This window comes from Panthera uncia, chromosome C2, assembly GCF_023721935.1.
Source record: "Panthera uncia isolate 11264 chromosome C2, Puncia_PCG_1.0, whole genome shotgun sequence".
NCBI classification, from domain to species: domain Eukaryota; kingdom Metazoa; phylum Chordata; class Mammalia; order Carnivora; family Felidae; genus Panthera; species Panthera uncia.
The window spans coordinates 41,468,356-41,573,229 of NC_064810.1; the positions used below are offsets into that span (position 1 = coordinate 41,468,356).

At 37.0% G+C, this 104,874-nt stretch overlaps 1 protein-coding gene and 1 pseudogene across 1 annotated transcript; one reads left to right on the forward strand and one right to left on the reverse strand.

Annotated features, from left to right (window-relative positions):
• Positions 1-19,401: 19,401 nt before the first annotated feature.
• LOC125920857 (60S ribosomal protein L30-like) lies at positions 19,402-19,835 on the forward strand (annotated as a pseudogene).
• Positions 19,836-33,556: 13,721 nt separating this feature from the next.
• On the reverse strand, positions 33,557-102,588 carry PROS1 (protein S). The gene is made up of 15 exons (XM_049628032.1): positions 102,390-102,588; positions 80,307-80,464; positions 77,551-77,575; positions 69,200-69,286; positions 66,333-66,455; positions 66,102-66,233; positions 62,565-62,690; positions 59,940-60,061; positions 57,174-57,289; positions 53,939-54,128; positions 47,285-47,452; positions 45,839-46,007; positions 40,099-40,247; positions 37,839-38,064; positions 33,557-33,987 (listed from the first exon to the last, which is right to left on the reverse strand). The coding sequence occupies exons 1-15, from the start codon at positions 102,463-102,465 to the stop codon at positions 33,827-33,829; spliced, it is 2,028 nt and encodes a 675-aa protein (XP_049483989.1). The 5' UTR covers positions 102,466-102,588; the 3' UTR covers positions 33,557-33,826.
• Positions 102,589-104,874: the final 2,286 nt, after the last annotated feature.

The window sequence follows — 104,874 nt, forward strand, 5'->3', positions numbered from 1 at the left end:
AGAAATAATTGATAGATACACATTGACTGATTTTTGTGTGGCTTAATAAACAAACCCCTGCCAACATTATTTTTCCAGAATTGCAAATGGACAGCAAAACCAAGCACACAAAGGGACTTATTTTTCACACTGGGGTCTATTGCAAGATTAGCATTAGTGGGAGAGCTTTTTCAAAACATACATCGGGTCACTATGCACACAGGGTATATTAATATGCCCGGTGATGGGTTTGTTTCAGATAATTCAAATAAAACCCCTTCTCCCTCTCCCATCAGTAGTTCTCAACCTTAACTGTATATTAAATCACCTCACGAGCTTTTATTATATACAGATGCCAGGGCTCCGCCTTAATCCAATTAAGAAAGAACATCCAGGATGGCTGGGGAATCGATGTGTTTTAACAGCTCCCCCGGTGATTCTAATATGCAGCCAAGGCTGAGAACCACTGCCTTACATTAGGAAGCAACGGTAAACTATGAGGTCACTGAGTTTGTAAAGGAAAGCAGACTACACTATTTATCATAAAATAAATAAAACTTTTATGGTATCAGTTTTACAATATATAGTTACAAACTTTATACTTACAGCCAGCTGAAGTTAGAAACAGCCTAGTGTGGGAAGAAGTTTGGGGGCAACACAAAGATCTTCAGCACCTTCTAACTTCTCATTCTCTCAGCTTTAGTATTTTTATCCATTGAAAACTCCTTACTCACTGAAAAATACCACCATAAGTCTGCAACATTCCAGGTACTTTGTCATAGCAACATTTTTTTAAATAAAATAATGGTTAAAAAGAGAGGGGCTTTTTCCCCTTAATTGGGCTTTTTGTTTGCTAGTCTAATGAGCTTAAAAGACAAATGTCCTGCAAACATCCTGGAGTTTTCTTGTAACATTTGATCAACTAGAGCAGGGGGAATGTCCTAAATCAATTGAGGCCTCTCCACAGTTCTAGCTCAGACAGGAACTCAATGAGTATTATTGATTGGCTGACCGAGGATGAATTGTTTTAACTGTTTTATTTCCATTTTTAAGGTATTTTAAAGACACATATTTTAATGCATATTTGTAAGTAAGATACATATTTATATAGTTTGCTTTTAGAAAAGCAATGTAAACCTTCAGAAAACATTTATACCGCACAAGTTTTTGCTGGGCCTCAAAGAGGTACATCTGAGAAAGATCTAAGAACTAATGCATACAAAGAATATCGGAAAACTGTTCTCAAAATATTTCAGACTTCAGATTTAAGACAACTTAGGGGGAGAAAAATATCATAGCTGTTACACATCCTTATGCAAAGGAAACAAGTTTCAAATAAAATGAGACACGTTTGGAATTGTAAATGGAGTAGGCCCTTATCTACCTAGTTGGATTATAAAGGTACTTGGCATAAGGCCATACTTCCCCTCAAAAACCACATCCATTATGACTGAAATGTCACCAGTGTTGTTGAGTATAGCTGTAGGCATTGATCACTGGTAGCAAATACTCCTGAGAAAACTAGGAGCCCCAATGAATTAAACTTGACTCAGCTCTGAACCGAAAGTACCCGGTGTGAAGAGCAGGCTTAGGGGCTTCCACACGGCAGCAAAATCTACCTTTGTCTACTCTTTAACAACGGAAATTATGGGACTCACCTACACCTTCTCAGGATCAGTCTCTCCGTCTAAAAAGATGTCAATAACCTTGTGCAGCTCTGGAAAGCTGGAATTACTTACAATTAGACGTATTTGAACATAATTTTGACAGCTGGAAAATCTGAAAATCTAATATATTTTTCACATAACCTGAAATGTGGAAGGAAATATTAAAAATGTTTGACAAGAAGAGTATACTCAATAAAACTTGAGGGAAGACATCAGGGTAATTAACTTGTCAAGAGCATAAAGAAAATTTTCAAAGACTACCAGAATGCCAGAGGCTAGTCTACAATAAATATGAGCACCACATTTACATTATTTCAATACATTTTAAGATAACACGGATCATTAATATGCAATTTCCAAGTGGGTAATGCTGGAGATGTTTTTAATGGTGCATGTTGTTGGATTCATTTTAATTCATTTAACTTTTCAGTAATGTTTCATTTTGTTTGCAATTGTGCCATAAAATAATTGCAACCATATCTGCAAATAAGAAAGGAATGAATGAGGGGTGCCTGGGTGGCTCAGCCCATTAGGCGACCAACTCTTGATTTCAACTCAGGTCATGATCTCGCAGTTTGTGAGATGGACCCCCACGTCAGCCTATGCACTGAGCGTGGAGCCTGTTCCAGATTCTCTCTCTCTCTGCTCGTGTGCTGTCTCTAAGGAAAGAAAAAAGAATAAATGAGATTGTAAACATAATATTGATAATAATTAATCTGCATGTTATATTTATTTTTTTTTAATTTTTTTTCAACGTTTTTTATTTATTTTTGGGACAGAGAGAGACAGAGCATGAATGGGGGAGGGGCAGAGAGAGAGGGAGACACAGAATCGGAAACAGGCTCCAGGCTCTGAGCTGTCAGCCCAGAGCCCCACGCGGGGCTCGAACTCACGGACCGCGAGATCGTGACCTGGCTGAAGTCGGGCGCTTAACCGACTGCGCCACCCAGGCGCCCCTGCATATTATATTTATGTAATGATTTATATAATTGTACAATTTTGTTTATTTTATTATGAATATAATTTTACATAATAAATGTATTATAATATTAATGATACTGTGCATAATTAATTGAAAATAGTAAATATTTTAAATACATGACATTAAAGTATTTGACCATATTATATGTGTGTGTTATTTGTACAAATCAGTTTTCATGTTAATATTCTAATACCACTTCCTTCCTAACCTTGTAATAGAAGTTTCTTTTTTATTTTAAAAACAATTAAGGAACATTGCATTCAAATATTGAGTTCAATAGATCTCTTTAGAAGTAAAACTAAACTATCATAGAAAACTTATGTTAACTGACCTCATATTTTAGAGATACATGCTAAAATGGTCATTAAATTTGAACATATAATTGATAAATAAAACACAAATTATTGTGACCCAAACACTGAAGGTTTTCAATTTTAAATCTCTTACTGTTCACAATTTCAGTAAGCAAAAATACATACAAACCTCTGTAAGGAGAATTCCTCACTGGTTTTTAGTCAGCCCTACCTGAATTTGCTATTCACCTTATACATGATGCTGGGGTTATCAACAAGTTTCTAGTATCTCAAACTAAGATATCTTTGAAAGAATGAGAAAAGCCATTTATCAGGCAAATTTTCCTGGACCATTCAGTGACTTCATGGCAAGATTTAGGAGGCACAGAGTCAAAAGAGAAATTGTTAGTGTAGTTCATGATTTTTTTTATATTAAAACAAATAATATCATGGAGTTAGAATAAGAAAATCTCCCAGAATGTTTAGGATTAAACGGGATGTAGCCAACATATTTGATTACAACTGCTTAGCCTACTCTTCAGCCGCCTAAACACTCACCACTCTCCTCTGCTTCAAGGACAGGACATTTTGAGAAATACGGCTGTGGTCCCTTCCTTTTGCTCATTGCACTGCCAACAGCATCTCTTACCCTGCATGATGCAAGTAAATGCTTCTTTGATTAAATTCAACAGGTAAAGAGAACTTATGAAGCTGGCACTTCAATACACATTCAAAGAGATACTTGAGGATAAGGCACAATACTTGAGGATAAGACACAATAATTGAGGAAAGAAACAAAGTACAGTAACTTTTTTTTTTTTTTTTTTTGAGACAGAGAGAGACAGAGCATGAATGGGGGAGGGGCAGAGAGAGAGGGAGACACAGAATCGGAAGCAGGCTCCAGGCTCTGAGCCATCAGCCCAGAGCCCGACGCGGGGCTCGAACTCACAGACTGTGAGATCGTGACCTGAGCCGAAGTCGGACGCTTAACCGACTGAGCCACCCAGGCGCCCCAGTACAGTAACTTTTATAGCTTATAAACTCATTAAACATATAGGACAGATACACATGAAATAATGCATTTTAATAAGGCACACAATGGTTCCCATGAGTGATTCAATGATTACTATCACACATGGGAAAGGGAGACAGACCTGAGCATTAGAGGAAGGAGTGGACAGTACTCTAAGGCCAGAGGCTGACTTTTGTTCATAAAAGAAGGGAGAGAGAGGAAGGGGCCAAGCTTCCCCATTTGGAAGAACAACTTGAGTGCAATCATATCACTGGCAATAATCAAGGTCTGAGGAATATTGTAAAGGAAGAAATTGCTGGTCATGAAAGATTGGATGAGGGTGAAGACTGAAAGAAAAGATTATTTCTAAGTTCCAAATCTTGAAGAACAAGAGAACGAAATCAAGGTAAGTCTGAAGGGAACTCTCACAAGACAAAAGCTTGAATTTGGGTTTGTATGTGTTGAATTCAGTCATTTCTGGGACAACCAGAAGGAAATGAAAAGTGGTATTAAAACTTGACCGACATGACAAGAGATTACTGCTACCATTCCTCCTACTGGGAGAAGCATAATAACTAAAACTTTTCATTATTTGGATCACAGCATCTCTTCTTTCAACATGAAACACCGAGCAGTGAATATTTTCAGTGACGGTTTCAATGGGATCCCTAGAACTCCTAAACATTCAGCCTCTCTGAGGAATGAAGTTCCACTCAGGGACATTGAGTCAGGCTCCTTCTATGACTTCTCTTATAGGCTCACTTTCCTACACTCATCGAAAGTTGTCCTAATTCTTCTAAGCATCTTCTAATTCATTATCCTGAACTTTACTCCAAGGAGATGAGAAAACAACGTGTCTAGTAAAGGGGCCTAGAATATGAATGTGAAGTGTGATCATACTTCCATCCTTGCACTCCCGAGAAAGATGGAATGGTACAATCTCCCCACCAAGAGATGGGCAAAATGACCACAAACGTCTCCTACATTTGGCAACCTGATGCCTTCTAGAAATAGACAATAACTCAGGTAACAGCCAGGCTCCAGTGATCCAGGCTCAGCTCAGACTTTTGGTCAAAGAAACACAATAGAGTAACTACAAGGAATTAAAAGACATTCAAATCATTTAAAGACGTCACTTAAAAAATGGTGACAAGTTGGAAATACACTTTAAAAACCACACATCATCTCTAATGTTCATTCTTCCCGTCCCTGCAACTCTTAACTGTCCCCACGTGGATTAGCAACAGCTCCTAAAAATCTTCCTCTCTGATGCTCTTAAGGCCCGCGAGTGCTCTCCTCAGCCCCACCACCATCCCCTGAAGGTCTTTGCCTTTCCTTCCTCCCACTTTCCTTCTAAGACTATTCTTTTTTTTTTTTTAATATTTTCTTTATTTTTGAGCGAGCGCAAGTGGGGGGAGGGGAGGGGAGATGGACAGAGAATCTGAAGAAAGTTCTACGCTGACAGCACAGAACCCAATGTGGGGCTTGAACTCACGAACCGTGAGATCATGACCTGAGCTGAAGCTGGACGCTCAACCAACTGAACAACCCAGGTGCCCCTCTAACACTATTTTTTTCTTCTCTTCTCAAAGTAAATATTCCATCCTCCCTTTTTATCTTTTTTTTTTAAATTCATTGACCCAAAACAGCATCACAGTAACATAGGAACTGAAACAATTTTCCTTGGAGGTCAGAGGCAAGGAGAAAATCCGGGGCTTAAGTGGGAAGGAGTAAGCATGGACATATTAGCATTTGCTGTTCCCACCAAGTGTGGATGCTCAGTTTCAAAATAATTTACTGTTATTATGCTTTATTTTGTTCTCAAACTCTAGGCTCTTCAGAAGAAAATTTAAATTCTCAGAAGATCTCTGGATCTCTCTTTTAGGATCCCTTGGACTTTGGGAATCAGTGAGAAACTGAATAGAAATCTCCATCATTCAGTCAAACCACAGAGACCTCAAGAGTCCTCCAACCTTGGAGATGCCAAATGTCTTCAGTGCTTCCTGGCACGTGAGATGAAATGCTGGGACACAGTGCAGGGAAGGGGTGCTCACTGGCCCTCACCACATGGCCACTCACCGGAAGGCAAGCATGGGATTTCTGTCTGCTCCAAGACCTGGTGCGTTGGCATTTCCGTGTTGCCTGTTTCTCTCACACAGATTGTATTTTTGTCCTATTTTGCTTTTAATGAGTAACGAGTTTGATAACATGATCAATCAAATTTGTTTTTAAATTTTTTAAGTGTTAAGAGTACTACCAAGAAAGAAAAACCCTGTAAAAATACATAATGCTCTCTTTTTCTTTTCTAAAATGTCCCAAGAATTTTATGTTATGGGTAGTGAACATCTAGTTAACTAAAGATTTTTGTACCAATTACTAGTTTCAATGACATAAAGTATCATGACCCAAAAATAACAATGTGTTAAATATAATTCAAAGTATCCTTTGGCATAGAGTGGGAGCTCCATAAATATCCATAAAGAATCGTTCTCCTTCGAGAGACTAAATTATGGATGGCGATCGCAGGTAATATTCTCTTTACTAGAAAACTAAAATACTACCTTTTCCTGAAAAAAAAGTTTAAGAAAATTTGCTCTTAAGGAGTCCAATTTTAAGTGACTTATTTGAATCATGTCCTCTAAAATCATTGTTCTTTATAATAACAATTATTATAAATGTATCAAGGAGTGCTACCTTTAAGCTTAATCTCCACTTACAGAACAAGAAACCACAGTATAGTGAGTCCAGAGGAATAAGGTTTCTATAGTGGTAGGATACGTACTTCCTACTCAACCCTCAACCTGTCTAGCCCTACTTCAATTATGCGATGTGTAACTATCCATTATACCTACTCAACTGTTTATTCAGCTGAGTAAAGAGACATCAACCTAAGTAGCACCAAGTAGTTTCAGAGTTGACCTAAGTGCTAGAGAACTTTAAAGACACTAATGAATTACGATTACATAGCAGATAACGATTACATGAAATAAATGAAAATCATCAGAATGAATGAATTCTTACTTAAAGCATATTATGTACCATTTAGGAAACCTGCTGAATACTTGGCCTGGGATGAAAGAAAATTTGAAATAAAGTTCCTTAATTTTAGATAGCTGTTCTGTGAATGCATGTGTTTAATAGCATTATAAAGTATCGCTTCTGAAGCACCATTATATTTGCAGACAGCATATTCTTAGGTCACAAAGTTATGATTCATATATATCAAGTCACTTAGCACTGCTGGCAAGTGTTGCCAGCCTGAAATATAAAACAGAGAGGATAATAAAACTTTAACAAGCAGCAATAAAACTAATGAAATATAATCTCAAATATACTACTCTAATTCATCCAGAGAGGAAACACGATCACCCAATCCTGAGGATGAGGAAATGAAGCCAGCTCCATAAAAACACATATTCATCACAGTAACATGGATCATTTTAGAATTACAACCAAAGAAAATTCAAGCCGGTTACAGTAGTGTAATTATCATGGCCAAGTAGATGAGGATGACAGGATAAAGCAACAGTTCACAAAAGCTTATTTTGGCTCCATATTTAAAGCGATGGAGGTGAAAATATCGATATTTTTTTAATAGAGGCAATCTTTCATGCTGAGGACAGAGAAACTTCATGATAGTCAGATTGAGCAGCATTTAAGAAGTTAAGACTTCCAAGATCAATATGTAAGTGGGTCACAAGTTTATTTACATACAGTTTGCATATGCCTGTAATAGCCATGCAACCTAGTCGGAAAGAACTTCAAGTTGATGTTTATCACTGTGTCCCTTGGGTTGTAATTTAACAATTACAAGTTTCCCGCTCCCCACCCCCAACCTATTTCTTGTCATTCTCACCTGTGCTTGAGAACCTAAAATTCCAAATTTAAGAAGAAGCGACGAGACAGCAGGAAAGGGAAGGGAGAGTGAGAAAGGGCGGAGTGAGGAGAGGAAGGGGGCAGAGGAGAGGAGCAGTTTATTACATGAGCCCTGCCTCTACAGCTTTGGTGTTCTGCCCACAAAAGTAATTTAAGGCAGCAAGCTAAACAGAGAACAGACCTCTCCAAAACTGAAATCAGAAGAGCCAAGGAATATTGTCTTTTAATACACAACCTATGTGATTGTGCATATAGTATAGTTTATACATTCAAGTAAATTAGTAAAGGGAAACAGGTCGGTAGCTACCCATTCTCAGAAGCATCAGAAAGACAACTAAGGGTTCTGTGCTTGGTTTTCCACTGGGGAAGATTAAGGAAAAAATTAGAGAACTGATATCAGTAATTGATTTCATTTATCCAAGGAGACTAAGGAAACATACAGTGTCAGGTAGGGTCAAATAATGAATAAGCCAAGATATGGAACTCTGTTCAGCTGTGTTTAAGATAAGCAAAAATAATGGAGGAGAGCAAGATACTGTACAGAGATTATATAGGAGTTTGGAATTTCTATTAATCAAAGGGCAACCCGGATAGGCTAGTGGGAGTGTCTTCCTAATGAACCCACTAAGAGTCAGATTATCTGCTGCAGGTTGAACTGACTAAGGCATTTTTAAAAACTCAAACTAATAAGGTGCTTGAAAAACAATAATGGAAAAAAGTGTGTCACCTGAAAAATGTATGAATGATAAGAATGACTTTTTCTTTTTTTAGTCCTACACTTTATGAGTACAAGATAGAATATGAGGTTAAATTCAAGTATTAAGAACCAAATTCATCTTACCTTCTGTTGCCTCACTTTTCTTTTTAAAATATATGTGCTTCTCCCCATTGGTTTTATTTCAGTTTGTTTGATAGGAGCACTAACGTTGACCACAAAATTGTCCCCTTGTAAAAGATAATTTCACTATTTCCCCCATCTTGAAATTTTAATATCTAGGCACATGACTTTCCATCTTAATGGTAGTAATTATTTAATTTACTACTCGCCTCTGAGAGGTGTCCTGAGAATTAATAATGCAAAAGGAAGAAAACACTTTATAGAAATGAAATGACAAGGTTTATAAGAGTTATACGTTGATAAAGAGCTAATGCTATTATTTTCCTTCTGACTATAAATGCCTGATAATTCTTTTCACTAGAAATAAACTCAAGACAACATCTTTCACATCTACCTGCTTCCAGGGTTTACTACTAATTCTGTCAGTCTATGGTGGGGGAGAGAAAACTTCAATAAAAAGAGCATAAATTGACAATATTTTCATTATGAAGAACGTTCTGTGGAATTGCAGAACTGAATTAGGCCACATTTATGTTTTAAGTGGATAATTTCAGTTGTTCCATTATACAGTTTGAAAAGGAGTCTTTTTAGGGCTTGCTCTCATTATAGAGCATTCACTTAGCACCATCGTGTGGTAACTCAAGCACATAGCAGCTTATTTGGATTACTGTGAAAAGACCCCAAAGAGATAAAATGGGCTATTTGTTTTGGTTCATTCTGATCACCTCCATTTTATCTAAAGAGCCTAGAAAGAGTTAGCTGCAGTAACCTCATGCCACAGATCTAAGCCAAAGAACTTGTTCTCTAGCAGGCTTGGATAGACTGGGTTTGAAGTCAGAACCACATCAACATAACTGATAAAAACACAGGGAGCAAGTAACATTTCCTATTTCAGAACTGTTTAATATTCTGGGTATTTTATATAAAATGTCTATCAACTTTTCAAAGTCATGTCATTTATATATTTCCAAAATCACAAGTTATGGGTAAAATGATGATTTATAACCCTAGTGCCATTTTTATCTAACTGAAAAAACCTGGGTACATGAATGGACAAGTTTAAGTGCACATAAGGGGTGTTTCAAAGCTACTTAAATTGGAAATGTTAAACATACAGCCCAATATCATGCTTTCCTCAATTAGATCATTTATACCCATTTTCAAAAGCACAAAATCCAACTTTTATTTTAACTCTCTGCTACTTAATTTTCAATGTCATATCTAATACTGAGGAATGGGTATAATAACAAGATCATCTTAACAGATTTATATTACAAGTTAATATTTTTCTTCTGAGATTAGAACATGGAAATCAAAAACAATAAGTTGGTAAGGGAGTAATTCTGGATTTAAATACAGAAGTTCTTATAAAGTGTCTGAATTTTTTTACAGAAACAAAAAATAATTAAAATTTAAATTTAGCAAAAACTACAGAGAAATGCAAATCTGTTAATGATTTCTCTCACTTTAGAAAGTATTAAATGAGCGGATGAAATTTTTACCTTTAATCAGTAGTGTAAAGCAAGAAAATGTGATTATTCAAACTCTATTACCTTTATATATTGTTTTAAGAAATGCCAAGTGTTTTCAAACATATTGCCTCAGACCATAAATTTAAACACACCAAACAACTTTGTGAGATGAAATCCTAATTTGTTTTCCTATTTTACTTTCTCCATTGAACACCAACCATAAATTGCTTATTAAATTTAGAAGATATAAAATTATCAACAGATATAAAGTCAGAATATGAGTAAAAAAAAAAAAGACCTGGTAAGTAAATATCCTAATGAAGAAAGAAAAGAAAGTATTGAGTAGAGAGGGAGCTTATCTAACCCAAAGATTAGATAAACTGTTATTTTGGCTATATGAGTGTCTATTACGAAAACAAAACAAACCCGGTAAATAGACATAACAAAAACATGTAAAATACCTAATGGAATCTTGACATTTTTAAAGGACTTAATAATTAAGGAAAGTGAGACCACAGCTGAGACAGTCCACAAGTTATTTAATTGCCTGCCAATCCCAGAAAAATTTAATTTAGTCATGGTGGCCTTGACTCAACAGGAGTGTCGGAGGCAGCTGCCAATGGCAGGGCTACAACTCTAAAGTCTCCAGAATCTTCACCCCCATGAAGAAGATGAAGGGCATCTAGAAGGTCTGGCCATGAGGTAACATCAAGGAAGGAGTACTGGTCACCTTCATAGCTACATGTCTATTGTTTTAAAGAAAAAAAAAATGGAGGCAATCTTAGTCAACTTTCTTTTGACTGCAAGTTACAGATACTCATTTAAGATAGTTTTTACAAAGAACGGGGATCTGTTACATGGATAGAAATGTATAGTGCTACTCAAAGAGCAATCCAAAGACAGTGATGGGATTGGTTATACAAATGGAGACTAACTATTTTTAAAAGTTGTATAACATTTGATAGAGTACCCTTTTGTCTGCTGATTCTTTAATGAAATCTGTATTACTTTCCTATGGCCATTGTAACAAATTACCACAACTTGGTGGCTTGAAACAATAGATTTATTATCTCATAGTTCTGGAGGCCACTCAAGTCATTTTCTTTCAAGGAGGGCCTTGAGCTAGTGAAGCATCTGAGGCAGCATAAGCAGAGGGCAGGAAGCCCTGGAGAGTTTACAATCACCATCGCCTCCCAAGATGGCTATAAGCCAACAACTGATTGGTGAGGGAATATGGAAGCCCAGCAACTTTGCCTTGAGTTAAGACAAACAGTGCATTGTATCTTACATTCCAAATTCCCCTACTGAATAAGGCTGTCACCACCCTTGCTTGAAATAGCACCCTTGCTGCTTACTTTCCCTCTCTTGCTTCCCTCACTCCCTTATCAGTTTATCTGGGAGCGCTTTTTTAATAAATGACTTGCATATGAATCCCTTGCTTAATGTCTTATTATATTGAAGAAAGTGACCTAACACTAAAGGCATTTCACAGAGACCTTGCTTAATGCCCCCTTAGACTGGGACACCCGACAAAAGCTATCTCACACAAACAGATGGCAGTATAAGCATCCAAACCTTATTGAAGAACCAGAACTAGATCCATCCAACTTTCCCTCTGGGCCTCCAGAGCCTCATGAACTATTCATGCCTATTTTATCTTTGTCTCTGCATGCATCCATCTCTGCTTTACTGTACATGACCGTAACTTTCAACCTAACTTTTTGGTCTCTATAATTTTCTTCCACTTAATATAGTGACTCTCCACAACCTGCTAATGAATTTTATAGTGGTTTTATATAAAAGAAGTTTATTTATTTCAATGAACTTCAATAGAAAAAAAAAAAAAGGATCACTCTCTAGCTTTGGAGACTACAAAACTCTTTATAATGATAAACCATATTAATTACTTCTCAGTCTCATTCAAGTGTAGAATGAAAGTGGATCTGAAGGACCCAGATTACATTGAGGTAATAATACTTAGTAGGATCGGTAGAGATATATAGTGTACAAATGACTGCCAACCTTCACCACTTTAAGATGTTTCCTCTCTTTTAAGAAAAGAGGTGAATGCCAAAAAGAATAAAATAACTAGGAGCAAACTTAACCAAGGAGGAAAAATATCCGTGTTCTGAAAATTTTTAAATATTGAAGAAATTAAAGAGGACACAAACAAATAGAAAGATATGTCATGCTCCTGGATCAGAAGAATTAATATTGTTAAAATGTCCATAAAACCCAAAGCAATCTACAGATCCAATGCAATCTCCATCCAAATAGCAACACCATTTTTTGCAGAACTAAAAGAAATAATGCTAAAATGTATATGGAACCACAAAAGACCCCAAATAGCCAAAGAAATCTTAAGAAAGAAAAACGAAGCAGGGCTTATAACAATTCCAGAATTGAGCATATACTACAAAGCTGTAGTAAGCAAAACAGTATGGTACAAAAATAGACACATGGATCAATGGAATAGAATAGAGAGCCCAGAAATAAACCCATGCTTATGCAGCCATTTAATCTATGACAAGGGAAACAAGAGTGAATGACTGGGAAAAGACAGTCTCTTAAATAAATGGTACTGGGAAAACTGGGCAGTTACATGCAAAAGAATGAAACTGAACCATTTTCTGACACCATATACAAGCATAAACTCAAAACGGATAAAAGACCAAAATGTGAGGTCTGAAACCATAAAAATCCTAGAAGAGAAAACAGGCAAAATTTTTTCTGACATTGGCTATAGCAACATTATTTTTGGATATTTCTCCTAAAGCAAGGAAAACAAAGCAAATGAGCTATTGAGACTACATCAAAACAAAAAGCATTTGCACAGCAAAAGAAACCATCAAGAAAACAAAAAGGCAATGCACTGAAAAGGAGAAGATATTTCCAAATAAAATATCCATTAAGGAGTTAATATTCAACATATAGAAAGAACTTATACAAGTAAACACCAAAAGTAAAACAATCTGATTGACAAATGGGCAGAGGATCTAAATAGACATTTTGCAAAGAAGACATCCAGATGGCCAACAGACACCTGAAAAGATGCTCAACATCACTCACCATCAGGGAAATGCAAATCAAAACCACATGCCATGTCGCTTCACACCTGTCAGAATGGCTAAGATCAAAAACCACAAGAAACAACAAGTATTGGTGAGGATGTGGAGAAATAGGAACCCTGTGCACTGTTGGTAGAAATGAAAACTGGTGCATCCACTGTGGAAAACAGTAAAGAGGTTCCTCAAAAAATTAAAAATAGAACTACCTACTCTATGATACAGCCCTTGCACTACTGGATGTTTACCCCAAGAATACAAGAATACTAATTTCCCCTATGTTTATTGCAGCCTTATTTACAATAGCCAAATTATGGAAGTAATCTAAGTGTCCATTGACTGAGGAATGGATAAAGGAGATATATGTATACAATGGAATATTACTTGGCCATAAAAAAGAATGAAATCTTGCCATTTGTAACAACATGGATGGAGCTAGAGAGTATTATGCTAGGTTAGATAGGTCAGTCAGAGAAAGACAAATACCATATGATTTCATTCATATGTAGAATTTAACGAAACAAATGAACAAAGGAAAAAGAGAGAGGAAGAGAGAAACCAGGAAACACACTCTTAACTATAAAGAACAAAGAGAAGGTTACCAGAGGGGAGGTGGGGGGGGAGGGGAATGGGTGAAATAGGGGAAGGAGATTAAAGGGTACACTTATCTTGATGAGCCCTGAGAAATATATGGAATTGTTGAATCCCTAAATCCCTAAATTGTACACCTGTATGACTACAACCGTATGCTAACTACACTAGAATAAAATCTATTAAATATACATATTTTATTAATTGAATGTATATATTTTTATTAATTAAATATACATTTTTTTTAATTCAGAGAAAACAGTATAACCAAAACTGCGGAAACTTAAAATGAAACTCTGAGGGCAGAAACTCATTTGCTGCTTTTTTTTTTTCCTATCCTTAGCATTTATCACAATGCTTGCCATACAGTAGCTGTTCAGTAAATGAATTGTTCAGAAAATAAGTGCATCGAGAGTTAACTGAACTGTGGAATGCATAGAAGAAATTCAATATAGAGAATGACAATGGAAACACAGGCAAGGAGAAATGCAATAACCCAAGTGAGAGAGGAAGTGAGCAGAGGGCTGTACTGTACTTACTTCTGTACTTACAGAAGTACTGTAAGTGGTAAGTGAGAAGAGATAACAAATCCCAAAAATATTTCAGTGGTAGAATTGACAAGATGTGGTAACCGAATGAATACATACGAAGGAAGCGAGGAAAGAAAGAAGCATGAGGTCACAGATGAAAGGTTCGCAGAGAAAGCGCCCAAGTGAATGATGATCCTTTTATTTAAGATAAAGAACACAACAGGAAAAACAGACTTGCAGAAATTAATAAAAAGTGCAATTTCGGGCTCTGTTAACTTTGAAATGCCAGGGATGTGCTGGGGATGTTCTAAAGATACAGAACAAAAGCTCAATAGAAGTCAGGCCAGAGATACATCTTTGGAAGTCATTTCCAAAGAGTTTGACCTCTCAAAATGGAATATGCACAAAAAGGGTCTATATACTTAGCAGCACAGTAAGTTTACACTAAGTCATAGGAGACTACAGGGTGTTTTCCTAGGACAAGTGATCTCAAGCATTGGCAATGGGAAAACAAATTTTAAAACTAAGCTCATGGCACGTAGCTCTTGCTGAAAGAATTCAGTTTCCAGGAAAACGTTAAGAAAATGATTCTCAGAATGTGTCGATGCAGAACATCCTTAGAGGACAGGCCGAGGCAAATGGAAAGGTATCGCAGGATGGGTAACTGCGAATACGGATGAACAAGAATGGCTAATGTGGCTTTGAAGTTACTTTTTAAATAACTGTCATCAAGTACATCAAAACTCTACTGAGTACTGCACCTTTGAATTCATTGTGTCAGCTGTATTTAGAAAACTGCGGAGAAAGAAGTTTATCTTCTACACTTGGGGTGATGGTGTTCTGACAGGGATGGATGGTACTAGAAGGATAGTGAAATAGTATATAAAATGAACTACATCAGAAACAGCAGGAACTCAAAGTCAGAAGTGACTGAGGAAAGCTTAAATGCCTCTCGCTGCCACACAGAGTCACCAAATCCCCAGAGAGTTGGAGGGGGACCCACAGTACATGGTATGAGGTTTAAGCAAACACAATAATCATTCCCAAGGACAGACTACCTCACCTGACATTTTAGTTACAAGTTTTATAAATTAAAGAACAATAAATATAATATCAAGTGGAATATAAAATCCACCTGAATTAAAATAAAACTCAGACCTTCGAAGTAGTTTTGTGCTTAGGGTGAACAATTTCATGTTATGCTTCCAAACCTTCACAAGACAAAAGTTCATTCTCATTTGCTGTTGGAGCTGTTTTTTCAGTTTGCAGAACACCTACAACAGAAGACAGGAGATGGAATGAGAGATTGTGAAGTCAACCATGGAAGTGTATAAAGTGAATAGAAAGCCAAATATGAAGTTTTAAAAAATTCAATTTAAAGGATGGCTTTCCCAGAGTTGGCCCCGCACCCAATGTTTTCTTTCTTTTTTTTTTTCCCCAGAGGGGATGGAAACAGAATCCTGAAAGAGACATAGCACAAAAACCAAAGACCAACAGTGTTTCAGATCAAATAGTAGGCCCTGGTCAACAGGGTCAAATGTGGTTAAAAGGTCTTTGAAAATTATAATTAAGATCTTCAGTTTGGTAAATGAGAGGTGACTTTTACAAAAACAGTTTTAGTGGAATCTGGGGCATGGGTTAAGTTGTAAATAGATGACTTTTTAAAATGAGCAAAAGGGGCGCCTGGGTGGCGCAGTCGGTTGGGCGTCCGACTTCAGCTCAGGTCACGATCTCGCGGTCCGTGAGTTCGAGCCCCGCGTCGGGCTCTGGGCTGATGGCTCGGAGCCTGGAGCCTGTTTCCGATTCTGTGTCTCCCTCTCTCTCTGCCCCTCCCCCGTTCATGCTTTGTCTCTCTCTGTCCCAAAAATAAATAAAAAACATTGAAAAAAAAAATTTAAAAAAAAATAAAAAATAAAAATAAAATGAGCAAAAGAATACGATGGCTCTCTTGAGAAGTTTAGAAAAGCAGGCGGCAGTCAAGAGATAAGAATGGACTAAAGCCTTTCACAGAGTGGAGAAATCATGGACCAGGGAAACAGGTAGAAAGAAGAAAGAATTGATTAAGAATGCAAGGAAAGGGAGGCTGGGTGGCTCAGTTGGTTAAGTGCCTGATTTCACCTCAGGTCATGATCTCACGGGTGTGAGTTGGAGCCCCGCGGGGGGCTCTGTGCTGTCAGCATGGAGCCCGCTTCAGATCCTCTGTCTCCTTCTCTCTTGGCCCTTTCCCTGCTTGCACACATGCTCTCCCGCTCATCTCTCTCTCTCCCTTTCTCCCTGTCTCTCTCAAATAAATAAACATTAAAAAAAAAAGAATGCAAAGGAAAGAGGGTATTTGGGGGCACAGGGTACCAACAAAGTGGAGGCAATATGACAGAGGGACCGCTGAGAAAAGAAGGCGTACAAGAGGTGAAAAGCTAGGAAGTCTGTGAGGCTTCTGCCTTCCCAGAGGATTTAGACACTGGTGAGAGCTGAAGGCACAGGGTTGAGCTCAGTCATGAAGAGATAACAAAAGTTTGTTAAATATGGTCAACTCGAGAGAAGTAAAAGAATTAGTGAGTGCATTGTAAATGCACTCGACGCCACCAAATGACTTTAAAATGGCTAATTTTATGTTATGTGAGTTTTACTTCAATTAAAAAAACAAAAAACAAACAAACAAAAAAAAAAACTGGTGAGCAAAAGCGAGAGCCTGAAAAGCACCCAGTCAAGGTTAGTGCAAAACAATAGGAAGGGAGAGATACAGGTTTTGCTCAAAGACCATGACATGTTCTGCCAAATACGTTACAGTTCTGGTTTGACTTTACTGACCTGAAACAAAGTTAAGACTGAAATATGAGTCTATCTTCAAAGGCAGACAGAGAGAAAAAGCAGTATTGTAGGCAAAAATATTATATGTACAAAAGGAAAAAAAATGTAGTCAGATATTGGGCTTTTAAATCAGGAGGGGGAAAAACAGGTCTGTTAAATGTAAATAATGGGAGATTTTTCCCTTTGTGATGGAGTAGAGTTCATTTGAATTATTCCCAAGGATGTCAAGGTCATGATGAAACACTCCTTTTGTAAGAGTATTTGAAAAATAATGACATGACCAGGTTGATATGAAAGTTGAGGATTTCCTTCGAGACAGTTCTGGCAAGATTTGTGGGTGTGGGTTGTTCTACAGTAATATGAGTCATCTGTTTTGCCTGGGACGTGAAATTCCAAGAATGAGGAGGAAAATAGGATGCATCTTTGCATGTCAATATCTTCCCTACACGATAATCTCTCTTTAGAGTGCAATGCCTTTTGCCCTAAATCATCTGGTTGTGGACTTGCATAGAAATGGCTTGTTCTTGCCTCCTTTTAGAGACAACAGAAACACAGAAGCCTTCAATGTTTTCCTTTATATCCTGCAAATGTTCTGCTGTAAACATTCAGCTCCAAAAAACTTCATTATTGTGATATTCTCTTTTAGATGAGATAGTAGGTGAAGCATAATATACTTCCTCTCTGTGTGCTAAAAAAGCGCTTACGGAAACTCACGTGCCTCATTCTTCCCCACCTTCTTGCTTGTTCTTCCTTTGACCTTCCCTAGTGCCTCATGATTTTAATGAGCCTCGATTTTTGAAGTATCCATGAAGTCACTGGTGTTTTAGGAGGCAGACAGATTGTCCAGAAGCATCTGTGGATTCAAAAAGAATAACAGGTATTTTCCCCATATGAGAATATTTGCAAATTTATTGCAAGTTGGAGAGGAAGTAAAGCAAATACTTATAAACAAAAGTATTTAACAAATATGTATGACTTAACAAATGCCAGGCACTAGCGTAGAGATAATGCCCGACTTTCATAAAAATTGCAGTCCCTGGGAGGGCACATTGTAAATAATCAGTGTATATGAAAGTGTATAAGTGGGATCAGGTGCTACAAGGGAAAATGGATGGATTAATTTGAAAAAGTCTGGATTAAAGTAGGGAGGGCTCTGTTAGTGGATGAAGACAAGGGGATTAAGTGGTAGATTAGTAGTACCTGTGAAAAGCCACAGAGTAACTGACCTAATGAGGTAGAGATAATGGCTGGGGAAGTACTGTGATAGGAGGAGAAAAGATTATGAAGGACCTTGGAAACTCTGCAGGGAACTTACACATAAAACAAAGCAATTAGTGACCAAGGAAGTAGCCTGTTTTTAAAATAAGCTTAAGCAGACTCATCACTTTTGTCTACAATGAGGATTTTCTCTTAGTCTTTTCACTGGAGAATTTTGCAGGTGAGGGAAAAGGTAGGAGTCAGAGAAAGCACCTGGGGACGTGTGGTAACTTGTCATTTTGTCTCTAGTTGCCTTCGGTTTTACTTACGAACTTAACTGAAAGCATAAGTGGAGAGAAACTTCATGCAAAAGGCTTCTTTAACACCTGAGTAATTAATGGGGTGCCTGGGTGGCTCAGTCAGTTAAGCGTTTGACTCTTGATTTCAGCTCAGGTCAGGATGTCATAACTCGCGAGATAGAGCCCCACGTCGGGCTCCGTGCTGACAGTGCACAGCCTGCTTGGGAGTCTCTCTTTCCCTCTCTCTCTGCCCCTCCCCTGCTTGCTCACTCTCTCTCTCTTTCTCTCAAAATACATAAATAAACTTAAAAAAATAAAAATAAATAAAATAAAATTTAAGTTATTAAGAGCAAAAATGAAAGTCATCTGATCATAGTGTTAAATTTGGATAACTCATAATAAATATTAAGCTGCTTTTCTCAGCCCTTAGATACACTTTATAAACAGTACATTTTATTATGCAATTAATGGAGCTAAATATTTTTTCAACGTACATTATTACTGAGTAGTCGCATAAATGTAGAGTAATAGAGAATCCTAAGAATAACTTCGAAATATACGTTATTTTCCTGACTTTACCTCACCATGGTCACGAGACCACTTTTTTGGATCTAACAGCCTGACGCTTTCTAGTTTCTGGCCAGGCAAATTAAACGTGAGTAATAATAACACAGATAAAAAGCTACTTTCAGAAACACAGTTTTGTTCATTACAACTGACATTTTTCATACCAATTATTTGAATTATTTAGCATTTCCCATTCTGCCCACCCCCAGAAGGGTCTTATATTTATTTTTAACAAAAGAGATCTTATCCTTTCTCACTCCCATCCATCTTGGCAACTGCTCTTGCTTGGGACCATCCCGTGCCTAAGGCAGGAAGAGGGTGGCCACAAAGACGATGAAAAAGCCACTGGAGTGAATCAACTCTAGGCTCCAACTCACTGTGAAAAGTGGAAAGTATGCACTGGGGTATAAGCAGACTGGAAATGATCACCATGGCAAGCAAAACTAGTCATCCTCCTCAACAACTGCCTCGCCTTGAGGAAATCCGAAACGGGATACTGTGCCATGTTGGCCAAAACTGGCGTCTGTCACTACAGTGGCAATACTATTGAACGGGGTGCAGCGTGTGGGAAATACTGCATAGTGTTGCACAGCGGCCGTCATGATCCAGGTGATTCTGATATCATTAGAAGCATGCGAGAACACAGCGGTGAAAAGTAAACCATGCAGAAGTTTTCCTTAATAAAACCCGCTGGAGCGCATTAAAATAAATAAATAAATAAATAAATATTAAAAAATAATTAATTAATTAAATAAAAGGGATCTTAAAAATTAAAAAAAAAAACAAAATAAACTAAAAGTTCAATTGAATTGGATTTAAAATTAAAGTCAGAAAATAGAACAAAGCATTAAATAGTAATTGCCTATATAACTGACCAGATTGTGGAAGATAATTTTTATTTGAATGAATCTATGGTCTACAAATGAGGGTCAATTTGAAAATGGAATTCTAGAGTTTTTCTTCTTTTTAACTTTCTAAACCACATAATTGGCTATCTGAAAATTCTATAGAAGAAGCATAATATGTCAGTGTTTTAAGTAATTCCTAGAGGAAGCAACAAAGACATTTTAATACTTGCAGAGGAAAGGCATCAAAATGACTTATGTGAGTTAATTATATTTTATATTTCTTACCTTCCCCCTCACATAATTTACCAGGGTGTCAGAATCTATTTATTTTATTAAATACACACTAACATGAGTGCTTAGTGGACTAGCATTTCTGTTCTTGCACCATAATGAATCTGAATGAATGTTCTAGTGATGCTGATTCAAATTGTGATGGTGAAAGCATATAGCATTAACACATCTCTCAAGGTTTTCAAAGTTTGCTTTTTCCTAAATCTGGAACTGTTGGAGGAAGGGACAAACTTAAGCCGTTTTGATCAAGTAGAAGGTATACATTCTCCTCTCCAATTCAAAAGAGGAACCAGGAAAACAAAGCAGCCTGTTACCATTTTCAAGACAGACCTGAGACAAAATTGGAATGTACAGATGAATGAAGTTGGATCTTTAGTCCACTCCTTTCAAACCTAGTTTGTGGACTTCTAAATGGCAAATTTCTGGTCTTGCACAGTAGAAGATTTTCAATCTTTAATAAAGGCCACTATTTTCATGAATCTTGGAAATCCAGCCAACCTCCCTCTACTTAATAATAACAATAATAAAAATGCTAATAACAAACACATATATTACTATGGGCAATTTAATCTTCAAACCAACCCAATAAACCAGGCATTATTATCTCATGTTACAGATGAGGAAATAGAGGCACAGAGACAATAAGTAACAGTGCTAACAGCTAGGTAGTGATGGAACTGGTATTTAAACTAGTCTGGCTCCAGATTTCATGTCCATAATAATAACATAATATTCCTCTCACTTTCAGGGCACATGGGTGGCTCAGTCAGTTAAATGCTTGACTCTTGATTTCAGCTCAGGTCATGATCTCATAATTCATGAGATTGAGCCCTATGTCAGGCTCTGTGCTGACAGCTCAGAGCCTGGAGTGTGCTTCAGATCCTGGGTCTCCCACTCTCTCCACCCTTCCCCCACTCTCTCTGTGTCACTCAAAAAGTAAATATTAAAAAAAAATATTCCTCTCGTTTTCTCTGTTCTCTTAAATTTTAACATCAATCTAATATGAATTTTATAAATTTTTTTAACATTTATTCATCTTTGAGAGACAGAGAGAGACAGAGTGTGAGTGGGGGAGGAGCAGAGAGAGAGGGAGACACAGAATCTGAAGCAGGCTCCAGGCTCTGAGCTGTCAGCACAGAGCCCAACGCGGGACCCCAACTCACTGGCTGCGAGATCATGACCTGAGCCGAAGTCGGACGCTTAACCAACTGAGCCACCCAGGCGCCCCTCTAATATGAATTTTAGACTATAGTAAATGTAATGGGCTGGATGGTGTACCCCCACACTCCAAAAATACATGCCTACATCTTAATCCTTTAAACTACAGATGTTACTTTACTTGGAAAAAGAGATTTTTTTTGCACGTGATTAAGTTAAACATCTTGAGATGAGAAATCATTTGGATTATCTAGGTGGACCCTAATTTTTTTTAAGAGAGAGAATGAGGGAGGGAAGGAAGGAGGGAGGAGGGGCAGAGGGAGAGAGAGAGAGAGAGAGAGAGAGAGAGAATCTTAAGCAGGGTCCACACCCAGCACAGAGCCTGACACTGGGCTCAATCTCAAGACTGAGATCATGACTGGAGCCAAAACCAAGAGTTGGACACTTAACTGACTAAGCCACCCAGGCACCTCAGATGGGCACTAAATTTAATGGCAAAGGCCATTGAAAGAGACAGACGCACAGAGAAAAGACACACAGAAGGGAAAGCAATGTTAAGAAGGAGACAGAAATGGAGTAATGTGGTCACAAGCCAAGAAAGCCGAAGAATGCTGACAGCCACCAGAAATTAGAAGAGGTAAGGAATGGATTCTCTTCTACAGCCCCCAGAGGAAGCATGACCTTGCCAGATTTTGAACTCTGGCCTCCAGAACTGTGAGAGAAGAAATTTCTGTTACTTTCAGCCACCAAGTCTGTAGTAATTTGTTACAGCAGCCTCAGGAAACTAGTATAGTAAACAATGTGTTGGTTTTGGATGACTACACTGGAAACAGATTTTGAGGAACTGTTAAGAGTGGTATAGCTCAGACAGACTTGTGAGAGATGATTCTTGAATATTCAAGAATTTTGCAAATTTGTTGTTAAGTTGCTACCAATCAGGCATCCCCTTACCCCCTCAGAATCACTTGCCTATTTCCCCACTACCTCTCCTTGATACACTACTGGAGCTGGGTGTTCTCTCTTGGCCTAGGTCTCATCTTTTCACAGCCCTCACTCATTGAGTCTAGTAGAGCTCTGGATTCTGGCAATAGGCAATGTTTCCTTTCCTCAGGAGAGGCATCTTATGCCCTTTAGCAAGTTTTGATTATTACTGTTAGTGTGTATAGGGAGAAGAAGTGTGGAGAAAGCAGGATAAGAATATGAAGTGTTGCTAAACAGCAAAACAGGGGCTTCTATAATAGACCTGTTAGAAATGCTAGTTAAGTATCGACACATTCAACACCTCCCCCCACCTTCTCTCTACCTGCCTCAGACACACATATACTTCTATCCTAAAATTCAGCTTCTATTTCATAGGATAATTCCTGAGATCAGATATTCTTGAGTCAAAAGATATTTCAAATCAAAAACTGGAATATTGTAACTTCCCAAAACCCATAGACATGCCTCTACTGTCTGAATATCTGTTGATTTACCCTGTATTTTTTCCTTCTATCCCAAAAGTTTTACCTAATTCCTAACTACAGGAAACCTTCTGCTGTGTATTGAATTGTGCTTGCCCAAAATGTATATGTTGAAGCCCTAAACCCTAGTTTCTCAGAAAGTGACCTTATTTGGGGACAGGGTCTTTACAGACCCTAAGTATCAAGTCAAAATGATGTCATTAGGGGCGCCTGGGTGGCGCAGTCGGTTGAGCGTCCGACTTCAGCCAGGTCACGATCTCGCGGTCCGTGAGTTCGAGCCCCGCGTCAGGCTCTGGGCTGATGGCTCGGAGCCTGGAGCCTGTTTCCGATTCTGTGTCTCCCTCTCTCTCTGCCCCTCCCCCGTTCATGCTCTGTCTCTCTGTCCCAAAAATAAAAAATAAAAAATGTTGAAAAAAAAAAAAATTAAAAAAAAAAAAATGATGTCATTAAAGGAGCACCTGGGTGGCTCATTTGGTTGAGTGTCAGACTTTGGCTCAGGTCATGACTTTGGCTCAGGTCATGATCTCACGGTTCATGAGTTCAGGCCCCACATCAGGCTCTGTGCTGACAACTCAGAGCCTGGAGCCTGCTTTGGATTCTGTGTCTTCCTCTCTCTCTGCCCCTCCCCTACTCGCATTCTGTCTCTCTCTGTCTCTCAAAATGAATAAAATTAAAAAAAAATTTTTTTAATTGTTAATATGTGTCCTAATTTAATATGGCTGCTATCCTTCTAAGAAGGGGACATTTAAACAATTATATAAGGAGGAAGATGATGTGAAGACATGGCAGGAGATGGCCATCTGTGAGACAAAGAAAGATGGGGGAACATATCTTCCCTTCCCAGTCCTTAGAAAGAGCCAAACTTGCTGATATCCTGAGTTCACATTAAGCCTCCAGAACCATGGGACAATGAATTTTGTTATATAAGCCAAACAGTTTGTGCTATTCTATTCAGCATCACTGGCAATCCCATTCAATCATGCATAATCTGAATAGAAAAATTGGACAAAGACAGAACCAAGAAAAATTATCTCGACTTACCCCACTTATGAGTATATAAAAGTGTCAGAATATACTATAAATAAAAACCCTTTATTTGACAAATACAAGGATAGTTCAATGTTAGGAAATCTGTTGATATAACTAACTACAGTATATTAAAGAAGAAAAAAATAATCCCAGTGGACACTAAGACATACATGATAAGCTTCAATAAGCAATCTGGAAAAAACCTAGAAAAATATAAAGTATTACTGTTAAGTAATTTATAAATAAATTGATGAGTAAGTAATATTTTTAGATATCAACAGCAAATTTTAACCTAATGGTGAAATAGCAAAAATAATCCCATTAAAATCAAGAGCAATATAAGAACAACTGTTAACAATCAGCAATATTCTGAAAGTCTTAGCCAATATAATTAGTAATTAAAACAAATGAAGCATAGTGTACAGAGAAGAAAAATTAGCACTATTTTAGTAGTAGTGAAAACAGTAAAAACCAAAGAAATATACTGAGCCAATCAAATGGAACATTCAGTGATAAATAATAGAAGACAGATGGTTTATAAGATAAATAATAGATGACATTTAATATCTATGATATATAAAAAGCCCCTAGACTTCAATAAGAAAGACAAACCATTGAATCACAAAATACATAAAGAACAAGCAAGCCTCTTCTCCCCAACCAAGTCAACATAAAATTCCAATAAATGTGTGCAAAGTTTCTCAGCCCCATTCGTTATTAGTAAAAGGCAAATAAAAACAACAAGCTGCCACTTTTTTCTCATCAGATTAACAAAACGTAAAAAAGATTAATAATATGAAGCATTGGTGAGAAAGTGGAAACAATATTTAAATACATTTTGAGGGAATAAAATTTGGTATCTGACCAAATAAAATGGTAACATCAGAAAGCATGGTAATTTACAAGAGAACCAATCATTTAAACAGGTTTTACCAAGACTCTCCAAAGCAATATAAAGATAAATTCAAGAAAAAATGTAATATTGTATTCCAACCAGGGTTGCTTTAAAACATTTCTGAAGAGCCAGAACAGGCAGAACGTGAAACCTGGAAAAGAGTTGGCCTCAGTAGATCCCACTGCCAAAGTGGTATCTCCTCCACAATGGAAGAAAGTAATTTATAAAAAGGAGTTATCTGCTAGCGTAAGTTTTATGCCAAAAGTTTGGTTTGTTTTAGAAGCATATACGTTTTCAGACTTTTATTTCTGTATGAAAAGTATATTTCAAGTTAGAGGGTTTTTTAAACAAATATTATTTTTATAAGGTATATATATTACCTGCTAGAGTAAGTTACTTTTCCTATGGTACATGAAGGATTTTTTTGGCATGTGTTTTTAATAAAATCTTTAACCAAAAACATGGCAAAATAAGACACGCTTTAAAAATGGGGTGTAGAAATATAGCTTTTATTGAATAGGTTAAGTAAGAAGGTTCCTTAGAAACAATGGAAAGTTTTACTTCATGGTGGGAATCTACAGGTGGTTGCCAGGACCGCTTCTTTGCAGTTGTTCGCACTCCCGCCCCCCCTCCCACCCATCTAGCTTCATGGGTGATGCATGTTCCTGAGATGTGCCTTAAAATCACCTGCAGAGTTTTAAAACTCTCCATGACCAAATGGCACACCAACTGATTAAGTTAGAATCCTGGGCTGGAGTTTGGAGTCTGGGGGTGAGGCGAAGGGGATGGAGGTAAGTGGTCAGTATTTTTAAAGGTCTGCAGGTGATTTCGCTGTGCAATCAAGCTTGAGGACCACTGGTCTAATGTAAGCCCACCATTGTTGCTTTCCTACCATTGTTGATGGTTCAGAATGAACACTCGACCCAGGCTGGGCCACTCAAATATTCCCCTTGGAATTCTGGAACTGGAGATGAAAAAATATTACCTCTGAGCTGTATGTGACCTGAATATGCAAATTCAGAAACAGTTGGCAGCCATATTCCATGATGTTCCAATTCAATAGTTGAGGAAACCGGTATGTATTCTTATGGCAAACTATAGTTGTTCAGAGAGAAACAGCCATGAGAAACAATGTGAGGAAACTTTCCTCGTTTATTACAGCAATCCAACCCTCAGGAACAGTTTTTACCCTTAAATTCTGTAAGTCAACTAAATACCTTTCTAAAAATTATTTTTGTGTAAGCTAGTTCCAACTGAATTCCTGCTACTTGCAACCAATAGAATCCTAATTCGTTTGTGTCAGTAATAGAGGAGCATTTAGTGTTAAGTGTGGATACTCTGATTTTCTTTTAATATAAGGAGAGCTTTCTAAGAGAGCTGACGGTGGCAGATAGGGAAGCATGCTGCTTAGACCACCTTTGAGAACCTGCTGTTGGAACACAGCTGACTGACAGCTGCAGTTGTTCCCTCCCTGGATCCATCTGGAATGTTTCCCAGCCAATAACTTACCACAGTTACAGCATTTACGCCAGGCCACTCCTGCCTTGTGCAAAACTCTTCTGATGGACAATATTTTCAAGAAGTCCTCACCAACCTAGATGAAACTTTCTCAGAACTACACTGAGATATTAGACTCTTCCTATCAATCTATTTCCTTCTCTCTTTGTATGGGTATCAGACATACCTGGCTACCTGAAGATTCTCCCTACCAATTCCTGCTGTCTCCCGCTTTTTCCTTCACAGGTGATTCTCCCAATAAATATATTGCCTGCTGTATTTGCTAGGACTGCCAAAATAAAATACTACACATCAGGTGACTTCAACAACAGAAACTTGTTTTGTCATGGTTCTGGAGGCTAGAAGTCCAAAAACCAAGGTATCAGCAGGTTTGTTTCTCCTAGGGCCTCTCTCTTCTTTGCCTTGCAGATGGCTGCCTTCTTCTCACTATGTCCTCATATGATTTTTCCTCTGTGTGCGTACATCCTGTCTCTCTCTCTCTCTCTCTCTCTCTCTCTCTCTCTCTCTCCTTATAAGGATAGCAGTTGTATTGAATTAGGACCCCACTCTTACGACCTCACTTAACCTTAATTACTTCCTCAAATGCCCTATGTCTAAATACAGCCACATTGGGGTTTAAGGTTTTAACATACAAATTTTGTGGACATGCAATTCAGTTCATAACATCTGCCTAATACCTTCTTGGTATCTGCTTCTTGAAGCTTCCAAACTAATGCACTGAGCAAAGAGAAAAGGAGCTTTCTCAAATAGTGAGCCCTGCATCAGTGAAGGTGTTCACACAGAGCCTGAAGGATCACTTCTCAATGATATCATTTGGTCCTACTGATTAGGTTTCTATCTGAATTCCAGACTCAAATAAGGTTTTTTTAAATGTTTTATTATTTATTTTTGAGAGAGAGAGAGAGTAGGAGCAGGGGAGAGGCAGAGAGAGAGGGAGACACAGAATCCAAAGCAGGCTCTAGGCTCTGAGCTGTTTGCACAGAGCCTGACGTGGGACTTGAACTCACAAGCTGTGAGATGATAACCTGAGCCGAAGTCAGATGCTTAGCCAACTGAGCCACCCAGGTGCCCCCCACCCCCGCTTTTTTTTTTAATAAACATGAGCAGTAAAAAAGTAAACTGAAATCTGGAATACAAAGTAAAACCTGATTTAAATTAAGCCATGATATGCAAAGAGTCACAGAATATACTTTTGCTTTCTGGGTTAGACCTCTAGTTTCTTTTTTTCCCATGACTATATTTGTACATAGGTGCAAGATTTTCACTCATGTAGCCCAAGTACCTGCAAGTGTAGAACAAGTGTAGCATATTGTATGTGTTCCACAACAAAACTTTCAGAAGTTTTCCTACAATTGTGTGCAGTTCATGGCCTTCAGAAGCCCCACAGATAATTCTCTGGGGTAAACAATCTGATCACCAGGAAAACTTGATGTTATTATACCAATAGTTTTCAAGCAATCAGGGCCTGTAAGGCTTAATCTTCCTTACTAGAAAGGGAGGAAGGAATAAAGATGGAAGGAAAGAAAGGCAGGAGCGAGGAAGACATCTTTGTGATCTTGAAGGGAGATTCATGATTAGATGCCATGCTCTATGCACAGAGCTCTTGTGAAGCTAGATTGAGCTAAGAGTGAAATAATTACCATTTAAAAGTTACAGATCCCTTGGGGCGCCTGGGTGGCTCTGTTAAGCGTCTGAGTCTTGATTTCAGCTCAGGTCATGATCTCACATCATGAGATTGAGCCCCGCCTCAGGCTATGCACTGGGCTTGGAGTCTGCTTAAGATTGATTCTTCCTCACCATCTCTCTCTCTGTCCATCCCCTGCTTGCAGGCTCTCTCTATCTCAAAAAAAAAAAAAAAAAAAAAGGCTATATATCCCTAGTCTTTTCAGGCATTTCTAGAGTATTTTAAACAACAGACGGGAAAGTACAGATACCACAGAGTGTGAGGATTCAGCTCAAAATGGCCTGGCATAAGAGAAAAATTTTCTTTGAAAGCTACTATTTTTAGTTTCATATGCATCTGCCAAAGCCTTCCAAGAGCAACATGTTCAACAGCAAGTTTCACGCTTTGGGGAGATTCTGGAAAAATGTGGTGCTTGCAAGGAAAATAAAAACACATTACTTAAATTTCCAGACAATTAGTTTCCAAAACTAATTGTTCTACATGTTTTGGGGTCTATAACAAAGACAAAGGAATGTCAAAAATCAAGAGAAGCTGTTCCAAAGAGGTATAAGGAGATGGCTACATTACCTTAACGATTGATTCTACTGGAGGGTGCAATTCAAGCAAGCTTCTTCCTTCGTGGAATATGATATGACACTCTCTGTAACTCAGTAGTTTTCATAAACTTGTCATTTGCAAATACGACTGGATTTTCTTTCCTTCACTCCTAGGGGTTGCACATTTATATAACTAGACCACTATTAATAGGCCAGCAGCCACAGGCTATGATGCTTGGATTCTCATAAGACAGTGGGTTTAAAAGTTTTTGGGGTGCCTGGGTGGCTCAGTAGGTTAAGCGCCTGAGTCTTGGTTTCAGCTCAGGTCGTAATCTCACGGTTTGTGAGTTTGAGCCCCGCATCAGGCTTCACACTGACAGTGCAGAGCCTGCTTGGGATTCTCTCTCTCCCCCTCTCTCTCTCTGCCCCTCCCCTGTTCTCTCTCTCTCTCTCTCTCTCTCTCTCTCAGAATAAATAAAAACTTAAAGAAAAAATAAAATGTAAGTTCTCACTGTTCCAATTGTAGCATCGATCTCACACCATGTTTAAGAGTGCCCTCTCTCCTCTGCATTTCCCCAGATGTAATTCCTGACAATTCCTTTTGGTGTAAACTGACCGAGCCCCTAATTTCAAAGAGGTCAGAAATAAGGCCAGAAAAATGCCAGCGATGCTAGTGGCAAGCCCTTCCATCCATTCCTGGCAGAATGGTACAAGAGCATACCTATGAATTCCCATAGAGGATTCCTTGGTGATGATTTTGGGGACACTCTGGGGTGTACCCTATTTAGCAGATACTTGGCCGAGAGCTCCACCTCCCAGCATGGAACATCATCTCCAGCCCCAAGTCTTACAGTTGCCACCCTCACCTTGGGTAAGCTGAATGCGTCCCCTCTACTTCTTCTTGCCTTCCTCTATATTTCTGGTTCTCTTTCTTTCTTTTTCTCGCTCTCATTTCTTACTTTTTCCTCTTTTAATTATTACTATGTTCTTCTTGTTCCTGTGTTCTCTTCCCGGACATATTCTCTTTATTTCTACATCTGCCCCTTTCTTGTTTTTCTTCTGGCACTCTTTCCCTCCTTCTTCCCATTTATATTTGTTCCTTCTGTCTGTCTGCCTATGCTTGGCTCATCTCCTCCCTACTTCTTTTTTTCTTTCTATGCTCATCTAGTCTTTTCTGTTTGTCTCTTGCTACCTTTCTTCTTTCACTTTTTCCTTTTAAATGTCTTTTCTTTTTTAATGTTTATTTTTGAGAGAGAGGGAGAGAGAAACAGATTGTGAGCTGGGGAGGGGCAGAGAGAGAGGAAGTCACCGAATCTGAAGCAGGCTCCAGGCTCTGAGCTGTCAGCAGAGAGCGCGACATGGGGCTGGAACTCACAGACCGGGAGATCATGACCTGAGCCGAAGTCAGACGCTTAACCGAATGAGCCAACTGGGCGCCCCTAAATTTCTTCTTATAAATTATCTCTATTTCATTATCTCAGTCTCTCTCTAATCCCTTTTCTATGTGGATCTCAGTTTGTCACTACTAATGTCACCTACTCCTATCTAAGTGTCTAGAGGAAAGTAGATATTTCATTTCTTTTTATATTTTTTCTCTATATCATATTCTCTTCACCAATATCTGTGTCCTTTGCTTTTTCTCTTTCCTTTTCTTCATTTTGTATCTTACCAAATCTTTCACTGAATCTGTTTTCATCTTTCTCCTCTCATTTTCTCTGTCCTTTCCTCTCCTCCTGGTTTTGTTCACACACACTCTCATACTTGTCCCTCTCTCCCTTTCTCCTATCTCCACTTTTCACTGATTTTTTTGCTTTATGTCTGTTTTTCTGTGTGCCCCCGTGAGCTCACATGCACATGGGAGACAAAAGGAGACAGAGGGAAGAACCCAGAGGCTGGATCCGTGCCTTGTGACTCTGGTTATCCACGGGAATCTTCTGATTCAGTTGTCTGCAATGGCGCCAGTGAATCTAATAAGCATCTTGGGTTGAGATTCACTAGTTTAATGATAAAAGCTCTTGACAACTAGGATTAATCATCTGTACTTCATGCAATAATCAATAGGGAAATAAGGGAGATTTTGAGAATTATGCTGAAATAAGATCTCTGTGTGAGAGATTACCAAAACATTATGGGAAAGAGGACTTGGAAGCAGAGAAACTAATGGAAATTCATATGTTCATATATATGTATATATATGTATATGAATATATATATATACTTAATGTTTATTTTGAGTGTGTGTGTATGTGTGTGTGTGAGAGAGAGAGAGAGAGAGAGAGAAAGAGAGAGAATGAGCAGGGGAGGGGCAGAGAGAGAAGGAGAGAGAAGGGAGGGGCAGAGAGAATCCCAAGCAGGCTTCATGCTCAGGGCAGAGCCCAATGCGGACTCAATCTCATGACTGTGAGGTCAAGATCTGAACCAAAACCAAGAGTCAGATGCTTAACTGACTGAGCCACCCAGGTGCCCCAAGAAATTCATATGTATCTTATTAGGCCTAATTTAAATAGCAACTCACTAGGCTTGCATTTGTAATCAATTTCTCCCTCACCAGAACCCCCTGCATACGGTTTATTCCCCTGTTGCACCTCTTACCAAACTCAGGCTCACATTTGAATTACTTGTACCATTTCTCTACTATCTCCTAGACTGTGAATATTTTTATGGGAGGACTAGAACATTTTCTCCATTGTTTTCCTAGGACAATATATAGCCCAGAGTTCTAATTATATACATTTTCAGAGTCACTGTCAGCATTTCCCTAATTTAATTAAGTAATATTAATTTGTCTTCAAAACTATCAAATTAATATTATCAGCTGAGACTCAAAGACATAGCAAGTTATATATAGAACTGAATACAGAATTTGTTCACACCAACAATTAACATTTACTGAGTGGTGGGATAACTGGCAAGGATAAAAGAGCAGTATAGATTTTTGAATTTGGACATGGACTCTTGATTCAGACGACCTAGTTTGGATCCCCTCCTTGTAACCTGCTAGCCACACATACACAGCAGGCTAGGACTGTTCCTATTTTCCAGGACAGCCAGCTGTTAATGCTCTGTGGCTGCCTTGTCCATGCTGAGTTGGCTCAGTAAGGTATTCATCCCTGAAGGCTCCAGCCTCAACCCATGTTCAATATAGCTCTGTTTAATTACATTTTATATTTATTATTTATATTTGTATAAAATAATTTATTATTATTTTACATTTATTTATTATTTGGCAACTCCAGATAATATTAGATTCTTCCTATGTCATTTAAATATTGACCCAACTCCCTGAAGATCAACTTGAAAAAAGATCAGATGTATCCAGTGGTTTTTCCGTCTGGAGACTACTAACAGAATAAGATTTTAGATCCCACCATTTGAAACTTTAGTAAGAAAAAGGATTTATCCCCTTCTGTAGGAGAAGATCCAATTTTCAAATGTAAGTTCTCTGGGAAGCCTTGAAGTCTGGTATAACAAGTAACCCATGTGTAAAATCATTGTCGGATGAATCTTGTTTGTAAGAAACACCCCCCGCCCCAAGCCACATGTACATGCATCGCAAAGAAAGATGGAGTGACATGAAGGTCACTGCATGTTGGAAGTTTTCTGTTTCTGATGGGAAATGTGGAATTGATCCCTATAGCTGTCCTCGTATCTGGGCATAATTAAGCAAGAATGTGAAAACTCCTCCGCAAAGAAAATTCATTTCCCTTCCTTCCTTTCCTTTTTTCCCTTTCCATATGCTTTCAGTTTTTGTACTTCTTTGCTTTTTTACACCAACATGATTGTCCATAGTTGTTGCCTGAATTCATCACCCATAGTACACCGTAGTAATTGGGAGAAAGATTACAGCCAGTAAGATGAGCTAGCACAATTTCTGGTATGAGTCAAACACTCAACACATATTACCTTTGCTTTTCTTCCTTTTCTGAGCTCCAGCATACACCTTACCCATAACTACTGATCAAATATTTGAGCTTTACACCTTTCAACTAAAGAACTACTGTACTGTATGAAGACTCACATGTATATTACATAATTATACCTTCTGTTCAAAGAGTTGATAGAATATAGATATTATTCACCTAATTTTTAGAAAATACCCCAGTCGATTATGTTGTACATGCTATAAAATATCTACAGTAGAAAAAAAAATTTGTTTCCAAAACTAGCAATGAAACCTTTGGTACCTACCTAATGTGACTGGTAGGTTTGGGAGTGATAAAACTGCCACTGGAAATGCATTACCAACAAGGACTTGGCATCCTTACCTCCTCATTCCAAAGACACAATCTTAACTATGTCCCTGTGTGGTTATCCTTTCATTACATCTGTTTTACTTTTCAGAGTTCATTGCCCTTCAACAATCACGTGCTGGCAAGTTACCCTGGTAATTGAAGTTTGATTCAAGAATAACTATGAACTTCCACCTCATTCATTGTCTCATTCATCCTTTCCACTTAGGTTCTGCCTTTTCTAATCTAGAGCTTGTGCGCCACCACACAGCCAAATTTAAGGAGTGTACCCGTCCCAGGTTTCCACGCCCATTCCAGCACAATCTAGTATCTCATCCTCGTGAACTCCAATTACTAACCAGCAAGAACCATGAGCTCTCGTGAACAGGTGTCCCACTTGTCTTGTAACTCACGAGAGCTACTGGTTAAAATGTGAAGCTAAGAGAAAGAAAAATGAAGCCAAAACTGGTCCGCCTGAGGAGCTGCTGGGAATAAAGCTTTAAAGCCTTCCACTCAATTCATACTGAGGCCACTGTCTCTCCTTCTGCCTTCATTAGGAAATAACGAAAATAAATAAAATAGTATCTGCTATGATCACAAGTATTTAGTACATGCACTTTTGTTTGAGTTTACTTCCCTGCCTTCCAAAAAAACACAGATATTTAAGCACCAACTCATGGCGATAAAATTAAATTTTACTTTTGCAAACATAAACATGAAGAGATGTCATTTGTAGCAAAAAAATTCAAATTAGAAATGTTTGTGTATTTCATTATTTAATTTCTAGGCAGCAATAGAGGTAAGAATTTTTTAATGTGGTTTGTATCACAAAAGGGTCTTGTTCTCTTGAAAAACAACCTTTTTTGAAATTCCAGGAAAGTCGAAGTACCATAAAATAATCAAGGCCTGCACACTGCAGGTAAAAACCCTTCAGCTATTATTGAAACGTAAGTATAATTACACACAGGAAAAAAATATCATCAGCACAGGAAAGATGCCCTAAGAATTCTTTGTTTTTTTCAAAACTGATGGACATGAGTGAGCTCTAATATCATTATGCTTAGAAATGGCTTCATCCAGATCCAACTGAACACCATTAATGCTCATTTCCATACAGCCATTATAAAAAGCATTCACTGGCGTGGCGCTGAACGGAATATCTGTAAAAACAGAACATTAAAATATTAGCCCAAGACTTTTGGCATCTTATTTGCTTACAACTAGAGGAACTATTCAGACTTCCCATTTCCAACCTAATTCTAATCATAAGGCAAATGTTAGTAATGTTATTCTATCCAATAAATTTATATTAAGTGACTCATGTATATAAAGTATTGTGCCTGGCACTGGATTCAGCATGTCATGAGTTCCTGTGATTTCATAAACACAATCAGTCTCATCAAAACCTAAGATAAGTAAACACACTCGAAAAAGAGTCAAAAAGAGCATATTCTTACTTGCGATGTTCTACTGTATTATTTTCTCTTTTTAAAATTTTTTTTTGAGAGAGAGAGCATGAGAGCAGGAGAGAGGGTCAGAGAGAGACAGAGAGAGAGAGAAAGAGAGAGACAGAGAGAGACAGAGAGAGAATCTCAAGCAGGCTCCATGCTCAGTGTGGAGCCAGATGTGGGGCTCGATCCCATGACGCTGGGATCATGACCTGAGCCGAAATCAAGAGTCGGACACTTAACTGACTGAACCGCCCGGGCGCGCTTATTATTTTCTCTTTAAATTTGAACAATAGTTTATAAGCATTTTTAAATCATTTTTTCAAATCCAAGCTATGGCTACTTGGGAATCTTTTTAAAATGTCATGATAAATATATCTCTTTTATTATTGCTAGAATAAAAGCAGATTTCTGTATTTTCCCAAAAAATAGCTTCTTGCTGAGCATAAAATGGCAACTCATGATAGGGAATTCACTTTTATGTGCTGTCTGGTGTTCTAAAAAATAATTTTAATAATGCTTCAGTGACTAGTTTAGGGTCTTTGGGCCTTTCTACACTTTCACTTTCTTCATCAGACTTAATACTTGAGTTACACGCTTGAATTCCTAAGAGCTATGATTCATCTTAACAACATCCATCTCTATACTTGCTTCTTTCTTGGCATCTTCTCTCCATCAATTTAGTTCCCAATCCACATTTTTCAGCCTTTATTCTTCTTCCTTAGTGCCTTATGCAAAAAATATTCAGTTCAAATTTTCTACCTCTAGTTTGCCAATACAGTGAATAAAGTCCATACTTTTCTAGGGGCTCACAGCATTTTTTATGAACCCCTTTCAAGTCTGGCAGAGCATCAAAGATTATGCCACTATTATAAAAACCCTTAGAATCGTCAATTTTCCCTGATTTTTAACTCATAACATTCAATTCAATATGCCTATTTTGCATGTTAACTGGCAATTTACCTATCCCATTTTTTCTACTCCTAATATCTCAATTGTCACAGTTCTCCTCAATTTTCCTCACTCTTTTTCTAAACACATCTTACCTGAAGTCAATCTAAAGTGTTGGTGAAAAAGTCCTGGAACCACTAAAATTTGGCAGTTTTACCTCTTTTGAACTCTTTCATTGTCTGATTTACAAAAATTGCATTCAACTAATTTGTAAATAAGGAGGTAGATTTTGATATAGAATTCATTTATTTGAACAATAATTATACTTCCTAATAATTATTCACAGTAACTTAAGTAACTTTGTAATAATTAACAATGCTAGATTTTCTATCTGTCTAATCTATCACTTTAAAAAAATTTTTTTATGTTTATTTTTTTAATGTTTATTTATTTTTTGAGAGAGAGAGAGAGAGAGAGAGAGAGACAGACTGTGAGCAGGGGAAGGGCAGAGAGAGAGAGGGAGACACAGAAACCGAAGCAGGCTCCAGGCTCCGAGCCGTCAGCAAAGAGCCTGATGTGGGGCTGGAACTCACAAGCTGTGAGATCATGACCTGAGCTGAAGTCAGACGCTTAACCGACTGAGCCACCCAGGTGCCCCATAATCTGTCACTTTCATAGAATCTTTACTTCTATTCCTCAAAAACCCAGATAAAATTTCCATATACAAAAATGAAGGCCCTGAGCAGTTAAAGTAATATAATGAAGATTACTAGAAGTCCAGACATCAAACTCAGAATTTTCCTAGGAGAAAGAATAACCTGAAAATGGTATCAGAAAATATTCCTCAAAAACTCTCTCCCTCAATTATTTTTGCCATTTAAAATGAAAGATCGATGCCAACTTCATATTTTTCAATATTAAGTTAAAGATGAATGTGCTCTTCCTCCAGTTTTCCCCATCTCACGGTAAATGGAATCTCCACCCATGAAACTGGACATGCCAGATACCTAAGAAGGGGATCCCTACACCTGCCTTTCTACCTTATTAAAATTTTTAATGTTTATTTATTTGTTTTGAGGGGGGAAGCATGGGGGGGGGGTAGAGAGAGAGGGAGAGAGAGAATCCCAAGCAGGCTCCGCACTGTCGACACAGAGCCTGATGCAGGACTTGATCTCACGAACAGTGAGATCATGACCTGAGCTGAAATCAAGAGTTGCTCAACCAACTGAGAAACCCAGGTGCCCGAAATCCTATTAATTTTGTTTTTCACATACATCTCCAATCTAAACACTGTGCCATCTTCACTGCCATCATCCTAGTCCGGCAGCTTTCTCATCTGTAATATGGGCTTAATAATAGCACCTACCTCACAGGTCTATTTAAAATTAAAATTAAACAAGTGGATCCATTTGAAGCAGTCTGAACATGCCCAGACTGTTCACTAGGCACTGACTGATGACGGTATGCTTGTTGCTTCTGTTTGTTACCACTTCATTAGCCCCCAGCTCATCTCATCCACTTTTGCCTTCCACCTGTCCATCTCCATCCATCATGCATGGTATATTGATATACCATTTCCTTGCCTACAAATTTTTAAAGACTCCCATGGCTCTTACAAGAAGACTCAGGACCCCAGACCAGGTCTACAAATCCTCACCCAGTTCACAGCCTCATCTTGTACTACCATCCCCTTGCTCAATATGCTCTCACCAGACCCATCTTCTATATATTCCTCAAGCGTGTCAATCCCCCATTCTGTCCACATATAGACCATTTCACTTGCATATTAATTCCAATTCCTACCCCATTACTTGGCTAAGTTTAATCCTTCAATTTATCATATTTACATCTTAGCCTTTTCTGTAGAGAGCTCATTCCTGGCCCCCACAACCAGACCAAGTCCCCATTTTCAGGCTGTAAGAGCAATACCTACTATTCCTTTGTATGAGTTATCACTATTTTAACTATCCTCATATTTTCCTAACTGGTTATTTAATGACTGCCTCTACCACTAGATTGTAAAAGGTTTAGAAACAGGGATCATATCTTTTTTTTTATTACTATGTCTCTGGTACCTGGGATGTAGGTTCTTAATAAATATAAGGTAAACAAATGATGGATGAATTAAAGAATAAATGTTAAACTCACAAGACTATTTGAGGATGAACTGAAATAATAAATATGTTTTTTTTAATTTTTTTAATGTTTATTTCTGAGACAGAGAGAGACAGAGGATGAGTGAGGGAGGGGCAGAGAGAGAGGGGGACACAGAATCCGAAGCAGGCTCAGGCTCCGAGCTGTCAGCACAGAGCCTGACGCAGGGCTTGAACTCACGGACCGCGAGGTCATGACCTGAGCTGAAGTTGGACGCTCAACCAACTGAGCCACCCAGGCGCCCCAATAATAAATATGTTCTGACTAGGATAGTCAAATGCAGCAAAACTTGGTTAGTTTTAGTTCACTATTAAAAACAATTAATAAACAAGACGTACCAATAAAATGTCAATATAAATAAATCCCCAGGAAAAGACTAACGGATACCGGAATTTTGTCTTCCCTTCTAATGCCCTTTTATTAAAATGAAAATTTTAAAATAGTATCAATTTGATTAAAAACATACTTTGAAAGATGTTTTAAAGATAACTTTGGAAAAAAAAAAAGTAAGAAGATACCTGGAAGGCCACCCAGGTAAGTGGACACTCTTTCTTTCATTGCTATGTCCAAAATGGCAAGTTGACTTTGAAGGTCTTCGGAGTAGATGATATCTTTTTTAAGTGGAGTCAACAGTTCCAGACTGGTTCTGTTGACCCTTACTTCCAGATGGAATTGTTCATTGGAACACAGACTTATGGCCTCTACCCGAGATACTACCGTATTTTCGATAGATACCAGGATATCCTGAAAAACAGAGCAAAGACAAAATATAAGCAAGTATTAATGGTAATGCCACTTAAGAGTGACTTTGGGGTTTTTAAGTTCAAAAACCGACTTACAATGAGGAAAAAATAAGTATGATAGAGCCTCCCAATTTAAATTTAAAAATTTTGTTATAATAATCATAACTTTAAAATATACATTAGCTTTACGAATTTCAGGGTCAGCTAAGATGTATAGTGGCTTCTAAAAATTCAGTAAGCCAAGAGAGTTGTTTGCCTAAACTCATGTCTTAAGCAATATTTTTCTGTTTGTGAGCCTTCCTAACTTCAACACTTACATGTGAAAGAGGAAGGAGCTGAATAACCCTTTGTTGGGGAAAAGACTTGGAAAATGTAAAGTGCTTTAGTAAGCACATGCCAGCGAGACTGAAAGGGTTTTGTGTGCCACACAAGCAATCCTGTTAAGACTTGGGACAAAGTGAGCGAAGAACTCCTGAGAGGGAAAAGCCAGGGTTCACCAGAACTAAGTTAGAGTATTCACCAGATGATATTCAAAACACAGAATGTTTTCATTTTGTTAACTTTTCAAAGTGCTGATACACAAAATCACTCAACTTGTTGACAGTGATCTATGCATATAACATATGTGTATGTAGAGGAAATGTAAAAAGACAGAAAATAAAATGGGGACTAGGAACATGGATGTTATGAGACGGTAGAAAGATAGTCTGAAATATTTACTCAAGAATCCAATATACCTATGTTAAGTCTCTACTTCACAAATACAGGAAATCTGTTACCGTTATACATGTCTATATCCTTGAACTCACTAATATGAGTCTTAAAATGGCCAGCTGACAAACTGTTCCAGAATGATCAATAGTATGTGAAATAATGTTATGAAACGCTGCACACAGATCTTGAGAAGGCAGTCTGACATGGAAATGAAGAAGGAGAAGGAGGAGAAGGAGGGGGAGCAGGAGGAGGGCAGTGGGGGGAGAAGCAGCAGCAGCAGCCATGGATTCAAACACGGAAAAGACCAAATAAACATCAAAGACATGGCATGCCTTAATGTCCTCTACTGCATGGATGTAGTGCTGAAGATAGGATTTCCATTTCATTAAAAACAAAAAAGGCAAACAAAAAGTTGAAATCAAGTTGAAATCTAAAACGTAGTAAGCTCCTGGTGGTAGACTGGAGATAAAAACTTGGCAGGATCTCTTAGGTTGCTTATGCTTAACCACCAGCAACTCTCTGCAATCATCATTAGTCTGCAAACAGCACATCTTTGTATTATTACAGACATGATTCAATTACACGTCTCTTTCCAAAAGCTACAGAGAACATCCAAACCAACCTGGGCATAAACACAAGCTTCTTGTTATAACTTGTTGGAATCCACTGTCGATGACACATGGTCAGAGCTATTAGCCTCTAACAGAAGGCTGAATAATACAGATCTTCTGATAACGGTCCTGTTTGCTTTTATCCAAGAGGTTTTTTCCTGTTCTTCCTCCTAATTTGAAATCAGAGTTGCCAGCAAGAAGCCAGGTGGACTGGTTTTACTTTTCTCTAGTTCTTTCTAATTTACTCATGGGAGAAAAGATTAAGAGTGCCAGAGAGCACAAAACATTATAATTAGGCACAGAATATCTGCGAGTGAATTTTAATCAGACTCACTTTTATGTTGTTAGCACAGACTCCCATGATAACTTCCAGAACTCTAAATAAAGGTGGATCTCTATGAACTCTGGGAAACCTCGAGGTAGCCTGTGTGTGAGTCTACCTAATCTTGGCTGTAGATGCAGTAACAGGCTTTTCAATTTCTCCTACTTCTTAGATCAGACCTTGGAAATAAGCCAGTAAGAAAGTAATAATAATGGACATTTATGGAGTCTTTACTGATGTACTAGAGACTGTGTGCCAAATACTTTGCATATGTTATCTCATTTAATCTTCAAAATAGCACTTTGAGGTAAATACTGCTAATATATCCACTTTACAGATAACAAAACAAAACAGAAAAACAAGAATCACAAAGGTTTAGTAAAGTTACCTGAAGCTTTTCAGAGGCGGAGTCTACCAAAGACAAGGCAAAGGGCACGGTGTAACCAGAAACCAAGGCGAACATAACACCAGTGCCCGCGGATGGACGAATATTCAAGGACACGTTTACTTGCCAGCCCTCAGCGTTGGATATATTATCTGTTTAAACAATAAAACAGAAGTAGGATCAGTGTACTCCTAAAGTACACCAGAAGGAATTATTACAATCCTATTCATACTCAAAGCCATTTTCGTGTAATACTAAAGATTTTAGTTCTCCTTTCTCAATGATCTATATAACTTAGGCAAAAAAAAAAAAAAAAAAAAAAAAAAAAAACCCACAGAAAAACAAAAGCCATTTTTTTTTAAAATGCAGGCAAAAAACAAATAAATAAAGCCCCATTCTTCTGGTCTTTCTAGAATAAAATTCTAGATGTGGTATTTCAGATTATTATGAATTTTCCCTGTTTGCTCTTTTACAGATATTCCTTCCACCTGTATAATCACCACTGGTCAAATCTCAAGGTGGTCATATTTGAAAGCACACATTTAGAAGGAAGTTCACTGAATTTATTATAACATTTCTCAGGGAACACTCAGGTATAGCCCCACCACCCCACCATTCCTCATCCTTAAAGTGGGGGGGGGGGGCGGGTCAGTTCAAAGCAGGGGGAAGGAAAAATAAGGATTTATACAAATAGGGGAGTTAGATATTTGATAGTAGAGAAATACTCTGAAATCAATTCTGGACTCTGAAATTCTAACAGGAACTCTTCTCCTGTGATTCTCTTGTCATAATAGTTAGTTAACATCCTTTTTATTCATTACTAGGTTAATTGTCTATCCCACTAGAGTACAGGCTCTACATGTCTCTAACACCATGTTGTTCTCCACAGCAGTCACTCAACAAATATGTGTTGAATTGATATGTTTCCAAAATAGTGTAATTCCTAAAAATATTAATCCACAATTTGAATGAAGTCTTCCTTATTTAATAAGAAGTAATATATAGCAATAGCCCAAATACCGCTTGTAGATTTTGAAAAGGTAAATGTCAATGGAGAAAATAATGACCCCCTGACAAGATGATCTTCCACTTAGCCACATCTAATGCTATTACATTTTTTCCTCCTAATCCTTAATTTCCACTCAAGAGAAAAAAAAAATATATACATATATATAAAATATAATCATTTTGAAATAAGTATATTTACAATAAGATATTAACAAACTAAAACTAAAATAAACATGCAAATGTACAGAAATTATAATGTAACTTTAAATATTAATTTAAAAGTTGGTCACTTTTGGGCAGTATGGTACTGGCACAAAACCAAACACTTAAATCAATAGAAAAGAATAGAGAACCCAGAAATGGATCCACAAATGTATGACTAATTAATCTTTGAAAAAGTAGGAAAGAATATCCAATGAAATAAAGACAGTCTCTTCAGCAAATGGTGTTGAGAAAACTGGACAGCAACATGCAGAAGATTGAACCTGGTCACTTTCTTACATCATTCACAAAAATAAACTCAAAATGGATGAAACACTTAAACGTAAGACAGGAAGCCATCAAAATCCTAGAGGAGAAAGCAGTCAAAAACCTCTTTGACATCAGCCACAGCAACTTCTTACTCAACACGTCTCTGGAGGCAAGGGAAACAAAAGCAAAAACGAACTATTGGGACCTCTTCAAGATATAAAGCTTCTGCGCAGTGAAGGAAACAATCAACAAAACTAAAAGGCAACCAACAGAATGGGAGAAGATATTTGCAAATGACATATCAGATAAAGGGTTACTATCCAAAATCTATAAAGAACATATCAAACTCAACACCCAAAAAACAAATAATCCAGTGAAGAAATGGGCAAAAGACACAAATAGACACTCTTCCAAAGAAGACATCCAGATGGCTAACAGACACATGAAAAGATCCTCAACATCACTTATCATCAGGGAAATACAAATCAAAACCACAATGAGATATGACCTCATACCAGTCAGAATGACTAAAATGAACAACTCAGGCAATGACAGATGTTGGTGAGGATGCAGAGAAATCCCACTACTGGTATGAATGCAAACTGGTGCAACCACTCTGGAAAGCAGCATGGAGGTTCCTCAAAAAATTAAAAATAGAACTACCTTACGACCCAGCAATTGCACTACTAGGTATTTATCCAAAGGATACATGTGTGCTGTTTTGAAGGGAAACATGCACCCCAATGTTTATAGCAGTGCTATTGATAATAGCCAAAGTATGGAAAGAGCCCAAATGTCCATCAACTGATGAATGGGTAAAGAAGAGGTAGTGTGTGTGTGTGTGTGTGTGTGTGTGTGTGTGCATGTATACACACACACACACACACACACACACATATATATATATACACATATACACACACACAATGGAATATTACTTGGCAATCAAGAGAATGAAATCTTGCCATTTGCAACAACGTGGATAGAATTAGAGTATATTATGCTAAGTAAAATTAGTCAGAGAAATACATCATTTGACTTCACTCATGTGGAATTTAAGATATGAAACAGATGAACATAAGAGAAGGGAAGTATAAAAAAATATAAAAACAGGGATGGGGGCAAACCATAAGATGCTCTTAAATATAGAGAACAAACTGAGTGTTGCTGGAGGGGTTTGGGGTAGGGGATGGGCTAAATGGACAAGGGACATTAAGGAAGACACTTGGTGGGATGAGCACTGGGTATTATGTGGAGGGGATGAATCACTGGAATCTACTCCTGAAACTTTATTGCACTATATGCTAACTAATTTGGATATAAAATTTTTTAAAAAGTTGATCACTTTCAAGTTATCCATGAAATAGCTAATTACTTATGAAAGTGATTTTTTTCAGACACAATATAACTATTTTCATTTTCTTTTTTTTTAATGTTTATTTATTTTTGACAGACAGAGACAGAGCACAAGTAGGGTAGAGGCATAGAGGGGGAAACACAGAATCTGAAGCAGGCTCCAGGCTCTGAGCTGTCAGTACAGAGCCCGATGCAGGGCTTGAACTCATAAACCGTGAGATCATGACCTGAGCGGAAGTAGGAGGCTTAACCGACTGAGCCACCCAGCCGCCCCTCATTTTCTCTTCAGGGAGTTTTTCCTTCAAGCAAATTATTTTGGGCCTAGTTTTTTCCTGCATTCAGTCATCAACTTTAGTTGAAACATTTTTTAAAAATCATATACAGAACTAATGTTGAAGACATTGCATTAACTTATGTTAGGAATACAGAAAGTACCAACGTAAGATTCATCCTTAAAACTGTAGTAATACTTCGTAGACTGCAAATAAACACATTTCACATATAATTTTTTTGGGGGGCGCCTGGGTGGTCCAGTCAGTTAAGCATCCGACTTCAGCTCAGGTCATGATCTCACAGCTTGTGGGTTTGAGCCCTGCGTCAGGCTCTGCGCTGACAGCTTCAGAGCCTTGAGCCTGCTTCGGATTCTGTGTCTCCCTCTCTCTCTGCCCCTCCCCTGCTCTCTCTCTCGAAAATAAACATTAAAAAAAAATATATATATATATATATATATATACATATAATTTTTTCTCAAAGCAGAGATATCAGAATAACATTAAATTTATGACACAAAATTTAGTCACTCAAATAACGGACTCCTAAACAGAAAAAGACAAAGAACCTAATAAGATAGTTAAGATATAAAAATAGCTAATTAGCATCTGGAGAGATATTCAACTTCAGTAGAAACTGGGATAACCATACATAAAACTACAGGTTGTAATTTTTCAACTCTCAGATTGGAAACAAATCTCAAGCACAAACTCTCTTATTCTGTTGGTAGGAGTGTAAATTCATAAAACATTTTTGGAAAAGCATCTAACTGAGCAACAGGAACTATACATTTGCATAATCTTTGACGGACAGAATCTAAGCTTCTCTCCTACAGAATTAATCATATAAAAGTACAAAGATGTATGTCCTAGGATATTACAGATATATTATTTGTACACACAAAAACCTGGATCAGTCTGGCAAGAGCTCCTGTTCTGCTTAAGACTGTAGACAAAACTGGAAATAGCACTGCTCCTGCCCTTACAACCACAACAACAAAAGACCAATTATATACTTAAACACAATTTTTCTTGAACTGTCAGGGAGCTGTGGTTGCAGAGCAACTAACAAAGTAGAAATCTGAAGAAAGATAAGTGCTTCCATGGAAAGACAGGAAGAGTTTCCTCTCTTACTCAGAGCAGACACCAGATGCTATACAATTTGATGAGAAGAATTTAAATAAAAATATTAACAAACTGATAATTCCAAATGGGGCTCATATGAGAATACAGAAACCCTGGGAACTTCAGGCACATGAGGAATCCACACCCATTTATAGGCTCTTCTTCATAGACCTTAAATGGGTACTCAAGAGAAAAATGGGGCAGAGAAAGAAATTAGAGAAAGCTTCCCTCCTGGTGCAGGCCTAGAAGAGAGGAGCAGTAACCTGAAGGGAGTATACAAAGTCCCACCCAGATCCTTCTCTGTCTTCTTTAGGCAACAAAAGCCTTACAGCTTTGGGAGAAAGGCAACAAACTTTGTCATCATTAGGACACATGCAAAGACCCATTACATCTTCAGGTTAGGGAAAGGAAACTGGAAAAAAACAAAACAAACAACCAAAGAGCACCTACCATGGAAAAGAAGCAGAAAAACATCTTGAGTCTTGACCATTAGATATCTCCCCCGCTGGTGGTTGGGAGGGGGGAAAAGAAAAGTCAAAGGATACAACATCTGCCAAAAATTGAATCTGTACCAGAACATTAGAGAATGCTCTCCAGACCCCATTGCCTTGCTAGCAAATGTCAAGTAACGAGAGCATTCTTCTGGGGTGAAGCAAGACCATGGAGAGACACTTTCTTGAGGCATACCCTAAACAGAATACCTAAAACTAACGATGGATCAGCTATTAAGAAAAATCCTCTAGAAACCATTCCCTACCATAATCACTAGGTAACAATAAAGGAATTTGAAGAATACTCGTGGAAACAAGAAAGCTTAAGCAGCTCAACTCTTGATGAGACTGATTCAACCACCTTATTAAGGGCCTAGCAAAAGCAGAAATATGCTCATTTCCAGACAAAATAATTATTTATCTGTCTCTACTATTCTACATAAGTTGCTCATCTTTAAACCAAAAATTATCCAATTCAGAAGGAAACAAAGAAAAACAACACATCGTCAAGAGACAAAGCAGTCAACATGACCAGTCTTAGCTATGACTCAGATATTGGACCTATCAGACAGGGAATTGAAAATAATTATGAATAATAAGTTGAAGGCTCAGGTAGAAAATGTGTACAGATGGGCAATTTCAACAGAGGGGTGGACATTTTAAGAAACAATTACATGAAAATGCCAGAAATGAAGACAAATCCTTTTGATGCATTAATCAATAGACTCAATACAACCGAGAAATGGGTGAACCTTAAAATAGGTTAATCGAATTTACTTGAAATTGATCGGGTTATGTGCCAATAATCTTTAAATAATAACATAAGCATATTCAACTACTTTTTCCCCCTAATATACTTCAAAAAGTTAGTTTAAAAAATATATAACAATAAGAATTAGCCTAACACCATTCCTGGCACATAGTAAGTACTCCATAATGTTTACTGAAGGAATTACTGAAGTTTGTCAATGAATAAATTTAGTCATTAATGAGAAAAGAGAAGTAAAATGAGAAATCACTTACTATAATCTATGCTAAATAGGGCAACTCCAGAACCAGGATAGTAGGAACCCTTCTCCACAGTGACAAGACAATGCTTATTTTGTTTTTCTTGAATAATTTCCTTTACTCCCGAAGCTCCTTGATTCATCAAATTCCAGCCTCGTATACATCCATCTAGACGAGGGTTAATCTAACCAATTGAAATATAGGTCAAGGAGTGCAACTTAAACAAGTCAGACTCAGAGTGGTTTAACTGAATATAGATGCAGTTTTCATTTAGAGGGAAAACCCTTTCTTTGACGACATTTTAAATATTTTAAATGTTTCGAATTTTATCTAATTTTTTAAGGTACCCTTCAGATGGACAGTCTTTCTCAGTTTATGCCATCACAGAGCCCCACTGGGATCCTAATGATTTTTAACACCTCAAGTCCTACTGGCCTTTCCCAGCCAGAGATGGTTTTTCTGCTCTCAAGTTCTGTGTATGCTACTAGCTGTGGCCCTGGGCTGCAAGCTGCTTTCTTTAGTTGCATTTATAATATAGGTTTGTCTTGCCATCAGACCCTGACTGTCTTCGGGAACAAAAGTGTTTGCTTTCTTCAGTCAAAAAAGCATCCAGACTCGAGACACACAGTAGCCATTTTACCAATAGTTTTTGAATAATTTATTTTACTTTTAAAATGTCTTGATTTCTCAATTTCAAAGGAACAGATATATTGACTCTGACATGGGTGAACCAATTCAGGTTTTATATCATATTGCAGAAATCTTTCAAAAGTTATGGTAACTGAATTGCCATGAGTAAAAGATGGATATAAAATAGTAAATATTTAAGGTAGATCAGCAAGTATAATTGGCAGGCCCGTGACTTCAAATGAAATTTTTAAAGCTCTTCAAGGACAGTGATTAGTCTCCTTCATAAAACCTATTCCATGGTTATTAGACAAACATCACATGCAGAAAATCATCTTTTATTTATAACTTCAATTTATGACAGGCTGAAGTTGTACTCCCAGCAAAGATTTTTTTTTTAAGATTTTTAGAAGTTCTATCCTACACGCTATTCTATCTCCCAAATTTTAAGTCCTAAAATAGACCTAAGAAAATTCTTTGACTGGCTTCCATAAAATATTGTATTTTTGGACTCAAATAAATGTATTTGTATCTGCAATAGCTGAATATGGACAGTTATGTTGACACTGAATTGATGCTTGAGAATTGAAAAGGCCTACTTCTCCATGGGTAACACTGGGGATTTATATGGGCTCAAAAACACGACATTCATTTTCTTATTTCCTTAATACAATTTCAAGGATCACTATGTGATTTTTCCTTGTTCAATTCAAGTTGTCACAGTTGGTGTGTTCAACAAAATAACTTCTTTGACTATAAGAAAAACACATCTTCAAATCTATTACAGACAAGAGGAATTCATCCATGATAAATGATAGAAGCTTGGATCATTACCGGTTTAATGAGTACATTCTCCCCTTTCCGAGGTAATCCTGCAAAATAAACTTTAGTTTCTAGAAATCCATTTGCAGGCTTAAAAAGGCTTCTGGGTTTATTTATATTCATTACGGCTTCTTTAGCTATTTTTACACTAATACTGTATTCTAATTCTTCCACAGAGACCTACAATTAAAAATACAGAAATTATCAAACAACCAAACATCACTGCATGTCATTTGAAACACTAAGATTGAAAAAATCCTGGTATTATTCCAGTAAATAATTTTTCAAAATAATCATTTTAATGTAATAATTAATTTGTCATAAACCCATTTGAAATGTCTAATTACTATAAAGGTGGTAAAAATGTGTTTTAAAGTGATAATTCTTGTCTGAAAAGTAAATGAATATTTTAAGGTAAAAAAATCAATATTATTCTTTTAAATTTAAACATTCAATTATAATACATCTTTCAACCCTAATGTGTAATTATACAAAATCTTAGGAAACTTTTAAGTGTTCTTATTTTGCAATTGTCTGGAAGTATACGTATGGAATCAATAAGGGAAATAAATTTTTAATATAAATTATGAGAAATCAGTATCTCTAGTGTTCCGTTCATTACATGCAAATTATATTTTATTTCAAAATTCAAAAGTAATTGAGGTCATAAGGAAACACAATACATAAAATTAAATTGGGTTTTTCCAATTTTGAAAGTGGTTTGGTTTTTTAAAAAAGATTGAAAGTGATGGCAAACAACAATAAAAAATCCTCCCAAAAAGACGACTTGAAGAACCAATCTCCTCAAGCAAAACACTAGCACTCAAAATGAAAACTCTTCTTTTACTCATCAGTAATGGAAGTGAAAAGGTAGGCATGTTAAAGCACCACTATAGGAAGAGAAAAATTATGCTCTAATGTAAAATAACTTTGGTGACATTTACAGATTTAAAGTTGGTCAATGCTCTGTCTTCAATGCAGCCAATCAGTATCATTTTACTCAAATGACTATTCCCTTCTGGAGAAATTTTTTTTTTCAATATATGAAGTTTATTGTCAAATTGGTTTCCATACAACACCCAGTGCTTATCCCAAAAGGTGCCCTCCTCAATACCCATCACCCACCCTCCCCTACCTCCCACCCCCCATCAACCCTCAGTTTGTTCTCAGTTTTTAAGAGTCTCTTATGCTTTGGCTCTCTTCCACTCTAACCTCTTTTTTTTTTCCTTCCCCTCCCCCATGGGTTTCTGTTAAGTTTCTCAGGATCCACATAAGACTGAAACCATATGGTATCTGTCTTTCTCTGTATGGCTTATTTCACTTAGCATCACACTCTCCCGTTCTGGAGAAATTTAAGTTAGCCTCTAGAACCTCAGTCTAGCTTGCTTCTGGAAGTCTTACCACTCCATCTCTGTCTCTTTTGGGGGCTCCTCCTTTTCTTTTCAACCTCTACAATAAGCCCCAGAGCTCAGTTCTCAGACCTTTTTCCCCTTAGTCATGCAAATACTTTTAAATGGGGGCTCTACTCTCCCACTCTAGGGCATTTGGAAAATTTGGGGGTGGGGAGGGTACTTAGCTGTTGCAATGAGTAGGATGCATGCTGACATTGCAAGATGCTGGATACCTGTAATAGGGAGGATCGTCATGCAAAATAATAAAATGCCCAATATCCTGCAAACCTTCTGAATATCCCTGCAGGATATTCATGCAGAGTGTACTCATGCTTATCTGAGTTTGGCATATATGAACACAAAACATTTTTTGTACCATTTCAGCATGCACTGAATTTTTCAAGAATATCAACAGTCTTGCAAACCAAGGATAAATTGATGTTTGTTTTGCGTGGATCTTTACCAGGAGTTTCTTACTATTTTGGAAGATCACCTTTACTGATGGTATCTATGCCTTTACAGTATTTGAATTGCCAATACAATATTCTAGCATGAGTCTTCATTTGCAGCTTTCACATTATTCTACATATAGGAGCAAGCTTTGACAAATACTGTGCTTGCACTTGAGCCCTTATATACTGAAATATGTATTATTTTCTTATAAATTACTTCCCTTTATTTCTTTGTATGGTAATTAGGGTATTATATTGGTTTCTACTAGGGATATGCAAAAGTAGCTTACATTATTGATGCATTTCATTATAGGACAGGAAAGGAGCATTATGAATATATGGGCACTCGATGAGACAGTTTAGAACCACAGATAAACAATAATCAATCTCATGGCTGTTAAACCCCTCTTTATGTTGAATATTCAAAACTTTTTATCTACCTTAAATTGAAGGCTGAAGCTCAAAAGTATATCCAGAATCTGATCACTTCTCACCACCTACCATCAACGCTCTAGTCAGAGATGCCATCTTCTCTCCACTGAGTTACTACAGTGGTCCAGTGGTCTCATAAGCCCATATCCTGTCTCATTCCTGTCTCTCTACTATCTAGTTTCCACAAAGTCATCATGTCCTGATTAGGATTATCTTCTTTTTTTTAGTGTTTGCTTATTTTTGGGGGGGGGGGAGAGGGAGAGGGGCAGAGACAGAGTGAGAGACAGAGAATCCCAAGCAGGCTCCACACTGTCAGTGCATGTGGAGCCCCGACATGGTGCTCGATTCCACAGACCATAAGATCATGATCTCAGCTGAAATCAAGAGTCGAAACCCAATCAACTGAGCCACCCAGGTGCCCCTAGAATTGATTATCTTTTAACATACATGCAAATTAAATCATGTCACTTCTCAAAATCATCTTAGGTCTTTCTACTTAGCATAAAATCTAATTTCTCAATAGAGTCCCCATGGCCCTACCTGGTGTTATTCCAGACCACATTTCTAACCTCATTTTCTATTCCTCCCTCCCTCCCTTACTCCACTGCATCTATGCTGAGCTTTGCGTTGTTCCTCAAATACAACAATCACATCCGCTTGCCTGATGGTCTGTACTTGCTGTTCATATGGCACAGAATCATCTTGCCCCATATATTGCTCATGATTTGTGCCCTCAAGTCTCCGGTCAGATGTGATTTCATCGGAGATGGCTTTCCTGATTCCACATGCACACTCACCATCATGACTCTTGCCTGGCCTTGCTTTTCCTTTTCCTCTGAGCACTAACCACTATCTGACGTAGCTATTTTGTTCATGCATTCGTGGTTAACATCTCACCACTAGAGTGCAAGCTCCACAAGAGTGGTGATTTTGTTTTAATCACTATTGTAGCCTCACTACCTAGAAGAAGGAACAGCACATAAAGCACTCAATAAATACCTTTTTGAATGAATAAAAATATGGTACAAAGTACAAATTTCCCACCAATATTGGAATTATACCTAAATATGAGATGTAATGACTTATAGCCTTATTTATTTCTATGGTTTATAACCATTTTAATTAACAATTACCCACATTCCATTTATCTCAATTACAACAATCCTAAGCTCTACATTTTAAATTCTTATTTTCAAAGTATTTTATTTGAGGGGCACCTGGGTGGCTCAGTTGGTTAAACATCTGACTTCGGCTCAGGTTATGATCTCACTGTTCGTGAGTTCGAGCCCCGCATCAGGCTCTGTGCTGACAGCTCGGAGCCTGGAACCTGCTTCAGATTCTGCGTCTCCTTCTCTCTCTGCCCCCACCTCTGTCTCTGTCTCTCAACTATGAATAAACATTAAAAAAAAGTTTAAAGTATTTTATTTGAAATTTTAAAATTATTTAAAATTAGTGAAGCAAATGGTACTAAGTGAACACTCCAGTTTGCTTAATGTAACTTAAGTATTAATGCTTAATGATTAATATAACTTAACTTTGTCAATTAAAGCAATTTAATCTATTTATTTGAGATATCTATTTATTTGAGATAATTTCCGTGTCTGCATAAATTTGCCTGAAACTGTACAAGTTATTAACAAACCAACAAAACTGTAAAATGGTAAAAATACCATGAAGTAATATTTTTTAAATGAAAGATAGGGAGAAAAGAAATCTTATTTAAATGGTGGGGGAGAAAATTCATAAATTCCTAAAATATCAAATTAAGAATTTTTAAAAACTAGCCAGCATCAAATTTATTACCAGATTAAAGTTTTTCTCTGATTTCCTTATTATTCTTAAATTTTGAATGTCAAGTTGTATTCAATTTACAAAGGGAAATTTTGTTTTATTTAAAATATGGGCATATCATTAAATAATAGTTTATTTTTAATAAGAATCGTAAATATAGAAGACAAAATGTATGGAACTGAATAGCTAGCTGCCTTCTATCCAATCCAGAATCCTGCCTCTAACATATCATTCATGGATAGTTCATTAGTAAACACTATCTGCAACTCAAGATGTTAGCCTTGTAGGTAAATATTTACCTTCTTTATATATATTCTATATTACCTAAAATGTATCTAAATTCTCCTCCAAACAGCTGACATTTTCAATTTGTATCAATTGATCAGAAAAATTCTGTTTGCTCTCTTTTGCTGAAAAAGTAATTTTAGTGATTTTTAGATAGGAGATGTGGGGACACGAGGCAATAAAATGTATTCTTCAGGAGTGCCTGGGTGGCTCAGTCGGTTAAGTGTCCGACTTTGGCTCAAGTCATGATCTCATGGTCCATGAGTTCAAGCCCCCACTTCGAGCTCTGCACTGACTGTGCGGGGTATGCTTGCCTTTCTGTCTTCCTCTTTCTGTGCCCCTCCCCTGCTCAAGCTTGCCATCTCAAAATAAATAAATAAACTTAAAAAAATGGGACGCCTGGGTGCCTCAGTCGGTTGAGCGTCCAACTTTGGCTCAGGTCATGATCTCACGGTTTGTGAATTCGAGCCCCACGTCAGGCTTTACTGACAGCTCAGGGTCTGGAGCCTGCTTTGGATTCTGTGTCTCCCTCTCTGTCTCTGCCCCTCCCCCACTTGTGTGTGTGCGCGCGTGCGCTCTGTCTCTCTCGCAAAAATAAACATTAAAAATTTTTTTTAAAAAACTTAAAAATGTATTCTCTAGGACAGTGGAGGAATAGCTGTATGAGCCAAGTATTCTACGTATAGATGCAGTAGGAAAGATGTAGCGGCAAAGCTACGCTAATGAGAGCATTTGGAGAAGCCAGAAAATTTTAGTGATTTCTCTGACAGTTGCATCTGATCATGCGCAGACACTGTTTGGTCAAGAGTCAAGAGCCCCGGGGCACCTGGGCGGCTCAGTTGGTTAAGCATCCAACTCTTTGTTTTGGCTCAAGTCGTGATCTCACGGTTGTTGGGTTTGAGCCCCACATCAGGCTCTCCACTGACAGTGTAGAGCCTGCTTGGGATTCTCTCTTACTCTCTCTCTACCCCTCCCTGACTACCCGCTGTCCCTGTCTCCCTCAAAATAAAATAAATAAACTTAAAAAAAGTGTATTTAAGAGTCCAGAGCCCCAAATCTATGGCTATCAAAGGACAGATAGCCCCATTTTTGGTAAACCATATCTGTGCGCAACTGTACCTTATTTGCTACCTGTACTGTAATGATTTCACATTATATTGTATTAGTTCATAAGGCATCACCTGTTAAATTGTGAGGTGCCAAGTAAGCTCAAGAGCAAGGAAAATCTCTTGCCATAGCTCTAGTGCCTTGAACTCAGGAACTTAGCATTTTCATCAATTCTTTGTTTTAAGTTGATTTATTTTGAGAGAGAAAGAGACAGACGGCACATGTGAACATGAGTGGCGGAGGGCCAGGGAGGGAGAGAGAGAGAATCCCAAGCCGACTCCGCACCAACAGCACAGGGCCGGATGCAGGGTGGAACTCACAAACCGTGAGATCAATGACCTGAACCAAAATCAAGAGTCAGATGCTTAACCGACTGAGCCACCCAGGAGCCCCAGGCACTTAACATTTTAGAAGTGCTCACTAAAGGCTTAGTTAATATTTGAGTGCACGAGTGGGTAAATAAAGAAATGAAATAATGTAGTGATGATGTCACATGTCTTTTCAATATAGACCTCTTGCCAGATCCCACAGGCATATAAAGTGTCTCTTTTGGGTACCACGTTCTAAGGTGAAGCTGATTTCTCAGTTAGAACCTGCTGAAAACAGCAATGACTCTTGCAGAAAAGAGTTCTCCCCATTATAGATGAAAGTATTCCCTTCACGAAAACTTCCATTTTAGGCTCACTTTTAGTGATTATCTAAAAGAGCACTGTAATTGGTACTGGCTGGTATATACTCTCTATACAAATTGGTTCCTTATCTATATGCTAATATTTGAAATTGAATTAATTACTATATGTACTAGTCTTTCGATGTGTATTTCTATGTTACTATTGCATTTCTCTTTCATTTAAAAAATATTGGTGGCTATTCAGTATTTTTGTCCTTGATCAGTAGTATCTTTGCATAAACTGTTATGCCCGCTAATAACCTATAGGAGAGACATCAATAAGTCATTAAAAAAGGTAAAAAGTTATAGAGTAGTTTAAGCAAATAACTGAAAACAATGTTACAAAAATCCTAAATATATTCTGTGACATTATCATTTCTCAGACTATTTCAAGGATTTACAGCGTATGTAGTATACTTCATATAACATCAAATAAATCCAACTCCATTTTGATTTGGTATCACCATAGAAATAAATTATTAATGATGTTAAACTGTGTTAAAGTAGAGATATTCTTTCTAAAATCTATAAAACATACCGTATTCCATAAACCATTATTAATAACTTTGCCTCCAGTTGTGATTTTGGTTGCATATTCATTCTTAAACTGAATTTCAATCTTTCCATCACGAAGAGCAATCAGGAACCAACATGAGTGGTCAAGAGATTCTGCGTACAGGATAACACCTTCTGAATCATAGGTCCGGAAATCAAATTCAGCTGAAAATCTATATAATGGGCAAAGAGAGAGCCTTAATAGAGAAATAGGGAATGCTTAATGCATTATTCTTTTTCTCTTATACTAGAAACAGTAATATGTTGAAAGAGTCAAGTATTTCTTTCTTTCCTGGAATTAGTAAAAAAGTAGAGCACGATTAGACTGTTCATGTGTTATCTCTGGCTCTGTGTATGCTCAAAATCAAGGTATTATATTTTCTTTCGTATTCTTGGAGACTTTTTCTCCAGTGAACAGATGCTTTGGTACTTTTTCATCTTTTTTTGGCATTTGTTTTGAAGGTACTCTTGTAAATGCTGGAATTCATACATATGTACAAAATATTAGATATATTGTATCTCTCCTGGAGCTTTTTATACACTATATAATCTGATGTTAAGATTCCTTTTTTTTTTTGGCTGTATCCTTGATTAGTAAAAGATGTTACCATCTCATGATTGGTTTATACATCAAAAGGCCTGTTTTCCCTGTGACTTCATATATGTCAGGAAGGAATCACTCACAGAGATATACAAAACAGCATCTGGATGACTGCAAACATAATTAAGTCTTTGTGTGTGGTAAGAAAAGTAAAGTAAAAAACTCTAAGATAGATCTGTTAGCTTGATTTAAAAACGTTCTCCAAAGCTTTAATTGTATAAATCACTACACTAGAGCACATGGAAGGAGACCTGAAAAGATATAGTCTAGTCATATGTTTGGGGGTACCTGAGTTTGGGTAATGTCTGTTGCTATTAAGACACTGAGTATATATGTAGCTATTACAGGGGAGGAAATATCTTAGAAATGCTGGGTTAAAAACTAACATGTATCCGGGCCCCTGGGCAGCTCAGTCAATTAAGCGTCCGACTCTTGATTTTGGTTCAGGTCATAATCTCACATTTTGTGAGTTTGAGCCCCATATCGGGCTCCACGCTGACAGTGCAGAGCCTGATTGGGATTCTTTCTCTCCCCCTCTTTCCTTGCCCCTCCCATGCTTTCCCTCTCCCTCTCTCTCTCTCAAAATAAATAAATAAATTTTAAGAAAAAATAACATGTATTGATTAGTGCCCTATGACACTGTAATGAAAATTAGCATTAACATTTCCAAGAAACCATCAAATCAAAATGATTGAAAAAAGACAAACAGGGAATAGAAAAAAATAGTTGTATAACTGTTAGTCACTTGAATTAAATTAAAATAAAGGTGATTTAAGTTAAAAAAAAAAGTCAGGACTTCAGATAATTTGCAAGAAAGGCAAGAAAGAATCCCCATAGAGGCACTATATGCAATGGGGAACAGACTTAACTTCAAATAGAACAAAGAAAGGCTGATGAAATAAATGTTTTAATCTTTAGAATTCCAAAGAAATATTTTAAAGAGGTTATGTGGAGGGAAGTATGTTGGACAGATAACAATGTAGTAGGGATTTACTGAACTAAGATTATTTTGTTTATTTACTTTTGCTTAGGATAAGGACCTCTATTCTCTTTCATAATCATCACATTTTGCTGATGTGAAGCAGGTATTATCTTGTCAAAACCCAAATCTGCGTATGCTCAGGATCTTCCAGAAGTTGATCCTCTTAGGGAGATAATTTCCTTCTCTTTGCAAAATCATGCTACACCAGTAACACAAAGAGTTGTGTTCTACATTCTTTCTGTCTGGAATACATCAGCATACCCCGGGGAACAATTCATTCTTTCTCTGAAGTTTTGTAGAATGAAAAAGAAGAGTGAATTTGTTAACTTTAGGGTGGGATAAGTATTTGATCATTGGAGACTGAGCTGAAGGAATTTGCAAAAAAAAAAAAAAAAAAAAAAAAAAGGAAAAAAGCCACAACAAAGCACTAGTTATTCTTTGTGTTGGTTACCAGGTGGCAGTTTATAAACAGTTCATCAAGTTGTATATTTAAGATACGTGTTTATTTCTATACACACATATATATTAAACTTCAATAAAAAAGTTTAAACTATATAAATAAAGGACAAATAAATACTGGAAAAAATAATAATTTGGCTTATGTTATTCCGTGTTACAGCCCAAGCTATTGTGAATTGTCAGAAATGAATCCTCCTGATAGTGACTAAAGGTATGCAATAATTAACCTTTTTCTCTCTCATTCTCATTATTATCTTAGCAAGGAAATGTTGTCTCCAGTCTATGTCACTAGATGACATTATTTGCTCTGAGATATTAAAGGGGAAAACCAAGTCTTGGTAGATAAAAGAGTGTTGAAGGAGCACAATTGCATTAGTGAATTTTAGAATAATGTTCCTTAAGGATACAATTTCTATGAATTTAGGTGAATTATTTAATGAATAATCATTCATGTATCTAATGAATTAAATTGTACATATGCATGCTTATCTAATTAAAATATTTTAAAATATGGATTCTGTAATCAGTCTTAAATACATTCCCTTTCTATTATTACAACAAAATTCTAATTTCCTTTTTTCTAGTTTCAATCATATATGACTCTTAGAAAATTTGATAATTAAAGGAGAATCATGACTCTAAATCATCAACAACTATTCTTTCCCTAGACACAACCTAACTACAGGAATAGCAGATAAGCTACTCAATCAACTAAAATCATGTGATGTGTTTCTTTAAAATACCACTTACACAATCTTATGAATTTTCCTTAGTAATTATGAATACAGCTATATTCTGAAAGCAATACTTCCAGCATTTTCTTTTTACTTAGCTTTTATAACATGTATAAAGAAGAATGAAAATTTGACAAATATATTAAATTTACTTTCCCAACTTCTTAGTAAATCTGTATTCACTAGAAATGGAAGAAGGATGGATTAAGGTACAATGATCATTGGGGAAGGTCAGCCTAGAATGACCCAAATGATTTTAGCATGAAAATTACATGTGTGAAGGGGTGAATTAATGTTAGGGTTCCCTAAATTATCTGATTGATAATATATCTAAATTATCTAATTGGGAGTGCAATTTCATACATTTCAAACCTTTTTGGTCACTTTTCTTCTGTCCTTACCTGCTTACCTCTAGAGATCATCACTGACATTAGTACCTCACCTGGTGATTTCCGGCAAACGAAATTTTAAATATAAAACCACCCCTATGAACTGCTCTGCTAAGTAAAGTAATTCATAATTTTTGTCAAGGTTCAAGGGAAGGCACACTGGAACAGCCTGGAGAAAAGGAAACAAAGCACATAAAAAAATGCATAGATTATTGCTTGCTGTTTGTGTCAGGTTATACATTCTTTCTCTGGTTCCTAGTGATCTTGTCAAATGTATTCTTTGGGATACATTAAATAAAGAACACCCTTGGTAATAAAGCAACAGCTTTTACTTCCTTATATAGTCCATAAGTAAAACCTCCCAGAACACATGTTTTAAAGTCTTGTTCAATGTGTGTGGCTTTATATTTTTGTCCTTAATATTTCCTTTGCAAATCTCAGCCCAAAACACAACCTTTTCCTTCCAGTAACAACATGTATCCCCTTAACTAACTGCAGTTCTGATGCTTTCAAAGAATTACATCGGAAGAAAAAAAAAAAAACTGGAGTCAGAAATCATGGAAGAATTAATATACCAATAAGTAGCATCTCATACACTCATTCATTTATTAAGAAAAAATTTTCTGAGCAAAAATATACTATCTAGACAGTGAAGCTGAAGTAGGGAAGTTGAAGGAAATCCATTTTAGAAAGGCTCCATTTCTGCTGTCTTCTTGCCAGGCCCTATTTACTCATGTTCTCTATTTCACTTTGAGTCTATATAGAAACCAAAGAAGCCATATTTCCACTCCAGGGGGGAAACAAGAAAGTTGATCATTTTCTGAGTTTTGTCCTAGGGCCCCCAAACACCTGATAACATCTAAGAAGAACCAGATCCCAAACATGTTGCAGGACATTAGCCTCGAATAAACCCCAGCTGATGCTGGCATCAACACCCCCTACCTTCTATGATTATAAAATAACAACTATTATCCACCACCACTTGCCTTTGATTGGACCCTACCTAGATTCCTGAAGGAACATGTATCCTGGACCCTTTCCAATATAAACCCCTAACCCTAAACAACGAAGAGACTCATTCTCTTTTCCTTTCTGTGTCCCCCAGACACTCTGTCTGCTATACTCTGTTATTCATGCTATTCAATAAACTCTGCTTTCACTTTCTCCAGTTTGCATTTGATTTCTACACTTTGCAAAGCCAAGGGACCTCTTGGATCATCCCGTGGGGACACCCCGCCCCACCTCAACCCAGGTTCTTGGACTCAGCCTGACAGCATCAAAGAGAATGCCTAGAAAACCTAGATAGGATAAATACAAGCAAATAGATTGTGTTAGTCTCCAAGGAATTTACAAAAAAGTGATTCAGAGTCATTAAATTTAATATCAAGTATTTTTTTCCTAAGAGTAACACCAAACATTAAAATGGAAAGATTTTGGGGTGCCTGGGTGGCTCAATTGGTTAAGCGTCCAACTTCAGCTCAGGTCACGATCTCACAGCTTGTGAGTTGGACCCCTGCATCAGCCCCCTTCCTGACAGCTCAGAGCCTGGAGCCTGCTTCAGATTCTGTGTCACCCTCTCTCTCTGCTCCTCTCCCCCTCATGCTCTGTCTCTCTCGGTCTCTCAAAAATAAATAAACATGCAAAAAATAAAAAAAATAATAGAATGGAAAGATTTTTAGGGATAAGTTTTCAGGCATACATACAGGGATGTTCTGGGGGAACTGTGCACACGGCACGGAAACAACATCTCATCTCCTCTTAGAACTTTAACAAACCTATTCTAAGGAAGATGGTGATGTGTAACTACTATGAATACTAAAATAATAAAAGGTTAAATTACAAAGTAGACATTCAGCGGCATGGAATTCCATTCAATAAAATCAAAGTTACTACATAGATATAGTATAATCTCACCTTCCCTGTCTTTACCAAGGAGGTAGCATATATTGAATGTTTCATTCTTGGACATAGACAGTTTTATCTTGGTAACAGATACAGAGGTTTGTGTATATACATGATTAAATCATTATTGAGGTGGGGTTTTTTGTTTTTTTGCTTTTTGTTTTTTTTTTCTTACTGTCTGCTTCATGATCATATAACATTTTACCTTCACTTATGAAAAGAAATGCCGGAGTTGGACCAAGAATCACTAACACATGATCCTTAGTTAGGGGGAGAAAAGCTTCAGATGTTGACCTATTTATTTCAGTGAAGGAAAAGCTACCCCCAACATTCAATTCCTGGATCAATAATGAATTAAATCCAAGTAACTAAAAGCAAGTTTGAGACATACAGATTAACAAAATCAACCTCTCTGAATTTTGATGTACTTAAACCTCACTGAATCCTATCCTGACAGTTATTTCCACCTGAGATTTTATGAGCCCTCTTGCAAGTACCAACATGACAAAATGTGATCAGACTCGTCAAGAGTGGGATAAAGTATATGTAGGAAAATGTTTCCGCTAAGTTTCTACATAAGATTTTTTTCCTCACAAAGAGAAGTATGAACCTCAGCTTGTCTTAATTTTTTAAATAAACATACACATTGGATTTTGTAAACGTATAGGCTATACAGATGAGTGCTCTCTGAACTATGACCTTGCAGCCTTTTTCAAACCTAGTCACTAATTATCCCCAATATTTATGGCTTACATGACCAAAATTAGTAAATAGGCTGTGACTCTGAGCCTGCTAGATCTCTAGCAATTATTATAGAATATCTGTATTTCCCCGACTTACCTCAGCTACATGGAAATAAGTACCCAGTTCTCTCATTTTAGAAAAGAGACGGGAAGTTTAACGTTGCAAAATGTTACCTCACAACTCTTGTGATCTTGGGCAAGTTTGAATCCTTTTTTCCCATCACAATAACAAGAGTAACCTCCAGGGTAATTGACACAAAGTTGAGCACACATGTTCTCAGAGCATTCATCCACATCTGGGGTAAAAGAGAACATAAATCTTAATATCTTCTACATGTTCAATCCAAGAGGAGTATTCTGATTTTAGTGTAAGATAATCAGTGATAATAGATTCTTTAGTGAAAGGAATCTCTGTGACATGAAATCACATTTCAACACTTGGCAGAAATTTAAATGAGTTACAAGCGTAATGCCTATCTATTTATACACCTAAAGCAACAAATGTAATGTATAACTTTCAGCAATAAATAATTAGTAAAAATATAACAACTACACTAATTTTCCAATTTTTGAATTTGAGGGAAAAAAGACTAAGAGTCTCAGGATAACTATCATTTCTTACTAAATAAATTCCATTAAGACTGCTTCACCATTCTTTTCTTGAAAGAAAAGAAAGGGAAGGGTAAGGAAGGGAGAAGAGAGGAAGGGGAGGAGGAGCAGATAGTGAAGAGAGGGGAAGGGGGAAAAGATCCCTTTTAACTGAAGGTTAATGTAATCGGGTATTAAATAATATCGAGATCATTTGACTTCCCATAATGCAGTGATTAATGGTGGCAATATATTTAAGGTTATATCTTTATTTCTTACCAATTAAAAAAGAAAAACACACCTCACGGTACTATAATCTCCCATACCGTGAAATCTTTGATATGGCCCTGTCCTCACTCCATATTTTGAGAAAGTCATTCTTGGAAAGTTGTAATGATACGCTTCATCTAAAGTCCACTTCAGAGCTACATAGGATCCTTGCTATTTTCAATGAATGAACCCTGCAATCTTTGAAAGTTCCCAAGTACATAAACGCATATATTCATGGCATATAAATTCCCCCATAAAATGCCTCAACATACAACTCCAAAATTAGTGATCCCTTAGCATTAAAATTAATTGGCATATAATTCAGTGTGCCTGGGTATCTCAGTCAGCTACGCATCTGACTTCAGCTCAGGTCATTATCTCATGGTTCAGGCTGACAGCTCAGAGCCTGAAGCCTGCTTCGGATTTTGTGTCTCCCTCTCTCCCTCTCTGCCCCTTCCCTGCTTGTGCTCTCTCTCTCTCTCTCTCTCTCTCTCTCAAAAATAAATAAACATTAAAAAAAAAGAACCTATTGCCAAATCCAAAGTAATAAACGATTTACAAAAAAAAATAAATGACATATAAAGTACTTTGAATATTGTACATAGGTACCACACATGCATCTTTTTTTTTTTAAAAAAGTCTGTCATTCTTGAATAAAACTACAGTATACACAATGAAGTTGGCTAATAATAAATCTGAATATTACCACAGTAATTTCTGTCTGGAGTCGTGGGAGAATAGAGATGGTATGTGGAGGGTATAATTTTTGATGAGTGTATGGGAGGTAAAACATCAAAATATCAAGAGAAGCACATATATTTGAGAAAAAAAAACTATTCTGGAATTACTATTGATTTAGGCAAATTAATATAGAGAGGAATTAGATTAAAGGTTATCTCCCAAAAAAGTAGATAGAGACAAAAGGTAGATTAGAGTTTAGGAGAGGAAGGAGGGGAAACTTATTGCTTAATGGTTACAGAGTTCTGTTTGGGATGATGAAAAGTTTTGGAAACAGATAGCCTTGATGGCTCCATAACCATGTGGAAGCAATTAATGCCACTGAATTGTACCCTTAAAAATGGTTAAAAGGGTATCTTATATCATATATACATATATATATATATATACATTTTTCATAGTGGAGACATATATACATATATATGAAAAATCACTATTGATTTGATTAGTTTTAATTATGATATTAAGTTTATTTTGAAATTTTACAAAATTTAAAGGAGGATATGAGTCTATTTGCATATATCCATAATAAAAAAAAAAATCCCCCAAACATCTAAGCCTCTGGGGCGCACCTGGCAGTGCGCCTTCAGCCAAATGAAGTAATGAGTCCAAAGGGCTCTCCCAAATGCGCAGGTCCTGACAGTACTAATCAATACTTCTCAAATTTCTAGAGCTCAGTTATCATTTACTTATGATGAGATTTTTCTTTTACACGTATTTAATTATCACAGAACTACGTCATTTCCTATTTGAGAATAAATGACATAATAATACACGCACAGAAAATCATCCAAAAGCTTGGCATACACCTGAAGGTTTCTAACCATCCATGTAACACCTGTGTGATTTTTCAACTTATCTTTCATTTGCTTATGTTTTTCCTTCCAGGTTGAAATGCTTTTTGTCTTTGAATATTATTTAAATGATGTGAATGTATTTTTATCATCCACAGAAGATCTCCAATTCATACACAGCTTTGAGGGCAAACAGACTGCACAACCCCAGACCTAAAGACCATGTGTCTTACATACTGTTATTCTTGAAGGAAGCCAATGACCCCCAAACCGACCAAGCTACATCACGGAGCTTGCCATCGTAGAACATCTGATTGCTAATTCCAAGCAGAACCAGTGTTTCTAATAGGAAAGCAGGACTCAAACCCACCCTCTGTGCCATCAACAATGATAACCACCACAACTCTACCTTCACAAAACTTTAATGTGGGGTTATATCTGTAGCCTTCAGCACATTCACATTCAAAGTCTCCTGGAATGTTCTTGCACACAGCTGTGCCACAAATGTCTGGCTTCATTGAGCATTCATCCACATCTATAAATGAAACCAACAGATTAAAAAAAAATATTTTTTCCCATACCAGAGAATACTAGCAAAGAATGCTTGATTTGTGTTTCCTGGATCTAGTTTAATATATATAATGAGAAAAGAGAGTGGCCTGGGAATAACAAAATTTTAAATCTGTCACCATGTTTTAGTTTACTAAATATGATTTCTTCATACACACATACAGGGAATTTGATGTTTGCTATGTTCTTTATAGTTATGTAAAAGGAGAGGGCTGTAGTTATTTTCTTATCTACCAGGTTACATTACATGAATAAATGGGAGAAAAGATTCACCATATTCTTAATATATACCCCTAAATGCATGTTTTTGAAGTATGTTCTTAAAAGTAGATTCACTCTGTATTATCACAATCATAAAAAATAAAAAAGAGGTGGCTCATCAGTCACTTTTTCCTTTGGAAATATACACTAGCTAAATCTGCATACTATTATTGCTGGCTAAAGTATTCAAGAGTGATTCAAATTTAAAATGGAATTGAGTAAGGTCTCAAAGTATTTATAAAATCCCAATACAAACTTTAGTGCTAAATTAATATCCAGAAATTTCAGACACATTTATTATATTACATGGTAGAGTAGGAAATAAAGTATTGATTGCAGCTAGTCACTAGATAAAAACATCTATGAGAAAAACAAAGCAAGAGACAGAAATAGTTCAATGGAGATGTAATTATTTTAGTGAACTTTTCTCATCTGTAATCTCTGGAGACAGACAAGTTCAGAATAGGAAAAATATTTTCTACTCTAAAAAATTGAGGGTTTAATTTTTTCACAGACTAATAACCAAAATTTCAGATAATACTCTAGCTAAAAAAAAGCATGCACAGAAATAATTGAATCAATTCCTGTGGTAAGGGAATTTTTCTGTATCATGACTGTATCAATGTCAATGTCATAGGTGTGATATTGTACAGTAGTTTTGTAGAATGTTACTATTAAGGGAAACTCAGCAAAGAGTACATGGGATCTCTTTTTATAATTTCTTGCAACTGTATGTGAATCTACAATTACCTCAAATAAAATATTCATTTTTTTAAAAAGAGCTATAAAATCCATATTTTTAAATGAAAGTAGGGGCGCCTGGGTGACTCAGTGGATTGAGCAACCGACTTCAGCTCACGTCATAATCTCATGGTTTATGAGTTCGAACCCTGCATCGGGCTCTGTGCTGACAGCTCAGAGCCTGGAGCCTGCTTTACATTCTGCTCTACCCCTCCCCTGCTCATGCTCTGTCTCTCAAAAATAAATAAACGTTAAAAATAAAATAGTAAAAACATATGACTAAAATTGTTTGGTTTCAGGCATATTGCAGAGAATTATTTAAGTCATATGAGTCCAAGTTATAGTACGTTGATTTTATTACTCTACACTGACATCTAATGTCTGATAAAAAGTTTCATTCTTCCATTTTTAGACAATTACTGGCAACTTGATCTCAAGCATATCCACATCTTGGCAAAGGCCTTATTGTAATAGCTATACACATATTCTTCTATCACCTAGTTTACAGATAAAGACTGTAAATCAGGATGCCTGGTTGGATCAGTCAGTTAAGCATCAGACTTCAGCTCAGGTCATGATCTTACGGTCCAGGGGTTCGAGCCCCGCATCAGACTCTGCGCTTGGAGCCTGCTTTGGATTCTGTGCCTACTTCTCTCTCTATCCCTCTCCCACCTCATGCTCCGTCTCTGTCTCTCTCTCTCTCTCTCTCTCTCTCTCTCTCTCTCTCTCTCAAAAAAAAACAAACATTAAAAAAAACAGATTAATAAGAAAAAAATATTTGAAAAAAAGACTGCGTAAATGAAGTATACCAGAACACATGTTCTGGTCATCTGGGACATTCTGTGTGTGAGAACTTCTTGTAATAATTTGTATACATGTGTATTAACTCAATGGATAAGAATTAAATACCTTTTAATTAAAAATATAAGTTACAACTTCTTTAGAAGAACAGACCATTCAAGTACTAAGATGCAGAAGTATAAATGGGTATTATTTGCTTATAGAATGCATATGGTTCCTGCATTATGATGGCTTTCTATAATGTGTCCTAAGAATACTGGTATTCTAAATTTCTAACCTCAAACAGACCTTCAAATAGGCAGATGAGAAAGATGTATAGTCACAAATTGGGACAATGGTTCAGGAATAATTGTTAATGAATGCAGTTCACTTTAGAGTCATTTAACTGCACTTTAAATAATATAGTAAATTATACTAAACATTATAGTACGATGAGGGACAGATCATCTCTTGAATAGGAATTCAATCTGGGGATTTCCCAAAGCAGATATGAATAAAGTTGAACAAGGATACTTTATGTTTTAACTTACTAAATTTTCAACCTCACAGCAAAAAGAAGAGGAATAGGAGGAAGGAGGAAGGAAGAAGGAAGGAAGGAAGGAAGGAAGGAAGGAAGGAAAAATGGAAGGAAGAATGGAAGGAAGGAAGGAGGGAAGGAAGGAGGCATGGGAGGGAGGAAGGAAGGAAAGGGAAAATTGCTCCCAATTTCTAAAGGCAAAATTTAACTCCAGACTGGGAGATTTCATTTTTAGTCATCCACACACCTAGCACAAATATTTGAATATTTACCTATGGCAGATAAAGGAGTCAAATAGAAAGGACAACAGGCAGAAAGAAAAAGTAAAAATTGAAGGGAAACATAAAGACAAAGAAAAACAAAAGAAATACACTAGTAAAATGACTTACTGAAATAACCTGACAGGAATTTTTTTTAATCTGAAGGAAAAAAATTGTTATGACCAAAGATGAGATCTTAAATGTATAAAGAGAAAGAAAACAAGTTCTTCATCTTTCCCAAAACTGCAACAGGAGATAAGGTGCAAGAGGAAAGGTTTATACTGGATATGCAAAAGGTATTTCTAACAAGGAAATACGACCTACAGTGGAAGAGGTTATGAAGGATTGGATTATGGTGCACTACTTTGTATAGATGGTATATACTTTGTATAGATGTTTACCTTATTGGAATAAAGGGCATAATATTATAGTGTCTGACAAAAGATACCAACAATGGTTTTGCAAAGACTCTAGTAAGCAAGGATTTGCACTGAGACTTCACGTTATCACCATTTGATGAAATTCTTTATTCAAACGTGCACAGGCACACACACACACACACACATACACACAGTAAGAAAACAATAAAATAGTAATAAAATACAATAAGAAAACACTGAAAAATTCTATAAATAACAAAATATGAGTATAAACATTAACCTAAAAGGCAGTCCCCTAGTATCATAAGGCTTCAAGGTGGATAATAACGTATATATATTAGAAGCACTTAGAACCAGACAGTTCCAAGCATTTTCGGGGGGAAATTCCTGTAGCGGAACTTTGCTCTCACACTTACCTTTACAGTCCTTCTTATTTGAAAGCATAACAAAACCACTTTTACAGGAACAGTGGTAACTTCCAGGTGTATTATCACATATCTGACTGCAACCGCCATTCACATTTGAGGGATCTTTGCATTCATTTATATCTAAGAAGGGAAGAACGGATTGTTTTCAAAGAGATAAAGCCTTTGGAGAACTTCCCAGGAGGTCAATCCGGACGAGCCAGGCGGGTTTACCATACGTACCATGTTCACACTTGTCTCCTTGCCAACCTGATTTACAAACGCAAGTGAATGTAGCTTGGCCATCTTTGCAGCTCATATATCCATCTTCATTGCATGGTAGAGGACTACACTGGTCTGGAATGGCTGAAGGAGATAGACAACTATTTAATTTTACCACGTGCCATGGTAAAAAAAGAATGATATGCCCTTTAATAGAAATCCTGTGCACGAAGCCTGTAATCAATACCAAAAAAAATTACAACCCCTTCCTTCAAGTGACACTTTTTCATAGAAAAGTGAGTCCATATTTATTTTTTATTTTTTTTAACGTTTTTATTTATTTTTGAGACAGAGAGAGACAGAGCATGAATGGGGGAGGGTCAGAGAGAGGGAGACACAGAATCCTTAGCAGGGTCCAGGCCCTGAGCTGTCAGCACAGAGCTCGACGCGGGGCTCGAACTCACGGACCGCGAGATCATGACCTGAGCCGAAGTGGACGCTCAACCGACTGAGCCACCCAGGCGCCCCTATTTTTTCTTCTATGATTGTTTGCCTTGTTTTCCAAACTCCACATATGAATGAAGTCACATGGTATCTGTCTTTCTCTGACTGACCTACCTCACTCAGCATAATACCCTTCAGCTCTATTCACGTTTCTGCAAATGGCAAGATTTCATTCTTTTTCAAAGAGAGGCAGACCATGAAGCCGCCTTTTGACTATAGAGAACAGGCTGATGGTTGCCAGAAGGGAGATGGGTGGGGGGATGGGTTGAATGGGTGATGGGAATTGGAGTTACGATTGTGATAAGCGCAGGGTGTTGTATGTAGGTATTAAGTCACTATATTGCTCACCTAAAACTAATATTGCTTTTATGTTGGCTAACTGAAATTTAAATAAAACATTAAAAGAAAAAGGAAAAAAAGAAAGAAAACACATAACTTCCTGAAAAAAAAAAAAACTGATTCTACTAAACAAACCTTTATAATTATTTTGCAAAAGGGAACTACTTCTTTATTTGCAAATATAGACAGTACTTAACTGTAATTTGATATTTTTCATATAAATTATTTTATTTGATCCTTAAAATGCTTCAGTGAGGTGTGCAGAACAAATAAAACTACTCAGTATCAACAGAAAATGAATTTGGGACTTCCAATTTGGCTAAGAAGAAGTAACATGGACTAGATTTATCTTCCTGCTCAAAATACATAAAACAGTGGTTTCCAGACAGTGGACAACAGGTAGCAGAGTATTGGTGATGCCCAGGGGAAGGCTATTTTCTTCATAAAATGTTATAGCACCTTATCACGATCTTAAATGATATGCCCATTTGCTTCTTTACTAATTTGTGGTCTCTCTCCCTCCACTAGACACTGCAATGGTCCCTTGGTTCCTGTACATTTCCACATCTGTTTCTCAAGCCTCCCCAGTTAACTCTGCAAGTTCCTTCCATCCTTCTAACACATTTCCCTTTGCTTAAGTTAGCTAAGGAATTTTCTGTGACTTGCAAAAAAAAAAAAAAGTTTTAAACCTAACCAAAACCTAATTACCCAATTTTTCAACAAACATCCTCATAAAATCATCAAGTTTTTTGAAAAGTAGTAATAAAATAGGTATTAGTTACAATGATAGAAAACAAGCTAATTAGCAAGTTATCAAATTATTTTCATATATTTTGGTAAATTAAAAATAAATAAAGTATGGACGCCTGGGTATCTCAGTCGGTTAAGTGTCTGACTTCAGCTCAGGTCATGATCTCACAGTTTGTGAGTTTGAGCCCCACCTCTGGCTCTGTACTGACAGCTCAGAGCCTGCAGCCTGCTTTGGATTCTGTGTCTCCCTCTCTCTCTGCCCCTCCCATGCTTATGCTCTACTTCTGTCTCTTAACAATAAATAAACATTAAAAAAAATTTTTTTTAATTAAATAAATAAATACATACATACATACATACACACATACATAAAGTAGGGGTGCCTAGGTGGCTCAGTCGATTAAGCGTCCTACTTAGGCTCAGGTCATGATCTCACAGTACATGAGTTTGAGCCCCACATCAGCCCCACACTACCAGCTTGGAGCTTGACTGGGATTCTCTCTCTCTGCCCCTCCCCCACTAGGGTTTTTTCTCTCTCTCTCTCTCTCTCTGCCACTCCCCCACTCACACTTTCTCAAAAAATAAACTTTAAAATAAATAAATAAAGTATGAATTAAATATGTTTGTTCAGCAAACTGTTTTACCTGTGTAATTAAAACCAACTTAAAATTAGAGAAAATGCAGATAAATGAATATTTAGATAATGCCGATGCTATATGTACAATGTTCACTAGATAAACATCCCAATTTACACCTTGCAATTTCACCTTTGTCTCTTTGACTCTCAATTGGGAAAATGGGTAATGAGAGACAAATAATCTACCAGAATTATCACTAGGCCCTATGCGAACTTTAGGGGGAGAAGGCTAATTTGATATTCAAACAGTTTTCACATTTATGTTACTGATGCCAAAAGTTAGAAGAATAAACATGGCTCCACTTTGACCTATCAATCAACCGTAACATTTGGTCATACTACATGATTATGCAACAACATCCAAAATAAAACTGTTTGGGAATAAAATTCTGAAGTCAATGACCTAAAGCTTAGTAAACAAGGAACACTGTTCAATTTAAACCTTAGGTGGAATATTTATTTTGAGTAAAAGAGCAGCATATGCATTTGAAAAAACACTTTTCCAAATGATGTCAAAAATATCTCTTTGCTGGGCATAACAAGTCTTGTAGGGCTCATTCGTTGATTTTAAACATCAGTTATATTTACATGGTGTATTTACTTGCAGATTTTTATTTTGTTTTGCTTTGTTACTCAAATGGACGACAGCGGTGCTTACCAGTGACACAGCTCCTTAGATCAGGGTAGGCATCGGTTGACTGACGTGCAGCAGTGAACAATCCAGCTCGGAAAGAGCCAAGACAATCTGGAAACACAAATGTAATCTTAGAGTAGATACATTTACCTCATCTGAAATCATGGTGGAAGTAGAAATTATCCAAAGTGATAGAATATTTATGTTCCTGTGGATTTATAGGATTCAGCATTCAAAACGTGAGCCCTAAATGTTTCCATCCACCTTTTTGAAAAATTAAATATCTATAAGCAAGATGACAATACATACAGATGACAATAAGGAAAGACAGGTTTATGGAAGCTTCTTCTCAGAGAAGAACCTTAAAGCAAGAAGTGAAACGATCTTAGGTTAACAAAAAAATTTATTCGCAAATAAGTCTATGTTCTTTATTCCGCAGCAGAGACCTAAAGTTACCCTCAAATCTGTAGATCAGAGCCTGGTTTAAAAGCATCTATAATTAAATCAATAGACTAACTTAGTATTTCTGGTCACTGTAGGCAACTTCTACTTCTCCTAGTGTTGCATATAGATTAATATAATAATATTTGTATAATGCCTCAGTATTACAAAGTAGGTTTACTTCATTCATGTTATTCCTCACTACAACTCTGGGGAATTAGAGCAATCTGGCAGCAATAACAGCTGAAATAACAGAAAAAATACTTATATACTTAAAAAATAAAATAAAATACTTATATACTTTAAATTAACTAGGAGTCATTTAGTTTCAACAACATAACATTTCTTAATAGTCCCTCAAGACAACATTATATAAATATATATGTATGTATATATACACGTATGTATCTTACTTCATTGTACAGCTAACCACAACTTACTAAAAAAGTGGTATTTTTATTATCTTTTGCTGACTAACAACCCCCAAAATCAGAAGCTTAAATAACAACTCCATTTTAGATTAAATTTTAGGTCAAATATTTAGAAAGAGTTTGGTTGGGCTGTTTGTCCCTGCTGCACATAAGAGTCAGCCAGGGTGGCTAGGATCCGAAGATCCACTTCCCAGATGGTTTTTCACTCACATGGCTGACAGCTCAGGCTCCTTGGCATTTCTCTCTATACACATGTCATGTTTCAGGGCTTCTCACTGTGGTTGGGTTTCTCTTAGCAGGCTGGTCCTAAAGTGGTACTTCTTTCGTGGTAGCTAACTTCCAAGAGGAAAAAAGCAGAAACTGCCAGGCCAATGAAAGAGGCATTTTGTCACCTTTGCCACAGTCTACTGATCAAAGCAATCCCAGGGGTCATCCAAAGTCAGGGGGTAAGGGGGTACTATATTTTTATGAACACTTCATGCTGCTGCATAGAAGTTATTGTTTCTAATTTATTGCTTGTTAAACATTACTCCATGGCAAGCAACGACCATTTTTATAATCCCCTCTACCAATAAAAGATACTCAGGTTGCCCCCAACATCCCACCTCCACAGGTGCACTGTGATGGACATCTTCATATGTGTCTCATTAGTATATGCATAAGAAATAGATACCTGGGGGTTCCAGAATTGTGAGATCATTAGATAGGCAGGTACTTTGTGACTCTCTAGAGGTGCATTCCCACCAGAGAGCATAAGGATTTCTATATCTTGGCTGTCTAATTTTTGCCAGAATAGGTAATAAAGTGACATCGCATATTGTTTTTCTGATTTCTAGTGAGATGCAGAATACCGTTATGTCATCTAAAAAACTTTTGAGGGGCACCTGGGTGGCTCAGTTGGTTAAGCCTCCAGCTTCGGCTCAGGTCATGATCTCACAGTTTGTGGGTTTGAGCTCCGAGTCGGGCTCTATGCTGACAGCTCAGAGCCTGAAGCCTGCTCTGCATTCTGTGTGTGTGTGTCTCTCTCTACCCCTTTCCTGCTCATTTTCTTTCTTTCTCTCTCTCTCTCTCTCAAAAATAAACAAGCGTTAAAAAATTTAATAAAGAAATAAAAAATTTTTGAGTTTCCTCCTCCGAAAATTTTCATTACTTACTAACCATTTTTCTATTGGCAGTTATTTATTGTTCATGTGGGTTTGCAGAAATTTAAACATTTATAAATATCATCTCTCATTCTGTTATCTGTCTCTTAAACTTTTACGTCTCTTTTAAGAGAAGTTCCTAACTTTGTTGTAATCAAATTTACCAAATACTTTGCCTTATGGTTTGTGAATTTGCAGGTGTTTTTCCATGCTGTTGATTACAAAGATATTCTACTGTGTTATTTCTTTAATTTCATGGTTTGTCTTTAACATTTTTGTCTTTATTCCACCTAGAATACACCATTACATTTGGTGGTACTTAGGAACCCAGATTTATATTTCTGGTTAGAGTTAGCCATTCTCCCCCACACCATCTTCTCAACAACCCACAGTGATTGGTGGTGTCCTCTTTATCAGATATTAGGTTGGCATATATACATGGGTCTCTGAACTCTCTAGGTTGATTAGTCTACATGTTCTGACAATATTATATGGTTTTCTTTATAGCTTTGAATTAATATTTGATGAGGTACTTCCTCCTTTTATATTTTTAAAGGTTTATATAGACATAGGTGAACTTTTATTCCCTGATTTAAATGCTAAAGTGAACTTACTGAATTCCTTTAAAAAATCTGAAATTCTAAATGGGATTGCTTTGAATATATAGATCAATTTGCAGTTAACTGATCTCTCTTTAGCATTACTCAATTCAAGACCATGAAATATCTTTCCATGATTTCAGTTCATCCTCTATATCCTTAATTCACGTTTAAAATTTTTTCTATAGAGATCTTACAGAATTTGCAGCTATAGAAAAGGTATCATCTTTTCATTTTCTAGTGGACTACTGTTTGTGTAAGAACTACTACTGATTTTTATAGGCTAGTCTTAGAGCTATCTAAAAATCTCCTATGTGTTCTAATATATTGTCTACGGATCATTTTTATTTCTAGGCGTATCATTGTATCAGTTATAATTAATGCTAGGTATATACTTTGCCCATGAGCTATACAATTCCTATTTCTTTTTCTTTCCGTATTTCATTGGCTATAACTTCCGGTACTTCTCTTCTTGTCCTCAACCATAGACTATATCTAAACTTTACCCAGTAAGTATAATTACTGCAGATTTTGAGTTTTTCCTTCCTTCTTTCTTCCTTTTTTCCCATCCTCTTTTTCTTTCTTTCCTTCTTTTTTTCTCTCCAGTTGTGTGTATATCATTAAAGTGACCATACATGGCAATTTTTCCAGAACAGTCCTAGTACTGGGTAGTACTGGTCCTGGACAAAAGTATCAAAATTTGTAAATTATATGGTTATTCTGTATAACCTTCACCAAGTTCAGAAAGTTCCCTTAAAATTATAGTTTGCAAAAAGGTTTTATAATTAAGCTCTGAATTTTATCAACTGCTTTTTCTGTATGAACTCAAGTAATAATATACTATTTACATGGATAATTACATTGATAGATTTTCTGATGTTAAACCACTCTTAAATTTCTGGAATAAACCTAATTTATTATGATATACTCTCTTTGATACATTTTAGATAGATTGGATATCATATTATTTTCTTGTGTTGTTCTTACCTGATTTTGACTTTTTTAAATTTTTATTTAATTTTGAAAGAGAGAGACAGAGCATGAGTGGGGGAGGGGCAGAGAGCGAGGGAGACAGAATCCGAAGCAGTCTCCAGGCTCCCAGCTGTCAGCAGAGTCCAGTGTGGGGCTTGAACCCACAAACTATGAGATCTTGACCTGAGCCAAAGATCATGACCTGAGACGCTTAATCGACTGAGCCACCCAGGCACCCCTTACCTGATTTTGGAATCAAGATTATACCAGCCTTTCTGAATAAGCTCACAGCATAGAATCTTATTCTCTCTTCTAGGGCAATTTTATAAGAGAAAATTTAACTTTTTTTTTTTTTTTAATTTGGAAGAAGTCATCTCTAAAACATCTAGATCTAGGAGATCCAGAAGAGGGCTTTGGTTGAGGTTTTACTTTTTCACTAGTTATTTATAACCAAGTTATCTATATCTTCATGTAAAATTATAGATGTTTCCTACTTTTCTAGGAATGTATCCATTTTATCAAGTTTTCAAATATATTTGGGTATAGCTGTTTGTATTATTTTGTGATTATATTTTATTTTATGATACTCTTTATTTTACCATTATAAATTCAATCAATGTTGGACTTCTAGTATTTCTTCTTTTTATCCTACACCTTCTATTTTGGCATTTCCTCTTTCCTTCTTTTTCTTTTTCCTTAATTATTCTTGCTAAAGATCAGGCTAACTTAATAACCTTTGCACCAAATGCAATTTTGCTTTTGTGAATGTTCTCTTTTGTTTTGTTTTCCTTTTAACTTATTTCCATGTCTATTTTTGTTATTATTTTTTGCTATTCAGTTTCAAATTTAAGAATTTTTCTTGATTTGTATGTTTAGGTCATTTTGTAAATTCTCCAATGTGTTTTTTCACTGCTGCTTCAGAGGTCACCACCCAGTCCCCACACACGCTAGGTAAATCCAGACTTCAGCTTACCCATGGATTCCTCACATTTCTTGTTGTTTTTCATTTTATGTTGTTATCATTAGGGCCTGGAATGCCAATGTTTCTCCTGAGATGATTTTAAGAGAAGGAGTCAGCAGTTTGGGCTAGTTCGCCAACTTGGCAAGAACTAAATAACTAAAACTTATTTCTAACGTTTATATTTAGGCTCAGAATTAGCATTTTTCCAAAAATTTTCTCTCCCATTAATAAAATCATCCATTCTATCAGGTGATATTTTAAAGGCTCATATAAATGGTAGAGTTATTTATTCTATTTTCTAAGGAAAGAACACAACTCAAAAACTTATGTTTGTATAATGAAGCCCCAGAGTATTTCTGACCAAATTCTATGTTTCCAGTGCAGCACATAGGATATGTGGATAAACTGAACCACTTTCTAAGTCTCTGAATCTCTAAATCTAAACACTGCCCACTGTGTCAGTATTAGTGGTCTAATTTCTTAGGTGTCCTTATCTTGCTGCAAGTTTTCTGAATGAGCTATGATAATTAGTAAAATTATGTTAGATTTACCAAGGACAGGATTACAAAGTTTTTGTTTGTTTGTTTGTTTGTTTCCAATTAGGGCCATTGGCCTCTAGAATGCACATAATCAAATGACAGAAAGGTTTAAGTTAGGTAGAGCATTTCTTTTCTGTTTTCAGCAGTGGGATTCATTGCATATGCCTATATACATAAGTAAAGACCCAAATATAAAATATGAATCAAAAAATAAAACATAATAAAAAGTATATATTTTTTATATTATGAGTTGGTTAAATAATAATACTTTACATTTCAAGACAGTTCCGTGCAGTAAAAAACCTATCTGCATACATATACTTATTTGTTATTCCCAATAGGTCCAAAGTTAGAAAATATAATTATGGTGTACATTTAAATGCAGAACCTGAAAAGCTAAATAACTTGCTTAACCTGACACAGTAGAAATTTTTAGACCTAGGAGTAGAGCCCACATCTTGTGTTTTCATTTTTTTTTCCTTTGTTTGCACTTGTTTTTTCTACCAAGCTGCCACATAAGATAAGCAAAGAGAAGAAAAAGTTGAGTCGAGCCAGAAAAGAGGAAGTTGAGAAGCATAAAAGGAGAAAAAAAGCAAAGTATTTTATTAAAGGCACTTCCCCAGAATACATAATACTGTATTAAAATGTTATTTATCTTCATCCAAATATACTCTGTGATCAAAGGTCTGTGCTTCTAGAGTACTGATATCTACAGAAACACAGCTTCATTACATAAACCTAAGAAACAAGAATTAATACTATTTTTTAAGCTTTTAATTTTTCACAGTCAAATATTATATTTTGTTTTTAAATAAAATATGTAAATTCCTACCTAAAATTGAGTAGCTGAAGCAGGCTTGATATTCTAATTTTTCTCCATTTTAACAGTATAAACACTTAGTTTTTGTTTTAGAAAGTGAGTAACTTTACATGTGTAACTTTACAAAAGAAGAGAGCTTTTTCATGGATGTGTATCTATACCCCATTGCTCTTTAAGATACGGCAGCTAAAGATTTTAGAGAATCTTGCTGCATTTTCACATCTATAGACATGAGTAATATTAGTACACAGTTTTTATAGTGTCCTCTTTCCAAATTTGAAGGAAACTGTTTAAGTTTGTTATCAGCAGCTAGAAAAGGGAAGGAAAAAAAGAAAATGGAATAGAGGGGAAGTCAGGGAAGAAAACTAAAAAGGACTAGCATAACATATTCCTCTATGTACTTTCAAAACATCATCTCATGTTATTTCTTGCTAGCAACGTATTGGTAAATTGCTGTTATCCATCTGACCACTGAGAAAACTCGGGCTCCTTGAGGTAAAGTAATTTTAAGATCTTGCAGTAGATACGTATTAGATTGGAAATTATAGAAAGAAATTATAATAAGTCAGCTGGAAAACACCCCGCAGCCCACAGAACATGGGTTCAAATGGGTCATGCCATGAAGATCTAAGAGATACCACTGAACTGATGTCTTACAACTGTTAACACAGGTAAAATGAGATGGAGTATATTGCAGTTAAGTCTCCTTGGCTCAGGATATGCCACATAAGTAAGAATTCAGACCGTCGTGGATACAAAACATGTAAGAGTAACCACTTCAGGAATTATGAAAAAGGGCACGTGGTTCTAAAAGGGTGTTCTACCCAGTAGTCTTGGGCTCTTCTCTTGCTAATTGTCCTGAAGGGAAAATATAAGAACATACCATCATTTCAGTATAAATTTTCCTAGGAAAAGGGGAAAGGTATAAATCTAAAGACCATCTAAAGATGGTCTCTGAAACTTCAGAAACAAAACAAAAGCAAACAAAAAGTAAAGCCCTAAACTATAATGAAACCGTCTAACTTCAAGAGAAATGCATTTAACAGAAAGAGTTATTTGCAACATTATATTAATAACTCTAAGCTGCATAGTTATTAATGCATATAAGATCACATTTCTACTATTCTTTCTCCAAGGAAGATTTTTCATTTCTGCAGTGCTTGAACCCTCAAATTGGCTTGGATTAGAGCTGGGTGGAAAGAGGTACAAATGGTGAATATTCTGAGCCTAAAGGAGGAGGGAGAACATGCCTGTGTAGGTTGGACCTACAGAGAATTCCATCAGAAAAAGGGGATTTTTGCAGATTTGCAAATTATAGTCTACTTTTATTGTTTGGAAATATTGACAACTTTCCCAAGTAATATTAATATATCTCAACATTTGCTTAAAGCAAACTGGAGCCTTGTTATCTTTCATGTCTATTGAGTTGAAATCATCTAATCTATTTGGGTGTAGAAATACCACCTCCCTCCTTGAGAATCCAGAATGGTATCCAAAGGCAAAACATGGGTAAGGATACTTCAGGGAATGGTGAAATGATGTTTCAAAGAGAGATACTAGTAATGATTTCTATAACTATTTAAATTATGATGATTTCTGTCATAAGCTCTGGGGAGTATAGAGATCTTTCCTTTCATTAAGAGATAATCTATAAGCTCCAGTTACAAAGTAAACAAGTCCTAGAGTATAATGTATAGGATGGTGACTACAGTTAATAATATTTGAAAGTTGCTAAGAAAGTGGATCTTAAAAGTTCTAATCACAAGAAAAAAAATTTACTATGTGTGGTGATGGATGTTAACTAGACTTACTGGGTAATCATTTTGCAATATATACATACACATATTAAATATTATGTTGTATACCTGAAACTAATCCAACATTATATGTATGTATGTTAATGATGTATCAATTTTAAAAAGATAATCCAGGGTGTCTGGGTGGCTCAGTTGGTGAAGCGCCAACTTTGGCTCAGGTCATGATCTTGCGGTTCGTGAGTTCAAGCCCCACGTTGGGCTCTGTGCTGACAGCTCGGAGCCTGGAGCTTGCTTCGGATTCTGTGTCTCCCTCTCTCTCTCCCCCTCCCCCTCACACTCTGTCTCTCTCTCTCTCAAAATAAATAAACATTAAATAAAAATTTTTAAAAGGTAATCCATGAAAATTCACATGCTTATAAAGAATGTCCTGATATATAAATATAATGTATCAACAGCTCATAGACCTTTATAAGAAAGATGTGAGAATGAAAAAGGCTAAAAGTCAAAATGCCACATGGTAATTAAAGAACCATTTCAAATTTTTCTACATGTCTTTAAATAAAAGGACAGCAAAACTGAATATAAAATGAGATATTACTCCCAAGGCAAATTAAATTATATTGGATGGAATATATGGGTGGAAGATTGGACTTGATCAAATCGAACTTCCTTTCCATTTCTAAGATTATATGATTAAGATTCTTGGAACTTACCTAAGTATTTTGGATAAAAATAATCCTAGGAAGAAAGAAAAGAGAAAAATATATCTTAGCAAGCCTAAATTTCACTATACAGTTAAAACTCAATTTTATCATGTGTTTTGTATTAATGATGCAAATATATTACATATAAGTATCATTTCCATGTTACATTTTTGCTATAGTAAAATATAGCAAGAGTAGGTAACTAATAACATTAAGTCAATAAGATGCTTAGCTTAACTCAATATTGATCAATAAAATCATGTCACAAAAGCTTCTAATCTGAAAACAGGCTCTATTGAAGATGTTAAATATAACATATGCCCTCTATTTGTAACTCCTTTAATTTTTCCATAATGATCAGATACCCAGGTGACACATTTCATGTCATGCTGATGACACACACCAGATTTAATGCTGAATAACAGTGCCATAATTTGAAATTATTAAAGTGAACATTATCTTTTAGCATCTTCTGTACATGTAATCCCTTACTTACAAATTGGCTACGTACCAAAAGCTTGTCTGTAAATCGGTAATTTGGGCTAAGGAATGTACTTTACCAAATGGAGAAAAATGTTAAAAATGATTTCTGCAGGTAACATTTCTAGGCTGGTTCCCCAAAGCCATCTTAAGCCACAATATATCTAATATGTAACATTAGTAACACAAAAAACCAGTGCTTCAACAGAAAAACATACTCTAGTAAGGAACATACCTGGTCCAGTATAGAGTCAAAGTCTTCACTCTCGCCTCCTCTCACATATAAACCTACACAACACTTACCTACTAGTTTATAAGGATGGGATCTCCCACCAAGTGATTCCAACAGTGGTGTTTTCCTCTACAGAACAAAAGCCAAGAGGACAAGCAACGACGAATGGGTTCAAAGAGAGATGATGTGAGGGGAAAGGAAGATATTAGTGGCAGTGAAGAGGTAAGCAATAGGGTGGATTCTGGGAGTGCGGACTATTACAGCATGGACAGGGAGAGGCTGGGGTGGGATAGAAAATGAGAAGCAGTCACAAATGTTTTTTCCTTTCTCCCTTTTCTTCATTACTCTCTCTGTCATCTTTCGCTTTCATATATGAGGCCAATGTCAGAAAGTGGAGGAGAGAAAGCACATAAATGAGGTTCCCTTCTCCACTACTTTCCATCTTCTCCACTATGGTCTTCTACCTCACTCTCCATTTGCTATTCAGAGGCTAAGCTACCAGAACATATCTATGGTATTAGACATATGTACTCAAGTATTTATGGGCAATGTAATAATATGATATCTCAGGGATGCAGGCTTGCCTTAAGTAACCCAGCAAAACAAAACAAAAATTAGACTGGGTGGGGTAGAGAACAGGCAAAACAAGAATGGCTGATTGCCAATAATTGTTGAAGTCTAGGGAGGTATGCTATATATACCACATATATGTGTGTGTGTGTGTGTATATATATTATAGTATAGTATATAACAATATAGTATATAGTATAGTATATAAATACATACTATGGTATTTAAATTTCTATAATAAACAATATAATATTTTACACCCCACACAACAAGAGTACTGGTCTGCTATATTGTGTGAAATAAAATTTTGTTGCCTTGTCAATTGCTTACCCACACAAAACAACAAAACTGAGAGAGAAACGTGTTGACTTAATCCTGGAGAATATTACAAACGATTCCTTGGATATCTTGGGGGAAAAAATGTCTTTGAACCTGTTAGAATATGTAGAGGTAAAAGGATTAAAGAGGAACTGTGGAGAACACAAGCTGTTACTGTCTTGGACAAGTTCTCTAATATAGACAAATGTTCCTGTTCATCCTCTCTCATCTAGTGTCACGGTCCCAGAAGCCACTGCCAAGCTGAAGGAGGTACTTTGTATATGTCTTCTTCCTCATTTCATGTTGGTTACATAGTTGATCTCAGGAAAAGTATCTGAGGTAACCCTGAGAGGTATCTGATTTGAATTCTCACGGTCATCCTCATCCTAACTTTTAGAGGCACTGTTTATAATCCTGTTTTCCACAGGCATATTAGAAAACACCCTCCCCCAGGGAAACTGGGGGACTACAGATAAGGTCGAGGGCTCCATATTTCTGTATGATATTTAGTGGTCTTTATGATTAAATTCTTCTAGACTAACTTGGAAAAATGTAGACACTAAATATATATATTCTAACCCCAGGAATTACTAATCATATTAGGTGGGCTCAGGAAACATCCCAAGGATCTTTGTTAAAGATTCTACTCAGGGAATATAATACAGTCATGAATTCTTCGTTAAGTATTCACTGGGTACCAATTATGTACCAAACTCTGGATCAGAGGGCCTTGTTTTCTAAAGCCTGGTAAAAAATGCCAATGGAGAGATTTAATGAAGTATAGTGATAATGCAGTCACACACACACACACACACATACACACACCACACTTGAGACACCTTCTTCCCCATCTACCCAATACCACCAAATTCTGGTTGGGAGAAAGTATTTATAAACCATGAGGTCAAAACCATTGCTGACTCTGAAGTATAAGGAAATCATAGTTTGGTCAGAGCACATGGCTATGGCAGCAGTGTCTCCCTAACAAAGCCCACTTTCCTTTGAAGGTACTCCCTACTGAAATGTTTCAGTGGTTACACGTGGAAGGCGATAGACACAATTGACTTTGTAAAGGAACACAAGGGAACGCGGATTCAAGCTGGAAATGTTCCGTCTTTCACTGTATGGCTAGTATGCTAACTTATTAGCTTTCATGAATTCTTACCGTTTCCGGGTTATTTTCAAAGATCTCCCTGGCTTCTTCCTTATTGCACAGTTCTTCAATGCATTCTCTTTCCAGATTACCCTTTTTGGTTTCTTCAAACATAGAATTTGCACGGCGTTTCCTAATCAGGACTTGTGAAGCATGCTGCTTTGACAAAACTGAAGGAAAAAACAAGTTGGGCAGGGGGGGGAGTAAGTCTTTCATTTCTCCACTTAAAATATTTTATTAAACAGTGAGAATTAAAATCATTGTCTGATTGTGAATTGCATAACATTTAAACTCAGTATAGGTGAACTGAGAAGAAAAAATGCAGGTACATAAGCACTTTGGTTAACAATTCAAAGAGCGGGTTTGGTGTGCAAACTATAGCACTTGTAGAATGATCCACACAAATCATTCAAGTTCACACACAAGGTCAAACATACCAGACAATATTTAATGTTCACTTTATTATGACCATACTGGAAAAAGCATCATGCTGAAATGTCTATATCAAAAGTTACAACCACACATCTTTAAAGCTGGAGTAACAAACCTTCTCAATTTTAATGGAAAACCACATGATCTCTGTAAAGATAGAGAAATGCAGGAGTACGGTCTAATCAGCTATTTGAAAGATACCTGATGGGCTAAAACATTTGATTTATTCATACAAAGGAAAATAGAAATCTTTGAAACAAGGAAGACCTTGTACCAAGCACAAAATACAGAAGGCAAAGAGAAAAAATTTGGTAATATCAACTATATAACAAATTTTAAACAACTGAAAAACAACAACAAAAGTAATAAAACAAAGTTCAACATCAAGCGACAGACTAGAGGAAAATATTTCATGATATAGAATGGAAAAAAATTACACGTTATAGAATGTATAGACAACTTTTGCAAACTAAAACAATAACAACAGCATTAAGACAATGAATAATGAGAATGTGTGCTCATTCGGTGGCTCAGTCAGTTAAGTGTCCGACTTCGGCTCAGGTCATGAACTCACCATTTGTGAGTTCGAGCCCTGCACTGGGCTCTGTGCTGACAGCTCAGAGCCCGACGCAGGGCTCGAACTCACAGATGCGAGATCATGACCTGAGCCAAAGTCAGCCGCTTAACCAACTGAGCCACCCAGGCGCCCCTCAAAAATAAATATTAAAAAAAATTTTTTTAATGAAAATTGTCTGGGATGCCTAGGTGGCTCAGTTGGTTAAGTTCAGCTCAGGTCATGATCTCCCAGTTTGTGAGTTGGAGCCCCATGTCCTGCCTCAGATTCTGTGTCTCCCTCTCTCTGTTCCTCCACAGCTTGCTCTCTCTCTCAAAAATAAACATTAAAAAAATTAAAAATGAAAATTGTGGAATGCCACACCTATAGCATAACCTGATATATATATCAGCCATACTTGTAGATATGTAAGTATCATGTGGACAAATTCATAGAAAAGAGTTTGAGAAGACAAACTACTGATTGCAATTATATTTGAAAAAAAAAAAAGACAGTATGAAGCTTTGGTGTCATTGCTTTAGTATGTAAACAGAACATTGTTTTATAGTACAAATTTTTTAAACCAAAAATAAAATCTACAAATAATTTTTTAATCTTGATTTTAACCACAAATGGTTCTTTCATTAAGATAAGCAAGTAATATAAATAGATAATTTTGTTTTTTTCTTATTTATCTTATTACCTGGTAAATAAGGCACACACAACAGATGACAATAGAAGGAAGAAAAAAAGCAAAAGAACTAATTAATCAAAAATCTTTCAAGAGGGAAGGAAATAATGTTACTATTTCTCCTACTTGCCAAAACAGGTGTTTAAATGTGATGATTAAATAAATAAAGTGTCTGGGTTACATTTTTAGCTCTATGTTTTACCATTTTTATCAGTGTTCATTAAGATCAAGATTAAATCAAGGCTGTATGTGTCTAACAGATGGGTTTCTGTGAGCACATTACCTCCCAAGTGTGCTACTGACTGATAAATGGTAGTCCTATCCACAATGAAAGAGTCTGACATGGCCAATTATTTCATTTATTTGAAATAGTCTTAAGGATGCTACTTTATAATAAATATAGCAAAAACATGGCCCTTTTGAACTTCAAAGCAAATATGTAAGTTTTTCTGGGGAAAGCAAGAGCATCATTCTTTGAAAGATAAATACAGTGATTAAGTAACCAAAAAATCAAGGTCAAATGCACTTAGGAAACTAACCATAAACATCACTCTTTGGTATTTCTTCCTTATGGAATGTTAAGTTTTGGACTTTAGATCTTAATATTGGTATCTAAGAATATCTGGTCCCCTGCAAGGGACCCTGCTACAGGACACGGAATAGGTTTGATAACACAGACTATATTCACATTTGTGAAAGGGAAGGTTTTCAAGTGTCCAGAGAGAACTAAGGTAGACATTTAAAGGAATCCTTACATAAGTTTATAGAAGTAGAAGGAAACAAAAAAGCCTCCATTATTTCAGAGATGATGAAACTCACATAAAGAGCATGAAAGATAGTTACCCTAAGTTATAATAGCAAAATTAGGACTTAGATGCCAATGTCCAGACCTGTGACTATCCATTACCATTTGCTGCTTCTCAAAAAACAGAGGGTTCGTTTTCTCCATTGATTAGAGGAATACTAAAAAGGAAAGTTATTAACACCTCCGTCCTAAAGGATAATGAAGCTAACAATAAAAAACTAATTTTGTCTAGATTTGGATGTTTATGTTTTATTTCATCTAGGTTCAAACCAATAATGCTTTAAATTGTCATGGTACTTAATAATTTTCAATGTGTATGTTATTTCATTTTGATCCTCACATAAATAATGAAATAAACTAGAGTGTAGAATTATCATCCCCACTTTCCTTGAGTTACTTAAACTTAAGCTGAGAGAGGCTTCATGATTTAGCCCAAGGTCATAGAGTTAGGATGTGGTCTCATGGGACAGCGATTCAAATATACCCATCCTTCTAATAAAGTGCTCTTTCCTCTGTATATTCTGCCACTAAATGACCACAATGTACTTGATTTAAAAAAAAAAAAAAGAAATTATGTGACTGTGGCATGGACAAGTTTGATATCTTCAATAAGACATTTACTGCCCTTTAGAAAATAAACCCATCCATTTAACAAGTGTGCTTTCAAAGAAGTCTACTATTCCTTCTCAAAAAAATATAAACATGACATTACAGATCCGAATTAAAAAATACAGAACTATAGGATGAGAAAAATATGTGCGTTAGAAGTGCTTTAACCAGATGCCTCCGTCTATCCACCTAAAAGCATCCACCCTGCTGGACTGCTCCATTATTAAAAAGTTCCATTATTTATCAGAATAGTCATGGTATATAAGCATATGTATGCTGTTTTTAATGATCTCCTTCAATACTAATCACAACTGTTCTAAGTAGACAGTAATTGTCCCATTTTATACATGAACAAACTACAACTCAGGGAAGCTGAGTTCATCTCACCAAGTTCACACAGCTGATCACAGAGCCAAGCCTGCCTCCAAAACATGTTCTCCTTTTGCATTACTACACTGTGGCTAGTCATTTGTTTCACTTCTTTAGGTCAAGAAGTATTTCAAGTAAGCCTTTGTTAAAACTCAACTATGCTGCTTGAAATGTGTTACATTCAGATTCAAAATTTCAGGTTATTAGGTTCAGTTAAGAGTCTTTCAAGTTAGAAGAATGATGGAACTATTCACATTTTTAACTTATCTGAGTCCTCCCTTCTTCAAACAGTGTCCATAGCAGGTTCAACAACTACGTCAATAACAACCATTGTTCAAACATTAACTGGAATTCTTTCTTGACATTGCTTAACAGCCTTCAAATGTTCCTCTTTCTGTGGGGGCAAATCTTTGTTTTTTGAGCACAAAATTTGATGGTCTTATCTCCAAAAAAGTAATTTATTGTTATTGGTACTTCATCAAAGCACCTGTAATAAGGATAAGCGTTATCCTTATTAATAATTAAGCATTATTAATAATAAGTATTAGCATTGCCTCTGCTCACAGAATTTCCCAGTGTTCAATTCAGTTCTACCACGGTCACAGGGCGGTACTTTCCTCAGGCCCTTTTCCCACTTAAGTTTTCAAACTTGCTACCATCTGTTCGGGGGTGAGGACCACAGATCTGCAATTTGCCCAAAACTGATCAGTCAGATGTCAGTGAGGTTTCAGACAAGGGAGATGAAGAAGGTTCATGTTTTAGGAAAGTCCATCCTCTGAATCTTCTCCATTCTGTTCTCTTGTCCTTCGCAAAGCTGGTTCTCACATCCCTCCTTCCAAAAGCTCATCTCTTTTTTAGTTCTGCTTTCTGTCTCTCTTTTCCCCAGGATCTACTTATCTGGCATCCCAAGAATGAAAAACTACCCTAGAAAATGTGTCTGAGTTCTCTTGTAGAATTTGGGTTGGCAGAGTGTTTGAATCCTTGTTTCTGCTTCAGTCTGGGATGAAGCAGGGGAAAATTGCTTTCAATGTACAAATAGAACAACCAGACAATACTCTGAGATATAACTGTGCCTCATATGTGTCAACTGTTGAAATGGCATGTTTTCATTAGTCAAAGCCTGAGAAACATAGAACTGCATGTAATATAGAAAAACTGTTAGTTAATAATGATGGGAAAACATATGCCCAGATATTACCAATTGTATTTAAAATAATCACATGATAATCAAATGTAAAATGTTTCATTTTTTTCCATAAAGATTTCTCCCACAGAATATTTCTAATTGAGGAAAGATTTTAAAATATGAAGGTTGCAGGGACTATGAAAAACCAAAGATAGATTTTTTTTTTTTAAGGCAGGCTTCAAACCTAGCACAAAGCCCAACGTAAGGCTCAAACTCATGACCATGAAATCACGACCTGAGCTGAGATCAAGAGTCGGACGCTCAACTGACTGAGCCACCCAGGCACCCCCCACAAAGATAGATTTTTAATTAGGCATTTGTCAGCCTGTATAATTATTACCAATTTTCAGAGAAGCTTGGGCTAGCTTTCAGGAAGATATGCTATGTCTGTATGCATGGTACACTTCAATCTTTTTTTAAGTCAATTTTTTGAAGACAGCTATTACACTTACTTTTCTCTAAAGTTCTTACTTTTGTTTACAATGAGGACTATGCCGCTGAGCAACTGATTCTTCTCATATTTTTATGTTAAAGGTTAGAAACGTGTTAGAAAAAAGTTTTCTCTAAAGGTGAATTATCCATTCTTCAAGACGACTAAGCAATAAATAGGCTAGTAAGAAATACTTTAAAAGAGTATAAGGAATAGATCTGGATAAGAATTTAAATCTGGGAAACAAAAAAAGGAAATAATCTGTGAGTTACCTGTTGTACATATAAAGCTGAGTCCTGGAAACATCTGGATTAGAAGAGATGAAGGTTGGCTTTCATTTAGAAGTTGAAAAGCCACTGATGGCATTAAAAAAAAATGCGATCATCGACCCCCATTCTGGATGAGGAGGGAAACAATGCCTGAACTGTTTAGCCACAACTGGAGTGACATGGACCTTTCCTTACTCCAGGATTTAATTATGACTTTAATTTACAGTCCCTATTCTAGGGGGGGTGGGGATGGGGGAGAACAAATCAAACACTCTGCTATTGTTTACGCAAGGTTAAAACCTTTGATTGTAGCCATAGACAGAGAAAGTGGTACATTTCAGTTATTCCTTCCAAAACAACAAATACTTCTACCCAAAAGACAGCTTATTACCCAGAAAACAAAACAGAACAAAACACTACGTTAATCATTTCTTTCATTTGACTTGTTTGCTCTTGGTGAGTGATAAATTACGGTACTTCATTTGAAGGGACTCAAGAGTTCAGATTTTGGCAAGGTGTGGAGAAGAATTTTCTATAGTCCTCTCTTTTCTTCTCTTGACTACCACACTGCAGGCTATACTTCCTGAGGCTACAGCAGGAGGCCTCTTTTATGACGTGCACAAGATATTTCACGCAGTCAGCTCTCCTTGTCTTTTTTATCTCCTACACACTAGGACACCAAAACACCATCTGATTTTGACGTCATGTACCAAGAGGTTACAGCCCAGGAAAAGTTGTGTTTTTGTTCTATTTGACCTATTTGTTAGGATAGCATCAATTAATATTATTAGTTCACTGGCCTGTGTCTGTGTTTATGTTTGGAAAAGCAACAGGCAAACTGTTCCTGGACGTTTTTAAAGGCAACAATGAAAGAGTTGGCCTAATTCTGCACTATCCTACTTCCTGCAATATCTCCCAGATATGAAACAAGACTTAGAAAGACTCTAGATGCTTCTCCTTTGACTCCTAGGATATATTTTTCTTTAAGTGCTGATGTGAAAATGAGATTATTTGGAATATTGCTATAGTATTGAATAAATGCTTAGAATTCAATTTTTACATTTTTGCTAGCCCCTTGTTGACTTTCTAAAACGCTATAAGATACAGTCTAAATAACAATGGAATAACATAATTTCTTTTAAAAAAGGGAGAAAGCGATTGGGATAAGGAGTGGGAACAAGAAGGATAGTAAAACAAGTAATAAGGAAAGGTACACTTACCATACAGAAACTCAGGCTCACTTAAAAAAGTTAGCCACAAAATTAAAAAAAAACTACCTCTCTCATTCCATAATAACAAAAATAATAAATTAAGCAATTGTGTTCCACTTGACAAGGCATTATGGACTGAATGTTTGGTATTATGGTCTGAATGTTTATGTCCACCTCCCATCCCCTACGCCCTGAATTCATATGTTCAAGTAGAAATCCCCAGTGCAGCTGTATTTGGAAAAGGGGCCTCTAAGGAAATAATTAAGGTTAAATGAGGTCATGAGGGTGGGGCCCTAATACCATACGATTAGTGTCCTTATAAGAGGAAACATTAGCAAGCTTGCACACACACCCCCGGCCCCCCACCCCTTCTCTCTCCTTGCAAGCATGTGGGCCCTGAGGAAAGGCCATGTGAGAACACAGTGAGAAAACAAGGTCTGCAAGCCAGGAAGAGAGTCCTCACTAGAAACTAAAGTGGCCAAAACTTTCACCTTGGATTTTCCAGCCTCCAGAACTGTGAGAAAATATTTTCTCTTGTTTAAACCATGTAGTCTATGATATTTTTGTCAGAGTGGTCCAAGCAGACTAATTTATAAGGCAAGAAGGTTGGTGACTATTTCTAGATGCTCTTTAAAGACATAGAAAGTGGTGTTTATGGTTAGTGATGTTAAAGAGCATTTATCTGTTCTCTATCCAAGACAGCATTAAAATGACTGCAGGATATTTTAAAAAGGAAAAAAACAACAACAGTTGAGACAATGGGAAGGGTCTTTGGCAGATAAGAACTTTAACAAATTCTCCAGAAGCTGGAAAGCTGAGGAAAACCTGTTAATAAATAAGGGAGAGGAAGCCTTGACCCAAAATACACCCATAGAGATATAACAGAAGTAAGAATGCTCTTGCCTTTGGGAAATAAAAGCTCAGAAAGACTGTAATACAGCATTTAGTGGGAGAGTGGGAGAAAGGCAACTAGAAGCAGAAGATTAATTTGAAAGTCCAGCAATGACACAGCACTGGTTTCCCAGTACATCACAAAATACATGAAGCAGTACACTTAGAGTAGGCTCAATAAACATTAATTGTATAAATGAATCATGTAATGAGTGTATGTAGAGCTACCTGCTAACTCTCCCTTTAAAAAAAAGAAAGAAAGAAAAAAAAAAAAGACCAGCAGGAAGCCACACAACGGAGTCACCTAAAGCCTACCCAGTACTGTTGCTTAAATATGAAGAGACAACCAAGAATCCTCAGAAATATGGAGGAAAAAAATTAACAGCTACCAATAGCATGAAAAAGAAAACCAATATGAGAAAAAACAGGTAATTCAGAGAAGAGAACTTTAAAAAAACTTTTTTAAAGTCTAATGAATATCATCATAGTGACTTAAGAAGATAATGAATCCGTAAAAGGATGAAAGTAAAATCAAAGAAAAAAATACTTCAAGAAATTTACAATATGATTGCCAGTATAGAAGGTTTGAAAGAAAAAGTTAAAGAAATCTCCTGGAATATAGAGCAAAATTTTAAAGATATACAAACATGAGAGTCAAAGTCATGAAGGATCAATTCCGGAAGAGTTCTAGAAAGAAAACAGAGGCTATGGAGAGAGGAAATTATCATGTAAGTACAGGCAGAAAAATTTTTGGAGCTGATGAGAAATACTAATGTTCATATAAAGATGGTATTAAAGACACAAAAGATAACTTAAAAATGTATACTAAATATCCTAAAATAAATTGAGAGGATCTGGCATCCATAAAACAAAAGTAGGCTGCTATGAAAAGGGAGGAGAGAATTAAAATACGATTTTGAAATAAAAAAGTTAATGGATAAACTGAAAAACAGAATGGACTACTTTTCTCTCCCACCCCAAGAAAGTCACCCCCATTTATATCCCTATTGCACTGACAAAAATTTAAAAAGAAGTTCATGTCTAATGTTGGTAAAGATGAGAGGAATTAGGGACTCTTAAAATCTACTTTTAAAACCAAATTTCCAGGGAGAAATCTAACAATATATACCCAAAGCCTTTAGACATTCAGCTAACCATTCTATTTCTAGGAAATTAATCTGAGGAAATAAATATGGACAAATGTAAAGAAACACTTATGAATATGTTCATCACAGTATTATTGATACAAGCAAAACACTGGAAATAATGTAAATCTCCAAAGATACATTTTTGGTTAAATATATTATGATGAACATATATGAAAGAAAATTATAAATCAACTTTAAAGTGTGACAGAATTTATGGATATGAAAGCCATCATATCTTAATTTTATTTTTTTAATTAATTAATTTTTTAAAATTTACATCCAAGTTAGTTAGCATATAGTATAATAATGGTTTCAGGAATAGAATTTAGTGATTCATCACTTATACATAACACCCAGTGCTCATCTAACAAGTGTCCTCCTTAATGCCCTTTGCCCATTTAGCCCATCACCCTACCCCAAATCCCTCCAGCAACCCTCAGTTTGCTCTCTGTATTTAAGAGTCTCTTATGGTTGGTCCCCCTCCCTGTTTTTATATTATTTTTGATTCCCTTCCCTTATGTTCATCTGTTTTGTATCTTAAAGTCCTCATATGAGTGAAGTCATATGACACCTGTCTTTCTCTAATTTTGTTTAGCATAATACACACTAGTTCCATCCACATTGCTGCAAATGAGAAAATTTCATTCTTTTTGATCACCAAGTAATATTCCATTGTATATATATACCACATCTTCTTTATCCATTCATCAGTCGATGGACATTTGGGCTCTTTCCATAGTTTGGTTATTGTCGATAGTGCTGCTATAAATATTGGGGTGCATATGCCCTTTCAAAACAGCATACCTATATCCTTTGGATAAATATCTAGTAGTACAATTTCTGGGTCATAGAGTATTTCTATTTTTTAATTTTTTGAAGAACCTCGATACTGTTTTTCAGAATGGTTGCACCAGTTTGCATTCCCGCCAGCAGCGCAAAAGGTGCAAATACTCGCCAGCATCTCTTGTTGCCTGGGTTGTTCATTTTAGCCATTCTGACAGGTGTGAGGTCGTATCTCATTGTGGTTTTGATTTGTATTTCATTGATGATGAGTGATGTTGAGCATCTCTTCACGTGTCTGTTGGCCATCTGGATGTTTTCTTTGGAGAAGTATCTATTTATGTTTTTTGCCCATTTCTTCAATGGATTATTTGTTTTTTGGGTGTTGAGTTTGATAAGTTCTTTGCAGATTTTGGATACTAACCCTTTATCTGATATGTCATTTACAAATATCTTCTCCTATTCCATCGGTTGCCTCTTAGTTTTGCTCATTGTTTCCTTCATTGTGCAGAAGCTTTGCATCTTGAAGAGATCCCAATAGTTCATTTTTGCTTTTGTTTCCCTTGCCTCCGGAGAAATGTCAAGAAGTTACTGTGGCCCAGGTCAAAGAGGTTTTTGCCTATTTTCTCCTCTAGGATTTTGATGACTTCCTGTCTTACGTTTAGGTCTTTCATCCATTTTGAGTTTATTTTTGTGTATGGTAGGAAAGTGATCCAGTTTCACTTTTTGAATGTCGCTGTCCAGTTTTCCCAACACCATATGCTGAAGAGACTTTTTTCCATTGGATATTCTTTCCTTCTTTGTCAAGGATTAGTTGGCCGTATGTTTGTGGGTCCATTTCTGGGTTCTCTATTCCATTCCATTGATCTATGGGTCTGTTTTTGTGCCAGTAATATACCATCTTGATGATTACAGCTTTGTAATACAGCTTGAAGTCCAGAATTGTGACGCGTCCAGCTTTGGTTTTCTTTTTCAGGATTGCTTTGGCTATTCAGGGTCTTTCCTGGTTCCATATAAATTTAAGGATTGTTTGTTCTAGCTCTGTGAAGAATGCTGGTGTTATTTTTATAGGGATTGGATTGAATGTGTAGATTGCTTTGGGTAGTATTGACATTGTAACAATATTTGTTCTTTCAATCCATGGGAATGGAATGTTTTTCCACTTTTTTGTGTCTTCTTCAATTTCATTCATAAGCTTTCTACAGTTTTCAGTATATAGATTTCTCACCTCTTTGGTTAGGTTTATTCCTAGATATTTTATGGGTTTTGGTGCATCATATATTTAGGTGAAACATCAAGTTCAAAATAATATTAGAAAAAAATAAAATAAAATACAAAATAAATTTAAAAAGGGACACCTGGGTAGCACAGTCAGTTAAGTGTCTGACTTAGGCTCAGGTCACAATCTCATGGTTTGTGGGTTCTAGCCCTGCGTTGGGCTCTGTGCTGACAGCTGAGAGCCTGGAGCTGGCTTCGGATTCTGTGTCTCCCTCTCTCTCTGCCCCTACCCAGCCCCTCCCAAAAATAAACATTAAAAAATAATAATAATAAAAGAAAAAAAATAGTATTAGAGCACAATTCCATTCTTGTATTTATGTATTTTAATTTCTAAGAATGTGTATATGCAGACAAGGTTGCTTAGAAGAATATAAAGCAAAACAATACTTTGGTCTCTGGCTAATGAACTACAGATGGATTTTATTTTTTTGTTTAGTGCAATATTACAGTGAATATCTGTATTCCCAAATTAGATTATATTAATCATGGATTACTTGAATGGTTTAAAAATGTTAGGGAGTTGGTAGAATACAGCTGGTAGTTTAAGCTGGAAAAAGATGTTCAATGAGGCTAGAAGGTCAAGTGGAAGCCAAGGAAACTTTAATATTTAAGGAAAAACAGAGATCAACAAAACAACAGAAGTAGAATTAGTAACACACATATATAGAGAAAGAAAGAATAAATTTTTTTAAGCAGGCTTCACACCCTGCACGGATCCCAAAGCAGGGCTTGAACTCATGACCCTGAGATCAGGACCTGAGCTGAGATCAAGAGCAGATGCTCAACCGACTGATCTACCCAAGTGTCCCAGGAGAGAAAGAAAAGTTGAAGATAATGTTTATAGACATAAAAGGAGGTCAATTTCAAAAAGATAATTTCAATAGTGTCAAATGTTGCAAGGAACTTATTAATAATAATTACCATGATTTGCGATGAGAGGTGAAATGTAGTTGGTTTAACAATAGGATCACCATTAAAATTCCCCATCACCAATACCAGCGGGAGGTATACCAGAAGGAAGAAAGGAAATAGAAACTGCTAGAATAAACTACTTCCTCAAGAAGTTCAAATGAGAGCAGGAAAAGAAAGAGGGGGTAATAACTTCTGTAGAGGGGGAGTAAAGGTAGCATTTTCCTAAAGATGGGAAGGTGAATCACAGAACAGCTGTAAAACTCAATGAGAAAATGCCAAAGACACCATTTTGAAATATGGAAACTATCACACAAACACATGAAGTTATAATTTCACCATTTTTATGAAGATTTAAAAGCCATTTTTCTTGAATGTGTCTTTTCAAAGTCGATTCCAAAAAAAAATGAACAAGAGGACTAAGAAGAATTCTAATGGCCTAGAACCAGTTTATATTACTTTACTTACTGTAGAAACACTCAGAATCTATTTAGATAAATATCCTTACTTCACTTCCCCTCAAGCCTGGAGGATTCAATTTCTATAGTTAGAACAATATAATATAAACAAAACTCTTATATGAGGTTGTTTCCTATACTAGAGTAATAACACAATTTATTATAGTTATTAAAAACAAAAAGGTATGGAAACCAATTTGACAATAAATTTCATATATTAAAAAAAAAAAGTTAAAAAACTTAAATTAGATTGACCCAGGGGAAAAAAAAATAAAAAAAATAAAATAAAAACAAAAAGGTAAACAAGGAATAAAAAGCATCATAACTCCCACTGAGTATTGTATGTAAATGATGAATCACTGAATTCTGCTCCTGGAACCAATGTTGCACTGTATGTTAACTACCTAGAATTTAAATAAAAATTTGAAAAGAAAAAAAAAAGCATCATGCCTCTACTCTCTAAAGACACTCACTATTAAAATGTTATCCATTTTCTTCCAATATTCTGTGTGCACAGTATTTTCTTGTCTAAAATTAATGAATTATTAATATTGTTAATTAATTAATATTGTTATAATTATTTACTTATGTATTTCCCAAATATATGTACAATAAAATAGGAATATTTAGGTAAAAAGGATTTGCTTCACTTAATAGAAAAAAGAGTCAAGACTACTATCTGTTTTTGCATCACCAAGGTGAGTTTTTTCTTTTAGTGTTAACAAAACATTTACCCCCAATCAAAGCTTAACAATTTAAAAATAGCTTGAGTTTTGCTAATGTCACATACCAACTTGACCTTTTTTTTAAGTGTATTTATCTGTTTTGAGAGAGAGAGAGAGAGAGAAAGAACAAGCGGGGGAAGGCCAGAGAAAAAGAGGGAGAGAGGGAGAATCGCAAGCAGGCTCCCCACTCACAGAGCAGAGCCTGATGCAGGGCTTGAACTCACCAACTACGAGCTCATGACCTGAGCTGAAACCAAGGGTTGGATGCTTAACCAACTGAGCCACCCAGGTGCCTCCATCTTGCGCTATTTGATTCACTGACTGGTGACCAAAACCCCAATCACTTACCTGATAAAACGTCTCTTAAGACTTCTGCATTCTTTTGTAGCTGAGGTTCTCATGAGTCACTACTCACTCAGTGTGTTAGCTTTCAGTAAACTGTTCAACTCCGTTGCATCTTATGGAACTCTTCTCTTGGTTCTTAACCAACTTAAATGCGGAAATAACCTCTTCTGAAGAAACACTGGGGGTAGGTGGCAGGGGGAAGGTACGAAGGGCTATGGTTTACATTAAAGCAATTTTTGCAATTTAAAGTTGAGTCTCAAAAAAAAAAAAAAAAAAAAAAAGCCAGTTCCTAAAGGTCCTCTGTCCATCTCACATCTAATAATTTCTTCCTGGAGACCTTTTCACAAGCTGCATTCTCTTGCCTTGTGCTCGCTTCTTTTCTCCCTTCTCTGACATCCTCTCCCTTTCTGTATCCCTCGTTGCCTCCTACTGCTATCCCCTACTGCCACCCCTGTAAATTTCTGCTCACTTCTTATGCAAAACCATTGATAACTCTTTTCTGCTATCTCCTTATAGACCAAACATGATTCAAATTTTAAACGTGCATAGGAGTTACCTGGAATCTTCTTAAAATGCATATTCTGAATTGGTAGGTCTGGGGTGGGGCCAGAGAGGCTTCATTTCTAATAAGCTCACAGGTAATGCTCCCACTACTGGTTCATGAACTATTCTAGAACAGCAAAGCTATAGATCATGTGTTCAGGACTTCACTTTCTAAACCTAAAGCCACTTTTCAATCTAAAATAGTAACAGTTCTCACAAGAAATAATTTCAGTATCACCTATTACCCTATTTTTTTTCACCTTGCTACATTAACCACCAACTCACTGTCATCATAGTATGTCCCCAGCTTAGGTCTATTGGGCACAGTTAATTATGCCCTCCCTATTTAACAAGTAGTTATTACAACCTCACACTTTGTAAGTATATTACCAAAGGTAAAATAAGCAGTAAGTATTTGTGTTTCTCTTAGAGGAAGAAATAGTAATCTTAACCTTAGAGGAAAGAATTTGTAACAGAAACAATGCTGACCAAATATTCCATGTGCTTCCTTGGGTTGGAACTAACAGAACTATAAGCAGAAGTGAGTTTTGTCACTTCAGCACGCAAGTCCACCTCCTACACTGCTCTCCCTTCTCCTTCCTCTCATTGGAGAGATCAGTGCACTTGGAAGAAGACGCTTCAAATGAGATCTCAGCCCTGGTGGACCCCTTGATTTTAGCTTTATGAGACCCTGAGCAGGTCCCTGGACTTGAGCCTGGACTACAAGATAATAAATTGTGCTGTCTCAAGATGCCACGTTTGCGGTAATTTGTTATACAACAATAGAAAACCAATACAAAAGGCACGTGTAATTTTCCATCAGGCTGAATGTGTTAATATTGCCGATTCCATCCCATGTGCTAGCTAGGGCCACCAGTTTCAGTTCCAACAGTGGCTTGGTTGGCTAATGTCATCCTAGACAAAACCTCGGCGCACCCTAAAATGACTGAAAATCCAGACATTCCTTGGCATAGTATTAAAGCAAGAATTTACAAAGGCTAGGAGACAGACATTCTGGCTTGAATCTGTCACATTGTTCCTACCTATTCACTTCCTCACTTACCCATCCCACCTCCCAGTATGAAATAAAAGAAGGCATTTTCAAGATTATCACAGAAATAATTATTAAGGAACCCACTGGGCCTTCTAAAAGGGATTTTACTGGCTGTTCTCCCTGGATCAGAAATGCTGGTAGGAGAGGTTGCAATAGAAATGGGCTCCCAGATCTCAGGTGGAATGGGAAGAACCTGGGGGGTGGGTGGCTGAGCTTAGGTGGCAGCCCATATTCACACGAATCAAAGTCAAGGTGTTGTAGTGATTGAATGTTGGAGAAAGAATTAACAGGTGAAGATCCTCCTTGAATGGATGGGAAGACAACCCACAAAGTTCTTCACTGGGTTTTTTTTATCCAAAAACTCAGTGGGTTAGCAAACAGAGGCTGTACTTCAGTCACAATACAAAGAAATCGCCACGTCTCCTGAATCACCAATCTTGAGTCAGTTGATGGATCCAGAACCTCTCGAATGGAGGAGAGGAGAGATGCCCTTGAAGAACCCTCCTGTATACTGTGAACTTTTCTCCTTGTTCTCTCCAAAGCAAGTTAACTTTATTGGGTAACTGCACTAAGGGAAAAGATCCCAAAAACCTTTAGTGATTATTAGATATTGGCCTTTAGGGAAGCAAAGCATCTAAAATCTAAGGTTTCTCATTAGAACTGAAGCTTACGGGGGTCAGTTGATTATGGGAATTGTGTACTAAAACTACCTAAAACTACCTATTGTGTCCAATAAAACTCAAACTCCAAACTGATCCATTCCCCTGAGAGCACTGAACTATTTTCAGCAACAGTTTGGTCATGCTAGAATATTACTGTCCAAAGTGAGAGACAACCTTTTATAAACCTAGGTGTCCAACACTAAGGTGGAAGAATACATATTTGTGGACCCCTCATTTTTGAGGCATATTCCATTTTTAGGTGTTTCTATTCTGATCTGTTTACCCTATGAATCCAAAAGGTGCCAGATGTAGATGGGAACCAGAATAAGAAAATGCTCTCTACGTATTTCAAAGTTCAATTCAAGCAGTCTGTCAGTCAGACTAGCCAGTGACCCATCAGACCCAATTGTGTCAAACTGTCCATAGGATGGCAGGGTACTTTGGTCCTATACCGGGTACCATAGCAAGTCCCAAAAGAAGAATTTCCGTAGAGGTCCTTCCGATTAGAGAGCAAGTCACATTTCTTTCTGCAAGTAACTAGTCTACCCTTGACAAACTGTTCCTGGCATCATTTTGGACCTCAGTGAAATCTGCAAATCTGACCACAGGATACCTGGTGACCATGTGATTTAAATAGCTCATCGTGAACTGGCTGCTACCTTTTCCGTCTAGCCAGAAATTTAGTTATGACGGCAGTTCAACTGTGACATGTTCAAATGGTATAAACAAGATGGAACTAAAGGCAAAACTATGTGGCCTGAGCAGGTTGCTCACTTTTCTAACTTGAAGAAGTCCTCTTGTAAGCTCCCTTTACAGCCTTAGGAGGGAAAGCCCATGACCAACCTACTGAAGATGCAAATCAACCCACGGAAGATGAAATATCTAGTTTACAGATACTTCTTTGTAATGTACCAATATGAGCAAGAGGTAGATCTGCTATGAAGATACAGCTTACAATGAACAAATAAACAAACTACAGCCTCCCTGCGGCTGAAATAGAATCCTGAGGAGAAATAGAATTTCTGGAGAAACAAAAACCTCACAATGGGCAGACATATAAGCAGTATTTCTCATTGTCCACTTTGCTTGGAATGAGATCAGGATCTATTCTGCTTCCTAAATGGTTGTAAATGCTCTGCTTAGTTGTTCAGAGACCTAAAAAGAGCTAGATATCAGGTCTAGCTAGAGACAAGGAAGTTTGGAAAGAATTGCCCAGAGCTGAGAATATTTCTTTTCCAGTTGAATACTCACAACATAGCACACCAGAGAAGTTCTTAATAATAAGAGGGGATAGAATGATCCACTTAAGGACTGTCAGTTGTGTTCCTTTCCAAGGCAATCTAGTACAAGGGTCACAAACTCAGAAATCTACAAGTTTTAGATAGATACCATAAATAAGAGAAGAGAATTTAATGAGAGATGACAGGGGATGCTTAGAATTGTGGTTAACTGGATAGAGTATATTCTATCTCAAGAAGGCAGCTTTGAATGTGTGTCCAGTATGACCAGATCTTCCTTTATTTGCTTTCCTTTTTTTTCTTTTTAATTTTTTTTTAATGTTTATTTTTGACAGAGAAAGACAGAGCACAAGCAGGGGAGGGGCAAAGAGAGAGGGAGACACAGAATCTGAAGCAGGCTCCAGACCCTGAGCTGTCAGCACAGAGGGGGATGTGGGTCTTGAACCCATGAACCACAGTATCATAACCTGAACCACCCAGGTGGCTGCTCCCCCTTTAGTTGTTTTTCAAGAGAAGTCATAACACAAACTTTTTAGATGAAATTTCCTGATCTTTAAAATGCCACGAAGGCCAAATATACAAGTCTGTGGGTACCTTTGGTGCTAAGGCTATCTCGGGTTATCACTTGCTGTGTCACTGGGTCTACTGTTGTTCGATACACATACCAGGTGGCAAGGATGGAGACTACGTATTGACTCAGCTATACAGATTTTTCCTCCCTCAGATCTACTAGGCTCTTACTACTAAAAGACACCACATTTGCCGGCAAAATTACCATTCCTTCTGCTGTTAGAGATTAGACGCATTGCAAAATCCAATCAGATACCTGGTGAATGGTTGATTAATTAGGGCTCTTTTATCATGCAGGAGCAGCACACTGTTCCCAGACACAGAGATATTTATTCTGTATTTAGATTTAGTTTTTCTATCGGTATCACTGTTGTTAGGCTTTAAGTATTAAAGTAATAGCATTAAGTAATGCTTTATGCTAACCACACAACTTTACCTCTAACGAAAGAATTAACTCCACGGTTAAGGAAATACATCAATAGGATGTTGATTATGGTGTTCATGGGTCCTACTGTGTACCCTAATACCTGAAAGGAGCTAGCCTTATAGCATGATGGACTGACCAATTATTGAAGGTTCTGTTACTGCCTTTTCAGACACAACACTATCTTCCAAAATGTGGTTAAAAGATGTGGTATGTTTTGGGGGCCCCTCGCTGGCTCAGTCGGTAGAGTCAGCGACTCTTGATCTTGGGGCTGTGAGTTTGAGACCCACATTGGGCATAGAGCTTACTTAAAAAAATGTGGTACATGTTTTGTACTAGACATCATAAAATTTAGTGCTTTTTCCCCCTAAAGCTAAAATGCACAGGTCAGGAATAAAGGTAGAAAGGGAAGAAGTAGTTGTCATGATATGATGCTTACTGACTGTCATGGATTGAAAGGTGCCCCCTATAAAGATGGTAATGACCTAATCCCCCACTACTTACAAATATGACCTTATTTGGAAAAAGCAGTTTTGCAGATGATCAAGTTAAGACAAGGTCATAAGAGTCAACTCTAATCCAATATGATTGATGTCTTTATCAAAAGGGGGAATTTGCAATGGAACCACTCATGCAGAGGAAAAATGATGTGAAGACATAGGGAAAATGCCATCGATAAACCAAGAGATGTCTGAGGCTACCAGAAGCCAGGAGAGAGGCATGAAACAGATTCTCCCTCACAGCTCCCAGAAGGAATCAATCCTGCTGACACCTTAATCTCAGACCTCTAGTTTCTGTGAGACAATAAATTCTGTTGTTTAAGCCACCCAGTTTGTGGTACTTTATTACAGCAGCCTAAGAAATTAATTCAATGACCCATTCCCAGTGTTTTTGCTTTCTTCCCTTGTTCATCTCAAAATTGGTAAACCAAGAAGAAATGCATTCACCATGGGACTTAATATATTTTCACTGAATTAGAAGCTGAGACTGTTATGTAGCCATTTCAAGTTCCTTATTCCTGTTGAAAAAAAAATTAAGAAGATTGTGCTGGTATGACAATAATCAAGGCAAAAGAGTGATGTTGCCACATATAAATCAAGGCTAGAAGGAGTGCTGCTCCCTCAAGATGACTATTATGCACAATAGAAATTGTCAAAGAGACGGATACAACCGACCACAGCTAGAACAAGGCTCAGATTCTTCCTGAATAAGGGTGTGGTTCATCTCAGAGAGCAGACAAAAAAATCAAACATAAGGGAACTACCTGAAAGCAAGAGACAAGTCGAATTGGGTAGTGAAGGAGGAGGTCGTAAATACCAGGTCCAGCTCAAAAGAAAGAAAGACAGTTCACCCTAAAGTCAGTACTTGTATTCCCTCGCTGTCTTTTGATTATTATTGTTATATTATTATTGTTGTTGTTATTATTATTATAGTATTGGTACACTACAATGTACCGTTTTATCCACAAGGCATAGCACATTGACATGAGAGGAGGCAGACACATCACTCAATGATCCCCTAAACTAGGAAATGGTAGCCTTGAGCCTCCCTCTTTGGATGTGGTGACTGGAATCTTCTAAGAAGGAGGTCCTTTCTGCTGTACCTTAGTTATTTGCATTATATGAAAAATATCTGCATTATACTTGAAATATTTGCAAATGGTGTTTATGGAAAGAAGGGCATATGTGAATGTTGTACAACCAATTAGAATGTGTAGACTTCTCTTGTTTCTGCTTCCTTTGCAGGACGCATCCCTTCGCTGGAGCTGTCGGGGCACTTCACCTGATTCTAGTGACCTGTCAGTCACAGGACTCTCCAAAACGATCAAGCTCTCTCTCCTAGGAATTTTGATCATGAGCGGGGACACCCAGGACTAGAAGGCAGTTAGAACCCAGTCATCTGATGGCAGCTCCTAACAGTGAGTGCATGAGTTCCCACTGTATAGATCACAGAAATGCCCAAGTTCCTGGCTTCTGTAGGCCGAGTTATTCACCATGCCATTCAGTAGTCTTCCAATAAATTCACTCAGCTTGCTCTTCCTTCCTTCCTTCCTTCCTTCCTTCCTTCCTTCCTTTCTTCCTTTCTCTTTCTTTCATTCCTTTTTTGTTCTTTCATTCTTTCTCTTTCGTTTTTTCTTTCTCTTTCTTTCTTTCTTTCTTTCTTTCTTTCTTTCTTTCTGCATTAGTTAGCAAGAGTTCATTACTGTTGCTTGTACCTAAAGAATATTGATATCTGTGTTATCAAGCTTCTCATTTTTTTCTCATAATATGTCGAAAATTTAAATACAGATCATTTAGGTGTGAAGAGGATATTGAACGTGGTGGACAGAAAAGGTCTATTATGAAGCAGTACTTATGTAACCTGGCATAGAATTGATGATAAGAGAATGTGGCAAAGGGTATTGTGGTGGTTGTAGCAGAAATTGTCTCTAACTCACCCCAACCTTAAAAATGTCTCTCCATCAGTGCAACATTTTGAACTCTGAAATAAAGGGAATATAAGAGAATACAGGTAAACAGTGAATGGAATAGTTAGGGAGAGAAGAGAGTGAAAAGGAGAAGAAAAATATGAGTCAGTAATGTTAAGAGTACACTCACTATATCCACCTACAAGAGGAACTCTGGATAGGGCCAAACTAGTCAGAGAAGATCTCTTTTCTCCTATTTCTCTTCACCACAATTCTTAGTGGCAAATGATGAAATATGTAGACAGTATATATTTTAAATCTGTCTCTCCTTTTCTGTCTCTCTCTCTCATATTTATTCTAAATATAAGAGATATTAAAAATCTTTCGTATATACAAATGTCTGCAAATTCAGTTAACATCTCTGACCAATTCTTGTTAAAAGGAAGATGTTGAACTGGACAATTCTAACAACTCTCAAAACTAAAACCGTGATTTGTAAACCTTTTTCTTGAAATAGCAACTATATCTCTATGGACTAACCAATGAATTATAAATCAAATATTTAGAGTTCTAATTCTATCTCAAATTTAAAATCTTAGGGAGTAAAAACATTCCAGCTGTATCTTGGTTTCCTCATCAGTTAACCAGAGATTATTTTTAATCCAATGAAACTATTCATATTTATTAAAAATAAAGGCAATATAAGGCCAACTATTCTTTATGTGATGTATTCGTACAATTAATTTCTCTATTCTATCAGGGTTTGTATATAACAAGTGCATCTCTTCATATATATGGTTTGATTACCTGTGTGTAATACATACAGACATTCACATCATTTTTAACTCTGTCTAGATTCAATGAAAATGTAACAATCTCTACAGAAAGAAAGGGTTTGTGATGACAAGGAGTGAATGTTGGAAGATACTTTTGCCTCTTTCTGGTTACCAGGCAAATATTTGATTGTTCTAATGAACCATATAAATCATAAATTCATACATGTGGTCTACATATAGGCTTAATGACAGTGGTTTGAATAGAAATGCTGCTATTGTAGCTCTTTAATATAAAATCAACAGATGATGTTTTAACCTGTAAACTAGAATTTTAAAATACCTCATTCATCCTGATCAGTAACTGATACAAACTAGTGGAATATTAGTAAATTCCTACTGAATTCTCCTAAAATTACCATCTTTGAAAAGTTTCCACAGGAGCTTGAAGCAGCCTAAACGTTTTTGCAATTCAAAGTTTATCTCTCCCATGCCATTTCCTGAGAATAAAATGTAGCACAAGTAAGCATTTTTAATCAGGGAGCATGCTTAAACTTTAGAAAACAAATTAACAGGCAATCAAAATGTACTAAATGCCTCAATATTCCTTATATACTTTACAGAGAAAACTCAATATCCTGCCTTGAATCCACCCGTGGGAACATAAAGAACTGGAAATACAAAAATAAAGTACAAAGAATTCATGCCATGACCTCAGATCAGTGACAGTGTCAAAAATAGTACAAAATGATCCGAGAAACACAACATTTAACAGTCCTTTTGATTTCAAGGTTAGAAAATGACATCTGCCTACTGCCATGCAAACCAGCAGTGATCCTAAAACAATTGTTTTGTCAATGTTGAGATAAGCAAACCAAGCTCAAAGTCCAGAAATTGCAAAAGGGAGGTAAATTGCAACAAGGGGTGCTGCCTGGGGACAGCCACTTGTACAAAGGGTATAAAATATAGTAGGTTGCCCTTTCCCCCCTATTGTTATACTGGAAGGTGCTCATCCCTGTCTTCTGACTGGGAACTTCAGCTGTTGAGGGCCAGTGGGTAGGTGTTGTAATTCCTTCACTGATATTTAGTGTCACCCGGGTTCTTGAATCTGTCCTGTAGGCAGCGCTTGACTCCCAGAGCAGGGCAATATCGCCCCTGCCCCACCATTACACTGCCCGCTAGATCCCCGGCTGCCTCCATCAGCCCGGAGATTGTCGGGACTTACTGGAAACTTTCTAGCAGGCTGCAGCCCCAGACGAGAAAATCCTATCGACAGGGCTCCCGGTTCAGAGGGCGCTGCTGGGGAGAGAAGACAGGACGCTATTGCTTACTCACAGTTTGCCTCGGAGACGGGGAGCACTAGCACGAGGCACGCCAGCAGCGCCCCACAGCGCCCACCCAGGACCCTCATCGCGGAGCGGGCGGAGGCGCGGGCGGGGACGCGGACCGTGGCGCGGCGCGGCGGGGACCTGCGAGCCGGGGCGCCGCTCTCCGAGGACTGCGGCGCGGCGGCGCCTGCGAGCGAGCGCTCCGGTGGAACAGCGGGAGCCGGGGGCGGGGGGACCGCCCGCTCCCAGCCCCCAGCCCGAGAGGGGAAGTGATAACGAGGACTTTTCCAGGAAGCTTTTCGACGCTGGGGGGCAGGGCTCCGGGAGAGTGTTGGAGGCCTAGTAAACACGGTGGAGACACCTTCCTCGCCCGCTCCCGAGCTCCTGCGTTTCGTTCCCAGTCTCCGCAATGTGAACTTGCCCGAGAAGGGAAGTTAAACGCAGTGGAAACCTCTAGCGAGCTAGGGTGAGAGGCTCAGGGGCCGGGGAACATTGAGGACTCAGAGGACAGGGTATCCGAGCTAAGATGGAAAAATCATGCCGAGACACTCTGATGTTGGGGATGAAGACATTCATCAAGCCTAGAAGCGAGTAACTCCAGGAAGGCGACAGAGAAGAGAGAGAATGGAAACAAATGGGATAGTTTTGATCATCTACATTTTTATTTTGTTTTTGCATTTATGATGTAAGAAAAAAACTATAGCAAAAATATGTTTTGAGAAGGAAATGAGAAATATATCAATTCCATCACCTTCAGACAGCTCGTTTTGTTTTTGTTTTTTTTTTTTGCAATATAACCCCTACTTTTTGTGCTTAGACATACACATTTGAAATGTTATGTAATGTTTAAGGGGGCATCTGGAACTAAAACGCCTGATTCAAATCTCAATACTTCTATCACTAGTTCTGTAACTTAAATTGCTTAACCTCTATAAGCCTCAGTTGTATCATCTGTAAAAGGGGATAATAATGGGTTTTCATAATGTTAATGTAAGGATATTTTAAAGTGTATTTATTTATTTATTTATTTTGAGAGAGAGAGAGAGAGAGAGAGAGAGAGAGAGGGAGCGCAAGCGCCAAGAGTGGCCGCGGAGAGAGGGAGAGAGGGAGAATCCCAAGTGGCCTCCTCACCACCATCGCTGAGCCCCACGCCCCATCCTGGGCTCCCCACTCCTGGGCTCCAACGCACCCTGAAATCAAGATTTGGACACTCAAGCAACTCAAGCAACCAGGCGCCCCTGAAATCACTATCATGAGATACTGTACTCCCATATTCATTACAGCATTTCTCAGAATAGCCAGGATTTGGAAACCACAACCTAAGTTTAATCAATGGATGAATGGATAAAGAAAACTTATGATATAGAGATAGAGATAGATAGATATAGATATCTCACATTTATACATGGCTTTTGGGATATTATGCTAAGTGAAATAAGCCAGACAGAGAAAGACAACTACTGTACAGAATCAGTTATATGTAGAACCTTTAAAAAAAAAATTAAAAAAGAGAAAATTCATAGAAATAAAGGAGCTGAGGAGTAAGGAAACGGAGAAACACTGATAAAGGGTATATAAACTTTCAGTTATAAGATGAATATGTTCTGAGAATTCAATGTGCAACATGGTGACTATAGCTAATTATACTATATTATATACTGAAATTTGCTATGAGAGTAGATTTTAAATGTGTTCTCAAAACAAAAAAGGTTAACAATGTAAGGTGATGGATGTGTTAACTGTAGGAATCATTTTACCATGTATACATATATTAAATCATCGTATTATACACTTCAAATATGTTACAATTTTATTTTTTAATTATCCCTTAATAAAGCTGGAAAAAGAAATCAAGTAACATTTAGGCTGCTAAATAATCTCTGGGAGAAGAAATAAGAGTCTCAGCTAGAATCATGACAGCAAGATGGTTTTCATTATTAAGAATACACTAGATTACACTATGGTGAAATAGTCATGAGAATACAGTGGCTTAAGGTAAGTGATTAAGTGTTTACTTCTTGCTTATAGGAAGTTCAATGCAGGACTTCCTAGGCAGACATCTTCCATGTGTTGGCTCAGCATTCCACGCTGTTTGGGTTTCATAGTACTTCAAAGTTAACAACATAGTCTCCCACAATTACCATTTCGCTCGCATTTCACTGGACAAAACAAGTTGCATGACTTCTAAAGGGTAGGAATAACCATCGTATATGCTTGTAAAAGGAAAAGGAAAAGAAAACTGAAAATAGTATGCAGTGCGTATGTCTACTAAACCACTTACGGTATTGAAAAATGAGTACTCAATTTAGTTGACTGACTGACCATCTATATGTGACACCAGAAATATTTGGTAATGTATCATTCTCAGGGAAGACAAGAAGTAGAGCTGATGTTGAGTATATTTGGGGGGGGGGGGGGAGTGTTGAGTACAGTTCCAGAAATCCTGAAGAAACACCTGCATGGTAAGTCCCTTCAGGTACAGAAGTAAGTAA

Excerpts from the sequence above, each read along its gene's own strand:
- PROS1 (XM_049628032.1), bottom strand. The coding sequence starts at position 102,465 with ATGAGGGTCCTGGGTGGGCGCTGTGGGGCGCTGCTGGCGTGCCTCGTG. Across the intron at positions 80,465-102,389 it reads CCCCGTCTCCGAGGCAAACT|TTTTGTCAAAGCAGCATGCT; the intron begins GTGAGTAAGCAA and ends TTTTTCCTTCAG. Across the intron at positions 38,065-40,098 it reads CCGCCTCTGAAAAGCTTCAG|GATATCCTGGTATCTATCGA; the intron begins GTAACTTTACTA and ends TCTGTTTTTCAG.